General features: G+C 42.0%; 14 protein-coding genes across 30 annotated transcripts in view; 6 read left to right on the forward strand and 8 right to left on the reverse strand.

Annotated features, from left to right (window-relative positions):
• Positions 1-454: 454 nt before the first annotated feature.
• dhrs7b (dehydrogenase/reductase (SDR family) member 7B) lies at positions 455-6,035 on the forward strand. Its single transcript, XM_041957060.1, has 7 exons — positions 455-572; positions 1,809-1,997; positions 2,183-2,301; positions 2,746-2,956; positions 3,755-3,847; positions 3,960-4,112; positions 4,697-6,035. Exons 2-7 carry the CDS (start codon positions 1,844-1,846, stop codon positions 4,900-4,902), a joined length of 936 nt encoding a protein of 311 aa, XP_041812994.1. The 5' UTR covers positions 455-572; positions 1,809-1,843; the 3' UTR covers positions 4,903-6,035.
• cramp1 (cramped chromatin regulator homolog 1) lies at positions 5,996-24,827 on the reverse strand. 2 transcript variants are annotated; one of them, XM_041957059.1, is made up of 20 exons: positions 24,758-24,827; positions 22,581-22,957; positions 20,492-20,694; positions 20,184-20,337; positions 19,526-19,609; positions 19,283-19,331; positions 18,814-18,899; positions 18,025-18,148; positions 17,013-17,094; positions 15,701-16,666; positions 15,119-15,296; positions 14,022-14,194; positions 13,849-13,923; positions 13,432-13,513; positions 13,070-13,180; positions 12,148-12,305; positions 10,429-10,615; positions 9,973-10,140; positions 8,946-9,091; positions 5,996-8,268 (listed from the first exon to the last, which is right to left on the reverse strand). In XM_041957059.1, the coding sequence occupies exons 2-20, from the start codon at positions 22,954-22,956 to the stop codon at positions 8,155-8,157; spliced, it is 3,516 nt and encodes a 1,171-aa protein (XP_041812993.1). In that variant the 5' UTR covers position 22,957; positions 24,758-24,827; the 3' UTR covers positions 5,996-8,154. The 2 variants fall into 2 exon arrangements, with proteins under 2 accessions (XP_041812993.1, XP_041812992.1); XM_041957058.1 differs by lacking the exon at positions 24,758-24,827 and adding an exon at positions 23,339-23,478.
• A 955-nt stretch (positions 24,828-25,782) lies between these two features.
• Positions 25,783-31,007, forward strand: jpt2 (Jupiter microtubule associated homolog 2). The gene is made up of 5 exons (XM_041956848.1): positions 25,783-25,949; positions 26,859-27,010; positions 27,568-27,719; positions 29,053-29,089; positions 29,459-31,007. Exons 1-5 carry the CDS (start codon positions 25,894-25,896, stop codon positions 29,713-29,715), a joined length of 654 nt encoding a protein of 217 aa, XP_041812782.1. The 5' UTR covers positions 25,783-25,893; the 3' UTR covers positions 29,716-31,007.
• Positions 31,008-35,451: 4,444 nt separating this feature from the next.
• mapk8ip3 (mitogen-activated protein kinase 8 interacting protein 3) lies at positions 35,452-62,768 on the forward strand. 9 transcript variants are annotated; one of them, XM_041956602.1, is made up of 34 exons: positions 35,452-36,339; positions 40,319-40,439; positions 41,263-41,333; positions 42,114-42,205; positions 42,973-42,996; positions 44,414-44,465; positions 45,595-45,826; positions 45,930-46,032; positions 46,866-46,984; positions 48,364-48,375; positions 48,939-48,956; positions 50,106-50,163; positions 50,338-50,490; positions 51,303-51,360; positions 51,555-51,706; positions 51,802-51,858; positions 51,988-52,158; positions 52,943-53,102; positions 54,208-54,258; positions 55,226-55,315; positions 56,251-56,406; positions 56,591-56,756; positions 56,884-57,081; positions 57,177-57,354; positions 57,434-57,553; positions 57,698-57,778; positions 57,910-57,977; positions 58,364-58,512; positions 58,594-58,765; positions 58,927-59,040; positions 59,585-59,623; positions 60,143-60,307; positions 60,417-60,563; positions 61,348-62,768. In XM_041956602.1, exons 1-34 carry the CDS (start codon positions 36,034-36,036, stop codon positions 61,470-61,472), a joined length of 3,978 nt encoding a protein of 1,325 aa, XP_041812536.1. In that variant the 5' UTR covers positions 35,452-36,033; the 3' UTR covers positions 61,473-62,768. The 9 variants fall into 9 exon arrangements, with proteins under 9 accessions (XP_041812536.1, XP_041812540.1, XP_041812541.1 ...); XM_041956606.1 differs by having other exon boundaries at positions 52,976-53,102; XM_041956607.1 differs by lacking the exon at positions 59,585-59,623.
• Positions 62,769-62,851: 83 nt separating this feature from the next.
• On the reverse strand, positions 62,852-66,851 carry nme3 (NME/NM23 nucleoside diphosphate kinase 3). Of its 3 annotated transcripts, XM_041956697.1 has the most exons (6): positions 66,759-66,797; positions 66,201-66,335; positions 65,562-65,692; positions 65,313-65,414; positions 64,428-64,540; positions 62,852-63,989 (listed from the first exon to the last, which is right to left on the reverse strand). In XM_041956697.1, the coding sequence occupies exons 2-6, from the start codon at positions 66,280-66,282 to the stop codon at positions 63,872-63,874; spliced, it is 546 nt and encodes a 181-aa protein (XP_041812631.1). In that variant the 5' UTR covers positions 66,283-66,335; positions 66,759-66,797; the 3' UTR covers positions 62,852-63,871. The 3 variants fall into 3 exon arrangements, with proteins under 3 accessions (XP_041812631.1, XP_041812632.1, XP_041812630.1); XM_041956698.1 differs by lacking the exon at positions 66,201-66,335 and having other exon boundaries at positions 66,759-66,851; XM_041956696.1 differs by lacking the exon at positions 66,759-66,797 and having other exon boundaries at positions 66,201-66,534.
• A 1,130-nt stretch (positions 66,852-67,981) lies between these two features.
• On the reverse strand, positions 67,982-69,828 carry mrps34 (mitochondrial ribosomal protein S34). 2 transcript variants are annotated; one of them, XM_041957530.1, is made up of 4 exons: positions 69,748-69,828; positions 69,102-69,478; positions 68,891-68,933; positions 67,982-68,513 (listed from the first exon to the last, which is right to left on the reverse strand). In XM_041957530.1, exons 2-4 carry the CDS (start codon positions 69,417-69,419, stop codon positions 68,215-68,217), a joined length of 660 nt encoding a protein of 219 aa, XP_041813464.1. In that variant the 5' UTR covers positions 69,420-69,478; positions 69,748-69,828; the 3' UTR covers positions 67,982-68,214. The 2 variants fall into 2 exon arrangements, with proteins under 2 accessions (XP_041813464.1, XP_041813463.1); XM_041957529.1 differs by having other exon boundaries at positions 69,758-69,823.
• A 612-nt stretch (positions 69,829-70,440) lies between these two features.
• spsb3a (splA/ryanodine receptor domain and SOCS box containing 3a) lies at positions 70,441-77,258 on the reverse strand. Of its 4 annotated transcripts, none has more exons than XM_041957002.1 (7): positions 77,045-77,258; positions 75,978-76,191; positions 75,309-75,489; positions 74,876-75,063; positions 74,239-74,341; positions 74,019-74,144; positions 70,441-73,090 (listed from the first exon to the last, which is right to left on the reverse strand). In XM_041957002.1, the coding sequence occupies exons 2-7, from the start codon at positions 76,101-76,103 to the stop codon at positions 72,699-72,701; spliced, it is 1,116 nt and encodes a 371-aa protein (XP_041812936.1). In that variant the 5' UTR covers positions 76,104-76,191; positions 77,045-77,258; the 3' UTR covers positions 70,441-72,698. The 4 variants fall into 4 exon arrangements, with proteins under 4 accessions (XP_041812936.1, XP_041812939.1, XP_041812938.1 ...); XM_041957005.1 differs by having other exon boundaries at positions 75,978-76,134; positions 77,041-77,258; XM_041957004.1 differs by having other exon boundaries at positions 75,978-76,188; positions 77,041-77,258.
• Positions 77,259-80,079: 2,821 nt separating this feature from the next.
• Positions 80,080-86,126, reverse strand: atp6v0ca (ATPase H+ transporting V0 subunit ca). The gene is made up of 3 exons (XM_041956695.1): positions 85,900-86,126; positions 82,603-82,786; positions 80,080-81,230 (listed from the first exon to the last, which is right to left on the reverse strand). Exons 1-3 carry the CDS (start codon positions 85,973-85,975, stop codon positions 81,026-81,028), a joined length of 465 nt encoding a protein of 154 aa, XP_041812629.1. The 5' UTR covers positions 85,976-86,126; the 3' UTR covers positions 80,080-81,025.
• A 3,088-nt stretch (positions 86,127-89,214) lies between these two features.
• On the reverse strand, positions 89,215-93,778 carry ypel3 (yippee-like 3). 2 transcript variants are annotated; one of them, XM_041957085.1, is made up of 6 exons: positions 93,456-93,778; positions 92,334-92,339; positions 92,089-92,207; positions 91,856-91,899; positions 91,016-91,124; positions 89,215-90,401 (listed from the first exon to the last, which is right to left on the reverse strand). In XM_041957085.1, the coding sequence occupies exons 3-6, from the start codon at positions 92,203-92,205 to the stop codon at positions 90,312-90,314; spliced, it is 360 nt and encodes a 119-aa protein (XP_041813019.1). In that variant the 5' UTR covers positions 92,206-92,207; positions 92,334-92,339; positions 93,456-93,778; the 3' UTR covers positions 89,215-90,311. The 2 variants fall into 2 exon arrangements, with proteins under 2 accessions (XP_041813019.1, XP_041813018.1); XM_041957084.1 differs by lacking the exon at positions 92,334-92,339.
• A 2,333-nt stretch (positions 93,779-96,111) lies between these two features.
• On the reverse strand, positions 96,112-104,081 carry gdpd3a (glycerophosphodiester phosphodiesterase domain containing 3a). Its single transcript, XM_041956971.1, has 10 exons — positions 103,643-104,081; positions 102,950-102,992; positions 101,671-101,806; positions 101,025-101,070; positions 100,785-100,903; positions 100,045-100,134; positions 99,751-99,884; positions 99,445-99,504; positions 99,092-99,143; positions 96,112-97,033 (listed from the first exon to the last, which is right to left on the reverse strand). The coding sequence occupies exons 1-10, from the start codon at positions 103,779-103,781 to the stop codon at positions 96,905-96,907; spliced, it is 948 nt and encodes a 315-aa protein (XP_041812905.1). The 5' UTR covers positions 103,782-104,081; the 3' UTR covers positions 96,112-96,904.
• Positions 104,082-108,633: 4,552 nt separating this feature from the next.
• Positions 108,634-121,400, reverse strand: mapk3 (mitogen-activated protein kinase 3). Its single transcript, XM_041958018.1, has 9 exons — positions 120,973-121,400; positions 119,271-119,453; positions 116,375-116,564; positions 115,217-115,333; positions 115,008-115,122; positions 114,470-114,601; positions 114,108-114,217; positions 113,302-113,430; positions 108,634-111,322 (listed from the first exon to the last, which is right to left on the reverse strand). The coding sequence occupies exons 1-8, from the start codon at positions 121,179-121,181 to the stop codon at positions 113,311-113,313; spliced, it is 1,176 nt and encodes a 391-aa protein (XP_041813952.1). The 5' UTR covers positions 121,182-121,400; the 3' UTR covers positions 108,634-111,322; positions 113,302-113,310.
• Positions 121,401-121,987: 587 nt separating this feature from the next.
• nudt9 (nudix (nucleoside diphosphate linked moiety X)-type motif 9) lies at positions 121,988-127,066 on the forward strand. The gene is made up of 8 exons (XM_041957080.1): positions 121,988-122,126; positions 122,768-123,043; positions 123,245-123,334; positions 123,590-123,676; positions 123,820-123,931; positions 124,138-124,284; positions 124,377-124,461; positions 124,810-127,066. The coding sequence occupies exons 1-8, from the start codon at positions 122,029-122,031 to the stop codon at positions 124,953-124,955; spliced, it is 1,041 nt and encodes a 346-aa protein (XP_041813014.1). The 5' UTR covers positions 121,988-122,028; the 3' UTR covers positions 124,956-127,066.
• A 1,161-nt stretch (positions 127,067-128,227) lies between these two features.
• On the forward strand, positions 128,228-135,134 carry si:ch211-11k18.4. Its single transcript, XM_041957641.1, has 12 exons — positions 128,228-128,486; positions 129,148-129,259; positions 129,731-129,824; positions 130,129-130,183; positions 130,664-130,804; positions 131,593-131,753; positions 131,879-131,977; positions 132,086-132,231; positions 133,056-133,227; positions 133,326-133,438; positions 134,132-134,216; positions 134,335-135,134. Exons 1-12 carry the CDS (start codon positions 128,369-128,371, stop codon positions 134,389-134,391), a joined length of 1,353 nt encoding a protein of 450 aa, XP_041813575.1. The 5' UTR covers positions 128,228-128,368; the 3' UTR covers positions 134,392-135,134.
• Positions 135,135-136,709: 1,575 nt separating this feature from the next.
• rabep2 (rabaptin, RAB GTPase binding effector protein 2) overlaps positions 136,710-137,385 on the forward strand; it is a 9,089-nt gene continuing 8,413 nt past the window's right edge. The window contains exon 1 of the mRNA XM_041956201.1: positions 136,710-137,011. Within this exon, the coding sequence (XP_041812135.1) occupies positions 136,987-137,011 (25 nt within the window). The 5' untranslated portion in view covers positions 136,710-136,986. The remainder of the gene's footprint in view (positions 137,012-137,385) is intronic.

Consider the following 137,385-nt stretch of genomic DNA (forward strand, 5'->3'; position numbering starts at 1 on the left):
ATGGTGACCCATCTATGACCTGCGGGGCCCACTTTGGGAATCCTTGTGTTTGATAATCTGAGAATTTACCTTAAGTTTTACCCATACACTCAAGTCAGTTCAGTGATGGAAGGTTTTTTCTGATGTTTTTTGTTTTGTGTTATTCATCAATGCCTCTATCATTTTCTATAAATACGAAAATTCTAACTTTTTTCCAACCTTGTCTGGTCTTTGACCAGGTCAGACATTCCCAAACTGTCTGTCTATCAAAACTAAGTGTGATCAGGAAAGTCTTGTCTTGGGCAAAAATAAAGCTCTGGGTTTATTTGGCTGATTATGTCGTCCTATACAAGAAGAATAATTACCGATAACCTGGCATAACGGTTTCATGTCAAAGAAACAAAAATGGGCGCACGAGCCCATCTGTCCCTTCTGGTGCGCCGGAACCCCAACTCCCACAATTCCTAGCGGTGCACTCAGCCGGCAGCCCCTCACGAAACGCGCACCGCTCGTCTTGTCCCTGTCAACTGAACCCGGAACTGTTTGTAGCACCGACTCATGCTGCTGTTTGGTAAAGCAGGAGAGTAACTCAGGTGAGTTTGACTACAAACGGACACAAGAGTGAATTAGTGGTTCACTACAATGTGGAAGCTAGCTAACGTTAGCGTTAGCCTCCCCAGCCATTTACTTTTTGCTCAAACCAAAGATGGTTCAACACCACAGACGTTAGCTTGCTTGTATGCTGCTTCCCAAGCTCATTGTGTTTTATTATCCAACCTGTTTTGTGTTGTGTAAAGCTGAAAATAGACATTGTCACCATTGTTGAAAAACCACGTATAACTAAATGTGCTAGTTGATGCGTTTGACTAGCGGGCGTTTTTATTGTCAGCACGGTTTCAACAACAGGATTTAAATCTCAGTAGTTCCAGTTATTTAAAGAAAAGCCTCTTTTCCTCGCAAATAAGATTTATGCAGCATGGTGGAAACCTGTTGTGTAAGCATGAAGTTGTTGTCTCGAGTCTCTGTGCCCACTATTACAAATATGTACAGCTGCCACTGTTAAAACACACACACAAGAATATGCATACTGCTCTTCCACAGTGTCCCATTTGACCTTGGTGTTTATCCAGCTGGTATAATCACTTGTTTTTGGACAAATTAGCAGCATCTGTTGAGAATATGGAGGATATCATAACTGCTTACTTCTCTATGAACTGCTAATGTACCTCTGAGATCTTAAATATCCAGTTAGAGATAAATCTTATCATTACTAGTGTGGCACAAGAGGTCTCTAAATTCACTGAATGTGAAAATAGCTTTACTTTCTTTACTGAATGTGTGTATGTGTGTGTGTGCGCATGCCCACGATATGTTCTGTATGTGCTCGTCACTGTTGCCATGCTGGTTGTTTGTGTTGTGCTTTGGAGACAGGACAAGTGGAAGAGGCTTAACTAAATGCAGCAGACATTAAAACATTCACAATCCCTGCAGGATGGGGGCTGGAGAGCTTACAGAGCACACGTGTCAAGGTCATACTGTGGCTTGTTTAAAGCCCTTTTTAAATTCATTTTATATCCAAATATGGTATTTACTCATAAAACCAGTCAATGAACTAAGGAGCTTAGGACTCACCTATGGCTTGATGCCAAAATAAAGTAGGTCTTACATGTTGACAGTGGTGGCTATTCTTGCAATTCATCTGGCAGAGATATGTTTGGGGGACATTTTTCTGATCAGACCTTTGTTTGGTGACTTCTCTGCACAAAAGCAATGGATTTGAATGTAGTAATGTTGCAAATCAACAGTTGCACTCGGGCTTGTCTCTGCAGGTAGCTTGCAAAGAGCTGCAGGGCGATTGTTAGCCATGGAGCGTGTCATGGGAGGAGGAGTGCTTCAGCTGGTTTTAGCAAGTGCAGGGCTCTTGCTGCTTTACCGGATACTTGGCCGCCTCAGACAAGGAGCTGCTCTGCAGGATGCTGTGGTGGTCATCACAGGGGCCAGCTCTGGACTGGGGAAAGGTCGGTCTCCCTCTTATTCCTTCTTTTCTTCAGCTTACATGAAGATGCTTTCTGCAAATCAGATGACATTCAGACATTCATTTTAGTTGGGTGGTAGCAATATAACGTACAGTAACATGTTTCAATGTTGTGGTGCAAGTGCTTGATAGTCACCATGAACAAGAGGTGTATCTTCTGTCTTGTAGAGTGTGCACGGGTCTTCCATGCTGCAGGTGCACGGCTCGTGCTGTGTGGACGAGATGCAGCTCGTCTGCAGCAGGTGGTCCAGGAGCTGACAGCAAGTTCAACAGGTTCGCAGCGGCAGGTGTGTAGATTTTTCCCATCAGATTATCTGCTCTGTTTCCCTCTATCAATCATTGCAATCATTTGCATACATGATTTACACAATCATGTGTTCACAAAGTTGTGAACCTCACTCCATCCTTGCTTGTGAACGACTGAGCCTTTTGAGGATGCCCTTTTTTTGGAATCAGGCTTGTAGGTAGGGTCTCATTTTTCACAAGTGTGCCGTATCACTAATCATGACTCCTCCTTAGACATTCAAAAAGGTTTTATTTCTTAGAGCATGCTACTGTTTTCCATGAGAAGAGAAACAGGTTCTCCCAACTCTGCACCTCTTTTTTTCACTTTTAAACTCCAAGAATCATAGAATAATTCAAAGCACTTTGAATACAGGCGTAGCTAGATGGTTTTGTCTCATAATGGCAGCGAGGTATGAAATAGCTCCTCTGCTCTGTTCACCCACCAGACTTACACTCCCTTCACTGTCGTCTTTGACCTGGCTGACACAGACACAGTGGACAGAGCTGCAGAGGAGATCCTCAAATGTTATGGACAAGTGGATGTCCTCATCAATAATGCTGGGATCAGTTACCGTGGCAACATACTGGATACCAACATCTCAGTTCAGCGGGAAGTTATGGAAACCAATTACTTTGGGCCCATTGCTCTTACTCAAGGTGAGTGTAGTAGCTGTTTGTCCAAGCAACAAAAAATTTCAAACCAAACTTCAAATCATAAAAAATCAAAGGGCTACTGCTGGGTTTGTGGTGTACGCAGATGGGAAAAACGTAATGTCCAAACAAATGTTCAATTTCAACAAAAAAACGTGGTTTATTTAACCAAACAGCGAGCAAGCAAAGAACAAAGACATTCCACAGTGCTTCTCCCGCTCCGGTAAAAAGCCATTTGCCGACCCACGTGCATGCTGGTCCCTTACCGTAGCCCTACTTATATCATCGGGTGCACCCCTAACGTGCCCAAATGAAACAAAACAACAAATGACAAACAAGAAAACACCTATACTAAACAAATAAACAGAAAACTGACAGAAATCTAATCATAATGAAATCAAATAAATTGATTCAGAATAATCAAATCTAAATACTAACAAAACTAAATACTAAACTAAACAACACTAAATATCAATAAATGAATATATAGCTCCAACAGTGAGTGAGTAATAATAGCCTTTGGTTGCTAGATCTGAGCAGAATAGGTGGTTTAAAAAGTCAGAAATATATGGAGCTTTGTGTAAAGGGTCTTACATTACAAGCTAAAATGAATTGGGAGTCAACGTTATGTGACTTGGTCGTAGCTCTCATGTGATGGGTTTGTTGCTTTGGTTGTGCAGATAAGGAAAGGAAGTGATAAAGGCATAAACATTGCATGGACATTTTCAGATTTCTTAGGACAGGAAGCACAGTATTTTACATCTGTCAGCAGTTTCTCCACTCACTTCTCTCCTCTGTTCACAGCTCTCCTGCCCTCCATGGTTCGCCGGCGCAGTGGGCACATAGTTGTCATTAGCAGTGTCCAGGGCAAGATAGCCATTCCCTACAGATCAGCTTGTAAGTCATCTTCATCATTCAGTTAAAGCAAATAAGTCCCCAAAGAGCTTTTTCAGTCTGTGTGGTTAACTGGAGATGAAACGGGACTCTTGTTTGTACACACTGTGGCCAGATGCTGCCTCTAAGCACGCCACCCAGGCCTACTTCGACTGCTTACGGGCCGAGATTGAGCGCCATGGGATTCCAGTGACCGTGATCAGTCCTGGGTACATCAAAACCAACCTGTCAGTCAACGCTGTCACAGGGGACGGCTCCAAGTACGGAGGTGAGGCAGTGAGACAAATGCATGACTGCGTTTACACTAGAAGTAAGAGAATATCAATCAGTGTGACAAATATGCAACTGTACACAACAACTGACTTGTATAAACAATGCATTGCTTAGCAACTAAATGGTCATAGTTTAAGGGTCAAAAAGTGAAAAATTGATGACTTGTTCATGGTGGGGTGTGTGTGTGTCTAACCGAAGCATTTCCATTATTCAAGGTTTGTCTGTCTGTTGTTTTTGATCTGTTGTCTTTTTTATTTTAGGAAAAGGTTGGAAAAATAATGAAATAATAAACATGCTACAATAAATTGATTTAGAATCAGTTAAGTCTTGTTAAAAAAAAGAAACGAAAGGGAAACAAATGGATTCACATACATGTGTTCCTAATTGCATGCACATTCATACAAATACGAGGTATATATTCCTCTGGAAATAAGCGTTTCTGGTGCTTGCAAGTGCGTTGCTGTCAGTAGCATCAACGTACTTCAACGCCGTCACAGTATCTGAACAGTTTCTGTAAGTTCATCTGCTGACTCGCCTGTGTTACTGACATGTCTCCTGTTTGTTCAACGCTGCTCTCAGTTTTGGATAAAACGACAGCAATGGGATGGGACCCCCGGGATGTGGCTCAGGCCGTTCTGAAGGCTGTCCGTCAGAGGAGCAAAGATGTTATTTTGGCAGGACCTCTGCCCAATCTGGCCATCTACCTCCGCACACTGTGGCCTGCGCTCTTCTTCAAATTCATGTCCTCTCGCGCTCGCAAAGAGCAGAAACCTAAAGACGAGTGATGCAGCAGCAGGAGAGGGCCAAGGGGCTCATGACAGGGACACGTGGACCAAAATGTGAAACTGACTGCTTCCCATGGACAGGAGACGTGAATCTCTTCAGTGACCTGTTAACCATTTTGCAATGCTACTTGTCCAGCATCTGAAACCAACCAGACGCCTGTGTGTTGTAAGGCTGTGTTGTTCAGCTGTTGCAGGAATTACCTTTTAAAATGTCTTTTACTGACAAGACTGAAATCTGCGCTGTTGTGAGCATGTGATGCCGTTTTTCAAACTGACTCCTTGACGTGGATTTGGTTTGCAAATAAATACTCAAGCTGTAATCTATTTTCAGGAGTCTTGATGTTTAACCTGTAATTTAGATGTTAATATGACCTGTCAGGCCTGGGAAGTATTTTTGAATTATTTTCCCTTTCGCTGTCTTCTGTTGTCCCACTTATGAAAAATCCTTTGAAGCCTGCAGTATCACATTTTAATGACTTGAAAATAGATGAGATTTAATTTGTAAATGTGACACTGTCCTGCTGTGCATCTGATACTAGCAGTACAAACAAATAGCAGGATTTGATGAAGGTATGGTGCATGCTGTTTTGGCACAGGATCCTACAGTTAAAAAAAGCACTTTGTCAATGATCATGTCTTTCAGCACCTGGTATGTTGTTTCTGGGTCATCTCTACTATGAGGCATACAAAGCACGCTGCTGAAAATGATTCTCAAATAAAGTGCTTTTGATACATATAGAGGAAGGAAATATTGCTCATCTCTATCCAGAAAAAAAATCTTTTTTCTTTTAGTTTCCTGTTCAAGTCCAGCAGTTTTCAGCTATTTTATCACCTTGAGTCCAGATGATCACAACTGGCCCTGCCCCATATGTCTATATTCCTGTTGGGTTTGTTAACTGAGCTGTTTTGTTTTGCTGTGAAAGGATCAAATTCCTTTGATGGGGACAGTCAGGGATTCAGTATGGAGTTAGTAGAGAGACCACTCAACCATCTCTGGAAGAGCTGTTTGTAACAACCTGAAGGCCACATAAAAGTTTGCATTTGAACTGGTTTTCCACAAAGTATATATAAGGAATACAGACAAGCAGGTTTTTGAACTATCTTTATACACAGAATAAAAACACCTTTTACAAACTTAAAACAGGTTTTTCCTTTTTAGATGTCATCTTAATATTAAGTTAAACAAAACACTTTCTGAAATGTTAACAATAAATACTCCAAATAACAATTTACATTATTTTACAAAAGAGCAGTGAATACTGGAATTGACATTTGTACAAATAAATCCAACAGAAAAAAAAACAAAACATGCCAGATTCAAAGAGAAAACCTTCTATTTATTCCTTATTAAGAATAATCCTTGTTTCTTATCTAGCGTGACAAGACAAAGTCTTTTCAGATGCCTTTCACAAACGGATGAACGTCACAAGAGCTTTTACATTGTAGAGTCAAAGCCCCCAAGGTGCTTTAAAGGAGACCGTTTTAAATCCCACTGATGGGACGACAACAAAAGCTCTCCTGCAATTTACACTCAGATGAAGTTAAACATGTTGAGGCAAAATGTTCACAATACTGCATATCGATGGTGCTGGTTAATTGAAATTTAGAGAACATCTGGATGCAGCGAGTCTTGACGTTTGACGGTACGTGTGTATTTGCTGTGAACAACAGTACATCGCACTGGTGAAACTACACGTGGAAAGTAAGAGAAAGAACTTAAAAGCATCCATTTCCTTTTAACTTCATCACATACAAAGTGGGCTGACATTAAAGTGATGGTGACCATGTTTAGAAGCCAATCATGTTGACATAAGTCATAGTGTTGTTAGCCTCCTGTATCAGTACTAGTCACTGCGGAATTAATGTTTTGAGCACAACCAATCAGAAGGTTTTACTAGTGATTAAAGACTGACTACACGACTCAGAAAAACGTGAAATAAGGAGTGTGGCTTTAGTGTTTGATTTTATATCGTACTTGACTTTGTGGAAATGGAGTGTATTTTTAATTTGACTGTCAATGAAAATCGAAATATAGTTGGTCACATTATAGGATACAGGCGTCTCTGTTGAGTCTTTGACTGAAAGCAACTCGACTTGCCTCTTTGAGGTGCAAGGTACAAGCAAAAAAGCTAAAGTAAATGAGCAATGGTTTTTATCATTGTGGCTAAGGGAAGACTCACAACTGCTGCGACAACATTATTTAAAAGACCAAAAATAAATGTCTCGGTGTATAATTGACACGTAAAAAGAGAAACAGGAAGTGAAACATAAGTGACCTGTTATGCAACAAACCAACCTGAACACCACTGCATCTCAACTTACATTAAAAGTAAAGAAAACTGCATGAAGCCACTGGTGGTGGACACTGAACTCCAATGTGATTTCAGCACAAAATTCAAGGGTAGCAGCTGCAGATGTTCACATCTGTAGAGCGACCAACAAAAAGCTGCCATTTTGCATGTGACCATAAGAAATTGCCAACCTGATTCCAAACACACATGACAGGCTATGTTCCTAAAATGCAATCTGTAAAACCTGAACCGATCAAGAGCACGTGAAAAAGGAGGGCAGCATCAAAGGATTTGACTTCAACCTGCCCTGCTGTGATGTGCTCTGCTTTTGCAACTGAGGCCACAGCAACAACTGAATAGAAACAACTATCTCACCACTCGCGCCCGCTTTCTCACTGCCATAACTTTCAAAATCACCTTCCGGTGGCTGTTTGCCCCCAGCTGGGATCTGAACTGCACATTTTGGTGGATTTACACATTTTGGGGCTTGATCTGAGAGAGTAGACGACAGACACACACACAAACACACACATACAAACACACTCATTCATACATACATACACACACACACACACGGAGCAGGAGGAGACATAAAAGATAAGTGAAAATATTTTGTTCAGATATGGCATAGTATTTTCCTGTACATGAGGTTGTATTTTGTAAACGCATTTGTTTTTCTAAAGTGTTTTTAAAGGGCATTTCACCTTAAACAACAGTTCAGTGAAACAAACTCGTTTCAAACTCGCTTTGAACAAAGGTCAAGGTTCACCATTATTATTGCACTTTTACAAACAGGGCAGGGATGGCTTTAGGGGGGTTGGTATTTCTCCACAGCCGCCGTTGCTCCAAAGTAGAAGGGACAGCGTGGCGACAGTCTAGACAGCGAGGAGAGACCCCTCCTTGGGTCACTCGGCAACTCGTGTCCTTTGGGTGGCTGTGGTTCAGTGGAGCCGGGTCTTCCTCAGGGCGGTGGGATTGAGGGCTCGGTCACAGCCAGCTCCTGAGCCAGGTCATTGAAGCGAGCAATGTAGTCCACGCTGCTCTCACTCATCATACAAGCAAGCTGGGAGTCCATCTGCAAGCGCAACCAAACAGCTTTCAGTGTACGACGGCAAGGACAACTGAACAAAGATAAAACTCCTGTTTTTCTCAGGGACCTCTGGAATTTAAAGGAATAGTTTGACGCTTTGGAAAATATTCTTATTCGCTTTCTGTTGGGAGTTAAATGAGGAGATCAATACCACCTTCAGTTTTGGTTAGCTTAGCTGATATAGAAATGGGGAAACGTCTTGTCTGGCTATGCCCAAAGATAATAAAATCCACCTACCTCCCAGCCAAGAAATAGTCTGGACACTGTAGTTTTTACACTTCAGTCTTTCTACTGATTAAACAAATGAGATATAGCCCGTTAATTACTGCGCATTAGAGGTGCTGGCAGGCAGATATTGTTATCTTTGGACAGAGCCAGGCTAGCTATCCCCCCTGTTTCCAGTCTTTATGCTAAATTAAGCTAAGCTAATAGGTTGCTGGCTATAGCTTCATATTTACCTGGTTTTAAACTTCTCATCGAACTCTTGACAAAAATGTGAATAAATGTATTTCCCAAAATGTTTAACTATTCATTTAACAAGGGAGCCAATTTTTAGAGTACACAACAAAAAAAAGAAACATTTGCAAATTTATAGAAGACTCAAGTCTAAACAAAAAATCCTTTCACTTACAAATCCGTTGAAGAGAAAAGGCTCAACTTACTTCTGCCACATCAGGAAGGCCACGGGATTGAAAGGAGTCATGGGAGTTGCAGTCCAGGAGGCTAGGACCAAGCAAAGCCGTGCCGCTGGAGGGGCCAGAGGGGGTTAGGGTGGTCCGCCGGCCCTTATCAGGAGAGACCATGCTGGCTGGAAGGAAGAGAGACAAACAGAGAGACAGTGACTAGAAAGCATGATGAACATGAAGAGGGTAAACTAACAGGACATCACTGCAAGAGGAAGTCTGCAGCTGTGTCATTGTTCTTCTCTGTTTATAAGAAAATTAATATTTGAATTCTCAAACAGTTCTTTGTGAAGCTTTACTCAAAATAAAATGTTTTGCTTTATTGGGGCCTTTAATTGATTTCATCTGCCATGTATTTAAAGCAACGACAGTATGCATTGTTTTACAGCCAATAGTGTGCTGCAGGGATGAGTCCTAAAATCCAGAAATCAGTTAGCAGTGTTACACTTCTGATTCCCTTATCCTGAAGTCAGGATATAAAGTTTGTGGTTGACTCAAGCTTAAGAGATTTTCACTTTTTTTTTTCTAGTCCGTAACTCCACTCCGTGAACTTTTCACCCATCTTACGGTTGCATTAGCGGCTGCTAACAAGTGGCTAAATGAGACTACAGAGGTAGTCAGGGGCATCCTCACGCCAAACATGGAAACTCATCGACTCGCTAGTCTGTCTTTACAGCTACGCTGTGTTTATATTCGTGTTCTTGTAAACTATTATAACTCAAACTGCAGATTTATCAATTCATAGTAAAGAGTGTATGGGACAGCGTAGCTCCCATTGGCCTTTTGTCGAGGCAAACAGGGCAATGCTAATTTACAGGTTGCCTTACAAAAATATGTCAACCCTGCAGCACTCCATTTGACAAAGCTTGATTTTTCTGATCGTCGTGTATCAACTAGTGAGGTACACAGTGGCCTTCAGTAGAGCAACAATGAATAATTAAAATAAGAAAATGACAACAACAAGCTCTGTAATAGTATCTGTGTATGTTTACTTAAAAAGGCTTACAGAGAAGGCATCCCAGTGTGGAGTCAGACGAGTCGCTGGGGTACCACTGGGGGTCGTGGCTGGGCGATGGGATCCAGCCTCTGGACGGGCTGACTGAGGGAGACGAGGCCAACAGTTTGGAGCTGTCACTGTTACCCAGCTTGGCTGGAGAGAGAGCAGCCTCCTCACCTGCATCGGAGCAGGCAAACAGCCATTAGATTACACAAACAATGTTCAATAAGCCTGATGTCTCAGAAGTTTACTTACTTGCTTTTCAACATATTTCTTCAACAGAACATTTCACAGATTTTTACCTCATGAAACCATCATCTCAATTGACAAATGTCATTCCAGAATAAACACTTTAATTTAATGCTAATACTCATCTGCAATTTGTCATCTTTACTGAAATAAATATGTCCCACTTCACGTTTCCACGTAAATGTCAGCATGTAGAATAGGAACACAGGCACGCACCATAATGGGCAGAGTTGATGGCGAGTTCGATGATGGAGTCACTGATGTGTGTTTGAGGGTCTCCGGGGGCGAGAGCCTCTTCGGGGGGGCCAGGGAGAGAGATGTCCAGAAGCGAGGCCACACTGGGTGGAGAGAGGAGAGAGTCCCCGCCACCGCTCACTCCAGGAGATGGTGGAGGCACACCGTTCTGTGGAAAAAAACCCCACACAACCAGGGCCGTTTTGTTAGATTTTCTAAGGTCTTAATTCCTCAACAGATGAGTTTTCAGTGCAAAGTGCCCCAAAACCTGACCCTCGCTGGACAACAGGGATAGAGACTGTCATGACAACAGTATGAGGGACACCAGTCACAAATCTGAGGCTTGGATAGAATGACAGGAAATTTGTAGAAAACAGCAAAAATGCAGCTTTTCTTTTGTTGTGGGTCCCAACTGAACAGCTGTATGTTATTGCTTCTTACACTACTAACATGGCACATTTTCCTGCAGTCAGCCACCATCTTATTCTTGTACCTCCATCTGTGAATAGGACCTTAGAAAATGTACTTTACTGTGGCATTTCCCAATGGAGTCCCACTTCACCCACACAGTAAAGCCATTATTCTTCATCCTGCTACTCATCCACCACAGCCCTCCACCACCAAGATGGCCTGCATTCCCCAGCCCCAAGCTCAACCAGCAGCGATCTGGTGTTCAGTGACCGGGAATGACAACCTCTGCGCTGAATCCATAATACTGATCACATTTCTGATCTAGAGGTATGAAACTGTTATTTATACAAATAACTATAGTTTCATTAATCTGTAATATGGTCTGTTGAACTCAGATTCTTGTAGAATCTGAGTTTGGTTAATAGCACTATTAATTATAGTCTGGCAGGATTTGTGGTATCCTGCAGGACAAAAGAAGCAGACAGGAGCATCTAACATCACACTCTGATAATTGCGGTATTAGCTTCAATATTAAAGTCCAGATGAGTTCATATTGTGACATGTTTCCAAGTGAAACAGGATAGGAAGGCGTGGCGTAACGTAGGGAGGATTTTGATTTTAATGTTTAAAAGCAGCCATGTCATTAAAAACATGTAGCAGCATCCGTCAGGGAAAGTAAGATGAAGCCCATCATATGATAAATGTAGGTGCTGCAGCAGTCCACTGAAATGTCTTGCACATAATCTAGAGCTGTCACAGATACCACCTTCCCCAAAGTGAATAAATTCTAGTCAGTGGGCCTGTAACTGCGGTATTTTGGGGAAACACCCAAAGACACACTAACATATAATGCTGTTGCTAGCTCGCTAACTAATGAATCTCTGTGCCACTGAGTCATGATAGTCATATTATTGGTTGATTCAAGCCTACCTAAGAACACACCATATTTTGTTTTGCAAAAGAGGAACATGATTATATTTTGTTATAGAGATGTTTTTTTTGTATTTGGGGGGTAATTTTAATGTTTTCTATCACTGCTTGGAATGCTGCTCTCTATTTTCACTTTTTTCACAGTATAAACTGGAAAAACCTGGAGTGAGAGAAACCCAACTATGTTCATTAAGACTACACTTGTTCTAATAAAAAATAATAATAATAACAAAAGATAAGTCACTCAAAGAGTCTTCATGAAAGTACCAAAAGTCTGATTACTAATCTGGTTATTAAGAATACATAATGCTCAAAGTGAATCTTAGTTTACGTGTGTGTAAGTTCACGTGTTCTGCTGACCTCTGGGACGTTGTGCTGAAGGAGCTGAGAGTCTGGTTCAGCATCAACAACGGGCGTGGCGGTGAGCAGGGGGCTGTTGTCAACAGAGGGAGAACTCAGCTCCCGACAGGGACTGCCAGGGATGATGCCTGCAGACTTAGCTGCCAGGTCAATGGCACCTGAAAGGGTATGAACAGTTTAGAAAGACAAGGGATTTGTCACGTTAGCGCATTCACAATGAACCGTAACAGTAACTGAGACAAGCATGTGAAGGTGCATCTTTCAAAATATTTAACTCCAGCAACTAAACTCAGCAACAATTTGAGCATAAAGGAGAGTAGAGGAGAATGTAGTTGAATGTCTTTTACCCCTGCACAAAAGAGCACTTGTTCAAAACCATATTAACTGAGAGTCTGGATCATGTTGGAGTAACGGAGCCAATCATTTTCATAGATTTTGAAAGTGAGAATCCAATCCAGAGAATCCAAGGAATGGCGTTTTACCCAAAACTAACTTAATTTGACAAAAGCTTGATTTGAAACAGAGGGAAAAATACTGTTGGTGGTGTGTTAGAAGCCTTAACTAGGACTCTACCAACTGTTAGTGTAGCTGTCAAATGAGTTGTAATGTGAAGGGTTACTTTTAACTAGAACTCTCTTTAAGTGGTTTTATTTTGTTTTTTCTGTAGTCTCTGTTTTGTTGAGCCCATGTCATAAAATGTCTTTTTTTAAAATCTAAATAAATGAGAATTTCAAAACAAGGAATAAAATATGTGCTACTGTTTATCATAGTGGCTAGCGGCTAAAAGGAATATCAAAAAAGGTTAAACTAGTACCCAAGTTAACAGTACAACATTAATTACACTCCATCTAGACTTTCACAGCGTTTTAATAAAAACAGCGAAAAACTGAAAAATAGATGAAGGAATAAAAGCAGTGCGTACTAGAGAGCTGGCTGGCCGCTGCAGAGCTGGCAGCTGCGGGGGAAGCTTTGGACGGGGGAGGGCGGGAGGAAGGGGCCAGGCGAGTGTGGATTGGCCGGAAAGATCCGGTTCCTGGGGGAAGAAACAGGAAGTGAGAAAGCTAGACATGTGGAGTTGTTGAAAATGAGAAATGACGTTTACAGCACATTAGCTGAGCATATTACCAATGTACCACATAAATAAGGCTATTCAAGGGCCTATTTTCAAAAACAGAATGACGAGATAAAGGTTTTATGCTGCAGTATGGGGAAAAGTAAAATCATTTAAACGTTTCCATCTTCTGCAACAAATTGTACTGTAGGATGCCGACGTCTGCAGAGTACCTGTGGCAGAGGAGTTGGAGAGGATGGAGAAGGAGCAGACATGCTGCGGAGTATCTCCTGTAGTTCGGGGTAGGAGTGTTCGCTGTGGAGCACAGAAGCAACTGAACTAAATGCACTGTTTGTCTTTTAACCTGCCTACCTTTAAGACCTACCGACATACACATATACATTTGCATCATTCCTACAACAAATTGAACGTTTATTTTATTTGTAGGATTGATATTTTATGCTATATGTTCAACACCTGTAGGAACTATGTTTACTCCATATTGTTTATCACAGGTCTCTAATAGTACATTTGTGGTCAGAAGGCATCACAAAGTGACAGTTTATCTGACTGTACAAAGTGGCAAAGATGTTGTTCATTGCAACATCATGGAATAGATCTGGTAAAACACCTTTCTGGTCTTCTCTTACCTGAACAACAAGTGGTTTCCGAAGCTGTCTGTTTCGTGGTTTTCTCTGTCTAGAAAGGAAAAGATCTGACTGCATCTGCAAAAGAAACAAAACATTACATTGGTGCACATGCCTGTGGACGATGTGCCACTGTGGTCTTTATACAGATGGTGTAATGCATTACTCTGTCTTACACTGATAGAGTCAAGCTGCTGTCTGAAGGCGAGCTCAGCCTCCTTGTTGGGAGAAAACATTCTGTTGTGCCGCGAGCTGTTGGGGGGCAGCGTGGTGGGGACCGCAAACACACCGCCTTCTGAGTCGCTGCCCGCAGTCGACCCCAGCAGAGAGCGGGGGAGGTTGCGTCCACCTGAAGAGGGGAGGAAGATGTAAGACACGTAATGTGAGGAGGACAATTATTTTCAATGTAAGAAGCCATTGAACAGCATTCAGCGATTCTGTGTCCATTTCCAAACAAACATAAGAGGTTATTTGTACTGGGAATTTCTAACAATACTGTTAAGAAATCAAATAATTTCCTCTGAAGCAGGAAAGAGTTGCACAACATAACTACTTCTCATTGTTAAATAAAAACAACCACAGCACTGTCTGCACACACACTTACCGTGATTTCAAATCAATTAAAACCCAGAGAAGATTTTGTTACACAAAAACCAAGTAGCTACTGTGCCGACGACCACAGCTACGTTGTTTCTCTCACAAAGAAACTTTACTTGAGCCCACCCAGGTATATTTGCAGTCCCATTTTAGCAGTTTTTAATTTTTATTTTTAAATACATCAGAGAGAATGACACCATTCACAATCGATAAACTAATGGACAATCTCCCCTCGTTCTACCCCTCCTGTATACTGAGAATCACGCATGAGAAACCCAGAGAATAAGACGTTCTCTAATATTACGTCCCTCCTGTCAATGCACTGATTGGGGTGCGTCATCCCCTGTTTAATGCAGGCCTACGTATGCCGTTGATTTGTAAAAGCTTGTGTTGCAGACAACAATGTGGCTGAAAACAGAATCACTGCTTAAAAAATCCAAAACACATGTGTTTTCAGTGAGTAAACCTAAAACCAGGCAGAGGATTAAGTAGACTTAAAATGACAAAACAAGAAATAACCTTAATGACTTTCAATTATTTTCAATAGACATCAATGCCCCCCAACCCCCTGCCTCAGTTACACTGTCATTGTAGGGCATCAGCTACACTGAAGTTGAATCCACATTTAGTTCCTCTTACAGCAGTTTCAGAGTATGTGAGAAAGAGCCACAAATACCTGATGCTCCAGCATTTGGCAGGTGTAACCTGGCTCCTCGGACAGAGGCCTGCTGCCGGCCACAGCTGGGGCTGCGAACGCCCGCTATGGGACCTTTCCCTGGTGGTGTGAGAGCCTGGTTTTGCTCCTCCTGATGGGTCTTGAGCGGCGATGTGGCTGTAGAGCACAACTCTGGAGCCTGAAGGAGAAGACACATTATTGACACCATCTGCTCTATGTAAATTTCTACATCATGCTTTCACTAGTTTAAAGGTGACACCGAGCACAATTCACAGCTGACATTGTACAACTCTGAATGTTTACTTGTGTTTAGCCTTTCTTTATCTGTGGAGGATTTGTTAGGGATGAATTCACTTAGCAATGGAGTTTTGTGAATCCACAGGGATATGCACCCTGCACACTGCTGTCCCATTTTGTAGGGCAGACAATATTCATTTTAAGTTGCATTTTTCATTCATGATGCCAAGATTCGAAATATAACTTCAAACTTGTCTGCACAAAAAATATCAGGACATTCAGAGATTTTGTCCACAAACACAAGTTAAAATATGGCAACTGTGAGAAGTAACAGTTAATCCCTACCAAAGGTTTAGGATTGACCTCAGTGGCAACCAGCTTGAGCAGGCAGCGCAAAACACGGTGTGTCCGGTTGGGCTTTGGCTGTGCCAAGGCTTGTCCGTTTTCTTGGCTGCTGGAGGGAACTGCAATGGGCTGCCACTCATACTCCAACTGCAGCTTGCCAGGCTTCCCAAACATCAGGTAGAGCTCAGCCAGGGTGACGTTCTCTGCGTCACGGGCGCTCCAGCCCTCCTCTCTGATCTGCTCAACAGCCCGTTCTTTGGCTGGTGCAGAGCCCTGCGACATTCCCTCCTCTGAGCCAGCCACTGCGGGTTTGGCTGGAGGAGTCTGGCTGGCCTCTGGGGAGGAGGTGCTGGCGCTCTGCTCCTCTTTGCATTGCTCCGATGAGCTTTCTGTACCAGTACACAACTTCTCCATGCTTTTGGACAATACTAAACCACCACTGGCCTCTACACCAGTACTGGTCCTGCCTCCCTCAAAGGGTCCCATCCCAGTTCCATCCTCCCTAGGAGCCACAGTCTGCTGAGAGGAAGCGGGGACAGAAACAGACTGAGGTCTCTTCTCCTCTAGCTTTGTAGAATTGTCTTGTGAAGGCTCAGGGTTAAGGGGCTCAGTTCGACGACTATCACCCAATACAGTCACTGAAGCACTACCAGTAGCAGCAGCAGCGGTGGTGGTGGTAGCGCCTCCCCGTGCAGATTTAGTGCCAGTCCGAAGCGGTGGAGCCGTGTGAATACCCAGAATCTGGGCAGCTGGCAATTCCTTGGCGTTAGGCCGGTTCTTGCCACTCTCTAGCCAGTGTACAGTGCAGGAGGCCTTGGAGTGAACCACACGTGCCACACCAGGCAGTGTGGTCAAGGTGCTGCTTTCAGCTGGGAAAAGAAAGAGCTCCTCCCGCTGGGATTTGCTGGGAGAAGCTGTGCTCGACTGGCCGCCCTCCAGAGCCTCCCTCTCCATGAGACTGTTTAGCTGAAGCATCAGGGTTAAAGACTCTCCAAATGTTTACAGCTGAAGTGTAATACCACTGCTCTAAATCACATACCAAAGATGTTAAAAAAACACTGGACTATGACTTATTATTATTATAATTATTGTAGTGCGTCATTATCAGCTGGCTGTATAACAGATACTGCATGAAAGTGTGATGAAAAAAGTAATCTTAAAATGTATTTATCATCCTAAATCATTAACTGATATAATAGATTTTTTATAAGAACATTTTGTAAAGCTCATTGCTCCACTGTTACATCATGACTCTGCATGAAAGACTTGCTGCTCTATGAATTTGCTCAGCATACAATGTTTTAAAGGATACAATCCGCTGGTCATGGTACGCCCACTTCTGTTTCAGGTACTCAATGAGGCTGGAGACTTTTCTGTGAAGCTCCACCACCATCCTGGGTTGGAAAAGACACAAAAAGAGATTTATTTACAAGCTGCTGTGGTAAGATGGTGCAGGGCTGGGTAAAGTAGTACCCGCATACACATAGAGTATAAAAAAATATAATATAAAAAATATAGATCTGAGCAGGGTTTTTTCCATTTTAATCCATTTACTACAAATACAAATGTAGGATTTCTGCTGACCATTTCCCAGAGGACACATACATTTTTAAATATTTCTTTTAGGTCAATCTTATGTTACATTCCTGTACTGCTTCAGTTCCAAATGGGTACTGTTTTATGATGCATTCATGCAAACTCCAACATCTGAAAACGGAGATTCATTTGCCAAACATTTCCATTACAGAACTGTGCTGTTGAAAAATTTACCCTGAAAACGATGGCAAATGTGGATGCTTGTGAATTTGTCTTTTCTTACATTAAACAGTATCTAACTAAAATGTCAGGTGAAGTAAATCTAAATATCTGCTTCAAAGCTAATTATTAAGAAATTCTTGAGATCATCCATCGGGTATGTTTTTTTGGTGGTTAACTCCTCTCTCAGGGTGCACTACTATTTTTATTATATAAGTATCATTTTATTCCATGGTCACCACTCCGTAGTCCCCCTGTGTCCCGCCCACAGCAATATCTGACTGGTTACATGTCACAAGTAATGGCATATCAGCAATGAAGGCTACTGTGCCTCAGACAGGCAGAGACTGAAGCTACTGGGTGAGCAAGCGGAGCTGTGTGTCAAAGGGAAGGCAGCAAATATTGCCCAAGTTGCAGTAAAAATTAATTTCTATGATGACAAGCATTCCCAGTTTCCCAGTTACACCACTGAAAGCACCCAAAGCCATGTGGGGCAGTATGGATCACAAATTAACTATGTACCATTATACCACTACTCTCTCAGATATTAGTTCACAGGCATGCCTGACCTGAGTCGAGGGTTGTGGGCTAGACTCTGAACGCGGGCCCAGGAGTAGTTACTGCGTGGTTGAAGCTCCACAGCTACCTTCAGGGGTAGACGCACTGGCTTCTGGTCCTCCTCGTCGCTCACTCCTGTAGGGACACGAAGACACAGTGAGACAGAATGAGTAACACCATCCAAGCGCATATAAGAGAAAACATCAGGTGTGCTTGAAAAGTGAGAGCAGGCGCCCAGTCAGTTTGTGACAGTACGCAGCCATAAAAATCTAAAACCTTACTGAGCCTAAAGAGCCACAAACATACTACAAGAACAGTACAATGCAGCTGACAGTGTCACTGCAGAAGAGTTGAGTATGCTCTCTTGCAAACTTTCATGCTTAATGGATTAGCGGGCAAGAAAATGACAGTAACCAAATTCAGTGGTACTGAAGAGGACACAGAACGAACCAGGACGAGACCCTTTGCAAAACACTGATACAGCACTGGAAACAGCCAGCCACTACAAGAGAAAGATGGTGGTGCGATTCTCTGTTTTCTCTAAGTCTGGTGAGTGGCTGTTATTGAACAAGAGGGTAGATTACAGTCAGTCTCAATCATGTCCCTCCTGCTCCTCCTCCTCCTCCTCCTCACTTTGCTCCCACAGAGTTGCCATGGAAACGCCACTAGCCCACACGCGGCCATTGTTATTGCCAAAACCCTGTGGCTCACCATCACCATGGTTTATATTCTCAGCACTGATGTTTGTTTCATTTGTATGTTATAGTACGTGTTGGGCATCCGTGCGAGCACATGCTCACCATCTGGGTCACAAAGTTTCTTCAGTGCACGGCACATGGGTGCTTTGATTCGCAAGTTCCTCCCTTTGGAGCGTACGGTGGTGGCCCTGGTCAAACAGAGAGCATAGCAGTGAAATCTTCAGTGTATTTCTTTTGGCTGTATTTAACAATACAGTAGCCATGCAGTAAGTAATATTATACCGTAATAAAATCGTTTATACCGTGTCATGCAATATTTTGAAAAATTCCCTTCAAGTATCGATGAGGGATACTGGTGGTGTACTTGAGATATGTGTTTGGCATATGTCACCATGACCTTACCCTAGTTTTTCTGAGGGGGAAACCTCATCTTTGTTTTAATAGATGTGATACAGTACGTAAAATAAAAAAGTGCATACTTGGCAATCCCTGATGTTTGCATGTACACACCCTTTTGTGTTATTTAACATAAAAACTGAATCGCATTTAGTCACTTTTACTACAAACTTACCCCTGCTGGATGAGTTCGTTGAGCTTTGCCACGTTCTTGTCATCCATTACTGTCAAAGACAAAACACAAAAGCAGAGAGACACTTATGGCATCGTCCCTCGAGAGCAGCTGTCCCTTATGGCTGGGAGCAAGCAGTGTTTAATCACATCCCTTGTGTCCCAAACTAACAGCAGAAAAACACTCTGCACAAAAAAACACCTTAAAAAAGGCGTTCAATCAAACACATGTAGAGCTCTCACTTACAGCCTCCAACTTTTTTGCGGAGCTCGGCGTAGCAGATGAGACCGTACAGTTCTTGAGAGGATTTCTTCAGCACTCTGGAATACACTGAGAAGGAAAGGTGGCACAAGTCACAACACAGCTGCAACCAGCGACGCAGGAGACATGTGTGCTACATAAAGATAACACGACAGAAACACTGAGGGCTTCTTGGAGTGGAACGGGGCTCAGGCTTATCTGGAGAGGTAGTTCAACACATGTTTTGGGACAAAGTCTCCCTGCCCAACAAAATGCCATATAAACATCAGTATGGGAATTGTTGAAAAGAAAGTGGACCTGGAATATATGACTAGATAGAAAGAAATTGAGATTTGCGCTCTCTTAATTAACACCACTTGATTCCATTTTTGTTCACAACGATGGTGACGTGTGTTTTAAGTTGCAACATTAAAACACATCCACAAAGACAGCCCTAATTCAGCATGAACAATGTGACCAACTAGGTCTTGCCCTTGCATAAAATAAACCAAATTTGCCATCCCGTCCCGACATACCACATGAATAAAAAAACTAAAGCCCTTTTCAACCCCTGGACACATTTTTGTAAAAAACGCTCCAATATTCACTGAGACTCAGTGAGGTCCCATCTGTTTTTGGGTGACAAAGATAAGGGGCAGCTTACCATTGGCAAAGTCAATGTGTTTGGAGATCTTGTGCCAGGTCCGGTAGTAAAAGTGGCGGACCTGCTCCTTGTTCTTCACCATGTTGGCTGGCTTGCCTCTTTTCTTGTACTTCATTGCAATATTGTTCTGGATAGCCTCAAAATCCTTCCCATGCTGGAGACCAGAGTAGTAGAGATACGATGTTAGAAAATACATAGAATGAGACATTTTAAATCAGTTTAAGTGTCAATACAAATGCCAGGATGTTAAGTTTGTGCCACATAAGGTAATGCCGATTTTTAACCTAAAACAATCCATTTGGTTTTACCTCATACAGTCCCTCAAAAAAGCTGTTTTTGTCCTCTGCGCTCCAGGACTCCCACTGTCGACGGGCCCTCTTCTGGTTACCAGCTTGTTCCTCCTTCTCAGCAGACCCTTGGCCCTTGGAGGCCTTGGACACTCCCCCTGTGGAGTTGGCCACCGGCCCCGACTGTCCCACTGTCCCCTGGGAAGAGGAGCCATTCTCTGCCCCTGTGTTAAAAGGCGAAAGGATGCCCACAAATCCATTGGTCATGAAACATTCAGAGGAAAAACACAACATAAACATAAAAAAAAAATCTAAGGATTGAGCCAAATGTTTTGGTTGACCACCCTGGTTGTTTTGTACAGCATTGGGAAAAAAAATACAATTGTAGTTCTGAGGTGCGTGGTTTGGGAGATATTAAAATACATGCCGCCCACTGCCATTACACTACAAAACCTGCAGAGCTTCCCCCTTTGTGGCTCAGCTCTGGCAAGGAGGCAGGAAAAGCAATCAGTTCCTATGGCCAGGTCCATAGTACACAGGTCCAAAACCAACTCGTGGTGGGCTCCAATGGCCAAATTTACCCCAGCACAGAGCACAATGCCAGGAGGCTTTAACACAAGCACAGAGGCGGTTGCTGTTGCAGCACTGCTCTATATTAAGACAACTGTAGATTTTCAGCCAAAAAGGGGTATTAATTTACAAATGCAAATCTGATAGACAGAAGCCTAAAAGTGTCTCTTTCAAAATAGATGTGGACCAATATAGCATCATATCAAAATAAATAGGCCTTCATTGGTCGACTGGTTGACACTTGGCGATCTAAATATAAATTTGATGAAACAATCACAGTCTTTTTCCAACAACAAAAGAAATCCACCAGTCGTACCTGTCAAAGCACACTTATTCATCAATATTCTGTAAACGTGTACTTCTGCCTGATCTGAGTCCCAGACATTTATAACAGCATTTTAACAAAGAAAAACTTGCTTACCATCATTGCAGAGCACTATAATTACACACACACTGAAACAAATCACTAATAATTCCTCACTAAATCTGTGAGAAAAACGACATCATTGAGTATGGAAGATACAGGTTTCTGGTTAGTGGTGTAGCACGTTATTAACAGGCTCCCAAAAGAACAGAGGCCACATCACTGGCTGTAAACTTCAAACATACTGGATGTTTATGCTGATGCCCCACTTTCATTTGCCTTTTATCAGATCGGTGGTACAGAGACCCAGGAGGAGACGCCACATTTACGTGGACACACTGAATCAAGCCAGTTGTCCATTTGAGTTTATCATTATTCAACAAACAAGCCTTCAGTGTGTTTAAAAGTCAGTAAAGCCCGAGAGCCTTACGTTTTCTCTAGCTTTAGCTTTTTTTTTTTGCTCAGACGCTCAATGTTACGATTTCAATTCACCAAAGACAGTGTGTGAGATTTGCTAAAATGAGAATGCACCACTAAGGGCATTTTAAGTTGTTGGTAGCATCACTATTGTTTGTAATGACATGTATGGATAATTCTGAAATAACAAAAACACTAAATGTTTCTTCAATTGGTTGGATTGGTGGTTCATGAAATTGGCCGAGGGCAATAAAGAGTCCCTGCTCTTTTTGTGTAATCCCTGAAAAGATATATAGATAAAAATAAAATAAAGTGTGACAACTCTATATAATAATGTCCCTTTCCTGTCCTCAGTTCCATGCAGAAATACAGAAGTCTAAAACCTGTGATTTCTTTCCTACACTCACTTGATGAGGACGGTCAAAACAGCCCCATGTTCTTAAAGCCATGATGGCAAGCTTCCAGGAATCTGTAACTGAAAATATTCAGATGATATACTAACTGAAATCTAAGTTCTGGCCTGTGACTCTCCTCCTTTTCACAGAAATGGTTCACTGGATGGTGTTGCAACTTGGGCCGGAGCAGGCAGACAATCTACACAGAGTACAACCAGTGGCCCAGAGGGAGTACACAGCAACAAAACCAGCACCAGTTCAGCCATCGCTGATGAACACACTGTAAACACGGTTTCAACTGAGAGCAGACCCCCTGCTGATCCCACCTATGCCCACTTTCCTCTGAGCCGGTGACCTACAGTACCTTTCGATTTTGCCCCGCCATGTCCATTGACGGTCGAGCCGATTGAATCCTTCCGGATACGTTTGCTCGGAGGTCGAACGCTCGATCGGAGAAAATGATGCTGGTCGTGACACGGAGGGGCGGGCTCCGCTGAGGTCTGGGGATGCTGGGTCGAGCCTAACCCGGCTCGGTTCGGTGGAGAGGCGGGGAGGACCGGAGCTGAACCGGGGCTGAGACCCGTGGCTGATGGATTAAGAATTTCCACTCCGTCGTCTCCCTTTGTACTGCGCTCCTCGCTCGCCTGCTCTCCGCTCTCCTCCTCGTCGCAACCTTCGGGCTTTCTGGACGGATTCCTCCTCCCATCGACACCGATCCCCTCCCTGGAGCCCGGTGTCATGCTGCCGGAACACATTCAGGGAGAATTTGTCACATTAGGAGCAAAGCGGTGGGCAAAATTAACTTCTAAAGACGACGTTCACTGTCTCTCAACATGGCCGCCGCTGTTTGTTTCAAATCCCCTCTCCAGTCCCGACAAAACAACACCAAATACAAGCATTTAACGTCTTCAGATAAATTACATTCAACAACTAGAATAGTTTAGTAACTACCGGCAGTATTTCACCGAGTGTCTTTTGGCCCAAACGGCCGATATTTGGGGTTGAATTTCAACTAAATTCAAATGCGAGCGCTTTTCAGTTTAGCGCCCTGCAGAAACGACAACGAAACCCCTCGGTGCATTCGACCTCTAAATAAAGTGTTTATTTCAAACATAATTTTACCCATTTTCGTGCTCTTCGGTAGTAGGTGACGTCTTCTTTCTCTTCACCATGAGTCCGACCGGTTAGATTGGCAAACACTGATCAAATTGAGCATAATAAAACCTAGACCGATCTCTCCGCTTTCTGCCCTCTCCTTGCTCTTGCTTCGACTGAGCTGAACTCTCTGCGCAGTTCAACTGTTTTCTATCAGCAACAACATTACTCAATGCTTCTTTGCAACAAAGATTAAAACTATAAAACCAATGAAAAATAGAAGATATTTATAGCATATATTGAAGATTTTTTTTTTCTATAGTCCATGTGAGCTGAGCTCATCTGACTTGATAAGCATATAGTTTTATTAACCTGTGTGCAAGTGGACTTTGGTTGACACTACGTCACCATCGCATGCAGAAATTATGTTTGTAAAACTACTTTTTTTCATATACACCCTGCTATTGTAGGGCTTTGTGACAATGGTGAATTTGCTAACATTATTGTTTCCTCATACAAATAATTCGTTGTACGTCAAGATCAGGACCAGGCTTTACGTGCCCAGTGCACATCAAGACCTTGTGAATTACTACATTTAGCAAAATAGTGTTACAATGCGTAAACATCACATAATTTTGTAATGTTATGTTTGCGCGTTTTCCCATTACTTATTGCTAAATAATCAGAAGGATGGCAGCGCAAAATGATGTCAGCTGAGAGAAAGCTAAACAAATAAAGATGAACTGCACATAAGCAGCATGAGTCTGCAAATGACCAGAAATGTCTCCGTTCTACAGCCCGATACAGCCTTTACATTCCTGTTTCGTGTCATCTTCAACGCCAATTCCATAGGCCACAAAAAATAAATGATCTAACAGTAGTGAAAGCCCGAAACTAATAGTAAAGCTCGACAATATTTACTTTCGCTGCTTGGAATCTTACAACTTCAAGTAATTGCAATGTTAATAGACGGATGCAACTATAATTTAACGTATACTCAAAATATCATTTCAGTGTGACTTCAGACTAATCTAAAATCTTACAGGAATACACTGCCATATCACAGAGTTACAATACATGACAAATTTCCACTGCAATGTTACAGTCCTACAGTCATTGCAGTAACGTTAGTCTAACCATTGGTCTGGTATTATACTAGAAGGTTGACGTAACGTTGGAAGTGAGGTGTTATAATTCAAGTTTTTTTTTAAATAGAGAAAGTAGTAAACGTTGTTGCAGTAAGCTATATTACATGTATACAACAGTCGCCTCCATACAGAACGTGGTACCTAGCATGGCTGCTGTTGTTGGCTAGTTAACGTTACCGCTTTGGCAGTCAAACAAGCCAGATCGCGCACAAAAACTACTTGCAACATGATGGTTATTTTTATTCGGAGCATCAAACAGGCTGTTAGATGGATAACACTATCAAAGTTTAAGAATTACCTGAAGTGGAAGCCTGTTGGTTGTATTCCCAATCGGGACACAGGATAGCATTGCTAGCTGACGGTAGCCGTCCAGCTTGTTACCGATGACAGTTCCTGCGGTTCGATTGTCCACGCGTTTGGACACGCCTACTACAACTCGAAAACAAATCCCGTGATTGGTCGGAAATGCACGAGGACGACGGTTAAAATTGGATTGACAGAAAGCTCCACCAATTCTTAGTAGAAGAAGCCCTGCGAAGGACCAATTGCCATTCTTTTCCTGTCATGCCCTATAAGTTTCCCGATATGTAATTTCAAAGTTAAAACCCAGTTTTAATCTTCAATCATGTACCCTTTTTGCGCAGTAATTAAGCGTTATTTTAACGAGATTGGGTCACCACAATGGAGTTGTTTGGCACTCTAAAAGTAAGTTCCGCCCAGAGAGTGATTGACGTTTTAAAGATCAAATCAATAGGCAGAATTCAGAGGATGCACTTGAATTTTATCCTAGCTTACGCCGAACCCAGCTAAGTGGAATCAGAAACTGATATTTATAGAGGGGAATAAAACACTGGCTAAAACCATGGTTGATACGCGCCAGCTAGGACAAACTAGCACACAAAGGGGGTTTTGATTGAACAGCATCTGCACTTTATTTTAGCTATTAACTCAGATTCAACCCACGTTGCCTTTGTCCAGACCAGGCGTGGCCCGGTGATAAAGAACAAGCATCATATATCAAGAGTTTTGCTCTGGTTCGGTTAATAACTCACTGACAGCTTAGCAGGGCGGGGTGTTATCCGTTTTTATATAAGACGAGTAAAAATATTTGAATATATTCAGCAGATGTACAGTAAAAGGTAGCACAAAGGACTGTTAGTTTAGTACTGTTGTAACCAAAGAGCAGTTTTGTCTCAAAAGACTCTGCGAAGGAGCACTGTGTCCAGCTCACTGGAGGGATGCTTTGTGCGGTGAAACAAGCGCACCGCATCACTCAGCAGCTTGGCAGCGAACCAGTAATATTACTCGGGTGGACTGAAATTCTTCACTCCCGAGTTTAGTTGGGCACGCGCAGACAGGGGAACTTACTGGTCGTCCAGTTGGCAAATCGACGAAGTTGTCTTCGGAAACTTGAAGGCTCAAAACAAAACCACTATGACTTCGACGAACATGTTTCAAGGGTTGGAAAGTGGTGCAAAACCAAGTTCAAGGTGAAGAGTATATAGCTGTGTAGCTTGGTTATTCGTGAAAGAAATAGCCTACAATGTCTTATGTCGACTTAGTTGTTCGGTCAGCTAACGTTAGAATCTCAATGTGGGTTAACGTTGTATGACAGGAGCTTTTTTTGTCGAAGCTTTTTGCACCATCACGTTTCTGCTACTGTCTTTAGACATAACGCTAGTAGCTGCGATCTTATGACTAAGGCAGTCGCTCATCTTGAGCTAGCTTGGTTTGAGTTGTCTTGCGTTAGCAAACTTAAGAGTCAAGAATTAGCTTTTAGGCTAACCGACCAGGCGTTGTCTGCTGCGCCTGCGGAAGTGTGAAAGCCACCTCAGGCTGCTCTTCTTTGTACTCGTCAACAACGGCGTTGTGGCCGCAGTGTTCTAGTTGAGGGAGCTTGAGTTTCCTCTTGACTAGAAAGCGTCAGTTCTTGGGTCAGCTCCGCTAAAATAGCCGAGTTTACGTATGTTGTGGCTTGTAATAACGCGAGAAAGTGTGCCGTCAAGTCTAACAAACTAAATATTTTTCAGACGTGTGGCGCCATTCCCGGTATATGCTCAAATAACCTGTTATTTGTCTGCATTGGCTCAAGCTGTCGCGCCTACTGTAACATATTTATAGCTAGGTTACCTTCAGTTTCATACTTGTTCTCGTGTGTGTCAGAGTGCAAAAATTACATCACGTTTCGGTAAACATTAACCTCCAAGATTAAAATACATGCTGAAAACAGTAGTATTCACTCTTTAATTCAGCCAGGATCAACGTCCTCTGAGACGTTAGGGTTAGGGTTACCTGGGGATTAATAAAGTTGATCTTATCTTGTTCTTGGACACACTGGCACAAGGTAATGGATCTAAATAAGACTTAAAAGTGGTACTATATTCTTTCGTCTTTTGCAGGGTGTTGCAGCCTCCTGGAGGTGGTTCTAGTAACCTGTTTGGTGGCTATGAAGATGATTCTGCAGCATCAAGAAGGCCTCATAAGATGGAATCTAAAATTTTTGCTCCACCAGAGCAGTCCCAGAGTGTGCCCAGACGCTCCAACCCTCCAGGTTTGACCAATTTGTCAGGGCTAATGGATGTGCAGAGGCAGGCCAGTCAAAGCTTCAAGCAGTGTCAGGGGTGTGAAAACTGTTACTATAATGTGATAATTCCTGTACAAACACTTTCACTGTTCTCTGTGCCTGAATGTAAGCCACCTCCAGATTTTGTGGAGTATGTGGTATAGGCAAGTATGTTTTCAGTTCAGTCTGCTGATGAAAAATTGTCCGAGTTTCCAGAGGGAAACTGCTGGGTCACCCCGGCTGCTTTGTCTGCTATTTTTTCATTGGTTGCATTAGCATCCCTGAAATGGTCAGTGAATTGTCACCAGTGTAGTATGTGTACAGTATATGACACTGTGATTTGCTTATGCACACTATGTGATGTTGGAGAGTGAGTGGTCATGAAGAATCCCTATTCCATTACCATTATTTCTTCAGCCCATATAAGTATATTCTACCACTGTCATAAATCTGCAGGGCCACAAACACTAAATGCATCAAAGTTGAATGTGTCATTATGACATTGCAGAAAAACTTAACACACATCTTGATAATACTTTATGTAGGTGGGAAGAGTAGCGGAATATTTGGGGAACCTGAACCTCCTGCTCAACCACAGAAACCCATGCCTCCAGGTGGACCGACCAGCAACATATTCGGGGATGAAGAAATTGTTCCTGCCCAAAGCCCAAGCCGAAACCACCCAAATAAGCCAAAGGTAGGCCATGCACCTACATTTTGTACTTTGCTTTGACTATACTTTGATGTTTCTTGTTTGGTGTTTTTTTTTTCGTTTATGATTATTTTATTCATTTTCACCCCAGACTCGATACTAAACACTTGATACCAGCTAGTATCAAGGTAGTGAGTATTTAAAGTAATAGTTAACCCCAAATTAAAAACATGTATTCACCCTCTCTACTGCACAGTTAGGGTCCAAAAGTCTGACAGTTACCTAATTTATTTGGTCCTCATGTTATCCTGTAAGATTTAAAGAGCACGGCAACTGTGTCACGTATTGTAGTCTATTAGGATCAGTCTCCTCCAGGGGTCAATAGTGTTTGTGCAACCAGAGCATTGTTAGCTTAGACTGCTGAGTCTATTGCAACAATCTCAGCAGCGACACAAATAAATTCCAAGCATCCACTTTTCAGGAAATCCATTAATTTCCCAGCTTTCTGTGGGCTTGCTGAGGTTGGTGCCTGCATTTGTATGTCATATAGCTGTTTACTTGCAGCATTTGGGAAACCTAAAAAAACAGTTTATCATGTCCGGGAAAGTAGAATGTTTTGAGATTGAATGAGATTTTGGAAAAGCTTTTTGCGTTTACACGTTACTGTGCTTGGGATTTTTCTTTAGAAAGGCCTTATTTGCAGACAGACTAGGGAGGCTTGCCAATATCAACAGTATTTCTGATAATTCCTCATCAGAGCAGTTCATAATGAAGTTGGATTGCTACCATAGCCCGTTTTAATGCTTGTTAGCATAACCTCTACTATGTCATTCTGTGTTGAAGTTATTGTTCTCTCTGCGTTCAAGGAGAACATAATACATTGTCTATGTTAAAACAAAAACTGAATTAATCTGCATAAATGGGGAGATTTTGGAGCTTCAAACTCAGTCAAACCACTCAGTGTGAGTGACGGTCATCGCTGGCTATGACTCGTTTGATCCTTTACACTGAGGACATGTGACATAATTGTGTATGGTCATAAAGGAAAATGTTGTGTTCGGTCATATGACTGGATGTATTGACTATAAACATGTCGCTTAAGTATTTTTCATTTTCCCTTACTAGGTGAAAGTCTTGTTGAGATTAAACTTTTTTTCAAGAGACACCAGGCCAAGGCCTGTAGCCTGACCGTATAAATGAGAGACAAACACTTCAAAATGCCTTAGTGATGGACCCTTGGTCATGAAAGCTGCACTATTTTACAGAATTTGAGCACCGGTTATAGATTTATTCATGTAGCTTGAAGACAAGAGCCTGTTTTTAAGCCCTTTCATTGATTACACAGTGAGAATGCTCTTCTTTTTCTTTTTTCCAACAGGACAATCTATGTGTAGGACCTGAACCAGAATCACCAGGTGAGCTTGTGGCAAAAGCAAAAATGTCCATGTGAACTCTTTTTGGGAGACTTGACATATTGAGTCATTCTACTCACTATAGCATTTTGAGTTTGTGACCCACTGGAGACATAAAAAAGACCAACTGTTGCCCTATACCATGCAGGAATTGCCGTTTACTGTTTGTAAGCACAACAGTCAAACTTGGCCCCTCTTTTAACACAAATTCAAAATGTAACATAAGGTTCAAAATGCACAAATGCTTATTGAAGACTGAGATGTGACTCTGAAAAGATGTGATTTCTATCGTGTATTGTGAATGGAAATGGGTGGTTATTTTTTTTAGTACATTCTCTGTTTTTGTAAGACCTTTTCTTTTTCCTCGCCAAGCCCCCGAAAGCAAGGTCAGCCAACCTGAGGTGAAGGAGGAAGCTGCCGCCCCAGCTCCCATGCCAGCGAAGGAAGAGCCCGCTGCTGTCTCAGCCCCTCCAGAACCTCAGCCCTCTTCTTCCTCTCCCTCACCTCCTAATGAGAGTGACATGACTGCTGACCTGAAGAAGCACGAGCCTCATCTGGGACCCAGGCCTCGCTCTCACAACAGGGTCCTCAACCCCCCCGGAGGAAAGTCAAGTGTGGTATTCTACTGATGAGCTGAACACGCCACTCCACCCTGTTTGTGTCCGTACACTCCTTGTCTGCTCTCCTGTTAATCTTCTCTCATTCCAACACCCCTCTCCCCACGGTTATTTCACCTGTACATCTATACATAGACCAGGATTTTTTTGTTATTCACAGATTCCAGGTCAATTATGTTCTCCTCAACTTCTTGCACTTTCAGCCCCATTTCCGGCTCCCAGCTCCTTGTCCAGTGCTTCATATTCTTCTTCACTGCAATCATACAATCACCAACTGATCAATCGAGATGCTTATTGATCACTTTGAATGTGACACTGTTCTATCTCAATAATCCGGTTTTCACACTTTGTGTTGAAGTATGTGTGAATGTAGATTGGTTTAAGGCACAATTGTTTGTCATTTTGAAAAAGGTTTTTGCATCTCAAGATTGGTTAAGATGTTAAAGAGAGTGCAGCTTTAAACAGTCCTACATTAAAGTCATTAAAGTCCTATATTAAAATTATCTGGTGTGATGAAAGTCCTGGTGTAAAAATTCATGGCAGACATTTGTTCAAATTTCAGGATGATTGTTTTAACCCTTAATGTGTAGGCTACTACTTTATTTACTACTGTAGCCTGCGTATTACAAATTGTGACTGAAGTCAGGAGGGGGTGAGTAAATCTTTCTCACCAATGTAGTACGTAAAATGTTTCAGGGAGTTTCACGAGTGCCACATCCTTATTGGATGACTACATAAAACCTCTTGTTTGGCCGTTTCTCAAAATAATGCATGTGTTAAACAACAAATAATGATTATATAATCAGAAGCCTTATATCAGCTCGGCCTTTTTCATTCTTCTTGCCTTCTCATGAATTACTCCTTCATGGTTTCCTTCTCTAGATGCCAAAAAATGACTTTGAAACAAAGATGGATGCAATTGTTTTCTCCCAAAATCTTCTGCTTCCTGAAAGAAATTCCATTTTGATTTTACGCGGTTGAATTGTGCAGGTGCTTTTCTGCTTTGTCATCATTGCTTGCTTTATATGAGAACATGGCTTTTTTTTTTTTTTTTTGCTTGGGGTAGGCCTTTGTTTATGTTTTAAATTAAAACGGCTGAAGACAAGTGAACTCCGGACAAGCGTGTGGCCTACCTGAGTCCAGGTGGTCTCATTGATAATCACTTTTTCACCCACTCCATGATGCACATTCATGGTATTCTTTTGCCAGCCTGTCCCCTGTGTGTTGATGTGCCTGGCAGGCAATGAGCGCAGCAGAAGAAGAAATCCTGTGTATTGCAATAAAACTGTTGTTTTGCATTTAGAGTTTGCTTTTTTTATTTACTTTTCAAAAAGACTTAAAACAACATTTAAATGACACCTCTGAGATTCAATAATTACGTAATTACAATAGGTAGACTGGTAACAGGTGATAGCATCATGATTGGGTATGAAAGGGGGCATCCTGAAAAGGCTCAGTCGTTCACATGCAAGGATGGAGCGAGGTTCACCACTTCATGAGATTACTACATGGGTTTATGAACACTTTGTAAAACTGTTGTCGTTAAATACAGTTAATTTGCAAATGATTACATTCTGTTTTGATTGACGGTTTACACAGCGTCTAAATGTTTTTGGAAGCGGGGCTGTAATTAGAGGGGGTGTAATAAGAATTTACTTTTCAAAAATGGAAATACTGTACTCACCCTGTTAAATTTTTGTATTGTTGTAACTGTGAGATGCGAACAAATTTTGTCTGCTCAACATTTGTACTAAATAGTTGATTCACTCACACAGATGCCTTTGTCCAGATTTGCCCTTTGGCAGCACTCTGTGCAGGCTGCTTGTTCTAAAAACAAAATGGCCACTTCATGCCTTGGAGGAAAATGTAGTTTTAGCTTTGCAACCACACATTGGAATCTGTGGCTCTGTTTTTCATTTTGTCTGTTAAGCAAAGATCTAAAACAGCAAACAGTGGTTGTACATGTGAGCATGCACAGATGCTGAGAGGGGAGGGGGTCCAATTTGTATGATGCCAAGAAGCCCACAAACTAATTCACCTTATTTAACATTTAACTACTGATTAACATTTTAAAGCTTAAAATAAAAGTATGATATTTAAGCATGCCTCTAAACTACCAATTAACAGAAACCAGAGACCTCAGGCAGGACTGGTTTTGTAAGCTCACAGGGTATCAGACTATTTGACAGCGTTCATAAAATTCAATTTTCATGCTCAGCATCTTATTTTGCTTACAGTTGTGAGTAAAAATGACTTGGCATTGGTGTGGAATGAGTTCTGGCTGATTGCATGGAGACCAGGATCTTGAGTAACCAAAGCCTTTTTCACATGCGGCTTGCCTGTAAGAGCGTTTACAACCAATGTTTCATGAGGAACAATGAACAAGATTGAGGGAAAGCGTAGACAATGTGTGTGACATCATGTAACTCCTGATTGCAGTAGAAACTCAAGATGCGTATAACGCTCTTGCACTGCTTTGGTTTCAAGCATCCTGTCTGTCATTGGCACATGAAGAACATGTGAGGGGGTGAGAAATCTCAAATTACTCAAATGAGCATCTGTCCAGGATCAATGAAAATGTTCAGTATGAAGCCATTTATTGTGTTTATCTCAGTGAAAGCTACCTTCCCTATCGTGTATTAATTGTGCTATTTTTTATGCTCATTGTAACTTATTACCTGGGAAGTAATGAATGAGTACTTCATGTTTTAAATCAGATGTTTACTGAAGAACCTAATAACAGCAAACCAAAGTAACACAAAGAGATCCAACGTAGCCAAGCAAATTCAGTGACATTAGATTTTACAGTCAAACCAGGTTTATCCAAGTTCATGTGAGTCTGCTTTGTCCACTTTTGGTGCAGTACCAAGCAGTAGGTCTAAACCCTTAAACCCAGGGAGGGCCTTCAGAGGACCACCCACCTTCTGCTGTGAGTCTGGGCAAAACTGATGGATGGTGTGAAATGTAAATATTGTCAGTGTTTCACTGCCACCTACTGAAAGAAATAAGAAAGACAACTGAAGCTTTACGCTGATGAAACATCCCAGTTAACACTTGGATATGTAGTCAACAGCCTTTGTGGTAGGTTTAAAAGTTCAGCCTGCCATTCATTCATTCTATGTCTGACTTGAATTATCTTGATTCGCATATTCTTACATTAACACTGCCGTCGCGCTTTCAGGGTGACACTTTGAAGAGGACGGCTTGAGGTTTGATCGTTAAGGCCTGATCACAGGTAACCAATGTGAGTAGCTGTTAAATATGGAGGTGGTTAAGTTTCATTTGGCTCCGAAGCTGTGGGTCCTGTATCCACCCAGTTTTTATGCTTCATTGACCAGTTTTTGTCTCCATTGTAATCCTCTGCAGAGCAAACAATAGCCCAAGCTACACTTGTCTAACTGAAAGAAAGTTCATGTGAAAGATGTTTGCTCTCAGCTGCTTTCCTTTTCTTTATGTCTGGAAGGAGTTTTCATACATTGTATGCTGTCCTACCTGTGGGGTCTTAAGACTCGTCCCTAAATGTTAAGGCTTTAGTCTTGTCGAACATAAATTCTTACCTGTTGATTATTATTAATCATATACAGGAAGCAACAGTCTACATTTGCAAATTATTTAATATTAAATTAAACGTTTTTTTAAAGGCATTGAATAAACTTAACAAAGGACCAACACCTCCAGTAGTGTTTATTGGTGTGTGTATTTTTTATGAATGACATCCAGTTTGCTTAAATGTGGACAGAAGTTGGAGATATTCCTCCCTCCTAATGCTAATCAGGACTGTCCACTGCAAGAAGACTGTGCATCTCTTTTGCAGAATCAAGTGCATTTACTTCAAGTACCTGATAAAGGTCTGACCACAGAACGCTGAAATCCTCAAGGTCCTGGTCCTGTCATAGAGGTCAGTCCCTTTTCCAGTCATATTTTAAATGGTATATGCCCTCTAAGATCCTGCAGATTCTCAGCCTCCCACTTTTGTCAGTATTTACTGCACAAACCAAACTGCGTAATACAGTACAGTACAGATGAAAGTAGACCACCTGAGCACCAATCCTTTGGAAGAAAAAAAACTAAACAACTAACAATGATACATTTTCGTTGCCAGTGTTCAGACAATTTGAGCTGCTCCCTCTGGAGCTGCTAGTTAAACAAATATGCTTCAGGTAGTTTTATTCTGTCAGTTGGAAAAGATTATTTATTGGTTGATTGATTGATTGATTCCTTTATTTCGAACAAAAAAACATAGAAAGACAGAGCAACAAACAAAAAGTGATAATAAAGAAGAAAATTGTCACCTTCAGTTCATGGTGATCTCAAATTACATGAGTGAAAGGGAAGAAGTGTAAACTTATTAAACTGGACCTTCAACTTTTAGTTTTAAAATAATCGATCAGTACGATTTTACATGGTCTTGGTCTGCATCATTTCTGTTGTTCGTGTGGGATGGTGAGGCATTTTATTTCATTTTTACAGAGTGCATTGTCATTACTGTTAAAATCACCAGGTCCTGCTGCGGACTCGGGTCAAGTGGACCTAGGCAAAGTTACAACTTCCGGTTTCAACTTCCAAAATAAAATCACCGGCAAGACTGTGACTGCGTGAACCTAAATACAAAAGACAGTGTCGCTGTGGTTTAGATCTCCGTTTAGGGCGATCCAGGAAAGATAACTGAACAAATATAAGAGTAAATATAAAGTGGAATGAAAGTTAAAAATTTAAAGTTAGTAATTTAGGGATATGACGAAACCAATGAGGCCAAAATTTCTGCGTTCTGAACATTTTGATTAAAATACAAAGGGAAATCACTGTATATAAAGATCTGTGTACAACTTATGTTCCCTGGTGTTTTATGTACATCAATTAAGAAAAAGAGCAACAACATGAAATTATTATTTTAAACATTTATGTGACGTGTAGTAAAGGGTACACCAGCAACCAAGTATTGCACTTCAGTTAAATTGGGGGACACAAATGAGACAGATAACATAAAGAATGGCCAAAACTGACGCAGGGGAGGCTGAGATGTCCTGATTTTTAGTACCTAGAATGGATCAACGTTCAGAAAGACTGAGTGATACATTTCTCATAATGGAACCAGTGGCATTGTTTTGTTTGACGCTCCCTGTCTGGCAAATGCCCACGACTTTCCAACTTCACGCCCACAGTTTGAAATGCAGGCTTTCTTATAAATTTGTATTCTCCAAAACAACAGAAATAAACGTGATGAACTTTAGAAAGCTCTTGCCAGAACCACCTTTTTTGCTTTTAAATGAGTAAAATAATTGGAATAACTTTTTGCCTTCATTTCTGTTATATTAGTTGGTCATCATGATCTTCCTTTTAAAAAATGTTGTTCATTGTAATGCTTCAAGTGTTCCCTTCCCTCTTTAGGTGAGCTTGTCATGTTACTCCCTGTGTTCCCCCAGACATCAAGTAAAGATAACACTCTGAGGCTTAATGAATATGTAATGTGTAATGTCATTAGTCCCTCATCCTCATAATTCATCATCTTCTGTAGCCTTATTGTGAAATCGTGACGCTGACTTCCGGTGTGGCCTGTCTGACTTGACGTCCTGAAGCCTCTCGCTTGTTGCAGACGGTGTGACGTCAGTGGGGTCGGTCAGCTGGCTCCTCCATCTGAACAGCAGGGAGAGCCTCTCCCATAGGGAGACATCACCATCAACGCCCGAGCCTGGCCAGCAGCATCGGCGGCCCGCTGGAAGGGGCAGCAAAACATGGAAGAAACGATATTATAGTGGCGGATCGGGCGTCGGCGGGAATCGGGAGCGTTAGATTATTTATTTACCTATTTATTAATTTATTTATTTCCCCTGCCAGCAATGGCTGGGGTCCATGGCTGCGGCTGCTGAGAGGCAGGTGCAATATCATCGACGAAGGCATTTCGCTCCTCGGCATGGACTCAGCTAGGGCCGATCCACAGGCCGGCCCACTGCACATCCACTGCTTCCCGGATCAGATGCTCTCCGCGGGAGGAGAGCACTAGCTGGGCCGCGCCTGGAGGCGATACAACGGGCTGGCGGTGGGAGAGGAGGGGGCCCTCTTTACATCAAAATACTGGAGCCAGTATTTTCAGTACCGAGCTCAAGGTTATGCGCCGTTACACGCAACAAGAGCCAGTTTTAATTCCGTGAATCGACGCTGCTGCACAATGGCATAAGTTTTCTTTATCAGAGCAAAGACTGTGATTGAATGTCCCCCTTTTTCTGCGCCGAGCGGATCCAGATCTTGTGACAGTCTCGCCTTGCAGGCCTGAAAAACTGTTTGAGCGCAGCCTCCTCATCTGGAAAACAGAAGCCGGCTCCAGCTGTCAAGATGATGGAGCTGCAGATCGACGAGGTGGTCTACCAGGACGACTACGGCTCCGGCTCCGTGATGTCGGAGCGGGTGTCGGGCTTGGCCAACAGCATCTACCGGGAGTTCGAGCGGCTGATCCGCAGCTACGACGAGGAGGTGGTGAAGGAGCTGATGCCGCTGGTGGTGAACGTCCTGGAGAACCTGGACGCGGTGCTGACCGAGAACCAGGAGCACGAAGTGGAGCTGGAGCTGCTGAAGGAGGACAACGAGCAGCTCATCACCCAGTACGAGAGGGAGAAAGCTCTGAGGAAGCAGGCGGAGGAGGTGAGTGCAGCGCCGGTTCTGCTTGGGCCTCACAGCATCACCGCTTCTTCCAGAGCCACAGTCTGATTTGAGAGGTTTCATCAGACATGTGACTCATGTTTAGGCCTGTTGAGCTTATTTTTAGTTTCAATGCACAACAGATACTGCTGACACATTGGCAACAGTGCTATCTGTCAAGATGTTAAAAAAATGTCTGTAACCCAATAATCAAGTTTTCACAGCCTCCACCTCCACCCCTACTCCATTAATCATGTGCTCAAGCTCTGTTCTCATTTTGATAGAAATACATTACTCATGAAATGATAACAAATTCAGAATTTACTTGAGTAAAAATAACGCATGAGGCATTGCATTTACGTCTGGATATTCTATAAGTTTGCGTCTACTCAGTCAGAGACATCAGTGCAAGGTCTGAAGTGTAAAGTAAAAGTCCTGCAAAATCTGAATTCTTCATGAAATAGCAAACAGCTCAAAGAACGATAGAGGCCAAAATCTAAATGTGGATTTTTAGCACTTTTGAATTGATACCATACCAGTTAAGCCAAGATGCTGGGGTCAGTGTACAGTCACTACATCACAGACAAAGGTTGTTGTAAAAATGTGAGTAAAAATGTGCACGTAAACAGTACTCAAAGGTTGAATATATGCAGTTCTGCTTATATTAGTCTGTCACAGCAGCACATTTCTATGTGTGGATGACAGCATGAAGCATTTGGCTTCACTACGTCCACATCTGCTTATACTGCTGTGATACTACTGGACCTGCCTGGGTTTTTATTATTACAGGTGTTACTCTCACAACTAATAGCACTGCCACCACCATTATTACTACAACTACTCCTAGTAACACTGCATATACCTGCACCACAACTAACAACAGTTCAAGTAACAGGACAAATGTCTGTTTTAGTAGTAAATAAGATATAAACTTCATTTTTAGGACTTTTTATTACACATTAGATGCCACGCAGCACAGTTGATATTCCCACATGCAAATACATAAGGACAGTATGCAAACGCGGACATGGTTGCTCACATACAGTATATGGTGATAAAGGGACAGTCAGCAAAGCTTTGACAGATGAAGGGTGGAGGCGCGACTCTCTGTGGGCGTTTGCACTGGAAAACGCACTGAGAACAGCACTGAGAACAGGGACACAAACAACAAAAGTGGACATCAATATGGAGCTATCACATTACCGGCCAGACTCCACCTCCGGCAAATCTTTTTTTTCTTTTTCACCCCGCTGTCTTTCTGTGACCGGTGTCACAGCAGCCGTGGGATCCAGCAGGCATCATAAAGCAACTTTAATCCTCCTCCCATCCAAAGAGGCCTCAGCATATCTCTGGCAGCCCTGCTAGTATCAGCTTAGCTCAGCTTTTAGTCTGTGTCATCATCTGCTCTCCCCACTGTGTTTTCTCCCCGCGTCGGTTATCTAGTTTGTTTTCACTGCCAGCTGTTAATTGAGAGAGGGCTCGCTGGTTCATATTAATATTTCACTTTCAGCATATTTAAGCTTCTTTTAATGCCATGACAGAAAAACAAATCTTTTATTGTGAAAACCTGGTTGCATTGTAAGTGATAGTGCTGCAGGATGCAGGAGACCAACAGGTCCACTCGCATTTTGTAGTTTTTTGTTATCATTGATACCAAAACTCAGAGTCTTAAGAGCATATCATAGTGACTGTATATCTCTTAACACGCACCTTAGAGTTGAATTTACTCTGCACTCTTCTCAGTTAAGGAAAGTAAATGGCGGCATATCCATAACCAATGTCAACGTACCAAATCTCTCCATGATAAAAACACACTTTAAAAGCTTCGTTCCAGTTAAAAACTGCAGCACATTTATTGATCTGATCCTGCTACTCTTTCAGCTGACACAGTTTGACTCACCAGACAGTTTGACTTGAATTCCCACTTTATCATCTCAAACAAACTTGCAATATCAATAGCACCTATAATCTTTATTTCCTGTATCCAGGGAGTGTTTTGGAGAGTGATGTTGAAAACTAATTTGACTGGAACACATAAACAGAGAGACAGACAGGTTTGTCTGACTATCAGAGGGGTGTAATGGGGGGATGGGATCACAGGAAATCAATAGTGCACAGAGCACACTGAGGGAGTGTGGCACTGTAACCTGATTTGTGCTTATGAGGAGCAAAGACAGATCAACAAGAGCAGAGAGAAAGACCTGGACTTGGGTTTCGAAAGCTGCAGTATGAGCGAGTAAACTCACAGGCCAGGTCGCACAGAGGCAGCGGCTAATAAGAAAGAAAGGCGGCGTGAGAGAGAGAGAATCGCAGCCAGAGGAAAACAATAACACAGCCTCTCTGCAAGACGCAGGGAGCAACAAGGAAAAAAAAAAAAGCGGTTCAGATTACAAGGTTATTAGGCTCAAGCTAATGGTAAACAAAGCCACAACTCCCTGTCTGCTCATGTAGCCCTCACCAAGACATGCAGGATTACAGCTATTAAAGTGAGCTTAACAAATTCAGCCATTTTGCGGCATCTTGGTTGTTTTCCGTCTGAAGCCGGAGGCCAGAATGATCCATTGCTCTCTATCGCTAACTGCGCTGGTTTCACGCTTCTCACAGTGTGGTGGCAGTAAAAGATTGATCATCTCTGCTTCGCCAGACCCTCCTCTCATCTCCCCCTCTATCCATTTTGAGTTAGTCGCTTGATTGGGAAAAACTGAAAGTGCACCGTCGTGTTATTTAAGTCACAGAACCACGACACACTGCACCTCCCTCACTGAAATCCTGTGCGGATTGGAGAGGTTAGGCGTCAGATGCAGGTAGAGGTGGCGGTTAGAGGAGCTCGTTTGAAGGGCGATACTGTAGGACACGTTGCCAGTCTGAGGATATTATTTCGTGAAGCTGTGGTCTGCAGCTCTGCAGGTAGAACTACTGTACTGCATAATGGTGGTCGCTTGTTTTAGCACATTACATTTTTAATTTAAAAAAAGACGCCCAAAATGAGCAGAATGCATCTCCGCCTTTATCCATTTAAAGAAGTTGCTCTTCTTGTAAGGCTTCATGAGTGAACCAGTGCATTTTTAGCACTAGCAAACACACCATGCTGTCCCTCAGTGTGATGGAAACTATCATTGTGTGTATAAGTCAGATTCTTTATCTGATATGTAAACTTGGTTTTCAGTTATTGTATTGAGGTAAAACAGCTGTTTATTCAGCTCAGTAGCTCATAATGAAATACAAATTCACCTTTTATGGAGTTATGTTTTTTGTCATTAAGCTGCTTTGCTAAAGAAAGAGTGGCATCTCTATCCAGTAGCACTAATTGGTTCTTTCTCCTGCTAAAATCCACTCTGCATTCTGACCAACGTGCAGGGATTGTCGTTCCACAGTGTTAGATATCAGATCAGTAGCGTCACGCCGTGGGTCATTGTATTATAGCAGCTTCCTTTTGTGTGGTGCAGATCTGCTGCATATTCCTGGCACTACGGCCTCCCTGCAGTCGGAGGATTACAGTCTTAAGACTTCGTGGACTTGCTGCACTGAAAAAAAGGACGTCATTGTGAACAGCTTTATAAAAAAAAAAAAAAGGCGAAAACAGGCGAAGGGGAAGTAGGCGGCTCTGTGCTTGCCTGCTCTGGTTCCTCTCTAACTGAATTTATGTGCACACTGTGGGACCAACTGAGGTATTCCATTGAGCTGTTGACAAACTCTACGGCTTTAGATTTTAGACATTTCCTCACCTAAACACTGTTTTTGACTTATGCAGCACGTACTGCACAGTTAATGAGTCACTGAAAGGGGATTACAGTATCATAATTACAGGACACCACTGTGTGTTGGCCACATGCAGGTTAATGTTAGTGTGCAGTGTTTCTTTCCATATCAACGCCACAAATCCAATCCATAATCAATAGGTATTTGTCACTTTTAGTACTGTTTGTGAATGTATTCCCAGCTGTGTAAAGGCCTGATTTTTTGCTCACGTGTCTTCCATCAGAAATTCATTGAATTCGAGGATGCGCTGGAGGCCGAGAAGAAGGACCTGCAGGTGCAGGTGGAGTTTCTGGAGCTGCAGGGGAAACAGCTGGAGCTCAAGACAAAGAACTATTCTGACCAGAGTGAGTGGACAGGCATCCCTATTAGAAAACTCAATGTACTGTACGGGCACATCTGGCTGCTCTCGATGAACTTCTCAGGCAGAGCTGAAATCAGGATCACTCAGTCTGGTCCAGGTTCATTTCAACACCAAAGACCAGGAGGAAGTAAACAACAAAAAAATGTACAGAAGTAGGAATATGTTTGAAGTGACAACCAGTTCAGACTCTCAATAATGGTCCAACCTGGAAAGTTCCCTGGAAATTGAGTTGTTAAAAGTTGCTTGATGAATTTCAGTTAATTGCTCTGCAGCTCTTCAAGCTGTTTTTCTTCAGACACACAAATAAAAGAAAGCCCAAGAAGGCGTTTCCATTGTCGCTGTAATGGGAGTGTGGAAAGGGAAGTAGACAGGGTGGTTGTATTTTTAGATTATGATGCCTTTAAACTGAAACCCTGATTTGCTCTTCTCCACTTGTCAGTACCTTATGAAGACTGGCAGACATATTTGATTGGCTGTTTAGTTTTATTTTTTTGCCTCCTACCCTGAAGGCTATTTTCTTGATGTTTTGTCAGGATTTGCAGTGAAGTTTAGGCCAAAATAGCTAAATGTTCAATCTTGCTTGTCAGTATATTCTCAGCTCACAGGAAACCTTTGGCTTGTCGCACCCCGTGTGACTGTCACGAAATTCTATTTTGCTTTCCAAGCCCTCAGATTCCATTGGTGACAAATTATAAAGTGAACTGGTCAACTGCATTACATCTATTTGAATCCATTGCTTTCTTTCTCCATGCTCCAACTATCCGACTCCGTTACTGCTGTCCAACTCTTCTCTCTCTGTCTCGCAGTCACTCGGTTGGAGGAGCGAGAATCAGACATGAAGAAAGAGTACAACGCTCTGCACCAGCGGCACACTGAGGTGGGATCAGTCCCTGGTTCAGCTTTATTGTCATTAGAAAATAGAGGATTGAACAATGAAATGCTGCTGTAGCCCCCTCCATGCTACACACACGCACAAATGAAAATGTATGAACAGATATTAAGATATTTGAATTAGAATATAATAGAATGATAAAATGGCAACCAGATAAAGCAAAGTATATAAAAGTGGCACTATATACATATGTACAGACAAAAATATGTGTTATTTTTTATTATGCTAAAGTTACTGTATTGGAATGTTTGTATGTTTTGCTGTTTTTAGGCCATATTTTATGCAAATTGGACGTTTCACATTGGTGGCGACCTGTTAGAACCACACTATGTTTTACATTCTGATGTTTTGTCCCACATTCCAGGCAGCCCTTGGTTTCAGCAAAGAAAACCATGGCTGCCTGGAAAGCAGAGAAACACAATATGACCATCAAAAACAAGGTGTGTGTGTGTGTGTGAATGGTCAGCATTAGAATAGGTCTCATGTGATTTGTAGTAAATAAACAGCAATATGCAAAAGCACCCAGCATGAGCTCTATAATCTCTCACTCTGATGTGCTGTTGGCTTCATAAAATATTGTTATCCAACATTTAGTAGATGATAAATCTTGTAATTAAATCAGTGTAATCCATTCACAAACATCTCCTTTGCTCACTAATCCAGGGGTGTCTCTTGTCCTTAAACAAACAATTTTCCTCTCTGTTCTCTCGCATCTTTTGCTTTTTCCCCACATCTTTTCTCTCTTCTTGCCCTCATGCCTCGCAGATGATTCAGACGTACGTGGAGCACATAGAGCGGTCCAAAATGCAGCAGGCAGGGAGCAACAGCCAATCAGAAGGCCCCGGCTGTGGACGAACGTGAGTCGTTTTAATGCGCCTGTTTAAAGGTGGCGCGTGTATCTTTGTGTGGATTTGAGGTGTAACTTTCACCCATCGTCTTGTTGCTGGTGTTTCGTGTTCCGTCCTGAATGTATCAGGCTTTTTCATGTGTCAACACGCTCGTTGTGGTGATGCCGGTTTGTCAGTAGCCATGATGAACGGCTGCTGCTTCCCACTGACAGAGAGGACAGGAAGTTTCACAAAGAAACCTGGCAGCCGTCATGAGCCCTGTGGGAAATAATTAGAAAAAAAAGGAAAGTTTGGAGTTTATTTTCCAGCTTGCAATGCTCAGCAACTGGCACAACCCGTGAGTCCTGAAGATATATGAGCATGAAGCGAGACGAGGAGTGGGACATCTGGTGCAGCTTCTGTGGCTGAACTGCAGATTAGTCGCCTCCTGCAACATGTTCGCTATTCACACAGTATCTGAAATATCTATTCAGCTACACTGTTTACTCAAAGGCGTCCTAATCTTATAAACACCAATTTGGCTTGCAAGATGCATCCCTTCTTAACACACTGCTGATTATCTGAAGCGGTTCCAATAAGAACAAGAACAATCTTAAAAAATTAAGACTTAAAAATACTTTAAAACAGTAGTCAGCTTGTAAAGGTGAAAAAAAGTGTGTTTGTGTGTGTGTGTTTTCATGTGTCATGGCATGTTCCTGTCTCCTGTCTCTCTCTAATCGGTGTCTTGTCTGTCTGTCTGTCTTGCTGGCTTGCTCTCTGTGCCGCTGTTTGCACAGTCAACGCCACACATGGAGGAAAAGGTAAATCCAACATGGTCCCACACCCCCTCCCTCAGCTCCGCCGTCTAAACCGGCCTGCCTCCACTTCAAATGTGACTTCAGATTTGCTGATGCCCCTCCTCACATTTAGTGCTCCTTTTTTGCATTTGCTTTATTAGTTATCGGTGCTCGTGACAACAATTGATTAGCGTGAATGTATCAATAATGTTGCATTCTAATAACGGAGATCAGGAATGGTTCGGAGGTTTTCCCCGTCTGCCTCCTCTTTCTCCCTCATGAGTTGTCTGTCTGCCTGCTCTGCTTGTCTTGTCTATCCCTCTACCGAAAATGAAGCAATAGTAGTCTGCAAAGAGGAAGCAGTTATATGGAAGTGCATTAATGTTACGCAAAGATTACATGGACAGTGAAAAAACATTACACAAAGTAGGAGATTAGATTTGTGCATGTCTGATGTTTTTTAGAGGAGCAGATAAATGCGGATACACGGATCTGCAGCCTGCACAGCTAGCGTCACGCAACCATAAAACTGCATATAGTTAATTAGCCATACAGGGAACAAACGCATTTATGTGTTATTTTGTGCTATTTGATCCTATAGCTGTGGTTTTCCATGTAATGTATCGGTTGAGTTTCTACCCGGAGCTGCCTGTGTTGATGGCTCTGTGCGTTGAATGACTTGCATCTGTTTCCCCAGTAAGTGAAGAAAAGCACATGAGGAGGATGTGTTTGGCCCGGTCAACCGGACTGCATGCCCTCAGAGCCCCTGTAGCTTCTCGTTGTAGGCCTTGTAAAATCAGCCAATTTGCCTTCCCCCTAAAATCTCTTTCCCTGTCGTGTTTTTGAAATATCTGGCGTGGGTTTGATTGCAAGCTTTTGCTGTTTTTATGTGGAGCTCTTCATGATTGTGTGTTTCTCCACCGTCCTCCACACAGTCCAATAACAGAGAGTTAAACTACACTTGCTCACATTCTTACTAAGAGTTAGATGAGATGATCGATACTACTGTCATGTCCGTAGTAAAAATGAAGCTGCAGCCAGTCATCTTAGCATATATACATATGTATTTATTAATCTGTACGTAGATTAAAGTATAAAAGCAGCAATTCACAGTTTTATGTGGGGTTATCTCCTGGATTTATGCTCGGATGAGTTTATGGCTGCAGCTGTAGCTTCATATTTACTGTGCAGACATGAGAGTGGTGTCAATCTGCTCATCCAACTCTCAGCCAGAAAGTGACTAAAAGCATTTTCCAAAATGTTGAACTGTGTGTCAACCTCGTGTTGTAATGCTGCCCAGGTTGTTTAATGCCTTGCATCTAACGCATGCCAGGTCAGACTCCAGCCGTGGGGAAGAAAGAGAGATGTAATGTAATAAACAGGTGCTGGATCTTGACCTCACGCGACTCTCCGCCCCTCTCTGTGTCTCCTCTGCCTGCAGCAAAGTGGAGCGCCCGCCGTCATTGAGCCTGTACCCCAGCGGCGAGGGCATGGTACGTGGGGGTCTCGGGGGGGCTAGGATGATGCCCGGGAGAGACATCTGGCAGGTCAGCGAGCTCGTCCAGCCTACCTTCTGCTCCGCCTATCAGGTGGGACAGACAGCGGCGCTGTCCTCCTACACAGCCGCAGCCTGGGGAGTGGAAGGGGAGGGACAGCCTTACTGCTGCCCGTCCCGCTAACCACACCCATATGGACCACCCCCCCCCCCCCCCCTCACGCCTGCTTGTGTCACTTTTTGAGGAAACGTATTTTATTTTATTTTGCATCACTCAGAAATCTGTGAGATTTCTTATGTTGACTCAAGCAAGCAAGGGTCCATTTATTTGTCCATGGAGTTTTCTTTATAACTGGTCATTTTACTGTGTGATCATGGAGCTTCTGCCATACGTCCTCATGTTTTGGTTTATACTTACACAGTAAGTCTAAGCCTGTGTTTCCAAATGTTCGCTTTTTTTTAAAAAAAACTGTGCTGCTCATACAGTGTGATGGCATACATGCTTTATCTGTGAGAGATACAGCAAAGGTAAGAACACAGAGAGGACCTCCTGGTGCTTAGCTATGAAAACATCCTGAGAGCAGATATCTTTTAAAGTGCACATTTTAGGAGGTAGATACCCTTATTTAAAGTTTTGATTAGTTGTAACATGACTTACACAACAACCCGTTAAGTTCAACTTTGTTTTCAAAGACTTTTGCTGAGAATGAATCCAGAAGGGGTCACGCTAAATATGTGTATAATCTATGCAACTTCCCTAAACAGTTCAAAAGGGAAATATTTCCACAAATGAACAGCAGAGTTATATTGATGATTTTCATGCATCAGGAAGTCCCTGAAAATTAAACATTTTTTGACAAAATTGCTGTAAATTGCTGTAAAAATAATATAGTCTGTGCTTTCAATCCATCTGTGAAGAAAACAAAACTTGGAGCTGCTTTTAAGAACATTGTGCTAATTCCTGATATCTGAATCTGTCCCGTATCATTAAGAAAGAGAAAAGAAATAAAGAGTCCTGCAGGTGTTTTAGGCCAGCACCTGACCCAGCCTCCATGATATGATACTCATATAATGCTGTTTGTCTCTCGCTTTCATGTCCTTGTCTCACACCGCCACTGAACATTAAGGAGGATGGATCAGAGTCCGACTCGGTGGCGGCCACACCCAGCAGCACGGGGAGCAAGTCCAACACACCCACCTCCTCCGTCCCCTCGGCCACTGTCACCCCCATCAATGAGGGCTTCCTCCCGCACTCTGACTTTGATGCGACGCGGGCCGGGAACCGCAGGAAAAGTGCCAAGAGGCTCAGCCGGAATATGGAGGTGCAGGTTTCTCAGGAAACCAGGAATGTCAGCATCGGTAAGAGAACGTTACCACCAACAAAAAAACACTGAGATACTTACAGTCTTCTGAAGTTGCAGCTGAAATGTAACTCTGTTGCGCATCCATCATGTTTTTCCAGGCATGGGAAGTAGCGATGAGTGGTCCGAGTTTCAGGAGATCATCGATTCCACCCCTGAGCTTGACATGTGTGTGGACCCCCGTGTGTACGGAGGAGGAAACAGGTACCAATACACTGCTGGTTTCCATGTATGGCACATGTTGACAGGGAAAGCCAAAGTTTTACTGCCTTCAGAAGTGATCAGTATTGATTTCAAAGATGTTCAAAGGGCCACACCATCGTTTTGCCAAGCAGCAAACTCTGAGGCTGAAAAATGAAGCCAGACCGTAAACCGTTAAACAGACCGTTTTTGCACATTTAAGCCCAACATGTACACGTCACATAGCTTCTAAGGCAATGGCTGCCTTAAAGGAAGTCCGATTCAAGAAGGCAGCAGTTGGTTTCCTTTAATCTTACCATGATGTTAAAAACCGCTTGCAAAGACTTGAGTGATTTAATTCAACATACTGAACATCTTGTCTGCTCTTATTCCTTGTTGAAGGTATGTAGAATTCGTCGTGTACACATTCGTTGTCAGTCGCTTAAACATTAAGTTTTTCATTCAAAGCTAGCTGCAGTCTCTCAACCCACAGAGGGTCCTTGAATCTTTCAGCTGAAGTTAAAATTTGAAAATTACCAAGGCTGCCAGACTTTTGATCTGCAACATGTGTTACGTATGTGCAGGACAGACACAATAAAGTGTTGTATTTTGACTAAAATCAGTGAAAACAGATTTCACCCTCATTGTTTGTTTGCAATTAGAGACTGAGAGGTACCACTGACGCCTTCTCGTTGCTCTTGGTTCATTCATTGATTTGGTGTTGTTTACCTGTGTGAATTGACCTGGAGAGAGTCTTGATGACTGAAATGTCATAATTTGAGGGGAGTGATTGACTGTGACCAAGATATTTTCTGCTTCCGTTGCCATTGTCTGATGAAATCTGACGTGTGTTTCAGCCCCTCGCAGGGCATAGTGAACGAGGCCTTCGGCATCAACACCGACTCTCTCTACCACGAGATCAAAGACGCCAAGTCGGACATCATTGGAGATGTAGATGCAGGCGCCGAGCTGCTAGGTATGAACGGGACTTTGACTGCTGCTGCTGCTGCTGCAGTCATAGATTCATTATAGTTTAAATACTTATCTTGGAGCCCTGAAGCTTTGGGAGTAAAGTTGAAGCAAAGTTGAAGTCACTTTGCTGTTTGCAGCTCAGTGATATCCTCTTCTTTAGTTCAGGGGTAAGTATTTCGGAGGAAGTGCCTGAACACTGCTGCCTCTTTCACCTCCTCTTGAGCTGATGAGTGCTCACCTTGAGATGGTGAAAGTGAAGCTTGTGACTCCTACTTCTACTGCCAGTGTATGATATTACTCAGTAATATCAGATTAAACCTGCAGTGCGGAACTTTTGTCCCCCCCCTTCTGGCAGTGAGAGTAATTACACAAACAATGTAGACGCTCTTATACGCTCCTTCATACTGTGAGGTGCTTTTCTTCATGCTAACTTATGCTTCCCGGCGTCCCCTCTCCTCCCATGACCCAGAAATCGTTTCCCCTCCGCCATCATGGAGGACCTTCCAATCCCTTAAATGCACCTCAAGGAGCAAGGAGAGAGGAGTCTTTTGGAGGAGCTTAGAGTGAGGAAGCTCAGGTGTCTCCTGGCTTCCCTCCCTCACTGGGAGGAGTGAAGATGCAGGTGTGGGAAGCGAGGAGACACAAGGAGATTTAAAAACTCTAGCTCACTGTGAAATGAAGAGAGATTTACCTGGGGGTGGTAATCAGCACTGTATGATCTTGTCTTTCAACGGCTTGAATGTAACAAACAGCCATTTGTATGTAAAAGTCCGCACTCCAGCTTTAAGTGTAGATCCAGAGAAAGGGAGGATGCATGTGCGCGTTGCACAAAGCCAGCATTTGTTTTTGCTTTGCGTTACTGCAGGGCAGGAGCTCCATGTGAGGCTGTGTGACTGTGCCACTGCATTGACTCTGACTTTTTTTTTTTTTTTACCTTGCATGGCTGAGGCTGGATTACACTCCATGCCGGCAGCTCATCCCTGCGTCACTTCCTGAAATACCATACAATCCCTCACTGGCTGCACCCCCAACCCCGACTGCCCATTCATGCAGTGTTACTTTTATGATTTCTTAGTTTGTTCAGTCTTTTTTTAATGGTGCGGAGGCTTGCTTGATGCAGCCCATTTCAAAGGTTAAAAAGATCTTATTTTTGAAAGTGTCGTTGCACTTTGTTCATGTTTATGGTTCTCATTTATCTTAGATGTCAGTCTCTGTTTTGGGCCAATACAGCTGGGTTGTTTTGGGGTTTTGGTTTATTGTCCCAGATTTTCACACAGGAGGAACAGAAAGGTAGATTTGAGCCGTCTTCTTGTCCATCTGTTAACCTCTCACCCGTTTCCTTTTTTTGTCCCTTTTATGTGCTTCTGCTGATGACACCCATAGGCGAGTTCTCAGGTGTGTATCTGAGCATGCATTGGTTTTTCTTTTACCCTCTCGACTCCTCTCTACTCTCCAAACTCCACAGCTAAGAGTAAATATCAGTCAGTGTACACAAATCAGAAAAAGGTACATACACATGCAGTAAAGCCGTTTTTTCTTAGTCACAGTGAAATTATTCATTATTATTATTTGATCCTCAGTGATTACCAAAAGCTATATCACTTTGCATACTTAAAGTTTTTCTTTTACCTCGCACTGACAGCACATCCCATTGGTTGAGAATCTCCCAGCCTCATGTTCAAATAGGATATACAGTAGATCATTTCACAGAGGCAGAATGCTCTTAAAAAGTCCGTTTCACTAGCACTTTAAAATCAATCTGATGCCGTTTGAATGAATCAGGCCGAGTAGCAGCTTTTATGTTCCAGTTCTTTATCCCTGCTGCTCTTCCTCAAATCCAAATTAATTAATGCTTATCAGCTTCCTCTCTCTCCTCTCTTCCCTTCCTGCCCCTCTCTCTTTCTTCTTCTCTGATCTGTGGCCTTTCTCCCTCTCCATTCTTCTTCTTTTGCCTCCAGTCCGTGATGATTTCTTCGGTAAGGCACGCCTTGCCTACGCTCATGGTCACACTTGCTTGTTATGTCATTCCCCTGGCCTCGAGCTCTCACATCCTTCCGGTTCCCTCTTGGTGTCTGTTTTTTTCTGTGGTTTTATATTTATATTTGCATCTCACAGACCTATTTTTTAGTAAGACCTCCACATTTATATATATAAAAAAAACACTACTGGAGAATAATGTAATGGTAAAGAAGCCATGCAGAGGTAACCAGAGAAAGTGCATATCTTACATAGGATATGTTGTGAGGCTGTGTGGTGAACACCATTAAACAGCAGGAAAGCTGGCTTTAATAAAGTGTTTTTCTTTCCAAAAAATCTACCTTTATGCTGCTTTACTCACTCAGATCACATATCTTAACATAGAACTGCACAGTTTACCAAGGAGCATTTTCTCTGCAGAAAACACAAGCTATCACCAGTCTTTTGTAATTGACACCACCTGACCAAGCTTTTTTTTTTTTTTGCTTTGTTTGTTTGTTTTTGACATGCTCTCATGTCAGCCTTTCCTCGTCTTTACATTTTCTGTGTGTGCTTGGCTTATGTTGCACAGTGCTTGCTGCTTGCGCGGAAGAACTTCAGTTAATGTCTGGCAATAATTAAAAAGATCAAGATTCGATAACAAAATGAACAGTTTGAGCATGACGTTAACACCGTCGCGGTTGAGGGATCAACCCTGAAATCACGTGCACTCATGAAGCCGGATGTTGATTGATACCGATATTGACAGGATATTTTGACATGTTCTCACCAGCTGACAGCCCACTAAAAGCAGCTAAAGACGCTCCTGGAAAAAAATATTAAAAGGAATTAACCATTTTGTCTTAAATAGCTCTAGTTTCATGAGTGGTCACTCACTGATATTTAACAACAGACCTCCCTTTTCAAACTGATTTACCGTCTTTATCAACATAAATGCTCAAATCATTAATCTGTCCATTCATTTTCATTGGCAATTATTTAACATTTGCCTTTTGTGGAGGGTTTCCATGATTTGTTCCACACTTACCTCGGCTGGTCTGAAAGGGAGAGTTGCCACAGAAACGAATCAATCAAATGGTGTTTTTATTGATGGATGCCGTGTAAAGTGTGTGGTAACAGTAACAGAGATGCGGATGTGACTGTTTCAGGGATGGGCAAGGAGGTGGAGAACCTGCTGACAGAGAACAAACAGCTCCTAGAGACCAAGTAAGAGACACAGAGAAGAGTGATGTGTGTGTGTGTGTGTGAGTGTGTGTGTGTGTGTGTGTGTGTGTGTGTGTGTGTGTGTACACAGTATGTGTATATGTGTGTCCACCACATAGTTTCCTGGGGCCGGTTTTGATGTCTTACCCCCTGCTCTTTCTGCTCTTTGCTTGACAGAAATGCTCTCAACATTGTGAAAAATGACCTTATTGCCAAAGTGGACGAGCTGTCCGGGGAGCAGGAGGTGCTGAGGGAGGAGCTGGAGGCTGTGAGGCAGTCCAAGAACAAGGTGGACGCCAGAGTCAAGGAGCTGGAAGAAGAACTCAAGAGGTGAGTGTAAACAGGCCGAATATAATACGCACAATAACTTTTAAAAACTCATGCTTCTACATAACGCCTTTACATGTTGAGCTGTAATCTGAGCGTTAACGACCCAAATAAATAAATACATCCTGACAACAAACACAGAGGCACAGTAACAGGATCGCCCTGAAGAAGCGTTAATATGTTTGAGGACGAGAACCAGAGGACAAAATGTCTGAGCACAGATCTGAGGTTTTCTGTGTCTTGGCCACTTCAAGCTCCTGTAATTTCCTGTATTGATCCTTCAGTAATCTCAGCTGAGTCAGCGAAGAAGTCCGTGTGCTGCTGAGTGTGCTCCTTCACTGTGAAACTTCTCTTTAAAGAAGAGTAAATGGTGAAGGAGCAAACTGTGCATCTGAAACTCTTAAACAGTCTGTGTGTTACATCTGAGCAACAGGTTTATAGTATGATCTTATTTCATATTGTCATATTTTGACCTGTAGTTAAAGCTGATGTGGGATCAGCTTCTGCTGCCGTAGAGTGCGAAACTGGAAACTGTAAAACTCACCAGCTCACAGTTCCAGAGGCCCAGCAGCATTTTTACAACACCCAATAAATCTGAAGTTACATTAGATAAGCTTGTGAGTGCTGAAGCAAGAGAGCGGCCCACAGCAGCTCCAGAAGCCTCGTCCACAAAGACTTATTTCTCCCACTAAAAGCTCCCTCAGAGGCTTCCCGTCTCAGTGGACTTGTGGCATCAGCTCCTCCCGTGCCTGAAGTTCACGCACCACAGGTAGAAGTAAAGGTTGCGTAACGCTGTTTTTTGCTTTGGGCTGCAGGTTAAGAGCAGAGGCTCTCGGTGCCTCTCGGGACTCCAAGGATGAAGGAGGCGATGATGTGAGTGAAACTGCTTCCATCCCCATCTGCAGCGCTCATCCTACACATTGTATTGGTATAAAAGGAATCTGTAAAACTACATGTCTTTGGTTGGTGTGGAGAAAGACATTTAACTACTATCAGTGTGCTGCACATCTGTTTGCAGTTTTCAGACCTCTTTTTAATAAAAAAAATGGCACTTTGCTCTCTCCCAGTTCTCATCACCCATGCAGGATGGCGACATGACGATGACGCAGCGGAGGAGGTTCACCCGGGTGGAGATGGCCCGAGTGCTGATGGAGAGGAATCAGTACAAAGAGAGGCTGATGGAGCTGCAGGAGGCCGTCCGGTGGACCGAAATGATCAGGTAGACGGAAGGAAAGCCGCTGCTTTAAAGTAGAGAAGAACGTGGATGAGAAGGTACTGAACTTTTTCTTTTCCTTTTTCTCTCCTTCCTCTCAGGGCGTCCCGGGAGAGTCCTCCAATCCAAGAGAAGAAGAAGTCCACCATCTGGCAGTTGTGAGATTCTACTTCCATTAAACTCATTCACCACAGTACAAATAAAAAACAAAGCCTTCATGAATCATCTAGTAAAGCAAAGCCATGAAAAGTAAAACCTCCTCTCCTCTTTCTCCCCCCATCCGCCAGCTTTGCACGTCTCTTCAGCTCGTCGTCCAGCCCGCCGCCTGTCAAGCGGCCGTACTACAGCGTCAACATCCACTACAAGTCTCCCTCGCCGGCTGGCTTCTCGCAGCGACGCAGCCACACCATGTGTCAGATCTCCACCTCCAACCGCACGCTGGAGTTCTTCCCCGAAGAGTGAGCAGCAGCCGTTTAGACCGACTCGCTAAACACTAAACCTCCACCTTTACCTGCTTCCTGCTTTGGTGGCGTGGTTGCTCGCTCGCTTGTGGCGGCTTGCAGAGTAGGAGGCTTCCAGCAGGTTCTCCATTGTTCAGCATTTGGGATTAGTGCCTTCATTAATCTCCTCATGATGATTTTATCTTAACTGAAACCAGGGTTGTAATGTAAAGATGCTAAAGCCTTTTGTGGTTATTGAACTATTGGGAAACACTTTATTTCAAGGTACACATGTTCAGCATTAACCCATTGCTTATTGGAAAGCATATTAGTAGCATATTCCCTCTTTATTAGTCATTATAAAGCACTTATTAATGCCTTATTCTGGGTGTTAGGATTATTAAGGGTTAGGTTATTATGATCATAATTCCTTGCTTACTATCAGCAGTAATTGGGAGTTTATTGGGGGAATATTCTGAGTTTAATGGCCTGCTAGTTGTAGAATATGGTCATGCTGAATATGTGATATGTACATAACACCATCTTTCTTCTCTTTTCCATCTTAGAACCTGCAGCCACAAACACTGAAGATATTTAAAATCTTTCCATAGTTTTCACTTCAGCGTGATAAAATGCATCGCTTGGCTTGAGCTAGATTAAAGCTTTGTTCAACTTGTGCCCTTAACTGTTGTCGCTTTATTTTCTTCCTCTCCTCTCCTCTTCATCTCTTGCTGCTGGCTGGCCAGGCTGCTAACGCTTCGCTCTTTCTCTCTTCCCCTCCCTTCCTCCCCGTTGCTTCCAGACTGGCCAGTAACGGTGTTGCGTCTCTCCTCAGTGACTCGGCACTGTTGGCCCGCCGAGAACAGCGGCGTGAACAGTACCGGCAGGTACGCGAGCACATGCGGCGCGACGATGGCATCATGCAGGCCTGCGGCTGGAGTGTGCCGTCTCGCTTCAAACAGGTACGCACACAAGCCCACCCTACATGGTCAGAGCCCCCACTGAGCCTCCACATACACAACAAAAACACAAGTAACTCATTGCAGTTTCTGACAGCCAGGGAGGTGAAAACCTTATATAAAATAGGTGTGAATGTGTAGAAAAGATGTGTAGTTGTAGAAAATAATGGTGAATGTCTAAATATAACTACATGAACGGTGAGGTCACACAAAAACTACAGATTTAAATCAAAAACGTGTGTGTGACACTCAAGCACTCAAATCTCCCACACTGTGCGTGACACTGAAGTGACACATGCTTTTACACCACAAAGCAGCGAATCTTTTTCACACATAAAATAACACAACACTTCTCACGCTGACTTTTTCACAGGTGTACAAAGTGCGGTGCGCTCACAACACGTGTCTGAACATCTCGACCTTATAACCTTATCGACTCTTGTTTGATGGGGTAAAAACTCTGTTTCCATGTTCTGTTTCTTCACGTGTGAAAGTGAAGGGCATTAAACATTATCAAGCATAACAAGCCATTTTTTTAAAGACTCTGTAACATTTTTCTTCTGCTGTTTATGAAAACTCTAATTTTTGCCCACTGTCCACTTTTACATTATGGGTATGACAGCTGAAGCTGACCAGGGGTCAGCGCTCCTATCAGACTCTTGATGAATGCTGGCTGCTGTTTTTGTTTGGCCCAAGCTGGTACATCGTTGCACATGAAGATTATTCTGACTGTACCTGCTGGGTCTTTTCTACTCTGTGAAGTCCAGATTGAAAAGAACATTTCATAATGTGCATGTTTTGTTTTTCGTGTGTTTTTTGGACAACAATGGCGCTCTGTGGCACAGAGGAATATGATTATTACGATACACAGATGCCATATCTACTAATAGTTTATAGCAGGGTCAGTCCATTGTTGGTTTTGGTTGCTTTATGGGGTTTATTGACGATAAGAAAAATAGAAGAGTAGCTTTCAGTCTTTTTAAGCATAGCATGATTTCACAGCACAGAAGTGTGTTTTGAATTGGCTGGCAGACCCCGTGCAGCTGGGAAAGACCAGAGGGGCAGAGTATGTTGGTAGGCAGGTGGCTCTAACTTTGGTCTCCCACAGACTGGTGGTCAGACGGACAGCGCTCAGGACAGCCCGCTGAAGAGACAACAGGCAAGTGAGACCGACAGAGCGCCAGCATGCGCCTTTACGGCTTCCCCCTCCCTTTAACCTCCCCCCAAAAGCCCAGACCCTAAGATAGCAGCTGATGGCTAATACCAGAAAAACCAAGAGACAAGTCACTGAACACACATCCAGATAATCAAGACTTCATGTTCTGTACCCTGCACTGTCAACCCCATGTGAAAGTTTTTAATACAACAAGCTTTTTTTGAATAAAAGACCAACTCTGTGATCTTTGCCATGAAATGCAATTCTGGAACTGCATGAAAATTATCATTTTGAGGCATGATATGACAAAAGGCAAAATGTTACGTACACACACACACACACACACCTTATTGACTGCATCTCTGAGAGACTCCTGTCTTTGTGGAGTTGATTCCATCTAATCTCCGCTGCCAATGTTGTTGCAACCTTTTAACCTTTAACCTCTGTCTGTCTCAACCTGCCTCAACCTCAACATTGATGCCGCCATCACTTACTCCTGCTTTGATGTCACACTTCGCCTTAAAGGAAAAAAGCACTCTAAAATACACGTAAATACAACATAACGTTTGTGTTTCTGGCAACAACATGACTGTTCAATAGCAGAATAATCAGAGACGTAGACACAATCACAGAGTGGATTCTTTCTAAAAGCATCGTTTTGCACTGATATGTCCTGCAGCAATCAGCAGAGATAAATCTGTTATAGAAGACGCAGGAATGGTCCAATGTGGCATCCTGGGATAAATAGGAAATCATTAACTGAAGTAGTAACATCACACATTGGTGATTCCAGTGGAGTTTTCCTTTAACGCCTGCTGCGTATGTACTGTACATGCATATGGTACATACACAAACACTGAATGTTCTTGTTTTTCGTTAGTGGACAGTAACATTGGAGATGTTTTGTTGGAACCAGCCGATAATTCACATCCCCGCTCGTCTCCTGACCTGTCGTCACCTCTGCTTCTAGACCACTAACGAGAAGGAGGACAGCCGCATGAAGAACGTGCCCGTCCCGGTGTACTGTCGTCCTCTGGTGGAGAAGGACCCCAACAGGAAGGTGAGGGGTTCAGAGGATGACGCTTCTCTGTGTGATGAATCACCGTAGCTCTGCAGTTTAAGTCCACCTCTGCTCAAAAGTGTGTTTTACTTGACTTGAATGCTTGATCTTCACTGCGTAGAATGACGCATGTGCAGTTTGAGCCAAATTATCCTACTTGAACACAGTATTTTCCACCAAAGTTAGTTTGAGTTATTTCGCATGAGAGATTTCTGCGTTTGAGTTTTGTGTCTGGTTCTCGCTGGTTTGAAGTGGGCGGAGCTCAGTTGGAAGAAGATGTCACGAGCTTGATTGAGCAGCATGTGAATCAGAATCTGATGACAGTGCTGATGACGCAGAGCAGCTGAGGTTTCATGTGTTCAACTCATGTTTTTAGGTTTTACTTTGTTGCTTATTTACTTAGACATTAAATTTGGTGTCATGAATATTTAATGTTATAGTGAAATGATATAGATAGATTTGAAGCCAAGTCGTTACTCCTCAGCAGTATTGGATGAGTCTTTGAGCCAGAGCCATAGAGCTGGGACAGGATTCTTGACCAGAGGGCATGTTACAGCAGACTAACCAAACTAACCATCAGTCCATCAACGGGCACTTTAGACCACAGTTTGGACAACCTGAGGGACAGCTGGGGTGCTTTGGGGCGAAATTAGACCATAAATTAAGCATATTGTGTACTGTACCCTTTAAAATCAAGAAGGCCTCATAGCCCCCCCATGAGGCTTTGACCTCTAGTGCTTGTCAGGACCCCCAGATTGGGTAATAGTGGCTTAGAACAGTCTTTGTTCCTGTACCCGAATGGCACTGTGTCAGTCAGTCACTCACAGGTGTTCAGGCAGCAGTTCAATCTCTGACCACTTTCATGTTTTTCAACTACACGTGTGTGTGTGTGTGTGTGTGTGTGTGTGTGCCTGTTTGCATGCACATGCTTGTAGTTGTGGTGTGCAGCTGGGGTGGACCTGACTGGATGGAGGGCCAGCAGCCAGGAGGCGGTACCAGCCAAAGCGCCGTCAGGTAGCAGCGACCCCCTGCACGCTGAGGAGGACGGAGCTGGCAAGAAGAGCAGCCACAGCTCCCCAGAGAAGAGGAAGGTAGACCGAGTTCAAGACATCCATTCCACTCACATGTCAGGGATAAGTAAAAAAAAAAAAAAAAAAGCATGTTTCTATGAAGTGTAGCCCATTAAACTGAAAAAACTCATTCAGAGGACACGTCTGTCCTTTCTCAGTTAGTCGTTGTCATGTTAAAACCCCGCCGTCTCCTCTGCTCGCTCAGTCCAAGGAGCTCCAGGAAACAGACACCATGAGCAGTCGAGTGTGGATCCTCACCAGCACCCACTCTGCCAGCAAGGTGGTCATCATCGACGCCAACCAGCCGGGCTCGCTGGTCGACCAGTTCAACGTCTGCAACGCCCACGTGCTCTGCATCTCCAGTGTGCCAGGTGAGACGCACAGTTCTCGTCAAGCCTCATACTCAGGATTGGACTTTTCCAGAGGAGTATCTCTAATAATACAAAGTTAAAATTCAAATGTTAATGTGTGTGTTTGTGTGTGTGTGTTTGTGTCCAGCTGCCAGTGAGAGCGACTATCCAGCAGGAGAGATCGTGTTGGATCCAGGTGACTCTGGAGCAGGTGGAGGCGATGACACCGGCAGCGTGGAGGGCATGCTGGCAGGTATCACTCTTGTGGGTTGTGCCACCAACTGCAGTGTCGCCCGTAGCAACTGTTCCTCACGCACTGACACGCCCATAATGGACAAAGGACAAGGTGGGACATCCTAAACACTCCTATCTTTTTATTACCATAGAAAGTCGTCAAGCCCACCAGTTTGTCTATTTATTTCAATGCTGGTTGTGCTTTAGCCCCCACTGCTCCCCTCATGAACGGGAAGATTCACCCCGCCCAGTCGGCCGAGGAGGCCACCGAGGCCACCGAGGTTCCCGAGTCAACCGCCAGCCACACAGAGCTGGGACCCCCAGGACCATTTACCGAGCACGTCTTCACCGACCCCCAGCCTCGCCCAGCGGACGTCTCCGACAGGTAGGAGCTCAGAGCCCGTCCTCAAAAGACAATCATCAGGAATGTCGAGAAGAAATAACTCTGTCGTCCGTCCACACAGGAGCGCCGGTCAGTCCAAAGAGGAGACCTCTCACCCTGCAGAGTCAGAGGACGGAGGTGAAGAGGCCAAGAACTACACCAGCATGGCCCCCACTATGTGGCTCGGGGCCCAGAACGGCTGGTAAGTTCTGCTGGAGCCCCACAGTAACCTAAAAACACATATAGTCATTTTTTTTACTCTGCTCACATGTAAGTCAGCTCATATTTTTAGTGATAATTCTTTACTTTCATACTTTCATCTACTTTCATTCTGTTCTCCCTCAAGGCTCTACGTCCACTCAGCAGTTGGAAACTGGAAGAAGTGTCTCCACTCCATCAAACTCAAAGACTCCGTGCTCAGCCTGGTGTAAGTGGTGGTGACAGTTAAACTCTCGGATAAACTCTATTATAGGCAAATGTTGTGTGGATTGGATGTTAGAAGTCTTTTGTTATGAACGTCTGTTACTCCAACAGTCTGTGTCTCCTCCCTACTTGCAGGCATGTGAAAGGTCGTGTGCTGGTTGCCCTCGCCGACGGGACCCTCGCCATATTCCACAGATCAGAGGGTATTTGGAGTTTTGGAGTTATTTGTTTTAACAGAGCTCCGATGAACCAAACTCCTGGTTGGTTCCAGGAACTTAAAAAAAAAAGCTGCCTTGATTTTTACACTGCAAAACTCAGCTCACAAAAACAAGGAAAAGAGCAATCAAATGGAAATATTACTAAAAATAAGCAAAATTATCTGGCAAACAAAATTTCACTTCATAAGGTTTTTAAAACAGGGCAAAATATCTTGTCTCAAAGAACCCACAATAAAGCAGTTTTTTACTTGTTGATCAGCAATGATGATGAAATACTAAACTGTAATTGATGCTTTTAGAGTGTTTTGTTTAGACTAGATTAATTTATAACTATTTGTTCTGTGTGTGTGTGTGTGTGGTTCTGTCAACAGATGGTCAGTGGGATTTATCAAACTACCACCTAATGGACCTCGGTCGGCCTCATCACTCCATCCGCTGCATGGCTGTGGTCCATGATAAGGTTTGGTGTGGCTACAAGAACAAGATCCACGTCATCCAGCCCAAGAGCATGCAGATCGAGGTGAGTCATGAGTCTGCTGTCACATCATCTAACAATCAGCGTAATAAAACTGCAACAACGAGCTGATTCACTGCTCTGCAGAAGTCCTTCGACGCCCACCCTCGCAGGGAGAGCCAGGTGCGGCAGCTAGCGTGGATCGGCGACGGCGTGTGGGTGTCGATCCGGCTTGACTCGACCCTGCGTCTCTACCACGCGCACACACACCAGCACCTCCAGGATGTGGACATTGAGCCATACGTCAGCAAGATGCTGGGTGAGAGCATGTTATAGAGAGACTCTCATCCATAGAGACAAAGTGGGCTGCAATGTACAATACAGTAGCAGATTCAAGAGATTTTGTTTCATGTCGCCTGTTGTTTTCTCTCTGACATGCAGCCCGTTCAGCCTGATGTTACTTCTGGTTGTCATTCTCAGGTACTGGCAAGCTGGGCTTCTCTTTTGTGCGAATCACAGCACTTCTGATTGGTGGAAATCGTCTCTGGGTAGGAACTGGAAACGGTGTGATCATCTCCATCCCCCTGACAGAGAGTGAGTCTGAGTCTCTTCGTGATGAACTCTGTTTCAAATAAAAATCCAGACGCACCTGCCTAATGCAGGAGGAAAAGGGAATGGGAATGTCAGTGGCCTTAAATCTTCTCTTGGGGCAGTGTTAGTTGGTAACTTTGCAGAATATCTTAACCTGTGACAGATTTTAGTTACACACAGAAAATTAGACCATGAGTGAAGGTGATGATCTGAAATTCAGCTGATGGGGTGTCCATGACTTTCATACACTGCAGAAACTAACAGCAGCTTCATAATCAAATCTTAGCCTGAACTGACCAATCAGGAGCCTGTACTGTAGTTTCAGCCTCACACACCGCAGTGTTGTTTATCTGTGTTCTCCTTTAGCTTACCTCCTCCTCTCTCCATAAACTCCCCGTCTTTCTTTCCACCTTTTGTTTTCCTGCCTCCCCTCAGTGGTTTCACCTCTTTCACAGACGATCTTGGTCATAACTGTTACTGTTACTGTCCTCTTTCTCCTCTGCCCCCCTCCCACCCTCCTCCCACCCTCCTCCTCCTCCTTCGGTAGCGGTGGTCCTTCACCGGGGACAGCTCCTTGGTGTGAGGGGTAAGTGGGAGCGCTCCCTCCCTCCTGCTGTTGTGATCTACCTTTTCTCGCCCGGTCAAACCTTCCTTTCCCCCTGAAACAATGTCGCAGACTAAAGCTTCCTGTTTCACACATACTGTATCAGGCATTTAATTAGTCCTCGCTTATCTGTGGACATTTAGCTGGAGGTCACCAAAGTATTCTGTGTGCAATGATTTTACTTTTTACTGTCCGTCAGAACAGTGCTTTTACTCATTGGCTGCTTTGCATGCTCTGTATCATCCTGACATCTTGCATCAATGACTAAAAGATATGTTTGTGTACCAGATCCACTGCATGCAAGGGATGTGTTTTAGCCCTCTTTGAAATATTCTTAAAAACACTTCTCATTTTCAGTTGATCTGTGGAAATATGTTGATTGGCTGTTTCTCCTGGAGAGATTTATTTATTTATTTTTCCTGCATCATGCTACCACATATGATTTGCTAGGAGACATTCCTGGTTGGTCAGTTTCTCACCTCTAGGTTTCTCATCCCTCAGCCAATAAGGTGTCTCCTACATCGTCCAGTGGAGTGATCCACGTGTACGGTGACGACGGCTCTGAGAAGAGCACCGGCAGCTTCATCCCCTACTGCTCCATGGCACAGGCCCAGCTGTGTTTCCATGGACACCGCGATGCTGTCAAGTTCTTCGTCTCTGTACCCGGTAGGCAAAGACCCAAATGTCTGCTGATGTGACTGACCGTCTGTAACAGGCTACATTCCAGAGTCTTTTCACCTGGTTTTGATTTTTTTGCTGTTTTTGTGTGTGACAGGCAATGTTCTGGCCACCCTGAACGGCAGCGTGCTGGACAGTCCATCAGAGGGGCAGGGCTCAACGGCGCCCCAAGAGACGGAGGCCCAGAGTGTTCATAACGTGTTGGTGCTGAGTGGAGGAGAGGGCTACATCGACTTCCGTATCGGTGAGCAATCACACCTTAATTATTTATTATCTTATGACTCATTATTAGTTTGACTGTTATCATCAGTGCTCCCACCAGTGTTCACAATGAGGAACTGCAACCCTTGTTGTAAAATTTCAAAATAAATTAATCAAACATGACAGCCGTGTTTAATGATATTATTGCAAGTAGTGATGTTACTGTGGTTTAACCCTTTGCATTTTGGCAATACACTTCTCACAAGGCTTCAGATGTCTGACAATATGGTGATAAAAAACAAATCCTATATAAAACTAAACAAATGTAATGACTATGTTGAAATGTTGGTTTAGAAAATACATAAATTAGGAAATAAATAGATGTTAAGATATTATCAGCACAGTAAAGTTTAGTGTATGTGTTCTTTGTGTTCTGCACTTTTACACCTTCTGTGTACTTAACATTTAAGTATACACATGCTTAACTAAATGGTCATCCATTTGCATTCAGTATATACACTTTAGTATATTTCAGCTGCTATTGGTACATTTCATTGGTATATTTTATTGTTTATACTTGTTTATACTATACTTGTATACTTTTATTGTCTTAGTATATTTTCATTTCTGGTATATTTTTACTGCATGTTGGTTTATTTTATTCTAGTATCTTAATTTTATTTTATAATCTTATCTTTCTTATTATCTTGTGTCTAACATGGGGGTTGCAATGCAAATTTCATCGACATGCCATGCTCAATGACAATAAAGGAATCTTGAATCTTGAATTACAGCTCTTGAATTCTGTGTTCATCTGTTTTCCTCAGGAGATGGAGAGGACGATGAGACGGAGGAGGGAGAGAGTGCTGGAGCTACGCAGATGAAACCTGCTTTGTGCAAAGCTGAGCGGAGCCACATCATAGTGTGGCAGGTGTCGTACATACCTGAGTGACACCTGGATCTGCTTTAACACCTTACCCACTCATCTCCTTAAAGAAATCTCCTCCTCCCCCCAAAAGCTTCCAGCCACCCAAACCTTGTAATTATCTCCGGTCATGTAAAAGTTCCCCCTTGGCTCTAAAACGACCCTCCAAGCCGTATATTGTCCCTTGTAACTATGATATCCCCTCCTGCCCCACCACCTTGTAACTTTAATGCCTTGTAAGTACCTCCTCTGATCTAGTAATCTGCCTGCCATCCTGTTTCTGTCCCACCCAGGGCATTGTAACTATCTTCATAAGCCTTGTAACCCAGCCTCATAACTACCTCCCTTCTCTGTATTGATCTTATATTCACCCTGTAAGCACACTGTATCTCCTCCTATATTTACCTCAATTGTCCTGCATCTGCCCCAGAGTTACTCCTCCTCTTCCTCCACTTAGTTTGTCATCTGTGAAACCTCCACCTCGTCTTAAAGCAAAGCCCAGAGGCCCAACATTTATCAATTGCACAAACAACAAAAAAAGAACAGCAGTGTGAATAACAACACTGAATTGCATTTCCACCAGAAGTCTGTCTGATTTTTCCAACAGCCAATCAGCAATCAATAACCATTTATGCCATGTGAACCCTATTCAAATGGAGTTAATGGATGCAGATGTCAGGTGTGTATGGATCCATCTTTGACTGTGTTTGTGAGTGAAAACAAATGCAATGAGACAGCATATAGAAGTCTTGTTTTAAATTTAAGATTGTGGTGGATGGTGAACAAGTTTGGGTTTGTGAAACATTTTAGGATAAGTGAAGGTACGACGACATGGAACAAATGGAAAGTCAAAAACATGTTGAATTCAGCACAGAAGCCTGGAGGTTTTTTTTGGCTGTTACTTGAAATATTTTGCATCCAACCTTGCAGTCACATCTGTTTGAACAGTCTCAATTACTGACGTTTGCTCACTTTCTACCCTGATTTTACAAAAGCTTGTGACTTAATACATAGTAACAGACCCCAAATGACAGGAAATATGTGGTGCAGCAGCCTGATGTAAGTCAAAAGGACACAAGTGTCATGCTGGAGTAGAAGGGGTTTGAGTGTAATGTGTCGAGGGCTCAGTCTGAGACCTGTTTCTCTCGTCTGACTGGCTGTTGATCAGACGGTTCGGTGTAAAGCAGGTGAACAGTGATGTGCTGTCATTATTTGTACAGGGATTATTGTAAATCTCCAGACACACTGAAGCCCATCCTCTTTGTTCAGTATGGAAATTCATGCATTGATCTCTATCTGTGTGGATTAAATATTAAACATATTTGTGTGCTGAAAAAAACATACAGTTGATGTGTGGATGTCTTACTTTACAGACACATTATAGGGGACAAAACATTTGAAAAAAGATGATCAGATTTATTGTTTTTGACAGTTCCAATATAAGTACAGCATCATGGTATTTCAGAAAAGCCTGAATGTGACAAAAGCAGCAACTGGAAAAATGACACTTTCATAGAACAAGAGAAGATGTAAGCACATTAAATAAAGTGCAGTTTCTCCTCAATTTGGAAACTGAGCCTGACATTCTGACTTTATAAAGCCATAATCAGAGCTGTGTGCTCCTCGAAAACCTTAGTTAAGCATCGTACTTTAAAACTTCTACCCTTTACATTCAAGTAGTCCCATGTGATGTGATGATCTCTTTTTACAACTTTACAGAATTTAAATTTAGGTACTGGAACCTGAAAATCATCTCTTTGTAAAAAGGCAATAATTATGTTAGTGGTATATGTTAACTGCTCCCATGTGGCTGGGTTTTCATTACAAGGACTATTAGATTTTTCACCATAAAAGTTAAACGGAGCCTCATTCCAAATGGTGAAAAAAGATATTGTGTGATGGTGCAAATTTTAGCCAGAACTGAATCCAAAACAAACTGAGCTGGTAAACAATTTCTGTATTTGAGAATTTTACAAATTCAAATACTTTGCCCAGCACATAAGTTTCATGTACTTTCAATTGAAATTAGCCTTTAGGGTGAATTTACATGCAGTTTTTTATACTTGTCATTCTCTGATGAAAATTATGAATCACAACGTTTTATTGCTCTACATTCCCATCTTGCTTAAAAACTGTAAACATGAACTGGACTAAACAAAGACTACAATGAAAACTTCAACAAAAGCAGACACTGTTGAGTTGCTGATCAAATTATTGCTTGCTTAGTGTCGGTCATATAAAAAATACACTTTATGAAAAAAAGGAGCAGCAAGACAGCAATGACACTTTCTCTCCCATGTGGCTACAAGCTACTAAAGCAAAAAAAAAAAAAAAGTCTTCTGAGGTTATGATGTCTTGTAATGATACGAACATAAAAGAGCTCTGCTTTGCCTACAGGACGGTGTACACACAGAAAATGTAGACGGTCAGTTGTAGATCCAGTGGCTGCTGCTGTCCTCCCAGCACTGAAGCTCGTTCTGTCGAAACCATAGAGAGATTTCTTTCTGGGCACTCTCCACCGAGTCGCTGCCATGGATCACGTTCCTGCAACACGCACAGTCACGTTCAGGATGTTCAGACACACAGAAACTGTATCTGCCCTGGACAAAAACTGGCCCTTCCATTACAGAAAAAAATACTATGGTGCATCATTCACATTATTATTTTTATTTATCATTAGGTTTGTTTTTTTTTAATCCAGAGTAAAAATGGAATTTATTCAAAGACAAAAAAGATCTTAGAGGGAACACAAAGCTGGCTGTTTACACTGTGGAAGTGTGCCGACCATGTTTGTGACAGGTGTATCACATCATAATTGTGAGTTTTGTACACTTACACTAAACTGCACGGCCACCCTTCCCAACTTCCAAAATGTTACCAAATTAGACATCAATTACTAGAAAACTGTCTGCAGTGGAAAAAGGCCTGTTGTCCCTCTGTTTCCTTCAGGAGGAGGAGAACCGAACCATCAGGTGATCTTACCTGCCCACTTCCACGCAGTAATCTCCTCGGATGGTTCCAGGCTTCGAGTCTGCGGGGTTCGTCTCACCCATCATCTTTCTTGCAGTCTTGACCACGTCCAACCCCTCCCACACCTGAACAAATGCAAGAAACATACATGACTGCAACATTTTGGGCAATATTACAAGAGTGTTACTCCTTTGTGTTACATGTGATCACTACGCCTCTAGTTTCATGACACTGTGTATGAGTCAAATATGCTTACAAACAGCATATTTAATCAAATATTTTCTTACTGTCCTACGTTGTGTGCTTAAGTGCACCAACAACTATCACATTCATGTGTGGAGTCTGATGAGACAAAAACTACTGGCTCAAAATCAGCTGCTTTGCTTCAGCCTTTTCATCTAGAGAACCATAAAACACAACAGTTCCACTTGTTATAGACTGATTAATTGGTCATCTCATTAATCTGGCATTTTGAGATAATCGGCTGATGGCTGCACTCACAAGGCTGAATAAACAAAAAAAGTCTGGAAACACGTCAGAGACAATGCACATTTTGTAGCGCAATGCAAACAGAGTGCAGATCTACTTAAGCAAACAGAGACAATGCAGACAATAACATCAGCATTAAATAAGATTTTAAAAATTGTGTCTCATTTGTTATTATTGTTGTTGTATTTTATCACATGCTAAAAGTCAACATGATACCGACATTAGATAATCGGCCATCGGCCGCCCTGATCTCTAAATGTCTGCATTGAAAAACCTACAATGGCAAAGCTGTAGTAGGACTGCAAACTATAGCTTATTATGTATATTTACAAAAACTAAATGCCCTCTCAGTTTCTGAAAGTCTTTAGTATCCCATAGTCACATGTATATTATCTGGAGGAATCTCACCATGGCTACGACGGGTCCAGAGCTCATGTAGCTGATCAGTCGTCTGAAGAAAGGCTTACTCCTCAGGTCAAAGTAGTGTTCCCTGAGAAGATCCTCAGATGCCTGAGGATCACAAGACAGATATATTCAATTAAACATAAAAGAAATATCATTAACTCATTGTATTGGCCATGACTATTTATTTGGACCACAAACTATTTTGGAGATATGAGTCTTGAGGGAGAATAAAAGGAAAGACACCCCAAATACCTGCACAAGTTTGAGACCCACTAGTTTGAACCCTCTCCTCTCAAAGCGACGCACAATTTCTCCCACCAGCTTCCGCTGCACACCATCTGGTTTCACAGCAATGAAGGTGCGCTCATTCACACCAGTCCAGCCTACAAGCAGGAAAAACATGCATCAAAATGAAGGCAAAACCTGCAAGTATTTAAAGTGAAGAGCAATGGTCACCACACAACCCAGAGCTGCTTGCATGCACCTTGTTAAAGAGTGGAGGAGGAAGCATCATTTGTTCAACAGACAGTGGTGAAGACAAATGCAGCGTGTAGTCGTGAACAGACAACCAAAGCAGACACAGCTGAGTTCTGCGTGGTGCTGATCCATGTTACATGGCAGCCGGTGTCATACACAGTTAATTTTGTTTGTAGGTAGTCTACGCACCCTGTGGATGCACATAAAAAGCCCTGCAGCAGTGCACACACAGGTTTGACCCACTAATATCACTTTCTGGCTACAGCTAAAGTGAAAATCTGTGTGTAGGAAAAAGGTAGTCCCCTCACTCAGCAGGAAATATGTCTGAACCCTGCACTTTAACAAACTTCTGCGGCAAACCTCTCAGCCACAGCAGGCTCAGTATCGATTATTTCGGCCTAAATTGCCTCTCACCAGATTCCTCAATCCGGGCGTGTTTCACCACCAAATCTTGAAGTTCATGCAGATCTCGCTGTGACCTTTTTTTCGGCCCCATTGCAGCGCTCCTCCTGCAGCAGCCTATCAGCGCTCAGAGGCTCCACATGAATCCTAAAGGCACCAATTACAGCTCGCTGACCCATGAGCTATTAATAGGATGATGAATCAACTTATTTTACAGTGAGGACGCATGGACTAGCTGCTGGTTGTTACACGGAGTAGCTGCTGCAAGTGTAACGTTAGTAAAACGCAGACAGTCCGGGTGTTATGTCACACTTGAAAGCCGAGCGACTCTACGTGGCTATTGTGTGATCCAAAATTAGTTACAAAAGCACTATCAACGTTACTGACGGCTTCATGACACCGCTGTTTCACCGATTAACTGTTCCTCTTCTAGCTAGCCGAGGACTGTGTCCGGTGTGTCCGCGTCTCCTGACCACACATGGCGGAAACTGTGAGCACATTACACAGAGTGAAACTCAGAGTGACAGTCGGTGAATGATACATGAAGTATAAACAGACATAAACACCAACCTGACTGGAAGATGTGAGCAAATATGGACAGAAACAGGCAAATCATTGTCGCCGGTGGACGGAGCACGCGAGGAAGGAGGGAAGGACGACGTCGTCATGCACGTACGCACGCATGTTGCTTAGGAACGATCCCTCAAAGCGCGGGCACGTGGTGTTCTGAGGCTCACGAGGAGCAAATTCTACGCAAAATCTACGGAAGCCCGTTTCCACCGAGAAAGACATAAAGTACTAAAGCAGGACATCAGTTAAAATGTTTGCTAGCTCTCTACATCGCATCCGAAGTCCAAAAAATGCTGTATTTAACTGTACTTATCATTTTGATATACTATCCCAAATTTGACAAGGTAAGTCAGACTAGGTTTGACTTACTTATTTCGCAGATTGTTAGCGATTTGCCGCTTTAACTTCAGTATGTAGATGCTGTTCGACTTGCATATGGCACTCCCCATGAAATGCCACCGCTGTGTCGCACATAAACGTGGCACGTTATTATGGAAGTGGTACAGGTATATCGTTATAATAATGTATAGTATAATAATGTTTTTAAGTGCCATATACCAGTAAAGCGGCACCAACATAACAGAAGCTAACAATGACATACCACTCAATCAGAAGCTTCTAGAGTAGCATAACATCAGCCACTTTTCAAACTTGGCATCACTCTAATTTTGACCAAGTTATCCAAACAAATTTTATTTTTTGTGAAGCTCGATTTCATTACTTTTCCTTGTATCCCAGTTCTCATGTTTAATTGGTAATATAAAACAACAAAGGCTCCTGTAGAGTAATACAAGTCTGGAAATGCTGTAGGGTTTGACGTACGATTTTTGAGTGGAAATCAATTTTTAAAAAAATCTCTGAGCAGATCGGCCCATAATGTAATACTGTTTATTTATGGCACAACCATGAGGCACATTTACCAGGAAGTCTCATCAAAAAAATCAGCGCAAACACCTGTGTTAGTGGACCATGAGCATGTAGGGCCTTTAACACCAAATTTAACATCGTCTTTGCCTGAGTGGTCGATGGTCAAATCTGCTGGCACTCTTTTTCCTCTGTTGCTACGAAAAAGGTGATTACAAGATGTTAAAGTATCAGTCCCAAGTTATAACTACATTAAGTGTTTACTGCGCATTCCCAGTGCTACAAGGCTGTAATTAACTCATTGAAGTCATCTGGGAAAGATTCTATAACACACTCACAAAAGAATAAAAAACAAACACTGATAGCAGCTATGTTTAATCTCAAATTTAATATTAACCATATTACACAGATACATATTACATACAGGGAGGCTTGCTTCAGATGGAAATGGCAGAAAACTCATTTGAGTCCAGGAGTTAGTGGGACACTGAGGCAAGGGCTTCCAGTGTACTTGGACAGAAGAACTTACGACTTCTGTTAGCAGTGACTTTCTCCAAAATGTCCAAGACTTTCAGTTTCAGAACCACCACTATCAGACTGCTGTCCCTTCTGTCTTCTGCCTTTCCTGTTCCTGCCTGCGGAAATAGTCTTTGTTGAGCACAATGTCCCTCTTTAAAGGCAAGGCCAGCTCCTTTGCCAGTATGCTGCCATATGTTTTCCTGTGCTGGGCCAGCAACATGGCGCGGAGCAGGGGAGGGTACGGGACATAGCGCACAGGTGGCTCAGGGTGCGGCTCACAGCTCTTGAACTGCTGCTCCATGTGTTTGGGGACCAGGCGCCAGTCGTGGTACATCACCTTGTCCACCTCCTTAACCTCGCTCTCCTGTTTTCCTGCAAAGCACAAAATGCAACAAAGTCGCTACATGCAGTTTATTTCAAGAATAATTATCACTTATTGTTTACTATTTTATATGTTATATATGCTGTTGCATACGCTATTTTAAGTGTTCAATATATCAGTTATATTTTCTGCAAATTGTATGAAACAGAATGCTGTTTTAAAGTGTTCTCCACAATATCATGAAACCAATACTGGTGGATAAATAAATATATATCTTTGTTGGCCTCAAAGTAGTCTGATTAATTGTAATAAGTCTAAAAACACAGCCTGACATTGGTGACCTCGATTGCATTCACAGGTAAATGTTTATAAATTGTTAAGCCATGATTTCAAATCAAATAAACAGGATTAAAGGATTAAATCTTACCTTTGTAGGTGAGCATCCCCCATGCTTTGCCATGATCCATGTTCTAGAAAACACAAGAATCAGGTGACAATTGGTTACAGGAATCCTATCAGATGTCAGGCCAAACCAGACTGTTTTTTTTTTTTTTCAATCAATTCTAGACTTAGACTGATAATGTGCAGACTTGACACTCAGTGGCCGTGTATGTGAACGGGATGTTGCCCGTTCTCACCTCAGATGTGTAGTCCACCTTGACTTTGGTGATCTGCCAGTAGCTGGGCTCTGTGTGGTCCTCCAGCCAGGACTTGCGGGTAAAGAGGCGACCCACTCCGAACATCCTCATGCCTGCCAGCAGGGAGAAGAGGCGAGTCTCCCTGCGGACATCCTGCCAGGCCAGCACGGGCAGCATCTTCCCTGTGTGCGGCCGCCTCATTGTCTCATAGTCCAGTGCGTACTTTTGGGACTCTCGCGGCCGGTTCTTTAGCTCTCGGTACGCGCGGATCTTCCGAGCCATTTCTGCTATGAGGCGAAGTCGCTTCTTCTTAGCCATGACTGGGATGTACAGGAGCTACTCGACAATCCTCAATGACACAGTGGTCGGTGTTTATCCTGCAAGAGATTTGAGTGATTTATGTACATCTGAAATTGAAGGACCCCTTGGTTAGAAAGAAACTAATTCATGTTTGCCTGTTAGCAATGGACAGCTCAAACATGTTATAACCCTGACTTAACAGAGCTAACCGGAATCTGCTAGCTCGCGTTGGATGTTAAAAAATGTTACAAAATCGTTTAGTGTATTAACAACGACTGATTTTAATTAACTATAAATAAACTATCGGCACTGTTTATACTTTGCAAATATCTGGAATTGAAAATACCTTAACGTACCTTGTGAGCCCGTCCAATTCCACTTGACCTCGGTAAGCACGGCACACAACTTCCGCTCACTTGGTCCGACCACAAAGAGTTCCCTGTGAACAGAGCAGTGCATTTCTTGTTCCGCTTGGGGAAAATTAAATGTTAACAAAATATTAAAATACAAAATACTGAGTTCAAGTCACTCTAAAGTACCCCTATTGCAGAAAACCCTGATGTTTTAATGAATTGGATTTTTGGTGTGTATTCAGGTAACTGTCCAATATATGTTCCAATTCTATTTTTTTTTTGAAGATCAAAATGTTGTTTCAAAGCAACACTGCCATTAATTTGATGATTTATTTACTTTATTTAAAATTGATATGGATTTTAGTGCAGACTTGAGGCTATTGTAGAACTGAACTGTTTCCATGTTTTGCTTCATTTTGACCACATGATAGATGAAAGAATGTCTTTTGTAATTCAGTTGTTTCACTCCAGAAATAAAGCAAAATGGTCAAACTACATCTACTAAGTCTTTTTAAAAATGTTGTTACTAAATTAAGTGTTACTGCAACATTTTATGTAAAATGAAAAACACAAATCGTAACTTTTAGCATTGTAACTGACCATGAGACTTTGACATCTTGAAATTGAAATTTCCTTGGTACTAGTTTCCTTGTATTTAATAAGAACATCCAGTCCTTTGTGCATATTTAGCATTCATTTTATTTTCAGCTGAAAATCATGCTGATAAGTTATACAGAAAAAGATGATTAAAGGCCTTCACATACATTATTATTAATATGACATGTTATAGAAGAAACACTTAGATTTTCCTATTTACAGTAGAACAGTAAGAAAAAGTGCTTGGATGCATCAATGTGAATACAGATACTGTGAAAAAAAAGACATAAAATCCATATGCTGGACTACAACTAACCTCTTGGTGGTTACATTACAAGATCTATAGTGATACGTCTGATAAATCATTACAGAACTGGACAGAATTAAGTGTGTAACATCACAACACTCATGACTAATGAGCATGGTCCTCTGGTACCTTCACCACTGTTGTGTCTGTGCTTCCGTCATGACATTCTTCAACACCCAATGCTGAAAACCATTCTTACATAAGATGCTTGTATTGCATAGTACCTTTAGTCTTTGTGAATGTTAGCTTAAACCAAGACCTTGAGGAGAGCACATGATCAAACACCGGTGACCGAGGCAGCAGTTGGCATACGGTGTAGCTTCAACACCTGTGTCAAACACTGTTTTAATACATACATTGTTATAGTTTTATACTCCAAAGAAACTAAACATAAGAATTATTTCCATGTCTGACCCAGGGGTAACACTCCCCTCCTCAGTCATTCATGATCAATTAATACTTAAATTGATCTCAAAACCCCTCAGCCCATGTTGGCTTGAAAGTTGACTGAAAAATGTTTGTATTTTGTTTTTCCACACCTGCAGCATTATCCACATCTCTCCTGTTGTTCCATGTACTCTACAGTTTAAGTCAGAATTGTGATCACAGTAGCGCAACATGTAAACTGTGTTTTCAGCCATATTTTAAAAATTATTATTGTAAGAAACATGCTAAGCTGCTGCAGGAGCAGTGCAAGAAGTTTCTATAACCATAGTGAAACTCAATTTCTGTTGTGAATACTTAAATGGGGAACAACTTATTGCTGCCATCTTTTTGATCCATGGGGCCTGTGTTTCATACTAAAAGTATTTAGAGTAGAGTACGCGCTTAATAAATTACAGTCCAGAATTGGTAAAGGAAGTGATGGAACATGCTTGCATAAAGTACAAAGAAGCTTAATATTAAAACTGCTCATAATCTCATATTTAGTCAATTAAAGAAACTATGTTTTTTAAGAAGCTCTAAAAGAAACCATAAGGTGTAAGAGTGATGAAAAGTTAGCGTAAAATGTGTGGCAGTCTCTTCTGAGTGACACACATCTCATGATCAGATTTAAAAGAGCTACACTAAATAAAAACATATACTAGCTACATCTTTCAGAAAAGACAAACTCCATAGTTCAGTTTATCAGGTTTCAACAGGAGATTTTAAAAAGCTGGTGACAGATGGATGTTGCCTTAAATGTAACAAATATTTGACTTGCAACTTTTTCTGAAGTTTCTCAAGAAACAAGAATTATCTGACGAGGAATCATAGGTGTAGAAGTTGTTTGAAGATGATGGCCGTTCCACGAAAGGAGTATTTTCATTTTTTGGAGGACTAACAGCTGCAAAGTACATTCATCGCACATTTTTGACAGTTTTTGCTTCAGAGCTGTAACCTGTGGGTTAGAAATAAAGAGTATGACCTATTTTAACTTCCTGTCTGACCAACTCATGGGAAATAGTGTCGCACTAATTCTCACTTTGTCAACCTAACAGAAAATTGCAGATGCCAGTAAAACAGGTAACAGATTACTGCGATAATGCTCTGACAGTATTTCGGTTGTGAACAACGTACATTATTTGCATACAGTATGAAAACACAGAAAATATACAGTCTCATTTCTGAAACCCCCTTTTTGTAGATATGCCATGATGACCACCAAAATTTGGCCACAGTGACTTCAGTGTTACACTGTACAGTCCACCCCTACACCATTTCACAAATCCCCATACACGCATGGCAACAAGTTATGCTAGCTAACAACACAACACAGCATTCTTCACTTATTACTGAAGCTGGTTTGGATACTGAATGTATGATGAGCATGAAGACATCTGAATGGCATGAGAGGAGATCACAGTAAAAACGTGCAGGCAGTAGTTCCGCTGTCACCGTTTCCCACCTACATAGCACTCTGATCCTGGCTATTTTCTTCACTACTGGACAACACTGATGTTGAGGAAAGCTTGAGGCAGGTAGGAAACACTAGATTAGATGCCATAAGACAGTAACGTCTACCAGTGTTTAAGAGGAGGTAGGATTTGAGATGTCCAGTCATGTCCAGCGGCATCTCTTCCTCTGACAGGCTTCAGGGTCAGATGTACAACCTTCTGAGTCACTCTCAGAGGAGGACGGTCCAGCCAAGGGGGGGGCAGGCAAGCGTGAGGAGCGCTCAGGTCCATCTGGGGTGTCTTCTGTGGTGCCACAATTAAGACTGAGCACCCAACCCAGTTTGTTGTGGAGCAACTGACGAAGGCCAGGTGGCAGTGGCAGCACGTCCAACGTGTCTATACAGTCCGGCAGCAGCTGGCGAAGGCGAGCGCAGCAAAGGTAGAGCAGAGAGGTGGGTGCAGAGCAGGACCTGATCACCTTCATGCTGCTCTTCGCTGCGGTGGAGCACGCCATCGGATAAAACCTCTTATTTTGTAGCTCTGTGGCAGCAACACCTAGATCGAGAATGGAAACTATAAAGTTTTTATGTTCATGTGTAATATCTTCTTTACATACCACTCTGTGGGCCATGTATTAACGTTTGCACAGAATCCCCACTAAACAGAGTATGCCTCATATATATGGGCATATAGTTAAAGGTGGTGTGAGGCATTCTGGAGAAAGTTGTTGACATTGCCAGCTCTCCCAATGCAATGCCATAACATTTTAGCATGCCAGATTTTAAGTCAACCTCTCTCCCCCAATCTCCCCTCCTCTTCCCTTCATCCTGTGCACGACCAGAAACGCCACCTATTGCTGAAAGGCCGGAATAGTGTTGTGTGGCTCTCCCCAAGAGACCACACAGACCAGACAGCTAGCGGACGGTGAAGAGATAGTAGCTGAGTTTCAAATTCAGCAAATATCAACAATTTTGCAATAGTTAAGATTTGTAAATTTGCACTAATTTGCACACAAGTTATTGGAAAGCACTGATCCAATAAGCCAGATCGGTATTGGTATCATAAAATGTCACATTCATTAAGTCACTGCAGGCCACAAACACAGTGCTTAGTGCCACAGTATTCTTTGCTAACCCCTACATAAAACAATATTGACAGTGAGGTATACAGCAGACCTAGACTGATTAATCAACAAGACCAATACGTCAGCTGATATTACTGGTGCTGGTGTATACATTGGTCGATATGTAACAGGAAATTGCAGCAGTTTTAGCCTTAAAAATCCAGTATCTGTTGCGCTATATTACACAGTAGAGTACTCTTATCAGACCAGTAATTGGTATGGGTGGACATCCTGAGTTGGAGTATCACAATCGGTGCAGGAAAGGAATAAGTTGGCTTGGTGCATCCTTACAATTCATTAAAACAGGAATCAGACTACCAGCGCTGTTGTCAGTAGTGGACTTTGCACACTAGTACTAACCTATACACTTGCGATTCTTGAAGAAAGTCAGTGTGCCGTGCCACGTGTCCAGATGGACTCCAATGATGGACCCCTGTCCGAACCGGGAGGAGAAGTTCATCTTGTCCCCTTTATGATGCAACAAGCCTGACAAAAGAAAGACAAACCTCTGACGTCTAATCCCCACAATAACCATCGTGAGCACTTACTGTTACATCTTAGCATGTTGTGTTAATCTCACCAGTGTAAGAAAGTCCCCAACTGTCTGTATCCTTTCCCAGCAGGCTGCAGAATGTGTGTCTGTATTTGTCTAGATTGACCTCAGAAGTACCGATGCCAACCATCTGGACAGAAATAAAGAACAATTCAGAGACAAATTAACTTGCACACAAATTCCTCTGCATGGATTATTCTTTTGCTCTACCTTTGGATTTTTTTGGGGGGAAATTTGTTTACACACAGTAATAAGAGCAGGTCACTATTAGGAGATGCGGGAGTAATTTATACAGGAATGTTTAAGTTATGCTTTGAAATGGTTAGTTGTTACAGAAGTTACATCCTTCACAAGGTGTCTGGAGGTCAGCACTAAGATGTTGACCTTGATGATGTTCTGACTCCCCTGATAATGGGAGGGAACTGATAATACATGACTCTGTATGACGTTGGACATACTGTATGAAGCTGAGCAAATGCAATGTTACTTTTAAGTTTTTGGTATGACTGTGTTCATATATATATGTTTTACCAGTCTCTTCTCTGATGTCACACTTGTGTAAGAAAAAATGTATATATTCAACTAAGGACAATTTAAGCGAGTTTTTATTCTTCTATCTATCAACGTTAAGACCGATCAGAAGTACAAAAAGGTAGAGGTTTACCATGTCTGTTCCATACACTGGGGACGTCATCTTGATTTCCCAGAAGTGCTGCCCTTCAGCCAGCTCCTTAGAGCCACGGATTGCTGCTGTGCCACAGCTGTACTCTGAATGGAAGTTCACTTTGCGATTGTCGCAGCTCAGTAATGTTGCTGTTGATCGGCTGTTGGCATCCCAAACCCAGTCAAACTCTGAAACATCCAAAGTAATTCATTTAGTCATTGCCAACTAAAAAAGTGCCATTTTACCTTGTATCAATTAGTACAGAAAAATGTATTCATATAATCTGTATGTGAGCAAATCACAGAGCTCAATAAAAGATAACATGATTGGCTACAGTAGCTTATTCAAGTGATGTCGCTTAATCAATGCGTCAATTATAAAATGGGTGCATTCTATATTAGTTAGCCCTTAAAATTCAGTAGTTGTCTTGTACCTTGGTCATCCTCTCCACAGTGACAGTCTTTCACTTGGTGAAAACCACGCAGACGAGGGTTGTAATTGGTCTCAGCCTGGGAATCGCAGCCGCAGTAGGACTCTCCAGTGACTGGCACTGCACTGGGGACTGGAGGCACCATCACTGCTGAAAAGTCCGCCTCAGAGTCTGAATCACTGTACTGGAGAGAAACAATGTAAATAGAAAGACCAAACGCAAATGTCAGCAGCATTGCTTATGTAACAACACAGCACCGGTATCGATGTTAGGCTGCTACAAAGCCAAAATTGGGCACTGGATTGGAAAATTCACACATCTCCAGATCTTGACAGTAAAATGCACACATTACATTGCATTTATGTTTGTGGAAAAAAAATACTAGTTCTGATTCAAAGTATGCAAACAACTGAAACTTTTGCTTCAAGCTACAGACATTCGCATCAACAAACAAACGCTGTTTATAATGACCAAAGGCAAAATAGAGGCTGTAAGTTTGACCCAGCTTCCTAAGGCAAATTTTGCCTGCTCATGGTGACACAGCCTATGTTCTAACTGGAGTGTAAACAAGTGGCATCATATGACACCAGCAAAAAGTTAGATGTCCACTGACACTTCGTATCTGTTCACAGCTTTGGGTCCTTGGGAAAACAGCAGCCCTTGTCTGCTTACCTCTAGGCGATCATAACTCCATTCTTCATTCTCAGTGGCCAACACAAGCGCCCGGGCATCAGCATCCCGCCGTATCCCACCCCAAACGTATCGCCATGCACGACTGTTCCTGCTTCGCCTGGACATGGCAGCAACAGAGTCTCACCAGTAGAAGAGCCTGCCAGGCAGATCGGGTTTTAATCCAGATACTGGAGGAACAGCATCAGTCCAGCTGCTGAAATACAAAATGACTACATAATTATCTTGTGGGACAGGCACTGAAGGCTTATGTGGCAGTTAACCTGGATAGCTTTGTACACTGCCGTTTGTAGCTTTGTGCAAGTGCATGTCCTCTGACTCTTGTTTCAAAGACCTAGACTCACACTTGCATAAGCTGTATGACAGAATTTTGTTATTTTTCATGTTGTACTGATGTGGTTTTTAACAAGGAACATTTGCTACACCTTTCATTTTTCTCGACGGCACTCATCAAACTCATCCTACTTTGTAATTTGCAATCTTACCAAATGCAATTTAGCCCACTGAGACACTTTGTGGGGCAACGTTAACCGCAGCCTCCCACATTGACATCTCCTCTCTGTAGGATAATAATTACACAAGCAACATCTGTCTGCTTAATTTATCGTAATGTTCCCAGTCAACAGATCATTGTAGTCATCAGTATAATTATTATACAAAGTGAAATTAAAATAAAATTACTGTTCTTAGCTTCAGTTAGACACCTAGCCTAGCTATCAGAGCAGCTAACGCTAGCAACATAGTCTTCAGCCCGTTGAACGGCGCATGCATTAACATGTTAGCAGGCAATAAAAAGGTCAGAGGCGTCACAATTTTAGTCACACTGCTGCTTATGCAAGTGTCTATAGCTTTGTACACTGGTAGATGTCGTTGACTATCGTGTTTTCACGATTTATCAGCCATGTAATAAGAAAAGGGCGATCGGAGGCGGAATGATTTAGCTGGTGATGCAGATTCAGACCTAGCATAAACTAGCTAACTTGGTTAGCTGTCGTTAGCTGCGCGCCACTATCAGCACTGGATTAAAGGAGAGCGTTAACGTTACCTGCCTGTTGTTCACAACCAGCATTCACGTAAAAATCACTGACACAGACGTTGTTCCTTGAAGCCACCTATTGCTGGATAGTTTATATACGACAGCTGAACGAGTGGCTAGCAAAGCTTCCCTTTTTCCATGACCTACTTTACATTAGTCTGACCGTAAACAATAACAGCCAGGCAGGCTCTCCGCAGGAGCCCACAGCAAACTCTGTTTCACAGGAAGTTTTCAGCACACATCACAGACTCCTGTCATCACAGCCGAGGAAGACGAGGAGCGACTGCGCCCGCACTGCTGCAAGTATTTAAGCTACATGTTTCACTGAAGTAAAAGTACCAGTGTAACGTCACAAAATAACGACATTACGAGTAAAAGCTCTACAGTCAAGGTTTTTAAAAGGGTATCAGCAAAATAGTGTATCAGAGGGAGGAGCATTGACTGTTAACATTTGCCCCATTTCAAAGACTTGTGTTGTCATTCAAAAGGTTAAATGAAGAAAGAAGTATTTAGAATCAAATCATTTATTTAAGTATGTAGCAATACCACAAAATATAAAAATACTCCAATACAAGTAAAAGTCCGGCATTCAAAATGTTACATAAATAAAAATACAGTGTTGGTAAATAAATGCACTAAAGGATAGGTTCACAATTTTTCAAATGTCTAAAAGCAATAGTCAGATCTATCTCAACAGTGAAACATGGTTACGTTGTAACTTTAGTACTCTGAGTAGATATGAGATGCTCTCCCTCTTCTAACAAGATAAGATAAGATAAAACTTTGTTAATCCCCAGCTCAAATTCAGGGTTACAGGCAGCAGGTAATAGCAGTTGGGGAAAAAAATAGCAACAGAATAGAGAAATACAAAATACAAAATAAAAGCTGACTATATATATGCACATTTTATACAAAGGACTATATAAAAGAAAAATGATGTAAAAGATATATATTGCCATTGTGGGCCCCCAGAATTTTGGCTTGCATGACACCCCTCTCAGCGAGGGTAACATCCAGAGCCTGGGTGCCCTGCCAATAACCTCCTCAAAACAGCAGGCTGACCCTTCTCTCGAGGTTATTCCTACTATTTACCACAGGACAAGTCATTTTCCTCAGAGGACAAGACAGCCTCTACCTCTACATCCTCCTCTGTCCCCTGTGGCTTGCTGTACTTATTTGCAGGTGCAGGGACAGGAAGGGACAGGCAGCAGAGTGCATTCTGACTCAGATAGAGATTAATCAGTGATTCCACCAGCACAGGTGCATAAAGCACCTGTCCTGGTGGAGTATAGGTAAACTATAGGGTGAGAATGGGCAAACAGATGTGTCTTAAAGAATATCCACATACCCTGACAGCAGGGGGATCATTGCCCATACATATGGAATATGTACAGAGAGAGAAGAGAGGTAGTCCCAGCACAACCGAAAACAGGTTCTGGTTCACGTGTTTAAACAGGTTTAATCACTCGTCCTGTTCACACTGCCAAAATGATTCCCTGGTCATTGTAACAAATAACCACTGGATATATCTAACAGTTAAAGACAGTTAAAGCCTCATATTAACTTAAGTAAAATTTGGAGTATATTTTTGCACAGAAGGAGCATCCTGGATTTTGTCCCCGATGGGCACATTGGACGTGAAAAGCCTGTTTCAGAATACACGTGGGAACCTGACAAATTTTTTCTAATAGACTTGAAAAATTGCAAACATATCCTTCAAAGTATCAAAAGTAGAAATATCCACTTGAATTTATATATAAGCCTTATTAATATTGCAGTTGGTTAAAGGCAGAGCTACTCAAACTTTAACTATATACATCATCAAACTACATCATATTTTATTATTTTTTATCTGTTTTTTTATGTAAAATCCTACTCTGAACAGTAACAAGACACCATGGCTGTTAAATAAGTGTAATGGAGTAAAAGCTATGATGCTTTTCCCAATTATATTTCATTTTGGTACATTACAAGGTGAACACTGTGCTTTGCAATGGGTTAGTGCTGTTCTCCTGGAGTTAATCCACTATTACAATCAGCAGTCAGTGAGCCTTCAAGGATTTAAGGAACCACACAAATTTCTATTTCTTTTTTAGGTGCAGAACATCAGTAAAATTCAGCTTGATATTGTCCTCAATGACATTTCAAATTCTGTTTCTGATTCTGTTTCTGAAGATCAGGCTTGTGCAGCGTTTACTTGACCTAGATGTCTGGGTCATTGGTTCACTCCCAATCCCATTTTTTAGAATTAATGTAAGGAGTGTGCAAAAAGTATGTTACATGTGTTTCCAAGTTAAATTAGTGCCATTTCTGACTCAAAAGGCATCAAGACATTATTGTGAAAGTTCTGTTTTTCAGAGTTGCACATAGCTAACAATGATTAAAGTACTTTATGCAGTCATACATCACACATTGAAGAATTACATAAATGTCTTTTTAACTTCACCTCTGAACACTGTATTATGAGGGAAATAACTGAAGATAAAGAAAATCTCTTTACCGCTCTTGTGTAAATGCTAAAAATGTAAATTTAAGGAGGAGCCATTCATGTCCACCTCAGGTTGAACTGTAGCAACTTTTATGTTCTTCTGACTTCATCAGCACCATCATCAGGTCATAGTATTAATTTGTCCAAACCTGCAAATCTACAACCCTGATTCAAAAAAAGGTCAGTACTCTGTGTAAAACACAATGAGATAACTTGCTAATCCTTTGATATTAAACTCAATTCAAAACAGTATATTTAATGTTGTACCCCTTCACCTTCACTGATTTTTGTAAATATATGCTTCTTCTGAATTTGATGCCAGAAACACATTTCAAACAAGTTGGGATAGTTTATTTGCAAATGCTTTAATTCTGTTTTATTTGCATTTTACACAGCGTCCCAACTCTCTCTGCTCTACATTTAATTCACCAAGTGAATTGACCATTTAATACCCAATTTCCATTTGCAGCCACTCGCTTGAGGCTGAAAAGACTAAAAGTTGTTGGAGTGTTAGTTTGGTCATCCCATTAATATCAGACAAAAAAGACTGAACAATGATGTTCTGGAGGAGGTTGAGTTTTATTCGGAAATCTGACAGGTATGGCTGAACAGTGAGCTCTCACCTTAAACAGAAAAAACAAACAAAAAATCAAGACAGCAGCACTACAGGTAAACAATACTAGTGTTTGAGAATGTCATATTAAACATAAATCGACTTGCACACGTTACGCACTCAGGTCATTTACACACGCACACACACTGTCAACTCCATGTCAATATGTGGACATCCTCCATTAATAATCACACTACATCCAGAGGAATTCCAAGCACTTAGAACAATTACCCACAGTGCAATTAATCTAACTATACACAGATAATTTATATATTTTGATGTATATAGGGTATTCAATAAACAGTATTCCATTTAGACAATTTCATTAAGTCAAAATTTTCATAACTTTCCATAAATAGTGAAAAAAAAGTCTTGTCAGTTCCTCACCACTGTGATTCAAAAATGGTCCCAGAAAAGAACATGAAAAAATAAAACACTAATGTGCACGATTCTTCAGCAGTCTCAAAACGGAGAATGAGCAAAACCACCAACAAAAAACAAAAATCAGAGGAGGGGAATGGGCAGAGGGATAAACGTTGATACTCACAGCACAGACTGGTTACTACATTTACAGGGGGTGGAGGGACTCTGGATCACTGTACAGGTTAAGATCAGACAACAAATCAAGCAGACTGTCCACACATCATCCCACAACAACCAATACATCTTCATGCCCGTTCTGTACGCACAACACCTGACACAACCGGATGGCTTTAAACAATATGGACAGATCACATCTATTGAGGACACAGCTGTCAAGTCGACCGCCAACATGTTTCTGTTGCCATCCCATCCTGTCAGACCCACGGGGTGTAATGGAAGTAGGTGAAAATCTCCTATTTGTTCTTGCTGCTTTGATGTGGAATGAATGAGATGGTGTTTGATGCAGACACTTATTTTGTAGATAGGATGAGGGCCACGATAAGACCGTAAAGCCCCAGCACCTCGGCAAAGATCAGGATCAGGATCATGCCCACAAAAAGCCGGGGCTGCTGGGCGGTGCCCCTCACACCAGCGTCTCCCACGATGCCAATGGCAAACCCAGCCGCCAGACCGCTCAGGCCCACACTCAGACCAGCACCGAGATGCAGGAAGCTCCTGATGAGAGGAAGTGAAGAAAGTATCCATTCAGTCATATTTGCAATTATACACTATGAATGTTTAAAACATACTGAGTATACAGATGGACAACAGAGAAGTAGATTTTTCCCCTATAAAGGGGAAGTATTTGATAACCAAAAGAATTTAGGAATATTATTTTAAGATGAATTTTACCCCAAAACAAATCAATCTAATGGCCAAACTGTCAGTCAGTACTCCACTAAAGCTTCTTTTATGACCCATATTTTTGCTTGTTCAATTCCAGTAGAACTTCAACCACGAAACAAACATTTTCCAAGATCTAATCCTGTGTCCCTATGTTAATTGTGTTATCTCTTATGTATACATATATCATATGTTAAAACAATCCTCAAACTCCCTATTTTCTCTTCCTGTAAAAAGAGCCCAAGGAAATTTTCATGTTTAATTCTTTCTGAATTCTGTGTTTTAGGATTCAAACACATTTTGTCATCAGACAGAGTGTCTAATTATGTGGTGGATGAACAAAATTTCAACAATGCAGAAAGGAAATATTCCAAATTTAATGGATATCAATGAATTTGTTGTAACACATTATTTTTTATCAAACAGATCTTCTGGGTAAGTGGGTCTGACGGAGGCTCCTCTCAGTGTTGGTTAACGCTCCTCCTTGTTTACTATGTTTGATTAGAAATGGATTCAGCATTTTCCTTTTCTCCAACAGAATATCTGAATCCACCATGCAGCCACAAAATCTTCAACAAAGTGGCTGCACTGAGAGTTTGTTAAAGTGATAAGCTCTTGCTAGCAACTGCCTGTCTTTCTCTCTCACAAGACTCTGTGTGTGTGTCTCTGAGGAAGGCACCGTAACATTTTAGTAACAGTGCATTTTTGTTTGTTTTCTGTTCATTTAGCTTAGCTCCAGATCGCTGATGTAAGTGTAAGTACCAAACCCTTTGAGAATTACTTTGGTCCTCTAGCCCACATAGTCTGTATGGTTGGATCTAACTGTGTTTACCAAACCCCTACACTAAAACTGTTCCAGAAAATGAGTTCTGACGAGATAACTGTTTCCCACCCACCCAGCAAAACGTGGACATAGCAACTGTGCCATGAAGAAGGAAGTCAAACAAGAGGAGATCAAAAAACAGAGATCCTGCCAAAACAGATGAAAACATAGGCAGAGACCAGTGAATACTGGCCTAAAAATCATCAGGTGGCCATAATGTGTCTTTGAGGTTGTGTTCGTGAGTTAAAGAGGTTGGCAGTTATGTGTATGCACATGCTTTAACTCATAAGCATGTTTACTATGTAGCAGATACTGTGTGATATGTTTATGAATGTACACAGTTGACGTAAATGTAAAAACTGTAACAGAGGTTCATCTTACTTGTAAAGGGTGACTCTCTCAGAGATGTTGTTTGCTATCAGCACAGCCACCACCAGCCCGTAGATGGCGATGATACCAGCCATGACCACGGGGATGATGGACTTCATGATGAGCTCTGGCCGCATCACAGACATGGCGGCGATGCCTGTGCCGCTCTTCGCTGTCCCATATGCTGCTCCTAATGCTGAGTGAGAGAGACGAGAATTTCTGTTAATTCATCTGTTCAGTTCAGTCAGTGTTACCTATTCACTTACAAACTATTCCTGACAAATGACTCAAACCAGACAAGATTTGGATTCAGATGGAGCTGCGTGACAGTAAGATTTATCCAGATGATCGATTCTGATTCTCTCCCCTAACATGCTGGATCTGAGACACGGCGTATCGACGTGGATGTGACAGACAAAATGAAACAGCAAAACATGTTCGACTGCCAGTTCTCTTGCACCCAGCAATAATGGAGAAATTTAAGTGAAACATCAACAATAAGAGGCGTACTTGCAAATCACACTAGTGCATCTATTTTTAAGGTTTTTCACAAACCGTGTCTGAAAATTATTTCAAAAGTGGCAAATGGTTGCACTCTGGAGCCTTGCTACCCCACATCATCCAGCAACTTCATTACTTCACTAGGGACTATTTTCATGACTGTCTGGTCTGCTTGTCAGACAGCCAGTTGTATGTCTGCCAGTTAATCACTTGTCTCACATTAACCATTTTTTCACCAAGCAGCCTATATCATTTTGGGGGGGGGGGCGTTTCATCCCCTACAGAGATTCACCCTCACACATCAATGTGCACAGGGCAATGATGGTTGACCAGCACTAACGCTCAATGAAAAAGAAATACGGATAATCGACAGCGATCAGATCGACTCTTCGTTACCTGTAGAGCATAAATCTGCACAGATCAGGTACTGATTGTCATTCATGGCTTTGATGGTAACGAGTACTGAGCAAGTCTGAATACAGGATGCTACCTGCTTATCATGAAGACCTGAATTAATACATAAATCATACAACACCAATCCACCACTTCTCACTTGCTGCTGTGGGTGTGCTGACACATTTGAGGGCTATGTTCTTAGACTACAAGCTATTATTGGTGTGTATTTTTTAAATAAGCTACACAGCATTTCTCTAACAATTTTAACAGCTCTGTGCCATCCAGCACTGGCCATACAAAAGAGGAATCCTACAAAATTCAATTCAAAATTATCCACTGATATCTGATGCAGTTCTTATTTGTATGTAAGTATAACATTATTTCTCAATCTTCTCATTTTCAATGCATCGTGTGCCAACTCTGCAGTGCATATTTTCCCACGGTACCTTGAAAGGCTGTACATTTACATCCCACAGACTGGAATGGGGGTGAACACTTCTGTCCCGTGGGTCTTTAGCCTTACACAGATGTCAGCTACGAGATGCTAGATTAAGTTACCCTGAGTGTTTATCAAGTATCAGCTTTCCTATTTCCTTTCTAAAACAGAACATCATCATTTCCGTTTCATGCAACTATAAAGGACATCACCATTATAGTTTCTTCCAGAGAGAAAGGTGTATTTTTCAACACGTTCTTATTAACCAAGCTGTTTATGTTTAAAAACAAATACTGGCCAATAAATTAGGAACAGAATGTTTTTTTTAACTCTACAACATTAGTATCAGCCTCACAAATCCAATATCAGTATATAATATCAATATAATATTTTTAGTTCATTAAACTTCTATTTAATTCTTCTATCTATTTGTGACATTAGTGCAGGTTAGATGTCAATGCCATTTATTCAGGCAGTGCTGTGCTACACACCAACAGTAACTGCATTTTCCATCTGATTTATGATACAGTATGTAGCCAAAAAAAAAAAAAAAAAAAAAAATCAGTGAAGTTTTTCAAAATTATGATGGAGATAAAGAGGAAATATTTTGAGAAGAAACTGAAAGATTTTTCCAGCCTGCAATGTCGTCTTTACACTACCTGGATGGACAAAACATAACAGTTCAAGCAGACCACAGTTTGTGCAGGATAGCTTCAACATTTTGGTATACATCTGCTACACAACAAGACACCTCTGACGTAGGTAGCAAGACACGTCAGCACAAAAGTGCAAGGAAGTCTTTTGCCTGACATAAAAAATAAAACTTACTTAGATTAAATTACAGATGCACTGATCCAGTTGTAGGCCAGGATGTGACCAATCCAGTTTAAATGCAGTTTTTTGTCAATGTTAAGATAAAACGTAGTGTTTCCACAATCAGTGACATTCATTCAGGCATGCCAGCTGGTGCAGTGTGCTATACAGATGTTAAATATAGGAAAAAGAGAGCACTGGCAAAAGGTCTGTACTCAGTACGGCACCTTGGGATTAAGCATTGGAATTGTATTGGGAGAGGTTTTATCTGTGCATACCTAGCTTTACTATCTCAAACATAAAAGCCAACCCTTGCACTCACTCAATGGACAAACTCCACAAAGCTTCACTTGATTTCACAATCAAATCATCAATGATTCCCACATCATGGAGACAGTTTTCTGTGTCTGCAGGAATAGGCATCACCCGATTGACTTGCCCAAAAATCACGGTAAAAGGACTATGTATATTCTGTTTGGAGGTGTAATGTCATTTCTTTTTTGACAGACCGGGTGTATCCTGCCTCCATCCTCGAGTGCATGCTAAACATGACAGGCGGCAGTACATGAATGAATGGATGGATTCTCCCTTTAATTTCCCCACACTGATATTTAGGCCTTGATGCTGGCCTTCCAGTAATACCGTTCATTTCAACCAATAGGAAACATGCCCTGGTTCCCATTTCGGCAAAAATCGTATTTATTTTATAATTTATTAAGATCTGGTCCATCCTACTGTAAAATGACTTGATTACGACAGATAAGAGATGGCATGACGGGGCAGCTGCCACCCCGGTGAGGGTCTGCGTCACCAACCTGCAGCTACCAGGAAACATCATTATAGATATGATTTGATGTGATATAATATAATAGAACATGTCTCATACAGGGGGTGGCTAGCTGTAATGTTAGCAGTGTGCAGAGCTGGTGGTCAGCAGCTTGATGTCGACGCAAACCTCCCCCCGCCTCTGTCTCGCATCCCTGGCAGGTGTGTATGAGCCGTGACCGACTCAGCTAACACCAATACCGTCTCTTTTAAGAAAGCCCCGTGTTGTCGTCCTTAATATCGCCACAAGAATTCAACATCTGGCTAAGCTAACTCCCCATTAGCGGTATAATGACGCCAACGGCTGAAATGTCAGATGAAGGAGCTGGTGTAGTTACCGCTGAAGACCATGGCCGCAGAGGCTCCCATCACAGCGAAGAAAGGCGAGTACTCGGGGCTCTCCTCAGAAGACATTCTCGCACTTTTCTCGGGGCGATACAGCTACGAGGCAGGCTATCTTCTTTTTGGGTTTTCCCCTTTCCCACCGTCAGCTCTGGACAGGTCAAAACACTGCGAGGGGTCGACAACGTAGCTGCCAGCAAGAGCACCGGTGTAGAAGAGGAAAATGGCGAAACGGAAAAAGTCACGTGACCAACCATCTCGGAAGGATCCATTTGTGTGGACATAGGGGTGCGTGACACAAACAGGCTTGAAATATCTAATCCTTGATGTTTATTGTACGGTAAAATACCTATAGCTAAAATTGTCCCTATTTTATAGTAATTTTCACGCCGATTATGCGTTAAAGCAGTTTGTAATATCCAGTATATGATATGAGTAGTTGGGACAGTGTGTGTTGTGGTATGTTCTGCTGCAAGTGACTGCAGTTGAAACGCTTGTATTCGCTACTGGTTCACTCACTGGTATTAATTATTAGGTGTCAAATTGATAGTAAAATCAACAATAAACACTGTGTTTGCTCTAATTTAGAAGTAAAACAAGTTAACAGAGTAATCTAAAAGCGACCGGAAAGCTCAGTAACACAGTGTCCACATGCAGCATACATCTATCCTCCCAGTTACACAGCAGTATATGTGACTGGTACATGTTGTCAAAATTAAATAACATGGAGAGGTTAATTTAAAACATTAGACTTCCCTTTGGATTCAACCCAGAATAATACGGTTTTGATTCAGTAACCTGGAGACACATCCTGGAGCTTCATTTGTTAAGGTGACACTGTTTAAAGGACGTTTCATTCATTTCATTTTTTATCTCACAATTCACCACAGAACCTTTGCATGCTTATTTTGGTCATATTTTCCACCTTTTACATGATTTAGTTTCCTAACATGCTCATTTCTCACAAAGCATCCCTCAGTCAGTCTTAATGGCTAACAAAGTTGTGCTCTGTCTTAGCCTTTAATAATCCATCTGTTTGAAAATGATTGTGTCCAATTTGCATTTTCCGCTCATATAGATTTGTCGGTCAAGGACTTTTTATACATTCAGAAAACAATCAGTAGAATTGCACTGTAGGATTAGAGCAAGACTTATCCTCCAGAATGTTACACTAGATATGTGTTTACTGCACAGCACAACACTGCTGACAGTTTGCATGCTAAGGAAGGGCATCTGCCTTTTCATTCTTTCCTGCTGCTGATTTCTGATCTTCACTGCAGCCATATGTCCTGTTGAAGTGGAGCATGGCACTAAAGCCTCACAACATGTACATGAATGTAGGACTAACCAGAAGCAAATAAATGCATACATTATAAAATAAACTATCATTCCACAAGATGATGAATGAATACTTGCTTTGTGGAATTGCTGTTGTAGGTACACATAATATACTGTGTACTTACTCTAAATAGAAAACATATGCACATCATTGCAGTATATTAATACTTTTTTCCACACTAATTTGTTCTGTAGGTTTGAGTTACAGCAGATTTATTCCCTGACCATAATACTAATTACACTCACTGTCATCTTAAATAAGAGGGATTTGCCTTGCAGTTCATTTCTTTGATTATTTTACAGTTGATGTTGTGTACTATGTTCCAAGCCCCAAGAGAGGACAATACTCTGACATTTCCCAAGCATTTATTTTCTGTGCACCGGGGACAAAAATCTCCTACAGTACTTGGTGACATGTACCATGCAGTGTAGTAGACTCTTTATTTGCTGTAGCATATTATTGAGAATTAAAGATGATAAAAAATAGAATGAGTACCCCACAGTGCAACTTGTGTAAAGTTTCTCACTGCTTGTCACTCCATAATGCCATTAACTAGTACAGTTCTGTCATGAGAATGTACTTACAATACAATCTTATGCAATAGCCATTTTTCAGGCGTGAGAAGTGAAAGCAGAGCAGACAGCTGAAAATGTGAACTGCACACACATGACTGTCAGCAGCCTCTCCATTTTCTGGTCACTCATGTGACCTGTTCTCAAGTGTAACAATCATTTCTTTACAGTAAGAGTAAGATAGGTATTAACTTCAATTTTGAGAGGATACATGAAATAGCTTAATTTTGCTTTGCTGCCTGATTTTAGCAGCTAACTGTCAGCGATTGGACAGATTATATGTGTTTTTGCCAATTTTTATTGTTTGTCTATGATATGAAATTCACCTTTTTATTATCTGCAAAGCTTGATTTTTAGTGTGCAGTGTTTGGTGGACGTGACTGGATATGAGAAAACATCAACATATTAACCAAAAACCTCTGGATTTGCTTTTTTCACTTATTGCTTAAAAATGAATAATTATTATTGTAGGACTGCCACAGCTAAATTCTACTTTGGAAATAGTTTGTTAGGATTGTCTAACAATATTAAAATTATATAAACCACTAATCAATCAAACCTACCAGACACACACAGACAGAATTAGTATTGCTATGCAATAAACCGTAAAGAGCCAAGCCCGCTCAGTGCTAGATGTTGTGAAATTTTACTATAGTACCACTGATACAGTACCCTCTAACTTTCACTCACAGAACTCATTTTGTCTTGTTTGACTGTGTATATTCTTCATGTGGTAATTCAATTTAATGGTTTTAAAAAAAACATCATCTTCACATCTTCAACTGTTTCCATTGGCCGAATACTGTATAACCAGCAGGGTATCTAGCATGTTGCTATATATAGTATTTCCAGTACATAGTTGGCAGTTCATTTGGCACACATACTTAAAACTAATAAAGTCTAATGAAACAGACCACCAATAAATCCTACCATCATGAATGTTATGTTTAGCTTTTAAAGTTAAAATGTACGTCAGAGTACCATACATATAATCCAACAGTTCCCACATCACCATCTGCTGGCTGACTTCAGGTCCCTCAGTCAGGGCATCCTGTTGGATTTCTTCCTCCTTATAAATGAGAGCTCTGCTGACATGCTTCAATGACATGTCTTCATTATAAATTACAAACTGAAACAGTGAACTTGAGAACAGCTCATTACAACACCATTACATCATATGCATCAACAAGTATAATCCTGTAAAGTCTGAAAGTGGTGTAGAGGATGATCAGTTCTTAAATGGGGATCAGATTTGAATGCTGTCTTTGTACTGTATTTTTTTTTCTGTATTTCATCTGCATTACTTTAATAATTCAAGAAAAGATGGTTGTTGGAATCTAAGACAAGGTAACATATATAAAATAACATATCACAAGGAAAAGAAAACAGAACTACAGCGGTTACAGACACTGCATTTTAATGAAAGATTAGGTTAAAATAATACACTTTTAATGAAATAAGCAGACATTAAAAATCACCATAAATATGCTACATAATCCTAATCACACCTTGCTCTAACACGATTGAGTAAATGTATGTGGAAGGGCGGCTCAGTGTTAGGTTAAACACAAACACATGAAGGATAGATCTCATCAGCATGAAGTAAAAGTGAAGATATCCAAGCTGTGCAGTGAAAACTCTAGATGTGAACCCGACTAATGCTTCTCACCACCGTCCAGCTTAGGACATCTCAGCACACGCTGGGCGAGCGCGTGCACACACACATGCTCGCACACACACATACACTAAAATGCATACCTACAAGCAGAAAACACTCATACTCCAGATTTAAGAATTCTGCAGGAGATTTTTTTGCGGGCTTTAACATCTCTAATTCCACATCCTGACTGCCTTTGGCAAAATATGAACAAGTGTTACTGATCTTACCATAAAAAAATACAAATTTCACTGATAAAAAAAACAAGCCCTCCCACTGCTATAAGCATCCCCATACCCTTGCATCACTCAAAAATGATCTATGGGTTAAATAGGCCTAAATACGTTCCTCAGTTTGGGCCAGATATGTCTAAATGTGCACCTTAAACTCAGAGGGAGAACCCAAATATCTGCATCCAATGTGAAACAAGGTCAGATTATTTGACTTGTTGTGGCCTCGCCCCCACACAGTGTGTTTAGTGGTCACTGATAAGGGTTTCATCACTCAAACACTCACTTTCAAATCCAACATGCACACGTGCCTGTGTGACTACATCTCCCAGTCGTTCACACACAAACCCTGCACTCATTCAGTCCATGTCCCAGCACAACTAGCAAATGGGATAGCAGTATCAGCAAATGTGTTGTTGTGGTCGCTGGAAAAACATGAAGAACAGAAAAAGATAAGGCATCACATGCTATTCTTGACAAAGCCGTACGAAGTGAAAGTGTGGCACAGCGATGGCTCGTACGTGGGATGAGGAAGCTACACTGGAACCCTTTTAATTCGAGGGGATGCAACTTTTGAAAAAAGTCATGAAGAAAGATGAAGATTTCCCTCTCAGTCCCAGCCGTTGTCCTTTATCATGTGGGACAGCTCGATGATAAACTTCCCCTCCTTATACTTCTGACTCAGCTCAAAAGCTTGTTCCTGCAGAAGGGAGGTGCATTAGAGTTACTAGAAAGTACATCATGGTAAAGTCAGCTGTATAACAAGATTATTGACTACTCAGTAATAGTTTAATAAAAAGATATGCAGATTCTCCAAATGAGTAATTTACTTAACTGTTAAACTATTTCATTTATGTCATCTAAAATAAAATGAAAGAGTATGTGTGCTTCACATCTCTAACACTGTGCTATTTCCACAAGGCAATCACAAGGCGTCTGGGTGGTCTCTGTGGCGGCGCTCCCGGTGGACGCAGGCTGTGGCGCTTCCCAGTGTGGATGGCTCCCATAGGTGTTTCCTCACATGGTTCCTCAGTGCCCTGCCATGTCTCAGCACTGTGTGTGTATGTGTGTGTATATGTGTGTGTGTGTTTTGTGAGTGTTTGTGTGTATATCTGGAAGTGGGATATTGTCTGTCATATTATGCTTTTATTCTCTCTGTTGTTGTATTCTTTTATCTTGTGAAGCACTTTGTGTTGCATTTTAAATGGATGAAAAGTGCTATATAAATAAAGTTTGATTTGATTTGATTTGAAAAAAAAAAATCATATGCAACGACATAAAATGTTTAGGTAGAGGCCAGGTAGACACACTTACATATTTCCAGCCCAGTGTGGTGTGACAGTTTTCACAGTAGATGTCGGCTACTGCGTGAAGTCCCGTGAGCAGCAGTCTCTCTTCTGCAGGGCCGCAGCCGACGTTCACCCTGGAAACAAACACAGTGTTGTCAAACAGCAGCTCCTTTCTGCATCAGTGATTCCTAGCCTTACCATGAGACTACTGTGATCCTAAACAGTAAAGGACCTACTTTCCTGTATCTCCATAACTTCTTTTGAGGGAAAAGTCTTTCCATGAAACCATTTAGAACAGAGCTCCACCTTCACAGATCAAGGTTTAAACTGAAGAAATGCTGATGGAGTTAGATTAAGTGCTAAAGTTATTTAATGCACTCACAGAGTGCCAGTGTATTTCTGACCCACTAACCCAGGAGGAGTGTGACCAACGTGAACTCCCCCAACTTCAAGGTCCACTCTAGAGCAAATCAAATTATCTGTTGACAATGTCGTTTGTGCAAACATGTCTGATACTGGGAACTTGTCTTCAGAGAAAAACTTAGACTTATTTTAGAAATTATATGCTGGTAAAACAAAGAACAGCGAAGATTTGCCAACTTTTTTTTTTTTTTTATCTGAGACCCACTTAAGAGGCCACTAATCTTACCTGAAATGTGATAACGTAGCACAAAGGACCATTTAAGAAGAGTGTTTTTTAAAACTAATGAATATAAATCCATTGTAACCCTCACTGAATTCACTTTTTAACCATGTGCTCAGAAGTTATGGAGCTAAAAATAAGTCTGGACACCAAAGGTCATAATATCCACTTCTGTACATTCATTGTGCCAACATATAGTAATATTTAAAAAAGAATACTCACACAGAGTTAAAGAGATAGGCTCGGCCCTGACTTCCTTGGAAAGACTAGGAGACATGGAACAGACATGAAATCAGAGAAGAAGAAAAAAAAAACACTGCATGTCCACTTGACACACAGATCAAACACAACATGATATTAATTAGCATTTTTCCATCTTATATTTCCAAAATGTCTCCTCACTTTGGCAGATCAATTATTTGCTTTATGCCAACAAAGAGTGGCAGCATACTCACCTTGGAGATAAGATCGTCATGGTTGGCCAGGTGGGCGCGGCAGTGCACGCAGCTGTAGCGACGGTGGCAGGAGTCCAGGTAAGCCTGGAAAGTCTTGGCCTTTGTCAGCTTCACCATGTCTGAGGAGGAAGAGGGTAGGAGGAGGTAGGATTGTTGTATGCTGTCATGCACAGGTTAGTGATTCCTAAAAACCCACTGGTTAAACTTACATTTGAATTAAACATTATGATTTTGATAATATTTACCTGTTGCTGTGAGGAAGTGGAGGACGTTTGACAGAGACAGGTTTTCCATTAGCTTTTAATATATCTGATAATGACAACAAAACCATGCAACCCCCCTCCACCAACATACTTGACCTAAATATAAAGAAACTGTAATCGGCTGGTTATCTTGTCAGACACACATCACACTTTGACAATCAAATTTACTATTTCAGACAATTATTAGCTTTCAGAGCTTTACAAGTGTTCTGCTGGCTTGTCTTTATTTCATTACAAACAATTATGTGAAGTGAATATCAAGAGAAGGCAAGACATCATAAGACAAAACTCTAGCATCAGGTAATTTCAATTGAAAGTTAAATATTTACTGATCAAGCTGATTGATTAAAAACTGCTGAGTCCATTCCCACCAGGAGAAGAGAAAGGGATAAATTGCTAGAAATAACATTAAGTCAAAATTATAAAAGATGTTACTCACTACTTCACAATTTTGACTTAGGAAAGCAGACCTTGGTCTCAATATCTCATAGTTTAGACTTTAGATTTTGAAATTTGACCAAGTGTCATAGCATCATGATTGACCATGATGACTTCAACATTTCATCTTTTTTTTTCCCTTCCATAAATGAGCTTCCATACCTGGACAGATTTATATATACTGAAAGTAACTACATTGCAGCCCTTGTAAACAATGTGCTGTGATCAAGTAACTTCATATTGTGCACCTATGTTCAAGGTACATTTGACAAAGCATGCATTGTTACAAATTAACTAAATTCGTTGTAAATAATGCTGGCAGGCAGGTTAGGTCAGTTTGCCAGCTTGCTTCCTGGTCCATGATAGTTTGCTCATACAATCCTCGCTTCATTAGATACAATCAGTTAACCCAAATTCAAGCCCCTGCATCGTGTGCTGCGCCACTTGTGCACCGGCCAACACTGGTGACCGTCTGTCAGTCGCTAAATAATGACACACATGGCCTGAAACGGCCTGTTAACAGTTACATCTGTCAGCTACGTGACAAACTAGCTCGGACCTAGCTTGCGTGTTAGCTAGCTGGCTAGCGTCACTGTCACAACATACAGAAGCTAACAGCAGCTGAGATGCGCATTGCAGGATATTTTCCAATGTATGTCGGCTCACCTGATAATTCTGAAGATCTTCACAGTCTACACAGCGGGTCAATGCGACTGACAGCTGAAAAGCACCCGACTAAAGCAGGTGTGCGGTCGGTGAGTCGGCTCGGTCCAACAGTCGACCACGCGCTGGCGGCTCGGACAATAAGGACGAACACAGACAGCCTGTGGTTGTTGCAGCGGAGCCCGTTTACCCGCGTCTCTCTTTTGAATCTGAAACGGCTTTCAAAGTCCCTCCACGACCTTCACTAAAACAGAAGCTGAAATCCGACGATGCTGGCGGGCAGACAGTATGACCGTGCGGCGGCCCCGGCGGGAGAAAAATGTGGTTTGTTTATGAAAACACGCAGAGGAGGAAGTCTGAGGAGTGCAAAACAAATCCCTGTCGACCAATAGGAGCCTGCAGGTGACGTTTAGAATGTGGGTCAACCAATCAGATTCGCTTCACACGAGCCCTTCGTGGCTATCTTTTTGATTGTTGGTACACAGTCCTATAAGTGCTGTTAGCGGGTTATCATGACTCGTCCTGTTTATGGATTTGGGATGAAAGTCCGTCAGATTTCCTCCACACTGGTCACACGCACAATCTGTAGGGGACAGTTACTTGCGGTTACGTGACAAGATTCAGTCAATCTTTAATATCCCTGAGCAGGAAGGATGTGGAGGTGGCTTTGTTGTTGTGGTTTCTTCTGGCCAGGAGGTCCAAATTCCCCCCAGCACAGCATCACCATCAGAGGGGGTTTTACTGAAACAGACTGTGTAAAACTTATCATCCACCATCCCAAAAAAAAAATCATCGCAACATTTCACATTTTATATTTGACTGTTTTGATTAATTTGACTGTTTAATTATGTTTTCTGTCAAATTTAGCTCCCAATATTATGGTCTAAATGTTGACAAGCACGTTGAAAAGCAGGGTTGAAACTATTGATTATTTCCATCGTATTGATTAATTTCTTAACTATTGCTTTTATTAATGTATAAAATAACAGAAAAACAGTGAAAAATTTCACAAGCTCCCAGAGCTCAAGGTGACGTCTTCTTTGTCTTGGTTTGTCGGGCCAACTGTCCAAACCCAAAGATGCTCAGTTTACAACTATGGACAATTAAGACAAATAGCAAATATTCACATCTGAGAATATTTATATGTAAATTATTTAATAATTTTTAAATCAGAGTGTGGCACATTTTTTTAAAATTTTTGCCTAAAAACAGTCAACATTTAAGGTATTTAGTCCCAACACACATAATATATGACTTTAAACCCTAGATTTCCAAATAGATTATAGCATGCCCTCTGTGGTCTTAATTTCTGGCTGGGTTACTTATTCAAACCTTTGCTCTTTGCATCTACCGTAATAAAGACCTCAGTCTGCACTGATCCACTTATATCCCATTAACTTATTTGTCACACGGCAAGGCACTGCCAAGCAGGTCAGAAAAATACAGCCATTGTTACACCAGCATACTGGTTGATTATTATCACAGCAGTGTGGCTGGACTTTGAACATAGCCTGGGAAAACAAGGACACAGGTGAGGCTTACTGCACATGTAAAACTCTCTGTTATGGTTTTACTTGCATGTGTAGTAGATGAGTGACTGTATGACACACAAACGCATAACGCAGCCTAAATACTGAATTAATGACACTGTACTCGCCAGGATATATTTATCACAAGTGTATGTTTTCCTTATTTTCATTCAGTCATACTTTTTAACCTAATACCACAAAAAAGACATATAAAAGAATAGAAAAGTGAATTGTCTCAGAGAATTTATTTATGTCCAGAATTTTCTTAAACCAATCAAATAATATCAGAAAATAATAACAGAGCCAATCAAAACAATGTCACGCTCACAGTCTTATCGTGAGAAGTGTGATTGTTAGGTGACGTGGTGCAGCTGGTTAAATATTTACTCCAACTACAAACATTACACCACCCAACCAACACTTTTTCACAGACTGACAACTGAAATAAAACTAAACTACCAGCAAAGAGAAATGCTGCTACAATCTAACTTCTTTTGAAACAAAGACCCCACTCTGCCAGCCAGCTACTGTCCCATTTCACTCATCAACACACACATAAAAATCATAAGTAAGGCTCTAGCTCACAGACTAGAAAAGGTGATTGCTCCCATAATTCACCCACATCCAACCAGTATATTGAAAGTACACAGTCGTCCAGTAGCACATGTAAACTGTTCAGTTTAATACATTACTTATCTCCCTTTATATAGAAAAAGCTTTTGATGAAAGATGATTTGGCTATAGAGAATTACTAAAAGATCAACACCTGGCAGCATCACATCACACACAACCCCCATGCCAAACAATAAAACAGAATGTGACCACCTGCTAGTCCTTTCTGACACTCAATTGAAAACAGTACAAAGAAAATATATTTAATTTCTTACCTCATCAGCTTCATTGGTTTTTGTAAATATCTGCTTATTCTGAATTTGATGCAGCAACACGTTTCACCCAAGTTGGGACAGGAGCAACAAAAGACTGGGAAAGTTGTAGAACGCTCCAAAAACACCTGTTTGGAACATTCCACAGGTAAACAGGTTGATTGGTAACAGGTGATAGTATCATGATTGGGTATAAAAAGAGCATCCTGGAAAGGCTCAGTCGCTCACAAACGAGGCTTACCACTTTGTGAACACATGACTGGATAAAGGATGTTACTACATGGGCTCAGGAAGATTTTGTAAATCTGTTTTTGGTTAACAGTTTTTTTTGCAGATGACTGCATTCTGTTTTTATTTACATTTTACAAAGCAACTTTTTGGGGATTGAGGTTATACACAGGGATTCACGTTTCCCTCAGGCTGTCAATTTGAGCTGCTCAAATAAAAAAGTATCAGTATCAGTACCAGTATCAGTTATCAGCAGAATAGCTGTTGAAATGACAATGCCCCCTAAATTCACTGATCTGTTCTCAGTGATTCCAGTTCAGCCTCACCTGGTTTAAATCATTAAACTCAGTCATCACCAAATATTAATGGAAAAAGAATCAAATCAACAAAAAGCAAAAAAAACAAGGAGACTTTGATGCCCCGCACTTCCCCCATTATTTCTTGGCAAACCAACCCCAATACATTCTCAAGTGGATCCATGAAAACAAGTCAGACAACACATGTCACCAATATTCTTGTTTTCTGTCTTCATATCCTTGCTTCTTCTTCCTTTTTAAATATTTATTTATTCATTTGTTGTCCTCTGTCCTCATCCTCTTCCTCACCCCTGCACATTCCTCTGGTCACACTTATGCACACATGAATACTTGACACACGCAACACACTTTCACACATGCACAGAAACACATACTAATATGAAATGTCATAGAAATTGATTGCAGATTATTCTTCTCTTTTTTTTTGCACACAATCCTCGTTCGCCACTTCCATGTCTGACTTATTAACTGTCGCCATGCGTGGATGTGTCTGATCAATCCTGACTTCGGTGTCTGCTGAGGTAGCTTGACAGAAGGGTCGGATAGTCAGTCATCACCCCTGTGGCCCCCACTTCAAATGCAGCCTTTATCTCTTCATCCGTATTGCACACAAACAAGTGCACCTGCAATTAGAGATGTATTAGTCAGCTGCAATTGTCTGTTCAGGTCCCCTTTAACACGTCAAAACACATGCATTGTTTTATGACTGTGAGTGGTGCTTACCATTCCTTTTATGCATCACTGCCCCTCCCAAATCCCAAATAAATCTCTCTGGATTTCTGGTATTGGAATTTTATACACATCTCAAGATACTATTGACCTCAAACCTGCTATAAGAAACGTCGCTATGAGGAATAACAACCTGTGCACTTCCTGGAAAATAAACATACAAACCTTGAAATATTTTCTTATTTGGTGGAATAACAATGCTTTTTGGTCATTTCTGTGTTACTTCTTTCATCAAATGTGCAAGCTCAGTGGCAAAGGGAAGTGTTACCATTCACCGTTAAAAGGTCAGTGTTAGTTGCTGAATTTGAAATTCAGTGAATGAAAAAAGGCTTGGCTCTGTAAATGGGAAACAATCAAAGTGGCTTGGGTCGAGTCACACAACAATTTTCCAGCCAATCGGCAACAGGTGGTGTTCGTGCTCGTGCACAGGACTAGGGGAAGGGGAGGGGAGATGGGGGTAGAAAGCGGTACATCTGGCGTGCTGATATGAAATTGTATTGTGAAGAAACTCTCCAGAATGACTCACCCCACCTTTAAGGAAGTAAACAAAACGAGTGAAAGAATCAGATGGCGTCCTGTTCCCCTGTTATCCTTCCTGCCATTTTGAGCTACAGTACGTGACCTGACCATCAATGGAAGTCAAACTCTGTTGTCCTAAATTTGGAGGGTTGCATTTGTCTCAAACATAACAGCCAAACTAGATCAGACATCAGCATAGAGTAAAACCTTGAAGCGCTGAGGAGCACTCGTTCAGACTAAAGTATGTTGCAACAATATATGTTGTTAATGCCATGGCAGCAGCATAATGATATTGCATTACTAAATTTTACAGTATATTGTACTTATACTAACACATACAGTGGATGTATGCACTTACTTCACACATTGTCCATATATCCTTACTTATTACACATATACAACCCAGATAGTAAAAAAAGTTGGGACAGGATTTACAAAAATCAATGAAACTGATGATGTCAGACATTAAATATTTTGTCTTTGTAATGTTTTCAATTGCGAATATGTCCAAAAGGATTCACAAATTCTCACATTCTGTTATTTATGTTTTACACAGTATCCCAACTGTTTTGGAACCATGTACCATGACACAGATGTTTGTCTCACAATACATTACATACTGCTGAATTGTGCGAAACACATGGTGAAAGTAAAGCTATTTTGAGCTACCCTGTGATTCCTACTCTTAATACTTACATAAATCCACGTTTCCCAGAGGCAGAGGAAATCTCATCCCTCTGTTTTTATGCAGATAATAAGAGGAAGAGCTTTTCTTAGTCACTACCTCAGAATTACTCACAAGCGTTCAAATGCGGTGACGCCCTCAGCAGCTGACAAGGCTACTGCATATGACTCCCATTGTGAAACTATTCAGTGACCACTCATGGTCTGACGATGGGGGTGATCTCATCCCAGCAGAGGCTGCTCTCATCGGGACAGAGGTGATGCATTCAAGCCACTCATAGAGGCTGTGTCAGTGTTACTGTTTGTCTCAGCTGAGATACTGGAGTGTAATGTGCATTAAACCATGAAGTGTTTCGGTAAAATGAAGTCCCACAGTTGATGATGCAGGGACAAGCAGTGACAAGAAAAAAAAACCTTGTCCTTGTTGTTCCTGTACTGTTTGTGACTGTTACACTAACGCCCATGCTTTGGACTATTATGTCTGCACGTTGCACATATTCTTTATACTGTGAACATTCGCACGTTCTTTGGTTAATATTCTGCACATTCCATCCTCTTTGTTGTAAACACCGCACAGCTCTTTTCACTTTAAAAAACATATATTTACATACATTTAAATTTCTGTTTCAGATTAACTCTTGACTTTTGCACTACTTAATTTTTATTTTCTGTTATGTTTACTGCTATACACAAACAAGGACATTTCCTTGTATGACAAAATTTACCTGATTCTGCTAATGTTTTCATACCTGCATTCCACGGGCCGCGAGGTGTTTAAAAAGACTCTTCCTCATTGTTACTCTGGAATGACAACAGGATTTAGTACATAAATAATTCAGTTTTTTAGACAAACAGTAGTAAAAAGAAATAATCCAGAATTTGATCTTGCTGTGATATAAACTGCGTCATTGTACTCCAAAATGTTGCAACACTGCAGAAAAGCACCACTCTATGTATTGTGGATGTAATGTTCTCACAAATGCTCTCAGTTTTTTTCGCTGACATGTTGGGCCTTAACTCTCTTACAACCGTTTTAGATTTCTACATACAGCGAGTCAGTTGTAAGAAAGGCACTAGTGGTCCTCTTGGAAACTTCACTCACTTTTCTATCAGATAGACGACCAGCCTGTTCCTCAGGATGCGGTTCTCAGGGATGAACGTCCTTCAACACACAAAGACAGAAAGAACAGACACATCTGCACTGTGACACATTTATCTTCCACCAGATTAGAGGAGAAAATCTAAGAATATATGTAAGATCTGTTAGACGCACACAGCATATTGAAATGAAGACAGCTATGAAATAGGCTGGACAGAGATGAAGAACATCTTCTTTCCAGTATAATGACACACGCTTGACACACACATGGACTCAAACATGCACAGGCACACACGCCTGCAGCCACACCTGTTGATGATTTGTGGCAGGTAGAACTGCAGCAGACTCTCTCCCAGCGGCACAAAGGGCAGCAGGCCGCTGTAGAAGAGAAGCAGAAGCAGCACTCCTCGTCTCACAGTGAAGCTGTACGGCATGGAGCCGTTCTACGAGGAAGCAGAGAGACAGACAGACAGTTTTTATGACACAGTTCACACTTTAATTTCACCCGCATCGATCAAGCAGCCACTATAATGTCATACTGGCTGTGAACTGATAGTAAAATGCTGCACAAGTAACTTTGTCTCCCCCAGGTGGATTATGTACCGTTGTGCGGCATTCCTTCATGATGCTGGAGTTCACTGAGGCCCAGACAGTGATGTCCTCCCTATTGTAGTGTTTCACCAAATCTGACACCTACACACAAACAAGGGAGGGTCACTGATTAAATGATGAAACATGAAGGTGAATCCAAACCGGAAAGGACACTTAATCCGAAACCAGACAGACACACGCAAGTGCTATAAAGTGCATACCAGCAGAGACAAACAGGGGCTGTAATTTAAATCTCATCTTCAGGGATAATCTTGATTTTTAACCAGATAGTTGCTAAAGCAAAGCCTCAAAAAAACAAACAAAAAACAAACCTGAGACCCAGACTATTGAGAAACTGCCCATAGTGTGATTGGTTAGTATTTCATCCAGACATTTAAAGCCAGAGAAAGCCGAGGAATTATAATGTTTGTTGCCCAGTTGAGTAGGCCATGTAACTTTTATGTGATAATTATGAGTAACCTTGTTTTATTGCTTAGTGAGTTCTTATCTGCTTGTTTTTGGCAGTGCCTCATATCATCTCTCTAAAATGTCGGCACATATTGTGTCACAGTTTAATGGTGAGTGGAGCTTTTAGAGTGAGCACAGCATGGGGATCCAATATATCCACCAGACTGAAAACTACAGACAAATATGAACATTATTTCATATTCTGGAGCTTCTTTCATACCACTGGAAGAGTATTGAAGCTGCTCTGGTGCGAGCGGTCAGTTGTTTTTCTAGGTGTGCTTTACCTTTTCTATCAGCTGGTGGTTGTTCTCTTTGATTTCAATGCTGACAGGCATCTTAGGGAACTTCCTGAACACGTCCTCCAGCAGAGCGAACTTCCTGTCTACACCGCTGCTGTAGCGACCTGGAGGAGAGGCAGGGGTGAAAACTGCACACACACTCACACACACTCCTACTGACATACCTCTGCATGAACTGTCTTCCTGTTAATGATTGAGAATTAGAGAATGAGAGGAGGAACTCACCTGTATAAAATGTGACCTCCAGTCGCTCCTTATACAGAGGCAAATCCTAAAGAAAGCAGATGTATGGAGGCATGTATCATTTAGAAATCATATCATCAAGATTACTGTAAAAAAAAACTGCACATCCTTCTTGGGGTATTCTTGGTACGATTGTCACCTTAACTCAGAAACCATATCATCTTAGCTGCCGATTACTGTGAATGTCAATGGCAGAAACGTGTCTCTCCTCAGCACACACAACCTTCTGTGCTTATTGTTATTGCTGGGTTAATGGTTAATTTGGGCCCAGGTTTTATCCAGTGCAATACAAGCAAATTCACAAGTTCTGCTGAGTGAGATGTGGCTACAAGGCCTCTTGGGTAAATTTAAAATGAACATTTGGCTTTGCAGCTCTTTTGCACATTGCAATTAAACTGGAGCAGATGACTAACCTGATATATAGGCAGATATTTATTTGACATGAAAATGTAATTGATGGTTATACATATTTAATCCCAAAATGAAAATCCTTAAACCCCTTCCATACCAGCATGGTGGGCTAAAACAATACCCCCCCCCCTCAGTAAACCACCGCTTGGACACTCTGTTTGGCCCGAAGGCTGCAGCTACTGTCTCAGCAGGACCTTGTGACCTTTGTCCTAGCCACCTGTAGCTTGAGTGAGGAAATGGTGATGTCGTGGCCGGTCTCCCTCAGCAGATTCTCATCATGTGACACCACCACGTGTCCGTCGTGCGTCAAGTGACAGTCCAGCTCCAGCATCTGTGTGCCCTGCTCCACCGCACTGGAGACAGATGGAGGTGCAGAGATAAAAAGTGATGTAAGACAACATGAAATAATCTCTTTAAGTACAAGAAACCAAAATGTATTGTGCTAAAAGGATGTAAGACTTATAATGCATCAAACAACAAAGGATTTATTCTCTCCTGAAGTCCACATTTTGTTCAGCACATCACTGAATACATTTTAGACAGCCCGATATTCAGCATCTTTGATAGCTTGAATATTAGGATTCACATTTTAGCAGTGTTTTTGCAGATTTGTTAACTTGTCATCTGATCTGAGGACTGTGTGGGTGCATCAAATGTGTGGCTTTCTTAACCTTCACAGACTAAAGTAGCTTAGATTTCCAAATATGCTGTTGTGCAGCCCAAAATCTTGCATGGACAGTTTCTCACGCAGCATCCAAAGCACACCGATGCTAAATGTAAGTTCAGAGTAAGTTCAGTGGTGCTCGATTGGTCACAGACTCTCTGAGGACATCAGAGGAAAGCCGGCATCCTGCTCGCTGTTTTAAACAAGGCTTGCAAATGAATCATTACTCTATCTCACTGTCAGTCAAACATATCAATATCCACATTAAGGGTGGCTCTTCCTAATGGTGGAGGAGGCTGTAAAGAGCTCACTGAAGAACTGACTGCATTATTTATTTTAGTGTTTTTTTTATTTATCATGCTTACTCCCATTTAGCAGTTGACCCTTGAGCCTTGAGGTTGGTGACATGGTTTGATTTGAGGCAAATCGGAGTAAATCTGTGCCGTTTATCAACTTTCATCAATTTTATTTCTTAGCTCTGAGGCTGCTGTAAGGCTGTAGTTCATGTCAGTGTTGTCACAGATGTCACTGATTTGCTGGATTATTGTTCTGTGATGAGTTTATGTCATAATTTCTCTATCATATTCTGATAAAATGCATTTTGTCACATTTTTTCTTGGTGAACCTAAATTCCACATGTTTATATAATCCATCATAAATCCTAAATGCAACAATTCACGTCAAAATTTTCAGCATTTTGAAATATTTCTGGATATTTTATAAGAGAAAATGTGCAAAATAGCCACGTTTGAAGCTGAGAGACTCTGACAGGTTGATGAATCCAAGCAGTAATCTGTTTTTCTCACAGGTCTCTCTTGAGTTTGATACTCACTTCGTGAATGCCGCCATCGTGCTCTCTATCCTCTCTCCACATCCTGGTAACAAACAGAGGGTTGATGATGGCAGCAGAGAAGCACCAGGGAAGCCAAGTATGCAGAAAAATAGCACAGAGGGCAACATCTGGGCTGGCTAACAACTGTCTGAGAATATTGCATCGCTGTCTCTACTGCTGGTGAGGAGGAAACCGTGAATAATAACACCACAGATCAAACAACACACTGGAAGCTCCTCAGTGTAGTCATACCATACCAAAGGATTTTTCCAGATGTTTTAGTAGCCAGAGACTCACACCATGAGGTTAGCAATCACACATCTGGATTCCCTTCTCAACATGCTTCTTGTGCTATTTGTTGACTTTTCACATCTTCATTTGAGCTACTTGCTGCAGGTTGACAGCAATATTGGTAAAAAAAAAAATGAAAATGAAATGAGATTCTGTTGGAGAGAATTATTACACCTTCACCTTCCAAATTAAACATTTGTGTAGATTCTTTCCCCAACATTGTGCAACCAGTGGATAAAATGAGCCTTTAAAATGGGGGGAAAGTGAAACAAAAATACAAACATCCCTCCACCTCCCTGGCTACTTCACAGTCAGTAAGACTTCTGCACACCCTGAGCTGCTTGGACTGATAAGGCATCACGGTACCCCTCCCGCCACACGGACCACCAGTTGCATCCTTACCTCCTCTGTGTGAGATGTGTATGCTGTGAAAGGCTGTGCGTTTCCTCCGGTGCAGGATGAGTGGGTTCTTCAGCAGGTACAGCGAGGTGAGAGTGTATCCACCCAGAGCCGGGAGGATGAAGTACAGAAAACTGCTCATCGTTTCCAACAAGTGCGACCGTGAGCTTCTGAGTCTGTGCAAGGTCCCACCACAAAAACAGTGATCAAACTAAAGTAACTGTGTCCTTGTTCAGGAACAGATAATTAAGCTCTTAATAAAGACCTAGAACTGTGCTTTCAGGTAAACAAATCCAAAAGCTTGACTGAAGACTGTCTCTCTATGTCTTCCTGGGAAGATAAGAACAAACTGGACTGACTGGTAAGACCAAAGAAAGTCTCCGTCTAGCTCACTGTCAGTGAACGCACCTGAAACCTTCAGAGCTGTAAAAATCAGTTAATCAAGCACCAGCTCTTAACCCACAGCTCACCTCACTGCTCTCTCTCTCTCTCTCTCTCTCTCTGGCCTCTCCCCTGCCTGTAGCAATACTATTTCACTCTGTTTTAACTGCTTTTGTTCAGCTGGAATAGTGGTGGCTTTGTGTACGTGTGTCATACCTGGACACTGCATGCTTGCCAGCACCTTTCTAGGATTTCTTTTATTCTGCCTCATTGTTTGGAGGGTAAGGTTGGCCTTCAGTATTCAATGATGCAGATCGTATGTGACACATACGTGATTAAATCATATGATCATACGATAACTCACAGATGGTGCAAAATGAGGAAAATAAGCGGTTGTTGTCCTTTCCAGATTTAACTTGGCATAGTTTGTAGCAGGTAGCTGGCCTGGAGGAAGACAAAGGATTCTTGCCTTGCCTGTGTGTGTTTGTCAAAGGGGATGTGGTGTGTGGATATATGACTTTGACCCACAAGGCCATAAACTCACATGTCTAGAAGCATGCATGCTCGCCATATATACAGTACAAAGTCAGCAGAGTGCATTACTGTATTGTTCAGCTTCAACAGCAAAGCAGGAATGTGACAAACAATTGGCGTGACAGGCCGAGCCGCCTCTGAAATGTTACAACAAGCCTGGTTTTCACCAGGATGGAATCTATTCACTGCAGTGTGACGTGACTTTCCAGCATTTTCTCGCTTTTGCAGTTGTCTCCTTTTGACATATGGAGCACAAGCACATCCCGGTCATTCTGTCAGAGGAATCATGTTCCTTGTGTGCCCACGTTTCTGTTTTCCTGCTGTCAGACCTGTGTTCATTCCAGTCATGGCCAAAGACTGTGGGAATATCAGGGATGGAGGGGGGGAGCCATGCTCAGACATGTCATGAAAGAAGATGGGTGAGCTGCACAGCAGGAAAAGCAAGTTCATTGTACACATTCCTGTGACTCTCATGCTTTAAGTTCACTTCTGGGGCCAGTTTCATAAACATATTTCAGACTGGTCTGTAGTGTTAGGCTAATGTCAGTTTTGCTTTCAGATTATTCTAATGCAGGTGAGACAGTTCGAAGGACTTATTTTAAGGCTAAAAAGTTAGCCAGCCTATCCCCAGGCTGGCTCAGAACTAAGAGCCACGTTTCCATGGTAACAATCGATGACTCAGGTTGACCAGCGTTTCCACGGTAACAAACAGCGGCACCTGCTGAACAGTTCCTGCGAGGACGGCGTCAGTCGTTTTCATTTGGAAGGTCTCCTGAGCGGCGAGTTACTGCGAGTCCTGACAGATGAAGAATCCACAGCTTCTACAGCTCTGCACTGCACACACGTCTTAACCCACTGTGCAGTGTACTGCGCCACTCGCATCCCAGTAAAATGTCTCAATCACTAAGAACGATGCTGGAGTGAACAGGGCAGGTTTAGAAGCTGTTGACGTTTGAGGGGCTTCAGATTCTTGGCAATAATAAACTTTACATTATTAACTTTGACATGATTAATTCAGTGTAATAAATGAATGGCAAATACTCTAATATGAGATAATATCAATAAGTAGCTGCCACAGCCATGGATTGCTTATGAGACAACAGGGCCCTGGACACACACATGTTAAAGGCCATGCACACCCTCCTACACTTGAGCAAGACACCCAGATTTGTCTGTAGTTGTTATTTTTGTGGTCGTTTTGCATCACTTTGTGACCCGGGGCCTGTTGCACAAAAGTAGGATTCAGACATCCAGGATAAGTTATTGAGCCTGGCCCAACCAATCCAAAACAACAGAGTTCAGGCTTAATTGGTTGCACAAACGCCAAGCCAGGATAAGTAGACATGGATTTATCAAGCCAGGTGAAACAAACAAACAACTGCCATAAAACAATGAGAGAAAGCGTGGCAAAGTGTTGCAGATCGCCTGAATGCGTAAGTATTGCACAAACACACACTCACTACCTGACCTAACCCCTCAGGTGCCCATGAGGGAGATTTTGTGAACAGGAAATCCTTTCACAGCATTAATGTTCAGGTGAACATGACTTTATGACATTAATGAACACTGTAAATTGTTTGTGATGTGCATTGATTGGTTTAATCGTTTACATCTAATAATTATAGATGGTCTGCAATGCTGACTACCTGATCAGCAAAGCCAGGCCACGTTGCCTGATGGCTCAGTCCATGATTCCTGAATCTTTCGGTCCTCTGCAGTCTATCGGCACCTGTCACAAAGTGAGCCATATGACCTCGATTAACAGCCACTTTTTAACATCAAGGTTGTGTGAAGAATGTCCCTCTATTGATGACATTTTGCATTCACAGGTGAATTCTCTGGTGTGCTGCTGGGGGACAGAGGGTCTGCCTGTGAGCCTTTTTGCCTCACACCTTACGCAGACCCTCAGGGAGCACAGCAGGCATATAACAATGCCCATGCCAGGACAAGGGCTCGGATCGAGATGACCTTTGGCCTCCTGAAGGCACGCTTCCAATGTCTGCACCATCTGAGGGTCAGTCCAGACAGAGCATGCGATATTACTGCGGCTTGTACTGTCATCCATAATGTGGCCTGTCTGAGGAAGGAGAGGGCCCCCAAAGTGCCATCAGACTTGGACTGGGACAATCCAGCCATCTTCCCAGATGACGACAGTGGTCGGCTGATCAGAGACCAATATGTTTTAAATTATTTAGTTAAAGTGCATTCTGTACATTTAAGTTGAATATGGCCTGCAATAGCAGATAGCTATAGTCTGGAGCAGGCTAGCTCCACAGAATAAATCTCCATGGTAACTTATGTCAAAACATATCCCACTTCCCCCATCCCGCTTTTGTGCAACCAGATCAAGGATAAGTTGACCCAGGATAACCAACATATCCCGGCTTAATCCTTTATCCTGGTTTTGTGCAACAGGCTCCAGTTTGCATCATTGTGGGGTCATTTTTGTGTCTGTAGCTGTCTTGCATCATGTTGTGTTAGTTATGCATGTATTTGTGGTTGTTCTGCGGTTTTCCGGTCCTTGAAGATGTTTAACTTTTCAACGTGGAAAAATACCGTTGCTTCATAAAATGGTTCTGATTATACCAAGCCAAGTGCCCATCCCCTTCTTACTCTGGTGGGAGGAGGTGTGGGGGGTGTTGTCCAGTCAGCCATGTTTCTTAGTGATGAAATTACCAGAATTCATAACAAATTAGTGCCGCTTTAGGAGTATTTTGTCGAGAACTAGACAGCTTTATGCATCTATCTGAAGTCTGACTATTAGTAGTTAGAATTAGTAGGAGTTCAATGATTTTACACAAGAGGAGCTGAAAAACAAAAGACCACAGAGAGGGAAAAAGAATCAACAAAGTGTTGCAACAGTATCAGGAAATTTTATTTAATCATATGTATATAATTCTGTTTCTTTGTTAATCGTTTAATTCATAATACCCATGAATATACAGACTATAACCCTCAATAACTCATATCTCTTTCACAATCTACTTATATCTTCTTTTAAAATAATTCCTTATAAGATCTTGGAGGGGAAATCAAAGAAAAAAAAAGAAGAAAGGTTTCAGAAAGATTGAAAACACTGCCAATAATAATCACGCCCATAAGAGAAATAAGGAGAAAAAAAATACAAATAAAAACATCCTAATAATTAAAAAAATGATACAACTTTAACTCCCTTTTATGTAAAAAAAAAAAAAGAAAAAAGAAAAGAAAGAAAAAACAACAACTCACCAATATAACAACAATAGCAATAATAAGAACAGCCATTTAAAAACAACAATATCTGGAAACAGGCCTCGTGACAGACAGGCCTTTAGACTCGATACTCTGAATGTATATGGTGTGTTTAAGTGCAACTTTTCACAAACACACTTACACTCCTCAGAAAGAGAGAGGAAGTGTGTGCGTGAGCATGTCAGGAGGATTGCAAAATGTGGTCCTCTTGGTTCGTTCCCATGGTTACCCAGTGAGATGTTTGGTCTGGTGGCAGGTTGAAGAAGAAAAGAAAAAAAAGCAAGCACAGCCTGGACAAAGAAAATATCTGTGCGGCTGTTTTGGTGTTGGTCAAAAACAAAAAAAAAAGTCTCACAGATGTAAAAGCACAGGTAACTGCAGGGAGAGGGTCCAAGCTGCGAGGAAACAATACACACTTCCAAAACACACACACATACAGGACAAAAGGAGTCTTGGCTTTATGTTACTGAGGAGCAGATACACAAACACTTGTACAAAGACAAATTACTGCAGACGATCCATGAGTCCAAACACACACAGCAGGTGAAACTTAAAGCCGAACAAGGAGGATGCAGGACAGGGAGTGAACCAAAACAACGACCTTGAAGGGGAGCGAGTGTGGCTGGAGAGACAAAAGTGCAGGCGTGCTGATTGGGTTATGATTGCAGTCAGTTTCCTGCTTGTGTGACCGTCCATGATCTATGATCCAGGCGTTTTTCTGAGGAGGGGAGGAGGACAAGTGGCAGCAAAGTCAGTCCCACAGAGGAGAAGCAGACACAGGGGGGGAGAGGAAGAGGAAGGGGGGGGGGGCAGCCCTTTAAGTAAAGCGTGGTGAGAGTCAGGGGGGGTTGAACAAAAGGATGAATATCACCCCATGCACCAAAGAGCCTCACACCGATCCCAGAGTGCTGGCTATGGCTTCTGAGAAAACAGCCTATGACGCGGCTCGAGCCCGAGACGTAAAAACAAACCAATGACTCTGCCGACGAGAAGGTGAGGCCGGCGAGCGCTCCAGATCTGGAGTCTGTTAGCCTGCCCTGACACAGAGGGGATCCAATGCACGTGTCGGTCCATTCTGGGGGCTCCTCTACTGGTCCCAGTGCAACAGGCAAAAAATTAGTGCAGGCTGAGCTGGTGACTGAGCTGGACCTGCAGGTGGTGCTCCAACAAGCAGCTATTAGTACAGTCACATCCAGAGCAACGACAGAGGAGGGGGCAGACACTCACAGCTGACAGGAACAATGCACACAGGTAATAACACACATGCACGCAATCAAAGAAACACGAGAAGCTCTTGAGAAATGAGGAATGCGTGCCAGTGCAGCACTAAATCACCCACACTGAAGAATAAACACCTGGTATGTTAACAGGTAGCCAGGCGGAGGAGAGAGGGAACAGGAGCGCACAAAATGGGATATATGCTGTACAACTATGAAGGCTGATGGTTGCTTGGCTGCGCACTGAGCAGGAATAACTGTGCAGCACTCTGACATTCCTGAGTTTGACCATTTTGCTATTGATCGTGCCGCATTCAAGTCACATCGGAGTTATCATGATTACGAGTTTCCGACTTTAACACAGCCTATATGTCCACGTCCAAATAATGGTTACGAATTCTCTGAAAGCTCTGAAATATCTGACTTGGCACTAACTAATACAGAGGTGCCTGAAAGCAAAACAAATACGGACAGCTCACATCAGCCAAAGAACGCTTGCAAGTCTATCATCCACATCTATATGACACGAGCACAGCATTTTCAGAAACACATGCAGTTTTCTCAGTAGTTGTGAAAGAGGAGCTGTTCTTGTAAAAGTTTGCAACTTTCAGTGAGCCAGAACGATCATAATCCCAAAATGCTCTGCTGTAAAGTGCAAGTCCCTCTTCTGGATGCTGCATTCATGCATGGTCTCTTAAATTTCCTACAGAAATTTTAGATTCGGGCCTTCGCTGATGGTTAGACCGCAGCCTGCGTACACGTTTGACTGCATCCAGTCATTCGGGGTCAAACGGCAACAGGTTGGAACGTGGGACAATGATAGCGCGACCAGGCCCCGTTTTCCAGAACACTCTATGTGCTCCTTAAACATGGCTCTGGAAATTTAGGATTCAAGATGATAGAGAGTCTCAGTGATGTTGTAAGGCAAGCAGTTCACCAGGCAGCTGCTATGCGTTTGTAACAGAAAGGTAATCTAATACAGGAATGTGATACTGACACTGGATCAGCTATTTGATGTTGGTTGTATTTGAAAGAAAAAGGGATATTTTAGGGCTAGTGTGGACAACACAGTAATGTTACACTAGCGTATTCTGGCAGTATCTTCCACGATAAAAGTCAGATTACGTCAGGTAGTTCCTGATCGTTACATTTCTGATGTTTCAGGTCTCTGACTCTCATTTGTGCTGCTAATTTGAAGCACAGCGTGAAGCACTGTGAATGTTCTGGAAAATGGGGCTTAGGTGTTGCTGCTGTAATACCCGAATGGGCACGCAAACTAAACTATATTTTATGCTGTTCGAAACTGTCGCTTTGTTCCCGTTGTGTAGCTCCTCCTAAATATAACCAACTTTTCATAAAAGAAGAGAGTGTTCAGCTTTGTCCGCCCTTGGTACGAGTTACGGGTAAAGAAATGTGTTTAAGGTACAATTCAGAACTATGACAGGTATCCCTTAGTTGCTCCCCAGCAAAGTTTCTCGCATCTCTCTGCCACTTTGGTTAATTTCAGGAATGCATGCATTCATATGAACATCATACACAGTTTGTTTTCAGGGGAGAAAAAAAAAAAGAAGAGCGACAACGAAGAAATCTAAAACCTGCCAACATGCCACTAAAACATTGAATGTTTGTCTCGAAATCAAGTTATCAAAAAATTACTAGCAAATATAAACCCCAAAACATACAAATACGACTTTGAACTGATCTGAAAACACTCGAACAACGGTGTACAAACAAAAACTGCAACAAGCACACTTAAAAAGAAAACAAAAGCTTTTATATTTTTGTATGTACATACACACACCCGATTAGCATCCCCCGTTCTTTTAGCCCTCAATTTTTCCCGGTTGGAATTTACATGGCGCAAGACAAGAGAGTTATGGTGTTGGTTAATACAGTAGTATGTGTTTATATGAGAGGGAGCGACAGAGAGAGGAGAGACAGGAGAGCTCAGACAGACAGATCAGCGACAGGTGCAGGAGAGGAGAAAGAAAGGGTTCGATCGGGACGGGACAGGACACGAGTTACTGTAGATGGGACAGGATGAGGCAGGGCGTTACACAGGTGAGAGGAGGGAGAGTCCAACATGGACAAAACTGAAACAGCATGAGTATGCCAGACCCTACCACCCCACCCAACCACAGAAATCAAAGTTAGGCTTAGCTCTCTTGCAGTAGAAATGGAAAGATAAGCAGTTAAATGTTCATATTTCTTGTTTTCTCTTTTTGTTGGTTGCTTGAAGATGCATTTTTCTTTTGTTTTAGCATGTCGTTTTGGGGTCTTCTTGTTCCAAGCCTCTGTGTGGCTTTGTCACTCTTTAGGGCTAAAAAAAAAAAAAAAAGAAAAGAAAAGACAAAGAAATGGACTTAGGGCCATTACCTCCTGTAGGAGAGGATCTGACTCACTCACTGTTTGCTAAGATATAGCAGACATGAGTGACCAGAAATGTCCATTACAGTCACATATTGCATTGAAGAACTGTAGAAAACTACAGCCAGAGAAATTTCTACCAAGAAGTATCTTTGCTAAATAAAACCCAAACAACAGACAGTTCAGGTAATAACTTTCACATTTGTTTTAAGCTCCAAGTAAATAACTAAGGTGGTGAGTGAGATGGTCAGTGTTTAAAGACAGGAAAGCTGGGCTTTTTAATGAAATAGACACCTGTATGGATCTAAAGCCACATTTCCACCGAGCAGTCCGGTTCACTTCAGTTCATTACACAGCAGAATGGTTGTTTTGGCGTTGTAAAAGTTGTGCATGGTACCAACAGAACCACACCATTGGATGCTGTTCAGTATGTGAGGTGGAGCTACAAACACTGCAGTCTGTTGATTGATCAGAGACAACAGGATCGACTCTTCTGTTTCTTTCCAGCAGGCTTTTGTCTCGCTGCCTGCAGCCTTTTCTCAAACTAAGCTCGTCTCCTTGCTGTAATAAACGGCAATATACTGAGAGGAAAGAATATGAAACATTGGATGCCCTCCATTGTGCTCTTGTTGTTCTAAGAGAAGCGTAGCTCAGTACACAATGTGAATCCGAGCAGAGCAGAGGAAAAGGTGAGCAGGAGGTCGTCAATCTGGCAGTAAATTTAGTGTCAGTTAGTAAATGCTGCAGCTTCTCGACATCAAATAGATTCTCGTCACTTAAGAATACCGTGTGCGGTGGATCACGGGTTTAGGCACATGTAGGTATGGGTTAGGGATGGATCTGGGTACTATACCAACGGTGGAAAAGTGGCTTAACTGTGTAGAACCAGTCTCAAAGGTTTTGTTGTTTTTCCTGCACCTCAGCACTGTCATGAATATGGTCATGATTTTCAAAATTAAACGTTATCCCAGTTGACAGGAATAACACATTCAAGTTCAAGACCATTTTCAGAGTCCAAATTTCAGACAAATTCCCTCGCTGGATATAAAACAGTAGCCTGGAACATTATGCATGCTGATAGCAGCAGGACATTCACACTGCTTACTGGACATTGTCACTCTGGAGTTGACCATTTGTCTTCTTAATAAAAGGCCTTCACCCACTGTGTCTCGTAGGCTGTCCTTGTTGAGCTCAGGAGATGACATGCACACAGCTTGACCCGTGTCAAACCAGACCAGACTCATTCTAAATTAAGTTCTTGATGAACCTGCATCAAACCATTTAGTTTGAATAATGAGACTAGTGTAATTGCCCTTTTTTAATAACCCATTAAGCCCGTAATATGTGGCAGCTTTTGTCTGATTACAACACTGACCAACCACCAGTTTCTTTCGATTTCTGCTCACCACAGGAGCCATGTACGTCTTTTAATAGGTTCAAACACTGGAAGCTGCAGTGTTTCAATGAATGCATGAATGCCATTTGCTCCACTGACATCTAGTGGTCTCAAGCAACCACAAATTCTATTCACAGCTCTTGTAGTTCAAAGAAAAAAAACAGGGTGACATGGGGTGAAACAGCTTTAAATGCTGCTTTCTGACACAAATTGATACTTAAAGTGGTTCATTTTGACTGACGTAGTTTGTTAAAGTTACTTTCTCTTTAATTGCGCATATTGCTGATTTGCGCTAATCTCACCCTCCAAATGCTTGATAATGGCAAAAAAAAGAGCCAGGCATCGGAAGAAAAGACATAATTTAGCCTCTTATCATTCAGATAAACCTGCTGACACTTTAACCAAGAAAACGTGCTTGGTCTGTAGCTGAATGTGTGTGTGGTGGAAAAATACTGAATACTAAAAATGAAAACTGAAACTTAACTTTGCTATGACTACGCGCGTTTGGGTGTGAGGCAGCTGGTCTTTTCGTGTACCTGCGTGTCTCAGGAGCCCTGGTAGGTTTCCTGGAAACGAGCCGTTTCCTCGAAGATCAGTTCCTTCAGCTTCTCCTTGGGAAGGTCATCCAGTTCCATGGAGAAAGTGAAGGGCTCCTCTGCTACTGGCTACACACAAACAGATTGTACAAACCTTCAACTAAAAGCTAACATTCAGCTTTAAACAAAAAAAAAAGTCTTGGTGGTAAAATTGAGAAGTGCTTTGTGTTACACAGCTGCAACTTGCTGCAAAGTTATTAAACTTATAAGAGACAGCAGAAACTGCTGTACAGCCTTGTGAAAGCTGTGTACAGTACAGTACAGTACAGTAGTAGGACTCCTTCTCTGCTGACGTAAGATGTGACGTGATTAGCGATCACATTCTTTAACATCTCTCAAGCCGAAGCATGAAGCAAAACTTAATGCTAATTGCATTCCGAACACAGCTAAGAGGATTCCCGGCACAAAGCAGAAAGGCTCACGGTTAAATCCTGGCTCTCGGCTGAAAACAATGACAGACATGTTTGAATGAATGAGCCCTTCTGCCTCCAACATTTGTGCAAATCTCAAAACTTGGCTGACTTGAGGCCTGCTGTTGTCATTATTCAGTTTTTCTCTGCGGAGTAGTTTTAATATTGATGAATTGAGCTTGTAAAAGCCTCCATTCTTACTACTTACTTCTTTAGCTTTTAGACAACCTGCTTTACTGAACACATTCCTCAATGCCAATATTTCACAGCTTTTCACCTCTTACAACTTGGCATTTTCTAAGTTAAGCTGGAGTTGGTGGCTCCATCTGTGCCTACCTCGTCTGTGGGATCGTAGTACTGCTCCAGGTAAGGATGAGCCAGGGCCTCTTCAACACTGATGCGCTTGATGGGGTTAAAGGTCAACATGCGGCCCAGCAAGTCCAGAGCTGCGTTAGATTCATCAAAAGCTTGAGTTAGTTCAGTCACCAGGTTGTGCAGTAATATGAACAATGTCGAAATATTTGTTGAGGGGATATTAAAACAGCCAAATATTTCATTCTTTTCATAGGTATTTACATATTTTTTCTTCACTGCATTGCTGGATATTTTAAAGTTAAGCTTATTTTATTTGATATGGACGTAACAGTAGCATTGGGAGTACACACACGATTTTGCCTGGATGAGAATGAGTTCCATACCTTTTGAGTCAGCCTTGCAGTAGAGCTTTTCCCAGGGGACCTTGGGTTTGTCAGGCAGGGCCTGCAGGTAGTTCCTGGCCTTCATGTTGATAATGCAGTTCAGATCTTCTTGAGACGGAGAGCCAAGGACACCTGCACACACAGGAGAGTTAGGGACATCTTTCAGTATGGCTGATGGCCGGCCATGTGGTCAGCTGATGGTCAGATGGAGCTGTTTGTGTGGTGAAAATCCTCCATAAATGGCATCAAAGCAGGTCCGATGCTCGCCCCATTTCCAGCTCAATCACTTCTTATTACTTTGTTTGAGACAGAACCTATCCACATGCAGTTTTCATAAGTTGAGTGATCTGAACACTGTTATGGTAATATGTACAAGCTGTTTAAATTTAAAAGATCACTCTGCAAACAAAGACAAGAAAAATACAAGAAAATCAGAGTTGATGATTGTCTTGCAAATAAAAATGACTGATGAATGTAACAGGTGCTTCAGACAATGTCACAGTGTTAACATTTAGTGGAAATGAGAATACTGTCTTACCCAGTATGTGGTTGAGCTGGTCCAAGTAGTGTTTCCCGGGAAAGATAGGCCTGTTGGACAACATCTCAGCCAGGATGCAGCCCACCGACCAGATGTCAATGGACTTAGAGTAGCCCTGAGACACGAACACACATGTAGTACGCACAGTCAACAAACTAAGAAGCTATCCAGTCCGATGCAGAGTGCAAATCAGCTCCTCATACACCTACCTTTGAGTTGAGCATGATTTCTGGAGCCCTGTACCAACGCGTGGCCACGTACTCGGTCAAGAAACCCGTGTGGTCGTGCTCGGGGTCGGCTATCCGTGCCAGGCCAAAGTCACAGATCTGAGGATGAACCAAAGGGTCAGAGGTCAGAAACGTCAGTCTGCCAGCTTATATTTAAAGGTCAAACCCCACACCCACTGGCTGAACTTTTAGACGGAAAAACTGACAAGACCTGCGTACGGTTCACTTTACTTCTCCTGCCTCCTGTTTGTCCTGTTGGTTTTCTTCATTTTTTATTACATCTTAAAATGGGTTTTCAGTTCTTGTGGCCCTTTCATTGCTGTCCGTCATGAATCTGTGATGCCTAAAGCCCTTTCTCTCAACCCGTATGCTATGCACTTAAATGATGTTCAGTTAGCCTGTTTAGATCCTCAATAATAAACTCTGTCGTATTTCAGCAGTATTTTTACTTCTGGCCCCTTCGAGTTTGGCTAGATATCTGCCGACATAAGAAAAATAAACACTTGAGAACAAAGTGAAACCATTTCCATATGAGCCACACATAGACCAACAGGACACAAGAGGAGGCCACCAGGCTCCTCTATGCTATGCTGTCGTGAAACTCTCTTGAGGGCTTAAAGTGTTGATCATTTAAAGAGAAATAACTGTGGCGGAGCCGTGGCCAATTCATCACCTGTATCCTACATTCCTGAGATCCTTTTCAGTCTTGTTGAGAGCTGGTGTAACTTGCTACTAGTACCGATGTTTAAATCGACATCATGGTTCTTGTGTGAAATGTTTTTTTTGCTAACTGAAAATACGCATTTGACTTCACAAATACAATTTTTTATACAAAAAAAAAAAAGAACCAGCTACCATGTATTAACTTTGAAATACAGGTAATGTTCAATACTGACATTTGCAACATTTAAATGTAGGATTTCCACATAGACTATACTGTCTATACTGTGCAAAGTGTTCAGATGTAATTGTGCTGTAGCTGCTTGAGCAAAATCAACCATCCGCCTAAAATAACAAACCAAACACCAAAACTGTTCTTTTTCTGCTGCGGGGTTAACAGCTGCTGACAAAATAGATACAGTAGCCTTGTTGTTAACAGTGATGGTGTGTGTGTGTGTGTGTGTGTGTGTGTGTGTGGACCTTGAGGTCACAGGTGGTGTTGATGAGCAGGTTGGAGGGCTTGAGGTCACGGTGCAACACGTTGGCTGAGTGAATGTACTTGAGGCCTCGCAGGATCTGGTAGAGGAAATAGCAGACGTGGTCGTTGCTCAGCTTCTGGCTCTTCAGCAGCTTGTACAGATCCGTCTCCATCAGAGTCTGCACGATGTAGCTGGAAGGATCCATGAGTCAGGGAGGACAACGACAGGACTCAAAGTATCCACTGACAACAGGAGAAACATAAGGACCGCTCTGAGAGCAATTTCAATGTTGTCCTAAATTATTATTTATTATTATTATTATAATTGATTCAAGCCTTCAGCTTCTGGGTACGATAATTTTTTTTCATCATGTTTTCTGCACTTACATCTTGTGTAGAAATAAAAGTGTATGATGCATGTCACTGAGATGACATCAGCGTAACCCACTACACGCGTGTTGCATTGAGGGACCCCTCAGAAGGATGAGCTAGCCTACTCTTTTATCTTAATTTCTTCTATCACAAAAAAAGTAACTGCTGACTGGGGAATTTTTTCAGATTTGTGATTTCTTTTTTGTATTTATGATTTTCCACTTGGGGCCCGGTACAGCACAGAGTGAATGTGGTTTTAAATTACCTCAACAACTACTGAATGGATTTCCATAATATTTGACAAACATGACATTTATGTCCACTTCAGGATGATCTGTTATAACTTTAGAAATCCTCATTTTTCCTCCTATCATTTTGAAAATTAAATTAAAAATTGAAGCCAGCTGCACTCTCTGTTTAGTGATAATTTAAAAATGTTAGCAAGCTAACACTGTAAACTAAGATGGTGAACATCAGCAGTAGTATTTAGCTCAATGCACCATTGTGCTTAAAGTGCAGCTTCACAGAGCTGCAGGCATAACTGTACAACTGTGAAGTCCCAAACCTCATCAACACAAGTACAGTATGTAAAGGTAAATGACGACACCAGGCCTAGCAGACACAAGCACCTGACCCCAGTGAACATAAACATGTCTTAAATAACAAACTAAGGGAACAAACATCCGTCTTCAAGAGGACGATTTAGAGCTAGTCGGGCATTTCTAGGACCACAGTGTTTACATGTTCAATTGCATTCCTGTCTGACTGAAGAGGTGGTAAAAGCATCCTTAACTGATCCCTTACACGGACATGTATAAGGGTACTGTGCACTTTGAGATTTGTGTTCAAATGTAAAGTGCGTTATAAATAAAATCTATTATTATTATAATTATTATTACATGTTCAGCTAGAGCTTCAACGAACTGGTCAGCCATGATTGTTTTGAACAGCAGTGAACCCAAACGGAATGGGTTGGCTTTGTCCCGTTGCGCCCCCTAGCTGCAATGTTCAGACTGCGACTTGTGCATGTGTTGCATTAGACATAATTTTCATAACATGAACAAACACGGAACAGAATACGAAGAAGTAACAGTTCTGACGTTATATCAAACACGTCTATGTACTGTGTTGCAGAGGTATCTACTGAAGTTACCATGCTACCCAGCTGGCCCCGGGCCCATCCTGTTTCATAATACCACTTCTTACACATTGCACCTCTAAGATTTTTCAGGTGACTCACTCCAGAAAGCAATAACTCATGAAATTGATCTTGCGTGGCTCAAAGCGTTTGCATGTTTGTGCAGTTGCTTCGGTCACGTTTGTGCCCTCGGTCTTGTTGATATAGGAGATGATGTGAAGTGTTCCTACTAGCTGAGCTTCACACAGAATAAAACCACTAACTGGTGTTGGTGCCGTCCATTTGGTTACATCTGCCCTCATCCGGATTCATCACAAGTCAGCAACAACACAATACAACATAGCGGAGCAACTAAAGAGATCGAACAAGAATATGTGACACACAAAAAAAAAAAATACAAGGACAGCACACATTTCCTTTCCATCTTTCAGTGGACAAAGCAGCTTTTCACAGAGAAAGCAGCAACTCACTGACCGGCAGTGCCCACATTCCACCGCTAGCTGCTCTGCAGGCTGTCTGAGAGGTCTGACCTGAAATATGTGGGTACTGTAAATTATCAGAGCTGAGTTGTTGAACATAAACTAGCCAAAATAGATTAAACAGGTGTTAGATAAGCAGTTTCACTGACATTTGTGCCTACACATCAGAGTGCTTATCTAGTACATATCTAAATTACTTTAAATGTCTGTTTCAAAACTATCAAACAACAAAAATCTACAAAGTACAATCTGTAGATTTAGATTAATTATCAGCAACACCCAGCTCCCCAAAACAACTGAATTATCTAGATTACATATTTGACCTTTTAGTTTAGCTTGTCCGGCCATAAACTTCAAGAGCAACACAACTGTCTCACAAGTTTTTCCTTCTTACAATTAACTGTCCCCCTGAACTCTTGGTCAAACCGATCTTGAAGCTCTGTGGGAAGAGTCACAGAGCGACGACTTGTTATTTGTTCGGTTTAACCTCACCACATGTGGACACATGTTTAATCAATTTTTACGCTAGGCGTAGCCAAAGGAGAATTCTCAAAGCCACAAAGACTCGCTGAAAGTCTCACACAAAGGTCAGCGCAGTTTTTTTTACGGGTTACTGAATGTCACATGACCAGATGTTTAGTTTAATGCCTTTTAAGTGCTACACTTATGAAAAGATAAGCGCTAAAAAGGTAAATGTGTTTCTTTTTAGTGTTTTTAAAGAATTTGAGAGGATTTGCAAGGAAACTTGACTTTAGATCAAAAGTAGGATGCTGCATGCACTATGGTATTGCAGCAACTGCGCTGTGTTTTAATGTCGTATTGAAATTCTTTAAACCGTCACAAGCTAAGGATAGAACATGTTTTGTTTTTTTTAAGGTCAGTTTAATCTAATAAAGCATTAAAGGATACACATCCCTCATGTTGTCAATTTGCCGTGCCCTAAGAATATCATTGATGCCGATGATATTCTCATGGTGGAAACGCAGCAGGATCTTGATTTCTCTCAGTGTGCGCTGGCAGTACGTCTGGTGCTCAAATGGGCTGATTTTCTTGATGGCAACGCGCTGGCTTGTCATATTGTCCAGAGCAGAGCTGCATAGGGTGGATGTGGAAAGAAGCACAAAACAGGTCTCATATTACACACTGCACAATTCACACACAGCGACGGTATCAGAAGCTGGGCTAATGCTAAGCTCCAAAAAGGGCGTTGCAGGCTGCCAAGATGCACATGTGACACTTCTTTTTGCAGTGGTATGTCGTGAAGTACTGTAGGTGTAGGCCTGAGTGTAGGTGCAGTGTAAGTGTGGTGTAGGTGTCGAGTAGATGGAGACCAGGCAGTACTGAGAGCAGCTGTACATGGTGTGTTTCTGGAGCCCTTACGTTTACTGTTAATACCTTTGTTGGGTTTGGGGCCTAAATTACAAAAAACAAAATCATCAAATCCATAAGTGATTACCCAACGCCCTTTGCTGGGAAAAAATAGTCTAAGACAGATTTTTACACACACACCCTCAACGGGAACAACAGTTACATCACATCTTTCCTATGAGTGAAAGTGGGTATTTTCTTATTGCACAACACGCGGCATAAAGTGGGCATGTTCACACACCTGTGAACCTTCTTCTTTGGCTGAAATACAGGACATGAACAAACAGGACTGGATGGTATCACCGTTTAAAAAAAAAAAAAAATCACATTTGTCGCTAAATATCTGTACACCCGAATGAAAATGAACAGTTTTGAAGCTGATGTAAATCATATGACTGAACCCCCAACTTGCTTTCTTTCACTGTGCCAACCAGTGGGTGTTGACAATGTTTACAAACACCAAATGCTGCAACAGTGGGATCACATGACCGTGATGACACAAACAAATTAGCACTGTGCTGTCACACTCCTGTTTGAAAGTGACAGTGTTTCTGCTGAAATGGATGTGTGGGTCCAGCTCTCATGCTACCATTCACGTTGCACCGACACGCAATGCTGTCACATCTGATCGTGTTCACAGCTCTGCCTCGATAGCAATGACTAGGCATCGATGTCAAGTGCAACAGGGTTGCTTAACACGTCCACACAAAGCTTTAGATCACATACAGAGATAACACGAGGAGAGGCCTTGGGACAGCTGACAAATCCCACTCGCATCCTCTGCAGTAGCTCTGCTGCAGGCTGAATGTTTAGCAATCAGAAATCAACTAGAGATGAATGTGATTGAGGGACTGATGCCCCGTGTAGAAAACGGCTACAGCGATAGCAAACTCAAACTTGCGGTCAAATGCAGTCTGCAAAAGATCTATTATCGAAGAGCAACTACGTCCTGCGCAATCACTCCCAATCTTGTTTCCTGTAAAGCTCATAGCCACGCCTGTAGCTAGTCAGCTAACCTGCTAACCACAACATCGGTTGCATTGAGTTTAAAAAAAAATGTCTGAATGTTGGGTAGCTGTTTTAAATACATACATCGTGACAGCACTTGCATTTACTGGGCAGCGCTTGTTGAATACAACAGCTAACGTTATCTGGCTTACAGTATTTGCAAACAGCTTATGTTAGCTAGCACTTTTGATTTAGATACTTCGATGGCCCAGCAGAGACGGCAGGCACAACTCACCAAACCATTCCATAAGCCCCTTCCCCGATGTAAGACAGGTTCGTGTAGCGGGGGCCCACGTCAAACATCTGGCCCTTCACGGACTCGCATCCCGGCTTGGACCCCGCTGCGGGCGCTCCATCATGCGCAACCGTGCCAGCCGCCCCGGCAGCAGCAGCGCTGTTGGAGCCCGCGGCCCCGACCGCTGCAGTGCTGTTTGAATCCGCCATTCTTCCTCTCCAAACCGCTCCTGCTCTGTCAGTGTGTTTCACCGAGGGACCGCCGCCGCTATCAGCACGGTTTAACGTTTTTCTGAGGATTGAACGGAGTATTTAATTGACGGAGAAACGCGACTCGATCGGGGCCCTTTCTACTACTGAGGAGTAAATGGATTTCGTGCGCGAGCACGGATTTGGTCTCAGCACAGAGCGTAAATGCGCGTGCCAAACTACGGTAATACAGGTGCGTTAGATATGTGTTCTAGGGTGACTTGTTTGGGCGGAGTCACGCCAGTTGTCTGAAGGCACCGCCAAGTCAGCTGCATTGTGAGCACGAAACAAACGCAATCTGCAAAATAAACATGCAGTAGCCGCGAGTGGGCGTGCCGAAATATGTTGCATGCTGTTTGTTGTGACAAGAAAAACAGACTTGATGATCAAATTGTCGTTTTATCGATTTTTTCATGTTATAGGATTGTGGCCACAGGAGAGGCCTTTTTGTTTACATGTATGAGGACCTTACTGTATATCACGATTTACATAATGAAAAATAGGATACAGAAATAAATTTAAAAAAATGCAACAAAATGGCGCTTTTTAAAGCCTGCGATAATTTTTACATAAAAAATGTATGATATTAATTTCAAAACGTACATATTCGTCATTTTATTAATTTTTTTGCTCTACTTAAATTTAATTCTTTGTAAGAGAGACAGTCATCAATAAATACTGGATTCTTATCACTATGGAGACGATAGACCACACCCCTTTGTAACGTCACCGCGCCGGGAGGTGTACTTCCTGGTTGCTTAGTGCTGTATGTTGAGGTTGTTGTGCTATTGATTTATTGTCGTAGGGTATGGTACGTTTCGTTCTGCGACGAGAGTGGATCGGCCGGATTCGCCTAGCGCTCACTCTCTTTGGACTGCCATATACCGTCTGCACCCCCGGAGTTAGGTATGGACAGTAACGGTAGTTATAAAGATTTAGCCAGAAGCTACTACGTTATGGGACAGTTTCTGCTTTACGCTAACATTATAAGCCAAAGTACACATGGTTATGTGTTGCAGTCTTTCTGTCAAAGTCTAGCAAAATCCCTGGCATTACCAGCACAGCCAGGCGATACGATTGCAGTAAATATTACAGTAGAGATAACCATTAGCTAACTGTTTTTAATATTGATGTTCTGTATTTTGAAGGGGCTTACTCCCAAAGTTCTAGTCAAATTCTATTTCTATTCATTGTCACATTAATATGAAATCTCATATCAAAATTCAACAAATACTCATTCAGAGTTAGGTAAAGTAAACTATTATTAGCTTAGTCAACAGATGCATATTGCAGTATAACAGTGGCTCTCATTCCATTGTCATGCTATCCTCAAGTGACAAGCAGTTAAATGTCTGGTTTCCTCCTGATTATAAATGTTATCAGTGTGTGACAGAAGATTTGTGCTTGAGGGGGAAGATTTTTCTATAATTTGCTGAACATCCAGGAGGGCGAGGAGTGTGTGTGGGGTGTGCCAGGACCACACTGCAGGGAAGGCAGAGCGAGGCTTATTTACTGGATTTGCAAGTCTCACATATCCTCCCCTGCAGGTCTGCCATCTCCTGCTCATCGTCCCACCTTTTCAGAACCAGTCAAACCACAAGACCCATCAGTAGCAGTTGCTGTAACCTCTACGTGACAATGCCATCCTCAGCGGCGCCTCATGTCAAGTCCAGATGCTCCATGTATCCAGGGTCAAAAATCAAGCGCTTCCCCGTGCCTGATGATAAAGTGGAGTGGAGTCAGAACTGGCCGCAGTATAGCCCCGTCAGCTATACTGACCCATCAGTACTAAAGAAGCCAGTGTGGGCAGATCCTGATATTGGGTGAGAAACACATACCTGATTTAAAGTTAATTAGGTCAAGGACAGTACTGTGCGTTGAATGAATTGGAGCGCAGTGAATATATGTTGTCTAAAATATTTGTTATTTTCTTGGCTGGTGTGAGACATTCTGACTGTGCTTGTTTTCAAAGATCAGCTGGAGTGTGTTCATGACAGTTTGGATAACCTCTGCTTCTTTTGCAGCTCTTTCTCTCCACAATTCAACACTATAGACGGTGTTGTGGATAGGACAAGCTTTGAGGGCAACTACAATCAGGAAAAGGGAAAGCCCCTGTAAGTGATTGAGTACCAAGAGAAATGGTTCTTACAAAGATTTGTCTAATGCACAAACGCATCAGGACAAGTGCCCAGAGCAGGGCTGTGAGCACTGGTTCTTAAATGTTAAGTCTTTAATTGGATGGTCTACTATGCTCCATGTGCTCTTTCCTAAAGCTTTTTTGCGTTTGTTAGAGTATCTCTTATGCTTATTTTGACTTAAAAATCATATTGGAAAACATATCTTTGCAAATTCACTTTTTACTCATTTAGAAATCCCCGTGGACGTACAGGGTTGACTGGCAGAGGTTTGCTTGGACGATGGGGACCCAATCACGCGGCAGATCCCATTGTTACCAAGTAACTTTTTCTTTACTTTACATACTGGTATTATTCAGATACTTGTTAACGATAGTGCATTACTCAGTTTAGTTACCTAAAGGATGATTCAATAAAAACTCTAATAAATGGCTGATGGCTTGATAAATGTCTCTGTCTGGCAGATGGAAAGTTGATGCCAAAGGAGCAAAGATACAGCACTCCGTCTCCAAAAGGCCTGTCCTACAGTTTGTGTCCATCAAGAGGAAAGACTGTGGGGAGTGGGCCATTCCTGGGGTGAGTGGTGTTTTTACAGTACCTTTCTTTTTCATACTCTTCTTCTTTCTTTTTTCATAATGTCTGTTGTTTTCCACTGTGTGTCTCTGCCACTTCGTGCCATGGCTATTCAAGAATGCTCCAAGACTGAAAATTTGAGTGTTTTTTTCGTCTAGGATGTTCATGTGACTTGCTTGTTTGTTTGCGTGTATGCGCTGGTTTTGCAGGGGATGGTGGATCCAGGGGAGCAGGTCTCTCTCACGCTGCAACGGGAGTTCTCGGAGGAGGCGTTGAACTCGTTGGCGGTCCCGTCATCAGAGAGAGCAAAAATCCATGAACGCATCACCAAACTCTTCAAATCGCCAGGGTTTCAGGTCAGCGTTCGACATCCTCGCACTTGTTTACTGTCACATTCTAGTCAAAGGCTTCTATGAGGAAAACTGAAAGATTTTTTTTCCTCCTTCAGGTCTTTAAAGGTTATGTGGATGATCCTAGAAACACTGACAATGCTTGGATGGAGACAGTTGCTGTCAACTTTCATGATGACTCAGGTATTAGTCTGATGTCGGATGTAGACTGTGGGTATCTGGGTATCCTCTATCTGTGTGTTACCGTCTATGCTGACTCCACCAAGACGATAGTGATTGGTTTAAAGAAAAAGAAATGCAAACAAGAAACAGGGATTTTCTTCCAATATGAGAATGATAATGGGTGCAGCCAGACCTTTCTGCAGTGCTGACAAAGTGCTTTGTTCTGGCCAAGGGAGACTACTCAGGTATCAATAATTAGGAACAATGTATTTTTGTCTCTAATTTTAAAAACTTGTCTTGCATTGTTGGTCTGGGGACAACAAATAGCTCGTTTTGTAGGGCAGTGATATATCTTTGTTCTTACTGCAGGCAACAGTGTGAGCGAGCTGCCGCTGCAAGCTGGAGATGACGCAGGACAAGTCAAGTGGGTTGATGTTGACTCGTCCTTCCCGCTCTACGCGAGTCATTCCCATTTCCTGGAGCTGGTCGCCAAAGAGAGGAAAGCCCACTGGTAACCAAGGACGAAAGACTGTATTCTATCATACCAATGAAGGAAACATAAAGAGACTTATTTGCCTCTGTGTGCGGAGTGCTCAGGCATTTAGCATGAACCTAAATGCAGTCCATTCACCTAATATTATGTGAATCCTCCCCCTTACCAATTTAAACAATCTTAGGTATGATAGAGAAAGCGAAACATGCATCTCATTTGTTTTTTTTAGATTATTTTAGATTATTACTGAAGACATCAAAACTGCAAAATAGTATTATATGTTTTATATTGTAGATTCTTCAAAGTAGCCACCATGTGCTTTGATGACAGCTTTGCACACTCTTGGCATTCTCTCGGGCAGCGCCATGAGCTCGTCACCTTGAATGCTTTTCCAATAGTCTTGAGGGAGTTTCATATATGCTGAGCACTTGTTGGCTGCTTTTCTTTCCCTCTGCGGTCCAATGTCTGGAAAAAAATCAAGAAGGGAAGAAACTAATTCCACCAACTGGCTTTTTACAAGTTACACCTGTCAAAGTGAAAAACATTCCAGGTGACAACCTCACGAATCCCTTTAGAATAATATCCAAAGGAGTGCAAAGCTCTCATCAAGTGAACAGTGGCTATTTTGAAGAATCTAAAACATAAAACATTTTGCTTTGATAATGCTTACACATAATTTCACATGTTCTTTCATTGTTTTGATGTATTCAGTATTAATCTTCTATGCAGACAATATGGACAATAAAGACAAACCAATGAAAGTAACAGTTTGCTTGGCTGCAGTTTTGGACTCCGTGTCTGGAAGACGCTTAACATGAGAGAGTAAAATGTAAGATGCTGCTGAGTGGCACACCACGTTATTTCTGTTGGCACAAATTATGCTAATTTATTCACTGTTAACAAGGATCACATTAAACCAGCGTGATCGCGGAAGAACAAACACAATAAACTGCAATGAACATAACATGTACTACATTAATTTAAGTGTGATAAGGGGGAGCAATCAAAATGAAAACATGTAGACTTGCTTTGATCTTTACATGTGAATGGAATATGAAGATGTGCTGGAGCTTCCCACACTGCCCAGCAGTGAAGCAAGCTGAACTGAGACAGGCTGAAGCTAGAGGGCGAACATGTTTTCAAGTGGTAACAAACGGTGGAAAGCAAAGGCCATTTCACACTCGACAGCCTGCCTTTACGAAACACAGCCCATCTCACTGCCGGGCATACTTTGCGATGAAGCAGGGATGGAGGATTGTGCATTAAATGTCTCTTATCTGTTAGGATTCATGATGCAAACTACCTAACTAACATGTGGACACCTCTGTCATCAACAGATAGCTAATATTAAATTAGTTGCAATAATGAGAAATAACTTGCAATAACATAAGGTCTTCTGGCTGAGTTAACAGATTCCATAAACTGTGATATGAATATTCTGTATGCAATGCCCACTAGGCACTTATGGGAAAGGGAAAGAAGGTTGCTGCAATTGGGTCTATCCAGTGGGAACCTCTTACAAGAAAAACTTCATTGAATTAGGTCCACAACAGGTCTAGGAGGCGCCACAAATCCTATAAACCCCTTTTTATTTGCTTTTATTGCTACTCAGTCCACAAGATTTGCCTGCATAACATGATATTCAGTTGTATTAAGGTACGATACCAGCAGCTGTGTGTCACTATAATACAGTCTGTGCATTATAATCTGAAAAATCTTCACACCAATGCAGATGCACATTCAGCTCTGGTAGAGTCATAGTCCTCCCCGGCCACTTTCCAGCTCCACTGGAGCATTTACAGTAGGAGCACTAACAGCATTTGTTGTTGCAGCAAGGGAGAGTATTTCCCATCTGGATTTCCCCAGGTGTGCTATTCAAAACCATTGCCTTCAAGTTCTGTTTATTTCTGCCTAATGTAGTTTTTGGATTCTGGTCAGTACAAGTCAAAAAATAAATAAATGGTAGGATGAGAGAACGTTATATCTTAGATGCTGCACAACCGAGTGATGAAATAACTTTAATTAGCTTCATTATTATACCCAATGTTATACATAATGCATTTCTGTTTGGATGTTCTGTATATGCTATAATATAAAAATGAGGAGGAGTCTACTTACTAAACTTGCACTGAAAGTAAGACCAAAGTGTCTGATGTTGTGTTCTTTGTTATTCATCGGACTCACTTGAAATTGCAAAACATTGTGAATTCTTGAGTTGATCTGTGCACATGTGTCTTGACAGTGATCAGTGTTCATTGTGTACTGTCTTGCAGTACATGTAACATCAGCTGTCTCACGTTAACAATCCCCATCACAAAGTGGGAGATTGGATGAGAGGGTAAAAAGACAATATGGACACTTCATAGAGTGTACTGGAATGCTCCTTTCACCATTTGGATGCAGGCCCAAACACTTTCTGAAGGCCACTTATTTAAAATGGGTGGTGACATTGCTAATCATTGACTAAACTGAGTGTAATGCTTTTCTCAGTGCCCTTTAACCACATAGATATTGCCCTCACTCAGACAGTAGCAAGTGTGTACTGCATTATTACTGCAGATGTATGCACAAAAATTTAAGAACAGCTCTGGTGAGGAGGTGCAAGAGAGTATTGTGTACAGTATTGAGAACATGTTCTAAGTTAAGTTATATGCTATATTTGCATTTGCCTATTAAGGGGAAATGTGTGTTTCATCAGCCATTGTCAAAAAGAAAAGATGTCAAGGTGTCCTCACTTATTAATGGTTGTGTTTTCCATTACCTAACAGTGATATGGATTTCAAAATATTGCATCCTGTCCTCATCATTTGTACATCTAGGTCTCCTTCAGAAATGTAGGTGTCAGTGTTAAAGGACATGAATCTATATCGTGTCCAACTTGTTTTTCTTTTTCTGTGTGTTCTGTGTTCCAAAATTTTTCATCCTCTCATCCCACCTCCAACTCTGTGATGGGGATCGTTTCTTAAACATGCATTTTTATTTATGAATGTCCACATAATTCCTTATCTGCTTCAGATATTTTACCTTCAGTGAAACAGGATGTTGAGATTCCGCTTTTTAGCTTCTGACCAGGTAAAGGAGGACTCTTTGTTATAAACTATCCATTTATACAAAAAAACCCCAAAACATTATTAGCATTTTTCCCACTTCATGGGCTGTTGTTGGGGTAAAGTGTATGCCTGAAGAAAAATAGCTGTCATATGTACATGTGGCATTACATTAATTCAACGGAGGAACTACATTGCCCAAAAGCCTTTGCGACAAAAGCCGTTGTAGCTGACGACGTGGCCGAGGGACGTTTCAACCCCGTGTTTCAGTGGACCGGGTCGATTCAAACAAGGCAAGCGGGCGTTGTTCGCTGCTAGTTCACAGATTCGTGGAATTTAGATGCTTGAACAAGTCTCTCCAGAGGTTTGATAACACCACTGTTTAACAATGTCTGGGAAAATAAAGAACCGGAGTGCCACCAATGCGGACTCGATTAGTGGCGGTGTGTCCTGCGATGAGCGCATCTTGCGGGATTGTCATCAGATGTACACGGACCCCGACAGCGGTGAGTTGGCTGACATAAAATTTGTTGGATTCAAACCCTCCTTCAAAATTGCTCCAACATTCATTAAGTCATTAGCAAAGTTAAACCAGCGAGCTGTTCGCTGAACTGGAATTGACGTTAGCTAGCTAGCTTAACGTTAGTTATTAAGTTCACGTGAAGTGGCGTTAGCTTTGATGCAGTAGGCTAACCGTTAGCTGGCTAATTGATAAGGATTTGTGATTTGGCTGATATTGCGCTCGCCTGTTTTAATGCTAGTTAAATTAGCCATACACAGCTGAAGCAGCCTGTGCTAAGTTATGAATTAATGGTTAGTCAGCTCCAGAGTAACGATGGTTTTGTAGTGTAGCTCTCAAATATACTGAGTTTTTTTTAGAAATGGAGTTAGCTCACAAAGTAGAGATCTGCCCGGGGCGCCGGTAGGAATTCTGGGTTCCCATGAAATGGTACAGCGCACTCTCAACAAGCCATCTATGTGTTAACAAGTAACAAAAAAAATACTGCTACTGAAATGTTCATGACCCTTCTCCAGCTCATTCTCACACAAGTAGTCTGTCCAACAGGTGCAGCAGCAGCACCATGATGGCCACAGTTTGATAGACATATCATCAGTTGTAAAGTAGCTATAAATGATTATTTAGATCTTGTTCTTTGTTTTGTTCAGGATTGATCTCAGTAGCTGAATCCGTTGGTGTGAAGTTGCTGCCGCCCAGGAAAAAGATCACTGTGTTGCTTATGGGCAACCACTCCGCTGGGAAAAGCTCCTTCATCAACTGGTAAATGTGTTTTTTACAAAATGTCCCAGGCGACTGTCCATCCACAATCAGACTTCTCAACCATCAGAAAACAAAGTGGTGCCTTATATGAAACACAAGGAAATACAAATGGTGCAAAACAGAAAACAACAAAAAAATAGTGCATCTAGTCTAGTCTAAATATGTCCAGTTTAATTTGTGTCTGTAGCATTCTGTTTTATCCCTCCTTGGCACAGTTTTGTATGCAATTCACAGCAACGTTTTACTGATGCAATCCATAATGCATGAGTGCAGCAAAGTGATGTTCACGTCAGCTAATACAGAGTACTCACCAGTCTCTTGATTTTTTTTTTTTAATGTTATAGTTTTAATTGATTTAGTTTGGACAGTGGACCGAACTGACTTGGAAACAAATTTTTCTCCTCTGGTGCATCATTTAATTGTTTTTTTTAACCAGTTCCCTGTATTTTATTCTATTTAATGTCTTGTCAGGTATGTGGAGGAGCACATCCAACGCACTGGAGTTGCTATTGAGACCCAAGGCTTCAGCTTTGTTACAAGTGGCCGCAAGAGAGAGTCTCTCACAGTAAGTACAACAGTACAAAAACAATAAGTTGCCATTTACTGTAAAATAGTTATATATTTGGTCCAGGAACAAATAACAATAAGAATTTCAAATTGTTTTCCTCATCTTGCAAGATTGGCTATTTTCATCAAGTCACAATGTCAATTGCAAACTTTCCCTTTCAAGCCATTTCTCATGAATGGCTTGAAAGGGCTTATTACTCAAACTTAAATTAGTTGACCTCTAGTGGTTTCAGTACTTCTGGAAAGCCTGGTACCCGGTTCAAAAACTTAATACTCACTGATCTGGTTCTGATTTTCTTTAGGGAAATGCCACTCTCCATCTTTATCCACATTTCAAGCCGTTGCAAGAATTCAAAGGTGAGATTTCAACTCGAATCACAATCCTTCCCTGTTCTATTCTGAAGAGTCCCCACAATGTCTCCCCCCAGGCTGCTGCCACACTGATCCATTCCCAAATTCCCAGCATTTCCATTATGAGATGTTGCTTGTCTATTTGACTTGAATGTAGTTTGTCTGCAAGCCGGTTTAGGCTGAACAAAGACTGATCAATGTTGCAGCACCCTCACACTTCTTCTCCTTTGAAAACACTGATACAGCCACAAGAACCACAATCACTGGTCGTGTTAAAGATAAATGAGGATGTTTCAGATGTGTTACTCAAACAAGCATTCAAGTTGTTATGCTGCAGTTTTGTTAAAGCCAACAGACAAACTTAGTTCATAGGCACAATTATATTAACGTTAAGTGATCAGTATCAAACATAAATAAAGGAGCAACATCAGCCATGCTACCTGTTTTTTCATCACAAATCTCTGATCTCCTTGAATTGCTTCCTAGGTGTTTCAGAGTACCTGAGCACAGAGATCTGCACGTCGAGACAGAAACGGTTCAGCCTGGTGACATTTGTGGATTCACCGGGGCTGGTGGATGGTGATATGAAATACCCTTTTGATGTGGACGAAGTCATCCTGTGGCTGGGTGAGTTGCCACTTACTGACCTTGTCTGTTGTCGCACTGTAGTTATCAAGAGCCCCCTAAGGCTTTTGTGGCAGCTGGTGTTGTTATTTTAAATGGTATTGTATAAAGCTGCTCTGTTGACATTTGTAGAAGCTGTGATGTCTCCAGTTAAAGTGAAATACTGGCCTCAAAAAGCACTGAGTCATGTTAAACCAAAATGCTGGGTGCTGTTTATCACCATTTTTAACCCCATATGGAGCTAAAGCTCAAATGAAGAAGGCCTCTTAAAGAAAAACAAATCTAAAAAAGTAGAAATGGCCAAAACTTTTTAAACAAAACTGAAAGCAAAATTCATTTATCCACTATTTATCTCTACCATGCTGGGTAGCGGGAGATTGGAGCCCATCCTGAAACATTATAGAAAATACGACTGTTTTGCAAAACTGTGACTGAGTACTGATAACCTTGCTTTAGAGACATTTTGTTTCATTATCCAGGCTTTCACTGCCATTTCTGCATTTTTTTTTACAGTATTTGTGTTCCATTAGTGAGCTTTCTCCAGGGTAGCTACTGGTCTAACCACTTCCTACGCAAAATGTTGACAGCTCAAGTTTTGTAATCATCTTTCAGTGGAATCATATATCATGTGACATGAAACTAAATTCTGTGTCTAAATAAGAAGCAAGTAAAACAAAGAACTTTTACTTGTATCAGCATATGCTTTAATACAATAAGAATATATTATGTAGTAGACATCTTGGGGTCAGTCTAGTGTGGAAAATAATGGTCTTTCCCACTGTCACTCTCAGGTGATCTCTGTGACCTGATTCTGGTCTTCTTTGACCCGATGGGTCAGGCTCTGTGCAAGCGCACCCTCAACATCGTGGAGTGCCTGAATGAGAAGCACGGGGATCGACTGCGTTTCTACCTGAGCAAAGCAGACGAGGCTGGGGGAGAGTCTGACAGACAGGTATGAACAGCAGCTTGGTTCTAAGCTTGTGTTTCATGAGCATTTCATGACTTTCTCTACATGATACTGAAAATCAGGAAGTGGCATCTTTACTATCTCTGTCTTTTTGTGACTGGCTGTCTCAGAGAGTAATGATGCAGATTGTCCAGGAGCTCTGCAAGCGACCGGGACTCAACAAGTGTGGCTTTGACATGCCCACCATCTACATTCCCAATCCAAATAAGGTGAGCGTTACACTTGTAGGTGTTAGTGCACTTTTTAGACTCACACCTCTGCTCTCTAACCTGTTCTCTACACATAATTACATTTTTTGTCCACATTCCTGTCCTTAGCCAAGTCGCTGTGTCAACCAGATTGAAGAGGTGTGTCGTACCATCGAGAAAACTATTAACCAGACAGTCCAGAATACACTCAACTCCCTGGAGAAGGACTGTGAGCTTATCAGCGAGGCCATCACTGATACGCTCCTTAATGACAGGTATCTCACAGAAACACTTTGCACTACAGGCTGCAATATTGTTTCTCTTTTTTTTTCAAATTGGCATGCGTTCCTGTTGCAATAGTCAAAAAAAAGGTATTTAGTATTAAATATACAAAGAATAACTTCAACTAGCTTCTGCACCTATTGCTCTACAGTGCAGGGTAATGTGACTTTTAAAAGTCAAAATGAAGAGGGTTTAATGCATATCATTTTTTTACAAAGTTGTTTACAATTTACCTGCAATGAAAATAGTTTAATTATTTGATATGTTGCTGACAGTAAATAGAAACTGAGGGTACCTGAGTGTTGTAGGGCTGTGCGTAGCCTTCAGGTGCTTCTTCAGTTTTGAAGTAGAGCTCTTTGCAGCTGACATTTATAGCCCAGGCACACTTCGTATTATACTGTGGTGTTTTTGTCCCTTTCACCCACAAATTGAAAACTATACCAACACTTGTCCTATGTAAAAACTGTCCTCTCCTCCTCTAGCTGAGCTACACATTTCCACTGACACAACTGTAGGATTGTATACATTCCACTACTACGTGGCTATGCCCAAGAAGTATGAAAGACACAGAAACAGTGTGAATGGGTCAGGAATTTTCTTTTGTGGCAACAAAAGGAACACAGTGCTTATTTGAAAAAGTCACTAAATAACTAATTACTCGAATTGCAAAACTAATCATCACTCGTTACAACAAAAAAAAAGCTTCATTCTGACTGGAAGCACAGTCCTATGCACATGTTTCAGATTAATGGGACACACACAGCAGCATCACTCAGCGCTGCCTTCAGAGAATAACCTCGACCCTCCGCTCTCACAGGCAGACCAGTGTTGAGAACCGACGGGCTCGCTGTAAGAGCTGCTTCCTGACTCTGCTGGGCTTCAGTGTCCCTATGGCGCTGATGGCCTTACTGGTGCTGGGCACCCTGTCCAAGGAGCTGCTGGATATGGTTCTGGGCCGCCAGGGCACAGAGACGCTCTCACTCTACCTGGTGAGTGTTTAAGCGAGCGTTCGCTGGCGTGTTGTAATTGTTGCATCGTCTGCTCATAAAGCAGTCAAGTCTAATTTAGTTGCTCTTGTGATCCACAGACTCCCATGGTGAGAGTGTTTGACTCCCTCTCTGTGGAGCAGCAGCTTTACGGCTGTGGCGGGCTGGTCTTTCTCTCCTTCCTCCTGCTCATCATCGCACGCTTCTCCTTCAGGTAAGAGACAGTGCTGAATCTCCTGCTGTGCTTTCTTACTGTTGGGTCACCACAGTCATTTTCAGTATTTTTTTTTTTTTCTCAAAATCTGTCATTAATCATTAATTTTTGAAATGCTGTTTCAGTTTATTTATCTTTCTTTCACCAATAGGCACATGCAACTTGCAAAAATCAACTATTTTGATCATCAATTAACCATTTACATACTTTTTTAAGCAATAAATGGCAAATATTTCCTGGTCCCAGCTTGTCTATTGCAAGGTTTTTCTGCATTTCATGTTGCACAAGACAAGCAATTTGATGACATCACCTTGTGCTAGAGGAAATCGTGATGAGCAACAAATGTGTTTTTGATTAATTGCAATAATAATTAGCAGGATAATTGAATTAAAATAATTGTTAGCTGCAGCCCTGTAGTACAGTTTTGTACATATACTACATCTGTAGACAGTATCCTTGTATCTCACCTTCTCTTTGTGTATATTATTTCTCACCTTTTAATATTTTACTACTTTTTCTCCTCCACTCCTCGTTTTTACTGCAGCTGTGGTGCTTTCATTTCCCCTTGTGGAATCAAGAAGATAGTCTATGTTAAGCAGCTGCGTGTGATTTTGGGCTCTTTTGGATTTTTTTCAACTTCAGCTTGTATGTAAATAATGAACCTTTGAGGTGTTTCCCTTGGATTCTCTGCAGGACTCGGCCAACTCTGTCAGGCAAACAGAAAAGGCAACTGCAGGAGAAGCTGGAGTATGTTCAGGAAGTGGTCAAGACCAAAAAGGTAGAGTGTGTGCGTGTGTGTGTGTCAGAGAGGGAATGTGACTAACTCTGACATGGTACTGGCAATAAAAAGGCAGTGTTACTGGTGTGTGTTTAACTGTCTTATTCTTTCCTTTTAGAAAAAGCTGTATGAAGAATACCTTCGCCAGAGTGTCAGTGATCAGGATATGGCCTGAAACACGAGGTGCACGCAAAGATTCAGCATTCACACACCAACCAAATGAAACGGAAGCTTTGCCAGGTTACACATCAGCCGTCGTGTCACTCTGACTGCTCCATGCTGCATCTTGCTGAAGTGTGCGGACGCAAAGTTACAAGCACATAATACACTAATAGAAACTCACGTTCTGGTGCTTTATACTGTAAAGCCTGTTGACCTGTTAGATGACGTTACCTCTGTAAAAACTCTACCTGCAGATAAGTGGAGTTTGGTCTCATAGGAAAAGAACTTTTGTTACTGATCATTATTCGTTATGAGCATTAAATACACACATTCTGTGCCTCTGCTCTGCTCACAGGAATGCAGGCTTGTACCACTATAAAATATTTAAAAAAGCAAACTATTTATAATATTCCTTTACCTGAGAACTTGTATTTTGGTTTAACGGCGTATAGCACTATTTTACATGAGTCACTTTGTATGAGTTCGTGTTTTTGAAGACTTTCACCAGCATTTTATACAGTACTTTGACTACTTGGTATCAGTTACAGTTTTGGTGTTGCATCATGAACGTCTGCGTCCTGGCTAATATTTAGAGTATTCAATTATCCGCACAACTCCTGCTATTGAAATAAATGAAGATTGTGAACCAGCAATCGAGCATTTTATCTCTAACCAAATCATTTTTGTATTTTCCTGTCATACATTGTGACCGTGTTTTTAATTACAACTGACTTAAATAAAAAACTATGTTCAATAGAGGTGGTGATGAGGCTTTTCCTTCAGATTAACAAGACATTTACACAAATTTCAATTGTACATTTGAGCCTTTCTTCTTACTCCTAATTTCCTTGATTTGATTTCCTTTAGATGGAAGTTGAGGCAGGATGCTCCACCTCCTTTGAATTCCACAAATGACTCCTTTTTTAATAACTCCTGTCTTTATTTTATACGTGGCACACATGGCCAGATTTCTTCTCCACTTGTATTCTCTCCTTCACAGTTTTGGTCTTGCCACACCCTGTTTGACTGAAAATGGATAGGGTGGAGGCAGGATGCATGCGTTCCTACGTATCAGATGTCTAGATGAAGAGATGAAAATCGAAGAGAGGCATGTAAGAGTATGAGGTCTAGAAAGTCAAGTAGAATCAATACTATGAATAGATCCACAGTTTTGCCCCCAGCATCTAGATGGAATGATTCTGCTGTAATTACAGACCTGAAGCTTAAAAAAACGTGTGTGGCATCACCATTTTAAGTGGTTTCCACAGTCATTTCGGGTCCTGTGTAGTTTTTATTGAAAACCAAACACAGGAAACTACAAACCATTTAACAGTCATGCCTTTGTCAAGCAGAGGAAGCAGGTGCAGAAACACTGAAATGCAAAGCTGCTGCTAATAAAGTACAGTTTCCTAGTTTCAAGGGTAATATGAGGCCTGGTTTTTAAAATCTGTGAATTCACATTTCATTATTGAATCACTTCAACAGAGTATTGCTCTTTTACTCAGAAGAGCAGTAATTTAGCGCTCTCAGTTGACTCAGATTTTAGTTCAAGTAGTTGAGTGCATGATAATAATTTGACATGACTGTCTATCATGCACATTCACTACATAATTATATAACCTTTTCTCTGTGAAAGACAACAGTGGACTTAACATCATATCTGCATGCACCATGAAAAGTGACCTTGCCACAGAGGGAGCATTATATTGCAGAATGAGAGGGCCAGTGCCTCTCTGGAACTCATTTTGCACTTTGCACTTGCAGCTGTGGCACAGTGAGAGCGCTTGTTGGAGGAGAGATTGGACAGTTTAGGCGGTGGAAATACTGTCAGTGATGTGCATTCAAACTAAAAGCTACATTCAGGAATGAGTCAGGGAATGACATGTAAAACAACTTCACATTAGCAAGATGTGTTTAGGTCACTCAGGAAATCAACACCCAATCCTCTGCAAATACTCCCTAATACCAGTATTCCTCTACTAGAAGGTATCATTATGTAGGCAGGACTATAATTTAACTCCTTCATATTACTGTCATGATGTGCTAAAGGTGCAACGTTTAATCATGTTAATCGAGCACTAACTTTTTGTTATTCAATTTTGCCATGAGATGGAAATAACAATATCAAATTAATTAATCAAATATGATATTGTGAGCATGTTGTGTTTTGATTGCTGCAGCTCACAGACTGTCCTGCAGAGTCAAAGGACCAGACAGTCAAGAATGTGGTTCAAAGTGTGGTTCAGTGACCTCCAGTGGTCACCACACTGCGGACATGGCTGCACTTAATGTCCAGGGTGTGGCAGTCACAAAAAGCCAATCTGTGATCCCTGTTCTTGGTGTTTAACCTCCCTAAAAATCCGCTAGATGACATTCAGCCCAGAACTCGAAAGGCAAAGAGGGAAAGGTATTTGTGAACAGGAAGCAGGTTGACGTGATTTCCGCAGGCTTAAACCGGGGAAAGTTGTTTCCTGAAGTTGACACCGCGCCGATCATTTCCACACCAAAGCCCCGGTGCCGTGAAAGCAATGACTCCGACAGGTTTCTCGGATTGTTTGTAGACGCTTCGCCTCGTCAGACGGCCCCGCCGGTCAACTCTGACGGCAAGATGAGCTCCAAGAGTGAAGACACAGGTAATAAAAAAAAGAGCGACGTTGAACTTTAATCTGCTGCACATCTAACGGGATTGGTTGTGAGGTGATGCTGACATCTTTACAACCTCACTCTTAAACATTAACGTTAGCTTGTCGCTCGTGTTCACTGCGAGTGAGACCTGTTGCTGTGGGCGCAGCTCTTCTCAGATAACTGTCACACGGCCTGTTAGCTTCGCTGACCACAGAAATGAACGGGGGCTGCTAGCTGCTAGCTAACACTAAGCTAATTAGCCGGGGTCCAGGGACCGAGGAGGGTCCACACCAAAGTGAGTTTAAATCCGGTTCAGCCTTAACACTGGTTCACTTTTGCTATTATTGTAGCCAGTGATGTGACTCTTGTACCAAGTCCTATT

This window comes from Chelmon rostratus, chromosome 17 (genome assembly GCF_017976325.1).
Source record: "Chelmon rostratus isolate fCheRos1 chromosome 17, fCheRos1.pri, whole genome shotgun sequence".
NCBI classification, from domain to species: domain Eukaryota; kingdom Metazoa; phylum Chordata; class Actinopteri; order Chaetodontiformes; family Chaetodontidae; genus Chelmon; species Chelmon rostratus.

Excerpts from the sequence above, each read along its gene's own strand:
- dhrs7b (XM_041957060.1), top strand. The coding sequence starts at position 1,844 with ATGGAGCGTGTCATGGGAGGAGGAGTGCTTCAGCTGGTTTTAGCAAGT. Across the intron at positions 1,998-2,182 it reads CAGCTCTGGACTGGGGAAAG|AGTGTGCACGGGTCTTCCAT; the intron begins GTCGGTCTCCCT and ends TCTGTCTTGTAG. Across the intron at positions 2,302-2,745 it reads CAACAGGTTCGCAGCGGCAG|ACTTACACTCCCTTCACTGT; the intron begins GTGTGTAGATTT and ends TTCACCCACCAG.
- cramp1 (XM_041957058.1), bottom strand. The coding sequence starts at position 23,388 with ATGGTGAAGAGAAAGAAGACGTCACCTACTACCGAAGAGCACGAAAAT. Across the intron at positions 14,195-15,118 it reads GCCAAATGCTGGAGCATCAG|GTGGACGCAACCTCCCCCGC; the intron begins GTATTTGTGGCT and ends TCCCCTCTTCAG. Across the intron at positions 10,141-10,428 it reads CATCAACTCTGCCCATTATG|GTGAGGAGGCTGCTCTCTCT; the intron begins GTGCGTGCCTGT and ends GCTCCGATGCAG.
- jpt2 (XM_041956848.1), top strand. The coding sequence starts at position 25,894 with ATGACTTCGACGAACATGTTTCAAGGGTTGGAAAGTGGTGCAAAACCA. Across the intron at positions 25,950-26,858 it reads GGTGCAAAACCAAGTTCAAG|GGTGTTGCAGCCTCCTGGAG; the intron begins GTGAAGAGTATA and ends CGTCTTTTGCAG. Across the intron at positions 27,720-29,052 it reads ACCACCCAAATAAGCCAAAG|GACAATCTATGTGTAGGACC; the intron begins GTAGGCCATGCA and ends TTTTTCCAACAG.
- mapk8ip3 (XM_041956602.1), top strand. The coding sequence starts at position 36,034 with ATGATGGAGCTGCAGATCGACGAGGTGGTCTACCAGGACGACTACGGC. Across the intron at positions 42,206-42,972 it reads GGCCCCGGCTGTGGACGAAC|TCAACGCCACACATGGAGGA; the intron begins GTGAGTCGTTTT and ends CTGTTTGCACAG. Across the intron at positions 42,997-44,413 it reads CGCCACACATGGAGGAAAAG|CAAAGTGGAGCGCCCGCCGT; the intron begins GTAAATCCAACA and ends CTCTGCCTGCAG.
- nme3 (XM_041956697.1), bottom strand. The coding sequence starts at position 66,282 with ATGGGGCCGAAAAAAAGGTCACAGCGAGATCTGCATGAACTTCAAGAT. Across the intron at positions 65,693-66,200 it reads CGCCCGGATTGAGGAATCTG|GCTGGACTGGTGTGAATGAG; the intron begins GTGAGAGGCAAT and ends TCCTGCTTGTAG. Across the intron at positions 63,990-64,427 it reads TACTGCGTGGAAGTGGGCAG|GAACGTGATCCATGGCAGCG; the intron begins GTAAGATCACCT and ends TGCGTGTTGCAG.
- mrps34 (XM_041957530.1), bottom strand. The coding sequence starts at position 69,419 with ATGGCTAAGAAGAAGCGACTTCGCCTCATAGCAGAAATGGCTCGGAAG. Across the intron at positions 68,934-69,101 it reads AGGTGGACTACACATCTGAG|AACATGGATCATGGCAAAGC; the intron begins GTGAGAACGGGC and ends TGTGTTTTCTAG. Across the intron at positions 68,514-68,890 it reads GGGGATGCTCACCTACAAAG|GAAAACAGGAGAGCGAGGTT; the intron begins GTAAGATTTAAT and ends TGTGCTTTGCAG.
- spsb3a (XM_041957002.1), bottom strand. The coding sequence starts at position 76,103 with ATGTCCAGGCGAAGCAGGAACAGTCGTGCATGGCGATACGTTTGGGGT. Across the intron at positions 75,064-75,308 it reads CTGTGGAGAGGATGACCAAG|AGTTTGACTGGGTTTGGGAT; the intron begins GTACAAGACAAC and ends TGGATGTTTCAG. Across the intron at positions 74,145-74,238 it reads TTGGGGACTTTCTTACACTG|GCTTGTTGCATCATAAAGGG; the intron begins GTGAGATTAACA and ends TTCTTTTGTCAG.
- atp6v0ca (XM_041956695.1), bottom strand. The coding sequence starts at position 85,975 with ATGTCTTCTGAGGAGAGCCCCGAGTACTCGCCTTTCTTCGCTGTGATG. Across the intron at positions 82,787-85,899 it reads TGCGGCCATGGTCTTCAGCG|CATTAGGAGCAGCATATGGG; the intron begins GTAACTACACCA and ends TCTCTCACTCAG. Across the intron at positions 81,231-82,602 it reads GAGAGAGTCACCCTTTACAA|GAGCTTCCTGCATCTCGGTG; the intron begins GTAAGATGAACC and ends TCCTCTCATCAG.
- ypel3 (XM_041957084.1), bottom strand. The coding sequence starts at position 92,205 with ATGGTGAAGCTGACAAAGGCCAAGACTTTCCAGGCTTACCTGGACTCC. Across the intron at positions 91,125-91,855 it reads GCCTATCTCTTTAACTCTGT|GGTGAACGTCGGCTGCGGCC; the intron begins GTGAGTATTCTT and ends GTTTGTTTCCAG. Across the intron at positions 90,402-91,015 it reads CCACACTGGGCTGGAAATAT|GAACAAGCTTTTGAGCTGAG; the intron begins GTAAGTGTGTCT and ends TCCCTTCTGCAG.
- gdpd3a (XM_041956971.1), bottom strand. The coding sequence starts at position 103,781 with ATGAGCAGTTTTCTGTACTTCATCCTCCCGGCTCTGGGTGGATACACT. Across the intron at positions 102,993-103,642 it reads ACACATCTCACACAGAGGAG|GATGTGGAGAGAGGATAGAG; the intron begins GTAAGGATGCAA and ends GTTTGTTACCAG. Across the intron at positions 97,034-99,091 it reads TCGCGGCCCGTGGAATGCAG|GTGCACTTGTTTGTGTGCAA; the intron begins GTATGAAAACAT and ends CTCTAATTGCAG.
- mapk3 (XM_041958018.1), bottom strand. The coding sequence starts at position 121,181 with ATGGCGGATTCAAACAGCACTGCAGCGGTCGGGGCCGCGGGCTCCAAC. Across the intron at positions 116,565-119,270 it reads ATTGACAACATGAGGGATGT|CTACATCGTGCAGACTCTGA; the intron begins GTATCCTTTAAT and ends GGATCCTTCCAG. Across the intron at positions 114,218-114,469 it reads CTGCAAGGCTGACTCAAAAG|CTCTGGACTTGCTGGGCCGC; the intron begins GTATGGAACTCA and ends AATCTAACGCAG.
- nudt9 (XM_041957080.1), top strand. The coding sequence starts at position 122,029 with ATGGTACGTTTCGTTCTGCGACGAGAGTGGATCGGCCGGATTCGCCTA. Across the intron at positions 123,044-123,244 it reads TGGGCAGATCCTGATATTGG|CTCTTTCTCTCCACAATTCA; the intron begins GTGAGAAACACA and ends CTTCTTTTGCAG. Across the intron at positions 124,462-124,809 it reads CAACTTTCATGATGACTCAG|GCAACAGTGTGAGCGAGCTG; the intron begins GTATTAGTCTGA and ends TTCTTACTGCAG.
- si:ch211-11k18.4 (XM_041957641.1), top strand. The coding sequence starts at position 128,369 with ATGTCTGGGAAAATAAAGAACCGGAGTGCCACCAATGCGGACTCGATT. Across the intron at positions 130,184-130,663 it reads GCCGTTGCAAGAATTCAAAG|GTGTTTCAGAGTACCTGAGC; the intron begins GTGAGATTTCAA and ends ATTGCTTCCTAG. Across the intron at positions 132,232-133,055 it reads GATACGCTCCTTAATGACAG|GCAGACCAGTGTTGAGAACC; the intron begins GTATCTCACAGA and ends CCGCTCTCACAG.